Below are 137,651 nucleotides of genomic sequence, written 5' to 3' on the forward strand. Positions count from 1 at the left end.
TTGTACAGAAACATACTGCCCCAAATTTCTTTACACTCGCTGTGATAGGAACCAATGTTTATAATACAAATATTGCCATTTTATTTACTATCCAAAATAAGCAGAGATATTATACATTTTTGAGTTTCTATAATGTTGATAATGGGCTAAAACTAGAAGTGGGAATCTCTAGGCACCTCACGATTCGATTCGATTACGATTCAGAGGGCTGCGAAGTTTTAAAGCAAAGTATTTGTAATGATCCATAATGAATTTACTTCCAATATCTTTTATTAATAAATCAAATGCAAGTGATGTGGCAAGTGAACTGGAAGGCTCTCATTCACTGCCTTTGGAGCACATGAGACGCTGCTGCCACTCATCTGTGATAAAATGCGCAGTTACGGTGAAATAAGACCCAGTGGCAGTGGATGTCCACGCAGCGCGTTACAGCCGTCCTACCCGTTTTTAGTGACTTTATAACTTTGGTTTTGGTCTCATTATAGAGACAGGGGGTAGGGGGTGGGTGGGTCACTGTGTCAGTAAAGTATCTTTGAGACGTGACGTGTGCAACAAAGCGCGAAAGCCCTGTTTCGCAACAACTGAGAATTGCTGTGCAGACTGCAGGTCACATAGCAATGATGCATTATTCGCATTTATAAGTAGCGCAGTTGGTTTCCTGGCAAGTTAAATCTGCAATGAGAGACTGTCAATCAGTAAAAAGTCGCAAAAGATGAAGTCGCTTCTCTTCCGAATTTTCTCGTTCCACCTTAAATGGTGCCGCATTTACATTCGGCACCTCAGTCAGAATTTAAGGTGGAATGGGAAAATTCGAACAAGAAGCTGGAGAATGAGAAGCGACCTCAGCCTCGTAAGACAGCCGAATGTTGAGAGACGTTTTACAAGAAACTGCTCTAGTTTTGAGGAAAAGTTTTCTGGCAGAGATTGGAGGAAAGCAGCTATAGCTAAAGCTTAAAGCAGAGCAAAGTAAATCCGTGTTTTAGTTTATATTGTTTAGCCTAAACTAGGACATCATCACAAACTGAGACATACTGGGCATTAAATGTTGTGGCTCCCAAGGTGGTTTGATTTTTGTTGAAAGGACAAAATGGCTTTTCTTATCATTTGGATTGTGACTCCTGACCTAACCTCATATTAAACCACTCTGAATGACTTCATTTGCATCTCAACCATTTAATTAGCAGAAATCAATAGTGGAATTTACCTTTAATGTAAAACTACCAAAACTCAACTGATTCGAGTAAAACGTAAAGTGGTTGTTTTCCAAAACCCACTTAAATCAACTCAGTTAACTGAATGTTAAAGCATAGGTGAGGCTCAAATACAGCTCACGGCTAAGGCTGCTCATTGCTGACTAAAGTTTTATGTATTCTTAAGCTCCATCTCAGAGAGAAAATAAATAAATTGGCAAAATGATAAGATATTCAGTGCTGTGTTTTTTTCTTAAAGTTGTTCTTGAGAAAGGTCCTAAGAAAAAGTCTATGCCTTTGTGCTGTTCTTTGCTTCTGTTCTTACCTAAGAATAAATCCCAAATAAGAAAACATTGGTGAATGTCAGAATCTCCGTAAAAACTGCAAAAGAGCGTTTGAAGAAGACATTTCTTCTTAAGAGTGGTTGGTGAATGAGGCCCAATTTTTCTGCATATTACTGTATGATGAATACTTTGAAGTAGAACCCAGTGGCAGTTCTAGAAAATTGTTACCATGGGTGGCAAAGTGGTGGAACAATAGGCCTGGCAATTGACAATTAACCCTCCCATTCAAGGCAAAGCACTACACAAGAATGCATGAACTGGGGAGGTGCAAACACCCACCCCACAGCAAGGTGGAAGCCAATGACATGGCAGAAATTTTGAGGTGGCATCTGGGATGGGCAAACAGATTTCAGAGACTGCCCTGGCCACCCTGGCCACGCTTCTCAGAACCTTTACAACCACGCATACTTAAACCAATGAACTGAAGGAGACAGTTAAGCTTTGGTTTGCAGTTTGGTGATTGTTCAATTCTTTTGACTTTATTAGTCAGCAATTAATCATTAATTGGTAAGCCTAAAATGAAACACATAATCCATCAAAATATCAATTATTGCCCGGTATAGTTCTGGTTCTGAAATCTGATTGGCTGAGCTCCATTTAAAGCCATTGTATAACACTTATGAGCATGTTCATCAACCGAATTCAACTGTATAATTAAAAAGCTTTCATTGGTTCCTATGGTTATATACATGTACATGCATACATAACCATGTATATCATGTAAACAGCCTAAAACTGCATTAAACATTCCCTATGTAAGAAAATTTCTCTTTTCTTAAGCAAAATAGTCTGTTTGTAGCCTATCTAGTATTAAATCTCCAATTCAAAAACAAACTTGATAAACCTGCCTGTTTTGATAGGAACCGAATTAACATTTTTAGTGATAGCATTGCTCAAACAACTGTTTATTTATTGTTTAATCAGTTAATCATTTACATCCCTACTTCAGATATACTGTCAAATAGTGGTCTAAGTATGGACCACCAAATATCTAGGTGTGAAACTTCAAAGTGACCAATTTCGGACTTTTCAACAGCATAAAGACAATAAAGCAAAAATAACTTTTTGTGTTTTTTTGACTTCCCATTTTAATGTTTTAATATTTCAATGTAAGGGTTTAATACACTTTGTATATAATGTAAAAGTGAGGGCTGTCCACAAAAGTATTTTATTTCTTTACAATTCACTGAAAACAGTAGCATTCATTCACTCCTTTACGAGTGCTCTTCATCCACCGTCACAATAGATGATGCTAAAAGAGTTGAATTCCGTCAGTAATGAATGAGTTTTAATACACAGGTAGCAAAGTAATGGAGGCATATCTCAGAAGGCTCAAAAAAGTTCTTAAAAAAACATAGTTCAAGTAAAATGTCACCCATGTGAGAAAACATATATAACCCAGCCAACAGGCAGCACCTAAATACTACATTGTACACAGAGCCCTGTACAGCATCTCCAAAACACATCATGGTATGATGGTTAAAATGAGTGTGTTAGTATTCCAAAAAATGAATACATATCAAAATACGAACCATCAACCATATTCTGAGATGAGATGTGCTTCTCATGAGAGATGACGGTCCTATAGAAAGTGCTCAAACAATAATATATAAGAATATGCCTTCACCGGCCACATTATCAGAAACCCCCACCTTGCTGGTGGACACTTAGAGACCGGGGCCTGTATGTTGGTGCACAGTTTACATCAGTCATCCTTGTCAATGTTGGCCAGTTTCTGAGCACAGAGTCCCTTTAGGCTGGATATTGTTGGGTGGTGGACCACTCTTGGTCTAGCAGTGACACCACTGTGTCTGATACACTCATATTAACCACACACTACCACACTGCTTATGCTAAGAATGGTCCACCAGCCAATGTCTAGTCAACAGCAGTCCTGTGGTCAGAAACTGGCCAATGTTGAGAAATATACAATGTGCATGACAACAGACGGTCTATAATTGTACACCCATATAGACGTATAAGATATAGGACTGAGCAGAAGCACCCTCACTTTAGTTAGTTTCGCGTCAAAAATGGCCTTAAAGTACAAGTTATTCATTTTTAAGAGAAAGAAATAGAGAAAATGGACAATGCACTGTCCATCCCAGAGTCCAAATCTCAACATCACTGAATGTGTTTGGATTACTTGTATCATGAGAAGCAGCAAATGCAACCAACTTCTAAGACTGAACTTTGGAGGTGTGGAAAAATATCCCTGACAAAGCATGTTTCTAGAAAAAAAACGAAGTTGTAATAAAGGGTGGACGCACTAAAGACTGAAATATATATATATTATTTGTAATTGTTGAGGCTTTTGTATGATTTTCTAATATATATTTTCTTTCCAGACACTAAAAATGATTACCTTGTTGTGTATGGCTCTTTTGACTAGAAATGAAACAAATAAAGGGTGGTCTCTGACTTTCGCATGTTACTGTAGGTGCAGCTCATAAAGTGGCCAGTGAAGGGAAGTTCATGGTAGGTGTTTCTAATAAAGTGGAGGATGTGTGCCTGTCTTTTAAATTAGCATAACTGACCAAAACCGCAGGACTAGTTGTATAAGTCACTTTTCTGCCCAACAAAAATCCATTAACCTGCCTCACTTCATGCATTGGATGCTGGCACAGTTGAATGGAGGTAAAGTAACGCTCCTCTTTTGAACTGTAAGATTTAGTGTGGGTTTTGGAATGCCACAGTAAGCAATAACAGCTAGTAGCGAGACCAGCACTGAATTTGCAGAAAGCACAGAGTTTCACAATTAAAGTCCAAACACATACAGCTCAGCCATGGCGGAGGCGTGACGTCAGCACAGCCAGGAATTCAAATGAGGAGAGAAGTGAGCCAAGCCGAGGAAAAGCTGATGTAAATCCCACTCAGCGGTGCATGCCCTGTAACACAAAGAAAAACTGCTGGGTAGATTTGAGCTTTTAGAAAGTCCCTTGTGGTAGCGCCATTCAGACTTTACGGCGCAATGTGAGGGGTCCAAGCACTGAAATCTCTTATTGCCACGTCAAAAGTTTCACGATGTTTCCACAGACATTACATTACTCCTTCATGAGATGAAGTACATCCAGTTATTCGAGAGCCCAATTATATTTCCAGCGGTCTTGTTTCTTGCTTGGTTTGTTCATGTACACCAAAAAGCATGAAGTCTTTAGATTTCACTAGTATCTACAGCCAGAAGCACTCCAATTGCACTGGGACGGCCTGATTTACAGCACTCTCTGGGCCTGTATTCCCTGCTGTGAGGCAGCTCAGCAGTACACAGACCAGTAGATGAGGTTGAAGAAGATATAGGCCCCAGGGAAGATCATGCGAGAGTAAGTGTCGATGGCGTGAGTGTTCTGGATGATGCGGAAGCCCCGCAGGCCTTTCTTTTTCGTTCCCGTGGACTCATTGTCTAGGGACAGGTGGACCACCATGCGCTCCTGTTTCTCAGGGGGCTCCTCGGTGGCCATGGGAGCGCGGGTGTACCCTGCCAGGCTGTTACTGTCAGCCTCGCTGTATGTCCCGTCCAGCATCATAGTCCTGCCGTGGGACAGGCCACAGGTGCAAGGCAGAGACTGTAAGACAAAGACAAATGCTGTCTTGAACAAGGTATGAGGCTTATCGTATAAAGTCAATTTTATTTATAAAACACATTTTAAACAACAACACTTGCCTAACATTCTGTGAAATATCAGTGCACAAGACAAATAAAAACATGAACCAAACTCATGGCCACCCAGCATACATATTTAAAAACAGTGATTTAAAACAGTATTTGTTCTATTTTGACTCAAAAATGTTAAAGGTAGAAGCACACCTAATGTTCAGTGCACTGTCTAAAGGACCCCTGGATTTTCCCGGCTTTGAGATTGGTCACATCCTGGCTCCACCCACTTTTTATCACAAATAGCTTGTTTCTGGACTCATTCTAGTATATCTACCCCTTTGTTTGTGCTATCTATGTTTCTAGTGGTTTCCCATGTTTTGACTCTTGCTTCTTATTTTATGGTTTAGTATTATTTGTATTTTTTGTGTTTTCAGTTTGCCACGAGTAAAGCTGTCTATCCTGCCTCACCTTGAGCGTTGTACACAGTCTAATACTAAGAAAAGATGTTTTAAATTTATTTGATTTAGAGGGGGGCAATAAGACAAATATATCACATTGCAATACTTCAAGAAATCTTCTGGAAACATAATGTCACGATATTTATTTTTTCAGACATCTGAGTAGTTGCAAAAAAAGAACCTGTACTGCAATGTTGTAAAAAATACTATCAAAAACTGTGAGCACAATGATTTTGCATACTGTGTTGCACTAATTCCAGTTAAACAGGAGTAATTTTGCTCTTTTTGCAATGAAATATGCAGTTGGTCAGTGTTCTTCAAGTACTGACAATATCCTCGACATGTTCAGTTGTACTCTGACGTAATTTATCATGATACTGATATATATTCTCATATTGCCCAGTCCTAACTTGATTTAAATATGCACATTCATAAGAAAATCATGAGGAAAAAAAATATATGTTAAATTATATAATTATTGGCAAAAATACGCACACTGTGTTGGCTATACATATGTAAATGATGTTCATACACTCTTAGAAAAAACAGTATGAAACACAGGGCAGTACCCCTCTTATCACTGGGGTGGTACCCTCAAGGGTACATCTCAGTAATCGTACCTGGGCACAAAAGTCTTTAGATGCCCCCTTTATTATAAAAAGCAAAGACCTGAAAAGTGAGATTAAACAATATTCAAAGTTCAAACTGTCCTTTGACCAACACTGGACATTTGTTATTTTTTGCTATGTCCAATATTCTACTGTTTATTGTAACGGCTTTGACTCAATTGGAATTCAATTTAAGTTTTCTTATCTTTGTCTTTCAAGCCAAACCAAGTCATAACATAAAAACAGAAGCCCTACACTCACTAAACAACATTTCATACACCAGTAATAAATGAAAACAGAAACTGGCCTGAAAACAGTACATTTTGGCAGCTAGAGGTCTCTGAGCATTGGCCCTCCTGGACCGGTCAGTAATCTGTCCCTGGCTCACAATGTGCATAAATTCAGTGTTCCATTTACAATGGCTGCAGGTTATCATGCAAACCGTGGTTAGCCCACGAGCCAAAAACTGCACCTTTGGTTTTGTACATAACACATTCTGGAAGTTATAGAATAGTTTGTCAGTGCTTTCACAGAGTGACCTGATTGGTTGGTTTAACTGCATAAATTTAAAGAAGCACTTAAACAACCATTCAACCAATTGATTCAGGTAGACCCAAGTGTCTTTATTTACATGCAGCAGAATGGGTAAAATAATGCATTCATATTAAGAATATGCAGAATATTAACGGGTTTTCCACAGTGATAAGCTAGTAAAAGTTTTTTTTCCCTGTGAAATCTGATTTCCAAACTTGCGAGTGATAAATACAAATGATAAAAATTAGAATCAGAGGCAGGCAATAAAAACAAGTTACCTGTTCTCTCGCCTTCTCCCTGAGTTTGCGCTCTTTGCCGTCCTTTACTGTGGTCAGATAATTCACAGCTGCATACTCGAGGACGGAGAGGAAGACGAAGACAAAACTGACCCACAGGTAGATGTCAACGGCTTTGATGTAGGACACTCGGGGCATGGAGGCGTTCACCCCCGTGATGATGGTGGACATGGTGAGCACCGTGGTGATGCCTAAAGAAAGATAATGCAGTAATTACTCTGTTGCAACATGTTCAGATAAAAATCTTTTGAATTTTCTTCAAAACTCCTCAACTTTGATAGGCCATTCTGTAACAAAGCTGTAATAAAGCTGTAACAAAGCTGTAATAAGGCCACAATACCGTTGCAGTTGTTGAGGTTTCTGTGTAATTTCCTGTATATATTTTCCTGCATTTTTTAACAGTGAAAAATGAATAACTTTTATATCATAGTCATTTTGACTGGAAATTAAATTAAGTAATAATAAAAAAAGTGTTCTCAGACTTATGCACAGTACTGTATATACTTATGAGTTATCAGTACTGTTTGCTCATTCTTTGTAGCAGAAGTTCAGTAAAGTTTTTGCACTCAGTGCAGTTTGTAAGTTGTAGAGCTGAAATATTAGGTCAGGTTTGGGCAATCCATCTCCTAGAATGCCAGAGGATATGCAGGTTGTGGTGACATCCCTACACAGAAGCACCTGTGTCAGCTCATTCAAACTCTAGACACAGGTGTGTCCGATTAGGGTTAGAACTGTATCCTGCAGGACTGTGGAGTAGGCCCTGGTCCACTTCGCTGTTCTGTGATCAGACTCACTAAACAGACTGAACAAGTTACTCTGAATGGGCACATTAGGTAATTCCCAATCCCAACGTAAACAGGTAAAAAGTGAGCAAACGCCACAAATGATCTAAAACCAAGTTCAAGTCGTCCAACAAGACAAGACAGGTGTTTTAAAATGCAGCTGGATCAATGTGAACTCTGCAGCTTTAGAGCATTGGATACCAACAGGTGTTGAAAATGTCCAAACTGTTAAATTATTTCTTGATCAGTCAAAACACATCAAGCTTAGAGTGCCTTGGTGAGATGCTGTCATGGATTTCTTATTATTGCACTCTATGTACAGCATCAATAACTCGACCAATAAAGAATCATATGGGGAAAAGGTTTAGAACTCTTCGGCTCTCAGCTACAACAGAAAAAATTGATTTCCTGACCGAGTTGCATCAATAATGCAGCTTGACCTTCAGGTCAGGTTTGTTTGGGTTTGAACGTCATTTCCCTTGTGATGCAAATGTTTGAACACTCCAGTTTAAATACATGTTTTGTTGATTTTTTAAGTGAAAATAAGTGAACAAAAACTCCAGCAGCACTGCTGTGACTGATCCACTCATACAAGCACAACACACTAATACGCCACCACCACGTTGGTATCTCTGCAGTGCTGAGAATGATCCACCACCCAAATAATACCTGCTCTGTGGTGGTCCTCTGAGTGTCCTGACCATTGAAGAACAGGGTGAAAGGGGGCTAACAAAGTATGAAGAGAAACAGATGGACTGCAGTCTGTAATATAATGTTATGGTGAATTTGTACATCTAGACCATGTGAAACCTGTTAAACGACCTGGAACATAGCAAATCGTATTTGAACCCACCTATTTTTCAAATGAGAAAAAATACTGAGACATATGACTGACAGGTGTTTCTTGTTGCCCAGGTTTGCCCTGTTAGACTAATTGTTTAAACAATCAAAAGTTTTGAATATCTGCTCGGTTTCACCTGTAAAAACTGTATTTGCTGTTAAAAAGGATAAACCAACATGAAGACCAGACAGCAGTCTATGGGAGAAAAGCAAGCCATTTTGACGCTGAGAAAAGAAGGAAAATCAATCAAGCCATTGCACAATGATTGGGCATAACCACTACAACAATTTGGGATGTTCTCAAAAAGAAAGAAACCACTGGTGTACTAAAAACAGACATCAAACTGGTTGACTGAAGAAGACAATAGCATTTGATGACAGAAACACTGTGAGAGGTGTGAAGAAAAGCCCCAAAACAACAGTCAGTGACATCACCAACACCAGTAAGAATCAGAAGGGCATTTCAATACTCTTAGGGGAGACTGTATGTTCTAAAACTATGTATGACTATGACCTGGGCTTAATTACCTAAGGAGACTCTGGCGGGGACGGCTCGGCGGTCGATCCAGAAGGACACCCAGGACAGCATGACCATCAGAGTAGCAGGAAAGTAGGTCTGCAGCAGGAAGAAGAAGATGTGTCGTCGCAGGGTGAAGTTGATGTACAGTCGGTTGTACCAACCTGAAGGAGAGGACCAGAAGAACAGATTGTTCAAAGCCAAGATACTGAGCACATTTTGTATTCACTCCACAGAGCTGGAGTTATTTTACTGTAAGTGGATTAAAATTTGTACAAATTGGGTCAAAATACAAACAAACAAACTGTTTGCAGATTAGCGCAATCTGACCAAAACTGAAGCAGATGTCTCTTTCGTGCCATGTCTGAACACGCATAAATTGTGGGGAAAATATAAACATTTCAGCTGTCAGCTTTTGATTATAATTCACAGTAATTTGAAGACCAACACCAAAATCTCCTCACATCAGCCCTGGAAAGTAGCTAACTTAGAGGGGCATTCTGGCCTAATACTAGCACAGTGGTCACCAACCCTGCTCCTGGAGATCTACCTTCTTGTGGGCTTTAGTTCCAACCATATTTGATCATCTAATTTTTGTCTTAATAAGTCCTTGATTAGCTGACTGAAGTATTGGAATTGTGCTGAATGTGAAACCTGCAGGAAGGTAGATCTCCAGGGTTGATGACCACTGAACTAGCATGTTATTTGTTGCACTGTGTCATAATGCAGGGCAACATTACATCCCACATCCTCATCCATTTTACATTATTCATGAATTTCTATCCTTTCTGTGTCTTCATCTCTCAGTCTTCTCTCACTACAATACCCAGCATGCACTACGCAAACTTGTCATACAACCATTGGGAATTTTCCTAATGGTAAAGAAAACCACTATGATGGCTTACTAGCAGAAACGTTAGCTGTCCTTTCGCATTCGCTAGCCAGTGGGAAAACAAACAAGCAAACAAAAACAAACATTCCAAACAGCCCACCCCAAAGCAGTTGTAGTTTTTCCAAAGTTCCTCCCACCTTCAAGATACATCATCAGAAGGGTTTTTTTTCCTAGTAAACCAGAAAATCTCATTCTAGAGAGCTATGGCACCACTATAAGAGGTAAGTAGGCATGTTCACAAAGATGAAACAATATTTAAATGCTTTTCATTTTGCACCGAGTGCCCATTTAATAGCATAAGAACACTGGTAGCATTACTTCAAGCCTTGTTTCAATGGACCCACAAGAGATTTTCAACTCTTGATTATTATTTGAAGAAATCTGAAGGCCATAACCAAAACCTCACCATCAGCCCTGGAAAATATCTTAATAGCATTAGAGGACTGCCAGCTTTTCTTCAAGCCATTTCAACAAACACATGGTATTATTGTGGGGAAAGCAAATGCAGCTGTCAGAGATTTATACCTCTTGATCATTATTTGAAGACCTCCTCAGCATCAGTCTCAGCAAACAGCTGCAAGCTTAGTAACATAAGAACAGTGCTAACATTACTTTTCCATCTCTTTACTTCCACAGACAAAAAAGGGTTGTAAACTGAAGCCCCGAGCGCCGCCAGAACAGCTTAATGTCAATCCAACCAGAGGTGTCAGAGTAAATAAAGGCATGAGCGTTTAACCGAACTGACAAAATCCAACTTTATATCGTCAGAGGACCTTTGTTGATGCTGACACGCTGTACACAGTCAGCACATAAACAGATTCTTCTACAGTTCTTTTAGAGGTTATTCTAAAGCTGAAAGTTAGTCTGCTGGCTAACACTAGCCCATTATTCCATGACTGGGGGGCCATTTGTGTTACACTAACATTTCATTTCCAATTATCAACACCGCTGTGCTTATGGTAAGCGTTAGCATTCACTACACTACCACAGAAATGTAACGTTACAGAGCCATGGACATGGTTTACCTTTTTTAGGTAAAATTCTACTGTGCACCAGACACTAATAGGTGTGCACTAGATACTATGTGGTGAGCACTCAATACTACCAAATGTAAACCAGATACACATAATATTTAGTGAGCACATAATAGCATCTGGTGAGTGCCTAATAGTATCGGGTATAGCATATAGTATATCTAGTATGCAACTGATAGTACTGGGTGCTCACCACATAATATCTGGTGCTGACCTGATAGTATCTGTTGTACATGAGATTTTTACCTAAAACACAATACTATCAGGTGTGCATTTGATACTATGTGGTGAGCACCCAATTCTAAAAAAACGCCCACCAGATACACATAGTATCTAGTGAGCACCTGGTAGTATCTGGTGCGTACCTTATATCGGGTCCTCACCACACGGTATCTACTGCGCATCACTGCGCATCTGATAGTTTTGGGTGCTCACCTTATAGTATCTAGTCCATACCTAATAGCATCAGGTGCTCATAACATAGTATCTGGTGCTGACCTGATAGTATCTGGTATACATGAGATTTTTACCTAAAATGCAATACTATCAGGTGTGCAATATTATGCATCAGTTGAGCACTCAATTCTATAAAATGTGCACCAGATGCATATAGTATCCAGTGAGCACCTGATAGCATCTGGTGCATATCTAATAGTATTGGGTGCACAACACACAGTATCTAGTGCTGACCTGATAGCATCTGGTACCTACCTAATAGTATCAGGTGCTCACCACGTATTATCTACTGTGCACCTGATAGTATCGGATGCTTACCACATAGTACCTGAAGCTGACCTGATAGGCCATAGTATGGCCTGTATGAGATTTTTACCTAAAGTACAATACTATCAGGTGTGCACTAGATACTATGTGGTGAGCAGCCAATTCTATAAAATGAGCACCAGGTACACATAGTATCTAGTGAGTGCCTGATAGCATCTGGTGCATAGTGAATAGTATCAGGTGCTCACCACATAGTATCTAGTGCTGTCCTGATAGCATCTGGTGCCTACCTAATGGTATCGGATGCTTACCACATAGTATCTACTGTGTACCTGATAGTATCGGGTGCTCACTTAATAGTATTTATTGTGCACCTAATAGCATTGGGTGCTTACCACATTGCTGACCTGATAATATCTGATGTGCATGATATTTCTACCTAAAACGCAATCTTACCAGGTGTGCACTATTATGCATCAGGTTAGCACCCAATTTTATAAAATGCGCACCAGATGCATATAGAATCTGCATTTACAGCATTTAGCAGACACTCTTATCCAGAGCAACTTACAAAATGTGCTTTGTTGTCTTGCTTTGTTGGAAGTATCTTTGCTGGTTACAAATAGGTTAGAGAGAATATCTAGTGAGCACCTGATAGCATCTGGTGCATACCTACTAGTATCCGGTGCTCACCACATAGTATCTATTGCACACCTGATAGTATCGAGTGCTCACCTAATAATATCTCCTGCACACCTAATAGCATTGTGTGCTCACCACACTGTATCTGGTGTTGATCTGATAGCATCTGATGTGCAGAAGATTTTTGCCCACAATACGACACTATCAGGTGCACACTATATGTTATGTTGTGAGCACCCAATTCTGTAAAATGCACACCAGATACGCATAGTATCTAGTGAGCATCTGATAGCATCTGGTGCATAGCTAATAGTATCAGGTGCTCACCACATAGTATCTAGTGCTGACCTCATAACATTTGGTGCCTACCTAATAGTATTGGGTGCTCACCACGTAGAATCTACTGTGCACCTGATAGCATCGAGTGCTCACCTAATAATATGTAGTGAGCACCTAATAGCATCAGGTGCTCAACACACAGTACCTGGTGTTGACCTGATAGTATCTGGTGTGCACAAGATTTTTACCTAAAACAAACAAATACACCACGCCCCATCTGGGGTCTGTATAACGTGGCAAGAGGTAGTACCGGTGCTGCTGTAGAAGGCCAGTCTGGAGCTGGTGTGGAACTTCTGAATGAGGAACTGAGAGAGAGAGATCCTGTCGTCCGTACTGAGAGACTCATCTCCACTCTTCCAGTACAGCATCAGATCCTCATCTGTGTAGGCGTCTGCACACAGAGCATTTGACTAATATGTGTGATTTTTTACAGTAATATTTCCCCACAGTGCAGCTGGCAGATGTAAAATTAACATGAGCTAATATAAAATTAGCATAAAATTGCTTATGTATGAAACATATCCACAGTGCAAACAGAAGGGAAAAGATTTCAGTCAGTATAGAAGGTAAACTGAATATAAGCTGATGTAAAATTGACATAAAACTGTTTGTATAAGACATTTGTATTTGACTACTAGCTTATGAGGAAGAATGTAAGTTCTTACAGCTCTCCAGCTCCAGTGTGCAGGTCTGTGAGTCGAGAGGGAAGCGGCTGAAGTCCATGTTACAAGCTGCCGTTACTGTCACCCTGGACAACAGAAAAGATGCAACGGTCACAGCTGCATTTCAAGACTGACCAGATGTGAAATAAAATAGAGTAGGTTGTAAACATTGTAAAGTTTCCCTGTCTTAACTAATATATCATCAACAGTACATTTAGAGATGTTGTTTTTAATTAAAACCTTCCACATTTTTTTCACAATAATATTAAGTTTCATTCTGCAAACCACTCGCTTGATGTTAAAGCTAATCATTACTAAATTACTTTAACCTATGAAAAAACAGAAACAAGACACACTACATAACTTCTATGATGTAATATTTGAAGAAAAGTGCAGCAGCAGACCTACAACAAATTCCAAACAAGCTTTTCAGTCAATTGCTGTGATGGCAAAACGGCTGAACAAACTGGAATTAGCCGGAACAAAACAGAAGTCACCCAATAATATTGGCTGTGAAATGTTTTCCAGACTAGCTGGAGCAAAATGATGTTCAGGTTAATCTGAGCTGAACCTGATATTGTGACAGTTTTATGGCTCCGACGCAAAAGGGTTCTACTTTTTTGGTGGAAGGAATTCCCAATATTAAGGTACTTTTGATACAATGTTCAGGGCTTCTTCGCTCTACTTTTTTCTTTGTTTTACAGAACCAATGCATAAAAGAAATAAAACACTCGAGGACAAATAACAACCTAGCTGTGATATTTCTTTCAGCTCATGCCTGCGACCGAATCACAGCCACAATATTATTATGTGCACTACCTCTTCAGTTGCTCTATTGCTTAATTCCATCACTCTATAAAAGAAGCTCCATTCTGCTCCAACTGCTTACAGCTGTGTTTCACCTGTATTTGCCTGTACTTATAATGGTGTGGCCTTTTCCAATAACGGTGTAGAAGAAGTTGCATCTCTATGTGTTCACCATTTTGTGTTTTGTTCACATTAAACGATATACACATGGACAAAAGTATTGGGACACCCTTACTAATTATTGGGTTCAGGTGTTTCAGTTACACTTATTGCTAACAGATGGATAAAATTAAGCACATAGCCTCGCAGTCTTGATAAACAAACACTGGCAGTTGAATGGGTCGTACTGAAGAGCTCAGTGACTTTAAACATGGCACTGTCATAGGATGCCCCCTCTGCCACAAATCAGTTTGTTAAATTTCTGTCCTGTTAGATCTGCCCTGGCCAACTATAAGTGCTATAATTTTGAAATGGGAGCAACAACAGCTTAGCCACAAAGCGGTAGCCCACACAAAATCACAGAGTGGGGCATGGCGAATGCTGAACAGTGCCTATCCTCTGTTGAATCACTCACTAAAGAGGTCCAAATTGCCTCTGGAAGCAACATCAGCACTAAAACTGTGCATCAGGAGCTTCACAAAATGGGTTTCCACGGCCTTGCTAAAAAAGCAAGGTCCACAAAGACATGGCTGGGTGATTTTGGTGTGGAAGAACTTGACTGGCCCACATAGAGCCTTGACCTCAACTGTATCAAACACCTTTAGGATGAACTAGAACGGAGATTGCAAGCCAGACCCTCTCGTCCAACATCACTATCTGACCTCAGAAATGCTCTTCTGCATGAATGGTCAAAAATTCCCACAGACACACTTCAAAATCTTGTAGAAAGCTTCCCAGTTCTTTAATGGATGTATTATTGGATAATTTTACATTGAATTAATGGATTTAGAATGGGTTTTCTTAAAAGCTCTTGCAGGCATAATGTGTAGGTGTCCCAATACTTTCATCCATACAGTGTATGTATGGAGTAAGCATTTTGGGTGGCTCACACAATGCGCTCACTGTAACTATGACAATGCTGAAACCACAGCATATTATATCTCGCCTTTCAGAAAAAAAATAACTGGAAAGCATTCCTCTCTGGTAAAAAATAGGCTCTTTTTAAAAATGCCCACATTCTGACCACCTTATGGTCACTAGACTGGAAGTAAAATATGTGCTTGTGCACTTCGGCAATGCTAGCCAACATGGGCATCTGATAGCTGGCGTGCTGAGCTGTCCAGTGACTTGGTAGGTTGGAAGCACTGTTTAAACTGGCTGGCAGGGGGTGTGGGGGGTGGGGGTGGGGGGAATTTGCTACAACTAAAACTTGGGGGGAATGTTGGGTAGAAAGTGGTTTGAGGAAAAAAGATAAATATTACTGATTTAGAAATATATGAGTCTATTTGAGCTTCTATTCAAGGCAGAGGTTTCAATGCAGTTTAAAGCATTCAGTCATCATGTATATTGAGGTGAATGCTCCATTCAGAATTACTTGTGCCTTTGCTGCTTGACTGGTATAAACTTCTTAATGACTTTTTTATCACTATTTCATCGTTTATGGATTCAGAACTATGAGCTGTTTTACCACAACATAGTAATGCTTTGTTTTCATATTACATAAAATCATTTAGATCATGCAAGCTGTATATGCCAACCAATTTTTGGACAAACCTAGCAATCTAATTGGGTGGGCACGGCCCCCTGAGGCCAACCCACAGCAATAGTACACTGTAAAACAATAACTGCACCAATTTCATTTTTATTTATGTCCATGATTCTGGTTTTATCTAAGCCATTTGTTCTTTATGATATGAAACAACTCATTTAATATAATGGACTGCCACCTCAATGGAAACCGTTTATAATTACTGAGCTGTTTGAAGTTTGCTGCAGAAGTGTGAATCACTGAAAATTAGAAAGTAACTATGACTCATATAAGGTTATTTAAGCTTGAACCTGTTAAGTCACTTAATTTTTCGAGGCAGTAAGTTTGCATGACTTTTTCAAGCAAAGTCAACTCATTTAAGTCTACAGTGTAATATGTGGCACAAAAACAAATTAAAATCTAATAATGTTTTCGGATCATGTTCTGTACACATCACAATGAATGCGATCACAGCTTTGAGAAATCACACTATTAAAGCAGAAGAGTAGACTAAAAGGCAGTAATAGCTGCTGTTTGCCTCAAGAGTAATTCAAAAACAATAAAATCCTACAAATGCTTTGCTATCATCACATTCAATGCAATTCCAAAGTATCATAAAGAAGTGGAGAGCACAGCATTTAAAGTGGGCTTTTTACACCATGTACTCAAAAGAAAATTCAGACATTTCCCACAAGCACTCTGGCACGCTACCATGGCTGCATCCTGATGGTGCCACTTTGAACGCTCTTATCTTTTCATGATTAATATGAAAAACTCAGCCTAGTGGTGTCACAATCGCCATCACAGAACAGAGAGGGTTCAGAGTAACATTCACTCTATATGATGATGTGGGTTGCCGAATAAAGCAGTAAGCCACGAGAGGCCACTTCACGAGACACCGCAATAAGCCATGAGAGGTCACTAACAACACCACTTAACTGTGGTAAAATCACTGGAACACATGACCTCAAGTGGTTTGATGCTTTTAAAAAACTGTGACAAAATACAATATTATACAAAAGGTTATCACAATAAATGTTTTATTTGTACTTTAATTTTATACTAATGTTAAAACCTTATACTCTGGTCATGTTGCTCTTTTGTTATTGTTTGCTGTCCGGTGTCGACCAGAGGAAGATGGGTTCTTCTGGAGTTTTGGTTCCTCTCCAGGTTTCTTCCTCTTGCTCTTAGGAAGTTTTTTCTTGCCACTGTTTCTACAGGCGTGTTCATGGGGGCTCGGACCCAAACTTTTCTGTAAAGCTGGTTTGCGACAACACCTGTTGTTAAAAGCGCTATATACATATACCTTGAGTTGATGTTCTGCAAAGCAGTGTAGTTCATTTAACAATAGGCTCTGGATGCCAATCAACATAAGACCACTCTTCATTTATTTCACTGCCAGTCAAAACAGCTATTAAATACAAGTTAATTAATATTCAGGAGATATTTCTGAGGAAATTAGAGATCATATAATCCACTTCTAATCCAACAAAGAAGCACTGTCAATCTTAGAACAATGCCCTGACCACCAAACCTCAACCTCATTGAATGTGTTTGGGACTACTTGGATGGTGAGAAGCAGAAAATGCAACCAACTTCTAAGACTGAACTTTGGAAGCGTGGAAAAATATCCCTGCAGATTTCTCTGAAACCTGAAAGCGAGTCTCCCAAAAACAATGGAAACTGTAATAAAGGCCTTTAACTTTACTAAATACTGACAAATGTGATGTGTAAATGTGTAATTATATTTATATTTGTACATCTCCTCACCTGAGACTGTACAGAACGTGTCCATCAGGATAAACCCTGAGCATGATGTTGTCGGTGGTGGTGTCGTGGATGAAGGAGCGCTTGGAGTGGACAAAGAACACATCAGGGACCCAGATCTTCTTCACCAGGCGGCCATCAAAAGTCATGCTTTTGTTGGTGGTGCTGGGGAAGGAGAGTCGCTCGTCCTTCCAGTAGTGCCTCAGATACAGTGTCATGGTGAAGTCCTGAGACAGAAGGAAGCATTTTATTGGTCAAATATCTCACAGTAATGCTGACCTACACTCTACAATGGGTTCTGTGATAGAAGAACCAGTTTAGGTTCCTCAGGGAGTTTGATGTGGCATGTAAACATTGTTAGTTTCAAAATGTACCATTCACTCTTCCGTCTATATGGCGCATTAATCGAAACAGCCCATTCAAAATAGATTTTGTGATGTCACCAAAAACCAAAGTATTTACATATATCTTCCAGACTACAGCAGTTTGGCCCCACTCATATATTAAAAGAGAAGTTCTTTATATATGACAGTCTTAAAGGCACAGTAACAAAAAACAGCCTGTTAAATTCAAAGGGATGAACAGAGGTTGGAAAATGGTCGTATAAAAATAATACTGTTTTTGGTAAACAAAAACACACATAAACAAGTAAAAAAAGGGAAATGTCTGTATAGGCAGGCCTATGAATGTTTGGACATTGACAAAGTGTTGATAATTTATCTGTCTGAGAGAGCATTTTGGAGTTTAAATTAAATAACGATTTTGAGCTCAAAGTGCAGCCGTTCAGCTTTAATCTGAGCCCCTATTTTTAATGGTTTCTTTGAATTTATTGATGATGTGACTGCGGACAAAAGCAGCAGCTTGAATTCTAAAGTGTACAGAGCTAAATCTGCTCAGATTCAGCCAAATGTTTTAAAACTCATTACACAGCACTTTAAAGTGCAGATGGACAATGACCTAAAACATGCTGTGAAAACAACCCAAAACTTTTTAAAGGAAAAAAGTGGAATGTTCTGCAATGGTCAAGTCAATTACCTGACCTCATCCAATCGAGCATGCATTTTACTTAAGGAAGCCAAAACTGGACATAAAAAAAAACACCCCATGAACAAGCTGGAGCTGAAGACGTCTGCAGTAAAGACTTGGCAGAGCTTCACCAAGGAAGAAACCCAGCATCTGGTGATGTCTGTGGGTTCTACACCTCAGGCAGTCATTGACTTCAAAGGATTTGCAACCGAGTAATAAAAAGGTTAATTTAATTTATGATCATGTTACTTTTCCAGTTTGCTTGAGCCCCTAAAAACGTGTGTGTGAAAATGGTTTTAATTCCTACACATTTCAGTCAATTTAGATATAAATACCCTCAAATTGAAGCTGTTATTATTTAATTTAAACTCCAAGATACTATAGAGAGCTAAAACAACAACCCCCAAATATTTGTGGACCTGACTATAGACTTTTGGCCTTTAATGGATCTCATATGGCCTGGGAAAGAAGCCCACAGAGCAGTGCTGTTATTCTACCACTTAATGCGAACCAGTAACATTTAAGATTTATGTTTTTGGCCTTTTTATGAGGATCTACCCTTTACTCATGGGCTAGTGGGACCTTTTGCTATGCAGAAGAAGGTCAGATCTTCAGAAATCGTCCAATATATTTCTATCATCCAGTCCTGGAGACCCACAGTCTAATACAATTTAGTTTTTTACTACTCCACGGATGACTCAATTTATAAAAGGCTAAGTTATGATGCTGGAAAACAAGAAACAGTGGACTCTCCACAAACGAAGACAAAACATCCCTCCTCTAATAAAGTATTGAAAAAGAGATATTGATGGTTAGTCTCCTCACAGAAGCACTCGGGTTACATCGGGATTCTGACTGCTATAAAAATGGCTGCATTGTCTATAATCTTAAAATTAAAGGTGCCCAAAAGGGGTCTTTGGAGGGATTTCATAAAAGAACCATGGATGGTACCTTAAGGGAGAATCTTACAAAATTTCTTTTCATGTGTGGTAAACCTGAGTGGTTTCTAGAGACACTTGTGCTTCCCTATGTTTGCAAAAATGTGATTCAGTTCACTTTTATTACATGCTTATAACTTGCCTGAATACTATACATTGAGAATACACATTGAGACAACCTGTTAAACTCCTAGATTGTGACAAAATCCACTTATAAAACCCCCCCAGAACGCACCCCAAAATTAAAGTACTACAAAAGTAATACAATGACAACACAAGCAAAACAGCCTAGCTAGCAACATGCTATCATTAGCTAACAGAACTGTTTTTCCCCTGTAAGAGGTAATGTTTATTCTTACTCATGTAATGTGTTCTCTGCACATGCTACCCACATCTACCTGTTTAGGAGCAGGAGTTTCTGGGGGTATTTTTAAGTCGTGCTAACTTGCATTACCTCCATGGGCAGGCTTACTGTTTATTAGCTTGACAATGTTGATGAGTGCATCATCACCCCTACATTGAGATCCCACTGAGTTTGTTCCCACCCTAATAGGCCCCAGATGTGCAGGTAACGTTTGATTTGGCCCATTAGAAACTTATCCAACCCCATTCTCCCTACTCAATGATAAGATAAACATATTGTGTACAATGTAGAACCTAGTAGATTATTATTTTCCTTTAAAAGTTGTATTTTTGAAGTATTTTAGTAAGAAAATACAGTGTAAAATTACAAAAAAAACTCAGTTTGAAACCTGCCAACAGTTGCAAAGGTTACAGTGAACTCACTCAAATATGACATTTTTCTGGCATGTTGGAGAAATTTCTGTTGGTCACTTGCTGCATACTGTTCACTATTTTTGGGCACAGCCAGAATTGGGCAGTATAGTAGGACACAGTGCAAGACTTATTATTGTTTTTAACCTTGAACCATGATAAACATACAGGAAAAATATAGAAAAATAAACAATCCTCTCTTTTTAGTCCATAATTTCAATAATTTTTCTGATAATTGTCTGGTTATGTAGTAAAGAGAGTGGCAACCTAAAGCCTGGGCCCATAGACAGATCCTTAAAATCCCAGCCTTATTACAACCTAAGGCTCACTGAAAATTAGTACACGGGTCATTCTTTTGTTAAGTGGTTGCACAAAAAGAAATGATGTTACATCAACACAATGGCTTTCTTCAAGTTTACTTGGTTTGACAATTATAGTGTTCATGCAATACGTTTCTTTCATGTGCAACAACCTGACACACTTTAATCATGTCCATTCAAAGCACCATGTTTTTTCAGTGCTTATTATTCATCACCTACAAAGACTACAATGCAAATTAGCATTTAGTTATAGAAATGTGCATTTGATGTTTGGACCTGCTGGTGGATTTTCAACTTCTGCATAATACAATTGTTGAAATAAGTAATTCAGAGTGGTTTGATTTGGAATTGTCCGTTATAGAGAAACGTACTGGGTGCGTATACATGCACTTAATAATACGATAGCTGAAGAAAATCAGATTTTGTGAGTGAGCCGATCAACGCGTTTACATGCACTTGAGTAATCAGATAATGGGAATGGAATGTAAAACTCAAACTTCATGTCGTGGCTTTTTTTAAAAACACACTTTCTGAGGTTTTATATACAATGTTAATAGTGATAAAATAGTGGTAAATCTGAAAAAAAAAGGATTCTTTAGGATTTTTTGGCCTATTTACACCCTCCATGTAGCATCACTTTAAAAAAAACATCCATTTTAGGCCTAAAACTTGTCTCAAAACTATCAGGCATCAAAATCCTAATGTTTGGCTTTCTGTGAGCAGCTTTTACAGGCATTAAATGCTCTGGACGTCTGCTTCCAATTACCACCAATGTAAACTCATTAGGTTTCTCTAGAATGGAGCACATGAACCCACTCTGAAAACCTTTTGCTACTCATTAAATAATACAGAACTGTGAAAAATCGATGGAATTCCCCTTAAAGGGGCTTATAATTTCTACTCTGCATCAGATTTGGCAAGCCATGCGGAATCACTGTATTCCAAAACTGCAATATTACCATCTGTTGGCATGAGTTTAGCATATCTGCTTCCTCACTAGCCAAGATCACAGAATGTGCCCTGGCCATAGCAGATAGGCATCCTGATTGGTCAAACCCCATGGACTACGCCATCCTCAACACCCCCCAGCAGCTGGTTCTCCTCTGCTCCCTCCTTACCACGTTACATAACAGCAAATCTCCACTGCCACTCGTAAACATTAGCACCAATACAATAAACCCAAGCCCAGTGTTTTCCCATATTCCAGCACTGAGAAGCTCCCAGGGCTGAATAGACCCATGCGTGCAGCTGCTAAGCTAGGTTAGGCAAGGCTAGGCCTATAGAGTAGTGGCACAAACTGCCTGGGACCTTATTTAGAAGCCTTCCAGCAGCAGCAACTGACAGAATTTATTCATACTGTCTGCTTTAATATCGTTCTATAAAAAAAGCCATGATCCAAATTAAACGTAATCCTTGGTTGTCCTCCCACATGGAAGCTTACACAACATCATGATGACAGTTTTGAGTCCAATTTGTGGGCAAGAACAGAAGGCCGTTTTAATTTAATTACCATGCTACCAGCACGTGGCCCCACATTAGAACACTAGCTTTAGTGTTCCTCAGTCACACTGTGCATTGTTTAACAGTCAAAGCAGTGAAAATCAGTTCACCTGCCCTGCTGTGTTCATACGCTCGCGTGAAAGAGGTCGCTAAGCACGAGTGAACACGTCTTCGTCTTATTGTCTCAGTGTCTTATTCAAATTCAGACCTAAAAGGGAGCAAAGGGGTTTGGCTTCATTTAGTGGCAGCACTGAAGCTCAGTGGGCCATGCTTAATATTGTTTGTGGTGCACATCGGACTGCATGTTTGCCCTCAGTTTGATATGATGTGCATGGCTGAGCGTGCCGTTCCAGCATGCTACAACGTCACAGTGCAAATTCAAGAATCTTCTGAGGTCAGTGGCAGTGGAAGGCATATCTTCTCAGTTTCTTAATGTTTTGTTCTTGTGTTGATCAAACATAAAGCCTACAAAAAAGGGCTTACTGGGGCGATGCCATAGAACAGTGGTTTTCAATCTGTGCAAGGGGGCTACAGATGTTTTTTTTGGGCAGTTTGTTATTTTTAATGTGAATGCAATTTGCATTTTTTGCAAACTGCATTTTTTTACTAAATGTAGACATTTAACCATTTTTTAAAAAATTGGCTAATTATTTGCAAAAAGTGAACATGACACTTAGGCCGACCTCATTTATTAGTGTGGCAAAATGCTTGCTGTGTTTACATTTTCAGTGCACATCAGTGTAAAGTGTTTCTCTTTGTTGATCATATCGCTGCTGTCAGAAAAAAACCAGTTTTTCAGTTTTTGACATCATTTAAAAGCATCTGTTGCCCTTTACATTGTGTGTACATTTCATGATGAATGGGCCAAAAGATACGGGCCAACATGACTTGAAAAAAGTTCCACTGACTTACATTAAAAGTAATTTTTTTTCCTTCTCCTGTAAAGGTACCATGTTGGAGATACAAGGTATTCTTCCGACAACGGCGATATAGAACTCATCCATCAAGTATAAATGGTCCCAAACAAGGGGTTTCAAAAGGAAAGACCCCAAGGCTGGGCCACCTACTAGTGAAACGGTGTCCGTACCTCAGATTGAGAAAACCAAGAAAACCAAGTATAAACCAAAATGAGGAAAATACAGCAAAAACTTCCTACAAAGATACCTAATGCTCCTCACAAAGCCAGCAAATGGTGACACTGGGTGGGCTACTTTTATTTTGGAAAAGTAAAAGGAGCATGAAGAGTTTCACCACCTAATCCAGGAGCTGTTCCTTTACTAAAGCCTTCGGATACAGCTTGGATATCTGTAAACCAGCTTGAGCCCCGTTTGAGCTGCTTCTAGAGATGCTTACAGCATCCCTGAGGAAGCAGAAGGTGAACAAATCCTTCTGCCATTTGTCAATAAGATCCAGTCAATGGGAGACGGCTGCTCTGTCAGCTTGGGTGTTGTCATGGCAACAGCAAAGACGATAGTGATTGGTCAGTGAATTCTTGTTGTCGCTGAAAGTTCGCAAAAATCTAACAGAGCATGAATAAAATAACATCATATTTTCTTTACAAAAAAATCCTTGAACAACTATCCTTTTTAAGAGTGCAGCCCTCTGTTAAAAGCAACTATCAAAAGAAGTTGATGGTATACAAAAGTTTACTGCACTTTGCTGTAGTTACATCTCGGCTTTGGCATAGACATGACTGATAAGCTTATGGCTAGGCTAACTATGACGAATAAAGTTAGGAAAGATGCTTTTTTCATTCGCAATATTGCTTTGACAAGCCAACATATTTGCATCTACTGAGCAGAAAATTGTTTACCTTATTATAGAATATGATGACTACCTCTCCCCTAACGTTAACCTGTTAGATCTAGCATTAGCTCACCCATTAACTTAACCTACAATGGCTAAATGATTTCTCTTTGCTTTTTATTGACTACAGCAATTTAGTTTTAATAAAAAAAGTAAAATTTTAATTATACTCTACTGCCAAATTTCTTTTGAAGTGCTGTCACATGTCATTAGCAGTATAACTGGGCCTCAAACCAACAAAAAAGCCATCTACACTCTTAACAAAAAGGGTTCTATATAGTACCAAGGACAGGTTTTTTGGCTTGCAACAATAGTGGAACCCTTTTTTGGTGCTATATAGAGCCCTTTACAAAAAGGTCTCATATATAACCGTCTATAGCACATTCTCCATCAATCTGAAGAACCATTTTACAGTGCAAATAACGCTTTAATCATGCAAATGGCTCTTTGAGTGTTCATGGTTCTATATAAAACCATCTTTTTTGAAGTCTGTAGAACAAAAGTGATAGCAAGAAAAAAAAAGCATCATGACACTGGCCATTGGGGGATTGCACTGGCCCAAATCCACTATGTGGGGTACACACAGAAGAGTTAGTGGCGAATGAGGCTATAAGGCTGGCCATTTGCTTTGCCATGACAAAGAAATTCCTCACCAACAGCAAAACATAGCTAATCATGCGTGCCATCAAACGGTTGTGGTTTAGATTGTTTGAAAAAGTTGGGAACCACTGCTATAGGGCAATGATGTTTATAAGCTGCTTCATGCAAGTCCAACTTGGGTCACTTTTTAGCAGAGAATCTTAGTTTAGTGTTGTTGTTAGCTTCAGGCACTGCATTGTACAAAAGTAAACCACTGCTAAAACCTGTCAGCTTTGACGTGGCTTCAAATAGTGAAAAACCTTCAGTTTTCAGGATAGAGTTTCTCAACCACTGGGCTGCATACCACAAGTGGGCTGTGAAGCACCCTCTGGTGGTCCTCAAACCAATATTGAGAAGAAGCAAGTGGTCCATAGTGGGCCAGTGATGGTGCTGTGTCATAAAAATCAGTAAGAAAAATGACTTAATAGTAAGAAAGAAATATAAAATGTTCTCAAATGGTAAACAATATTTATACAAGTCATGCAACAATGGTGCACAAAGCAGCATGTATTTTTGCCCCAGTCTCTAAAAGCAAGAAACGGTACCACAGTATCAATCGTTCACTCGTGACTGACGATTTTAGCCTAGTTTGCTACCATTCTGATTGATTTCAGGTATGAAACAACTTTATGTTTGCCTAATCCATTGATATTGAATGCTCAGTGATAGAGGTGGAAAAGGTTGAGAACCTCTGTGGTAAGGAGTTTAAAGGAAGAGGCTAAAAAACCTTGAAACTTTGTTTAGCAAGTATGCTAGCTAGCTAGTATAATAGCTAATCCAGCTAAAGGTGTAACTCACTAGAACTTCAGCCAGTTTAACAAGTCAGATAACTTAGTTAACAATCTAACAAACATCAACAAAATTAGCTATTGCGCTAGCTAGCATACTTGTTATATTCTAGCTAGCATATTTGCCATACAAATTATAGACTATCCAGCCATTTGAAGCTATTCTGCCTGCATCCTTTAAACACTGTATTTACTGTGTGTAGCACTCAGTTCTGTCCATCAGACTGAAGGTTTCCCTAAATGAAATGCTTATTATTTCAAGCTGTATGGAACCTGGCAGAGCTATGAGCTGCAGCAGAAATGCATTGATGCAAAGTATAAACAGCCTCAAAGACTAGATTTATACAGTCATTTTAGAAAGCTGTCTAATTGTGAGTAGGCTAAGTGTAAATACAGCCACACTGGAGACAAATTGTTAAGTGATTGTTTAGACGCTTCTGGATGTGGTTTGAAATGTGTTGTGATGCAGCGCAACCATATGGAAATGTATCTTGTTCGTCAAGCTGTATAAAGAATCTCTACTCCTTCTACATGTAGTCATTACTGCATAGAGCTGTTTCATTACGGAAATAATGACAGACAGCTAAACAAGAGCGGCATACATCATCTTCTATTGCCTTTTACACCATGAGCATCATAAAAACTAAAGCCATCTCTACTTATACTTCTTATAAAATGCATAACTGGACAGAACAGAATGTATATGGGGTCTGGGATCGTCTCAAGAGATTCCAGAAGAGAATTTCTTGAAAGTTGTACATACTAAGGGAAGGCACTGATGCTAATTAGAGTTCTATCAGCCTGACCAAGACACATTTATGTAGCCAGGTGTTAATATATTGTAGAAAATTCTTATCAGGACTGAGACCCATGAAATACAAGTAAAATGACAAGTTTGGGGTTATCAACTCACCATGTCCACTTCTGAGATGCTGTCCAAACTCTCCACTTGGACATCCACACCAACGGGGACTGCTGGACCTGGGGTGCAAAATTAAAGTTGTGAACATGACATGCATATAAGTACTAAATATATATATATATAATATATCAAATATTTCAGTATTTAGTGTGGTCTTTTGCTACAGCTCTTCCATTCTTTATAAGAGGCTTGCGTTATTTTTTTTTTCAAATAAATAAATTAGAACTTTTACATTTTTGAAGTTCTTTTTCACACCTCTATATATATACTATATCATACACAGTTCGAATGTAACAGAATACATATTTTGAATACAGAAATTCAGTGTCTGGATTCAGTATCTGTAGTCCAAGTTACATTTTGTAAAGGCAGTATTTAGAATTTGGGTACTTTTTACATTGTTAGACACATTTTTAGAATACTAACCCAATGAATGAAAAAAATACAACATTCAAAAGAAACACCAACAATGCATGTTCAACTCATATCCATCTTAGCTATGCATGTAGCAAAAATAATCATTTGACAAATTCTAAAGAGGACCTCAATTAACCGCTTCTTTACAAACACTGAAGTTCCTACTAAAGCCTGAGTAGACTGATAAATCAATGTGATGATCAGTTATTAATCTCAGTGTTACTGAGCTCTGCTAAAGCCTGAGTAGACTGATAAATCAATGTGATGATCAGTTATTAACCTCAGTGTTACTGAGCTCTGCTAAAGCCTGAGTAGACTGATAAATCAATGTGATGATCAGTTATTAATCTCAGTGTTACTGAGCTCTGCTAAAGCCTGAGTAGACTGATAAATCAATCTGATTATCAGTTATCACTCTCAGTGTTACTGAGCTCTGCTAAAGCCTGAGTAGACTGATAAATCAATGTGATGATCAGTTATTAATCTCAGTGTTACTGAGCTCTGCTAAAGCCTGAGTAGACTGATAAATCAATGTGATGATCAGTTATTAATCTCAGTGTTACTGAGCTCTGCTAAAGCCTGAGTAGACTGACAAACCAATGTTACCAAGCTCTTTTGAGGGATGATTAAACTAATAATCTCAATAGTGCAGATGTTTGTGAGTGATAGGTTTAGCACTGGTGTTGTACTATATTGCTCATGGGATCCTGGGGCCGAATAATTACATGAAGAAAAGTGTCAACTAGTAACAGCAAACAACAGTGTGAATTAAGTACAAAAATCCCATCTACCTTACCAAGATGTATATAAATGTATTCTAAATATATTCTGAAAGTATTTTGCCCAATGCTGCATATATATGACCCCTGTTGCTCACTGCATCATTATAATCCTTCTTAGCATGTTACACAGAGTGAGGGTAGCGTTGGTATCTGACTGCTGTTTCCATCTTGCTTAATTGTGGATCTCTGTTGAGATCAGCATCTTGCTATGTTAATAGAAGACCAGATCAAAGGCCAGAAACTTTAACAATGTGTTTTTCACTGGCAAGACTGCTGATACTGAGGCCGCTTGCTCTGAGGCCTTTGTAAGGGCTACTGAAAAGACCGTCTTGCTCTCGTTAGCCTCAGTATATGGTCCCTTTGATCAGCTGTGAATTATAAACAAGGGAGCATGTGGGCTAATTACATTTACATGATTTTCAGCCAGCCGGCTGTTTGGGGTCAGCTACTTCAAACACTCATTAAGTCACATTCAGAAGAGGAGTATTTAAATCTTACTTCAGTTGTCAAACAACATTGTAAAGAAAACAGCGATTCAATGTTTATTCAGCACAAAATGGACACAAAATATGAGTTTCAGCCCGAGAAAAGAAGCCAAATGGTGTTAAATACCTAGATGGCCAACCAGCTACCCTGCTAACTTCAGCAATTAGCTTGATGTCCTGATTTTGGTCATTTCAGTATCCATTCTCTCCACTGTAAAGATGATTTGAAGGCAGTTAGTACAGTTATATGGATGTCCGTCCCCCAAAATCCACCTTAAAGCAGTTATAGTTTTTCACAAGTTCCTCCTGCCTTCAAGATACATCATCAGAAGGTGTGTTCTCTACTCTTTAAACTGAAAAGCTCAAGCTAGACGCCACTCCAGCAGCTCTGTAGGATGCAGGCAGGCATATGTTTAGAACAGATATAATGATGGTTTCATATTTATTATTCAGTAACTGCTATAAATTATTCAGTAACTATGAAACTAATATGTAAGTTATGTAGTTATGAGAGCGAGACAGTGAAAAACATCATGTATTAATGTTGGTTACTTTACACACGGCCCTTTTTTGTTCAATGGTTTTTGGCTTGGATGTACAGTTCTAGGAAAAACGTTTAATTGGTATAGAACCTATGCTTTATATGGAGATGCTTTAAACTAAAACGTTGTTCACCCTCTCAGGTCATTCACAAAAGCGGTTCTTTTAAAGAACCATCAATTAAGAGGTGCCATAGGACAGGAATTCTCAGACACTGTGAAGCCAGGCGTCCCTATTGATTTTATTAATTACAATCCAGCTGTTTGTTAGAAATATTAGACAAATATGGACCATCATATTTGTTTGATGGGAGCTGGTGCTTTTAGTAACCCGCTGAGCTTCTCTAAGAGACGCCCCTGGCGTTTTCTTGATTGCGTCCAGGCTCACCAGTCTGTCTGAAGATTGTTTCCCTCTCTGTTACGTCTGAGAAGTTCTTTTACTTGCTTTATAATCAGATGCTGCTGTAACTTTGCCGGTTTCATGGCCTTGTTTACAAGCACCTTGAGACAAATCTACTGTCCTTTGTTTCAGTAAAACAATATTCAGTGCAACAGTCATTGTACTGTTGAAATGTGATGTGTATATAGTGGGCTACCTTTGTTTTTGATGTTTCATGTGGTGCGGGTCACCTCCAGTGCTGTCAAGCCATTTTAAAAGAATAAAATCAAGAATCCCCTGGCGAGATGGTCCCACTTTATATTAAGTATCTCTAATAACTGTGTAGTTACACATTAATACATGTAACAACATTGTAACTACAGATGATATATTCATTACTACAGATGTAAATACATGTGAATCATCTTCAGTTGTAACTTAAGTAATTAAACAAATTCATCCTGATTTTTGCAACAGCATATTTAGTCTAATGTAATTCTAATGTAATTACACATGTATAATGGGGTAAACTGCTGTTTTTCCAACAAGACTCTTCTGATTGTAACAGAAGGTACATAATAACCCACATTCTGAGTGTTTCTATTCTGCATTTGCACAGGAAATGCCAACTTTCTTAACATTTAGCTAGCTGTAGGAATATGCTTGTGTTATGACATGGTAACCTAACCAAACTTCTGGCTCTAATCCATTCTGCAATTTGTTACAATCAGAAAGGTCTTCTTGGAAAGACAGCAGTTCACCCTGTTACACATGTGTAATTACATAAGAGAAAACATGCTGTTACAACTATCAAGATGCACTTGTGTAATTACATAAGTAAAAACTGAAGTTGATACACATGTATTTACATAAGCTGTACTACTGCTATCCATCTGTAACAGTAATAATCCCCAGTAGTTACACTGTTGATATATGTTATTAAATAATAATTAATGTGTAACTACACAGTTATTAAAAACACCATTAAGTGGAATCAATACTGACACTGTCACATTACAGAATGGTTTACAACCAGAACTTTGGTCAGGTCACCACATCACAACACAAGCATATGACTACAGCTAGCTAAATGCTGTTTTTTTTTTGTGCAGATACAACATAAGTACTCTCATAATATACGTAATTACACACCCACTATTACAGCCAAAAAAGCGGTTGGATAAAGAACAATGTTTAATTATATAAAACAAAATATGCTGTTACAACTGTCTGGATATACTAACAAGTAAAAACAGTGTTGTGTTCAAATGTGTTCATACACATTTACATCTAACAGTGAACACATCATCAGTAGTTTCACTGTTGTTACATGTATTGTTAAGGTGTAACTACACAGGTATTACAGACATCTGATATAAAGTTGGATTGATCTCATTTTTATTTTTAAAGCATTTTTGTGGCATAACAGAGCACCCATGCATTACACACATACAGAACTTCTCCCAAACATAAAGAGAATACATAAAAAATGTAAATAAATATTGTGTGTGTGTGTAAAATAGCCCTTCAAAGTGCAGCATACATCACCAAACCTAATTAAAAATGGTAAAACAAATGCTCTCATGTCTTATAGTATTTCCACACTAAGTGTGTTAGTCCAGTAGCAAGCTTCTGTGCTTTTTCCACTTCAAGGTAATTAAGAAAAGGGTCCCACACTTTGAAAAATTTGTACGATGCATCCTTTAAAGCAGTCGATAGGGCTTCTCTAGGAATAAGGTGTGTCACTAAACTGACCCACTGTACAGTAGAGGGGGTTTGGGCTTTAGGCCTCAGTTGTAAAGAATAGCAAATTATTTTTTAATACGTTCTCTAACAATCTTGGACCAGAAACCACATGCTTCCATTAATCATCATGAATTCTAATACCATGGTTAACCTCCCAAAAAGCTTTTACCTTACTGGCATCATCAGTACGACAGTCTAGCAGTGCCTTATAAAGTTGCTGTGATGTTAATCGAGGTGTATTAAAATCTTTAAATAGTTTCTCAATTGATGATAAACCAAGACCATCTGAGGATCTTATTTCTAAAGCAGAGAATCTGGTAATAAGATACAAAGCTCTTCTAATGGATATGATATTTAACTGCACTTCGGCCTTATGACAGAAGTCTTCTGCCTTCTATAGTATCACCTATGACTTTAACATCAATTGACCCCAATTTGTGGACCACAGTGGTTCCTCTACAGCATTAGGCATAGTACCTTTATTTTAGGAGTGTCCTTGAGACTCATTTATACCAATTATGTCCAAATACACCCAGCCGACATGGGTTACAGCCAATACCACTATCAGCTGAAAGGCGGTTCAGCTCTAAAATATCTCTGTTTTAAACACATGAATCACACCTACGCCTGCTGACATTCTCCCAGCACGTGGGCTAGTGATCTCATCTCTGATCCGTCATGCCATTGTGCCAGCTTCCTGACTCTATTATGCAACGCGTGGCAAAGCCTATCATTAGTCTCTCTGTTACCTGGAAGCGATGACATTAACTCTCCTGCCCCGTTCCAGCTGTGTGCCCACGCGCTCCACGCTGGCACCATATGCCACCTATCAGCTCTCCACGCTGCCACGTATTTGGGAGGCAGCTGGGCGTAGCCTGCAGCTGTAAGGCACCTGCCTAGTGTCCCCCCACTGTTCTGTGATCAGTACAGCTGCCTAATTTGTAACAGTTAAAGGTCAGAGACTGGATTGCCGAAAGTGATCCCTGATCAGTGCCGTAGGACCACCTGCCACCTGCTGATAGGAACGCCCAAGCGTGCCGGCTCTGATCTTGGATCAGTGCCTAGAGTGTGAACTCTGGATTAGACCAGTGGATTGGGTTTGTTATTTAAGAGAAGATTTAATTCCCTTTACAGTGATTACACTGGAATTCCATCTGCTGTTTCAGATGAAGGGTAACAAGTTCAGACAGGAAGGGGAGAGATGAAGAGCATCCTCAGGTCACTATGAGGTCTCTCATTCCTCTATGGACTCTTCACAATCCGCCTAGTGGAACGAAATGTCAAGAAAACCCCAAGAAAACATCGGACTGACTGCCTGCTCGTGTACGTTATGCGAGCAACTACAATCAAATATTTTGTCGCCCACATAAAGGAGGTTTTACGCCTCTTGACTCAGTTAAGCTGGCACATGGAATCAAGAGGGGCATAATTGCTTGGAAGGGTATTAGAATGTAGAAAGAAAGAGAGAGAGTGAGGGAAGAGAGTCAGCCAAGGATGAGAAGGTCACATCAGGACTAAGCATAACAGTCTCAGCTCATCTGAATTTGTCACTACTTATTTCAACATTCTTCAGGAGCATCACGCTTGAGGCAAGGAAGCATTTCGGAAAAAGCCAAAACAATAGGAGTCATTCATATTCATACCCCTAATAACCACTCAAAGCATGGCATGATTTTTTGTATTATTTGGAAACAAGCAAGGGCAAGCAGAAATGATGGTAATTTTGCCTCTCAGCTATGATTATATAGGTGAAAAACCTCCTCAATCTGAAAAACCTTCATTGTGACTGATTCAGTGTAGGGTTACCCACATTGCAATCACTCAGACGATGGCTAAAGGACAAAAACAGCATGTGGAAGCCAAAGAAGAAGCACTAACAATAGCCAAAGCTATTAAAAGCTATTAAGACTAATTCTACAGAGTGGAATGAGGTGAATGATCGGTTATACTATTAAAAATGTTTAAAAACCACACTATTAAAAATGTTTCGAAATGGGGTCTGGCTTGGACGTATGAGGAAAAACTTTTAACAGGTATAATGTAGATTATAACAGGTATATGTAGGGGTTTTTAAACATGCTTCCACATCCTTAAATGCATCAATATTTCTTTGCATGGTCCACTGGTTCCTCTCCATGATGGAAAACCTGTTGAAATCTTTACAAACTTCTCGAAATGTTCTATACACACAGTTTTTAAAGAACCACCCGCCTAAAAGGTTCTTCAAGAAACCAAAAGTGTTTTTTCTATGGTGTATTGGTTTTTGTCAGCTATTTTTAAATGTGTACTTAAAAGGCTCTTTATTAAAGGCAATGGTTTTATATAAAACTGTGAATGTTCAAAGAACCGTTTGAATGCATAAATTGTTTTCTTTTTATCATGGAAAACATGCTGTATATGGTTCTTAAAAGAACCTTCTTAAAATGGTTCTATATAGGACCATGTATTCTGCTATGTAGATCCCTTTTTACTAAGAGTGTAATCTTGAAGGGGCAGTCAGAAGGATTGGCTCTGCAGCAGCTGTTGGAGAGCAGAGAGGCACACAACACCATTCTATCCCAGTCAAACTGAAACACCAAAACCATTCCATCCCAGTCAAACTGAAACACCAACACCATTCTATCCCAGTCAAACTGAAACACCAACTCTGCAGCAGCTGTTGGAGAGCAGACAGGCACACAACACCATTCTATCCCAGTCAAACTGAAACACCAAAACCATTCCATCCCAGTCAAACTGAAACACCAACACCATTCCATCCCAGTCAAACTGAAACACCAAAACCATTCCATCCCAGTCAAACTGAAACACCAAAACCATTCCATCCCAGTCAAACTGAAACACCAACACCATTCTATCCCAGTCAAAGTGAAACACCAAAACCATTCTATCCCAGTCAAGTTGAAACACCAACACCATTCTATCCCAGTCAAACTGAAACACGAAAACCATTCTATCCCAGTCAAACTGAAACACCAAAACCATTCTATCCCAGTCAAACTGAAACACGAAAACCATTCCATCCCAGTCGAACTGAAACACCAAAACCATTCTATCCCAGTCAAACTGAAACACGAAAACCATTCCATCCCAGTCAAACTGAAATACCAAAACCATTCTATCCCAGTCAAATTGAAATACCAAAACCACTCCATCCCAGTCAAACTGAAACACAAAAACCATTCCATCCCAGTCAAACTGAAACACCAAAACCATTCCATCCCAGTCAAACTGAAACACCAAAACCATTCTATCCCAGTCAAACTGAAACAACAAAACCATTCTATCCCAGTCAAACTGAAACACCAAAACCATTCCATCCCAGTCAAAGTGAAACACCAAAACCATTCTATCCCAGTCAAACTGAAACACCAAAACCATTCTATCCCAGTCAAACTGAAACAACAAAATCATTCTATCCCAGTCAAACTAAAACACAAAAACCATTCCATCCCAGTCAAACTGAAACACCAAAACCATTCTATCCCAGTCAAACTGAAACAACAAAATCATTCTATCCCAGTCAAACTGAAATACCAAAACCACTCCATCCCAGTCAAACTGAAATACCAAAACCATTCCATCCCAGTCAAACTGAAACACCAAAACCATTCTATCCCAGTCAAACTGAAACACAAAAACCATTCCATCCCAGTCAAACTGAAACAACAAAACCATTCCATCCCAGTCAAACTGAAATACCAAAACCACTCCATCCCAGTCAAACTGAAATACCAAAACCATTCTATCCCAGTCAAACTGAAATACCAAAACCATTCTATCCCAGTCAAACTGAAACACCAACACCATTCTATCCCAGTCAAACTGAAACACCAACACCATTCTATCCCAGTCAAACTGAAACACCAAAACTATCACATCCCAGTCAAACTGAAACACCAACACCATTCCATCCCAGTCAAACCGAAACACGAAAACCATTCTATCCCAGTCAAACTGAAACACCAACACCATTCTATCCCAGTCAAACTGAAACACCAAAACCATTCTATCCCAGTCAAACTGAAACACCAACATTATTTCATATCAGTCAAACTGAAACACCAAATCCACTACATTCAAGTCCAACTAAAACACCAACATCATTCCACACCAAACACTAAAACCACTCCATTCCAGTCACACTGGTACACCAACATCATTCCACACCAAACACTGAAACCACTCCATTCCAGTCACACTGGTACACCAACATCATTCCACACCAAACACTAAAACCACTCCATCCCAGTCACACTGGTACACCAACATCATTCCATGTCAGTCAAACTGAAACAGTAAAACCACTTCATTCCAGTTAAACTCAAACACCAAAAGCATCCCATCCCAGTAAAACTGAGAAATCAAAACTATTCCACTCAAACTGAAACACCAAAATCATTCCATCCCTGTCAAATTGAAAAATCAAAACCTTTCCATCCAGGTCCATCTGAAACATCATCCCAGTTAAACTGAAACACCAAAACCATTCCATACAAGTCAACCTGAAACAGTAAAAACACTCCAACCCAGTCCAACAGAATAACCAAAACCGCTCAATTCCAGTTCCAGCCAAACCATTCATTCCCACTCCCATTCCAAATGAAATATTCATTCCAATTCAAACTGAAACACCAAACCATTTCAGACTCGTCAAAATAAAAACCAAAACCATTCCAACCCATTCAAACTGAAATACCACAATCATTTCATCCCAGTCAAACTGAAACAACAAAGTCACTCCATTCCGTTCAAACTGAAACACCAAAACCAATAGTTCCCTGTTGAACTGAAACACCAAAACAATTCCATCCTAGTCAAACCAAAACACTGCAGTTATTACTGTAGTCAAACTGAAACACCAAAACCATTGTATCCAGGTCCAACTGAAACACCATTCTGGTCAAACTGAAACACCAGAACAATTCCATACTAGTCAGCCTGTAAAAGCAAAATCATTCCCACCCAGTGCAACAGAAAAGCCAAAACCATACCAACCCAGTCAAACTAAAATACCAAAACAATTCCATCACAATGAAACAGAAACTCCAAAACCATTCCATCCCAGTCAAACTGAAACATCAAAACCATTCTATCCCAGTCAAACTGGAATACCAAAAAAAGTTCCATCTTAGTTAGACTGAAAAACCAAAATCATTCATTCCCAGTCAACCTTGAACACTAAAACAACTCCATCTTAGCCAAACCAAAATGCTGCAATTATTACTTTAGTCAAACTGAAACTCCAAAACCATTCCATCCCAGTCAAACTGAAACACCAAAACCATTCCATCCCAGTCAAACTGAAACTCCAAAACCATTCCATCCCAGTCAAACTGAAACTCCAAAACCATTCCATCCCAGTCAAACTGAAACTCCAAAACCATTCCATCCCAGTCAAACTGAAACACCAAAACCATTCCATCCCAGTCAAACTGAAACTCCAAAACCATTCCATCCCAGTCAAACTGAAACACCAAAACCGTTGTATCCAGGTCCAACTGAACCAAAACTAACCATGTTATTTTTCTCATCAAATTGTTTTCAGCTGTACAAAGGAATCTGAATCATGTGATAATGAAGGTCAGGTGAGTAACACAGACAAGCAAAGTAAAGGATTTGTCCATCTCTCAGGCCTGCAACACTCGGAAGGAGGCACATTGTGGGAGCATGTACAGGAACGTGACACATCGTGCTCCTATGCTTTGGAGCCCGTCTAAGACACGGCGATTACATCATTTTTCTTTGAAAAGGGAGGGGAAGGGAAGGGAGGGGAGGGGGTGGTGGATCCGAGGACAAGCGACTGCATTTCCCGCGGCCTTCCGGCCAGCGCCTCGTTAACAGCTGCGAACGGGTGTCGCAGGTCAGGAGATTGTTGCGCGCGTTTAATCCAGACGGGTCATCAGCAAGCTTCGCCAGCCTAATCTGGACAGATGGAGAGAGAAACGGCCTTCCCTGCACAGCACTCACTGACCGAACTGACTGATGGGCTCGGCAGAATAAACACATAGATGGACACTCTCAGCTTCATCACAAACAACAACAACAACACAGGCACTGTCAGTTTCACTGGAAAACGGTGCACACAAACAGAAGCTGTCAGCTTCACCAAAAAGAAGCTAAGACCAAGCAGACGCTGTCAGCTTTGTCCAAAAAAAAACACTTCAAAATAAACAAGAATTATTTATAGATTGTCTGATGATGTATATATGTTTAATGATATTTGGAGTTTAAAGAGTGAAAAAAAAGCTTTATTTTATTCATTCATTTTTCCACACCATGCCTAATAAAAGCAGCAGGCCCATTCAAGCCAAGAGTTTGATGCTCTTTTGCTTTCTTTTTTTTTTCTGGACTTACAAAAAGTGATGCCTGGTCGAAAGATTAAAAATAAACCTGAACTTGAACCTGATTTCATTGATTTTCAACTGATTTTTAGCTCTTTTCTGTTTTTTGTTTTTTTTTTATATACAAACAGAGACGCCTGGTTGAATGATTAAACCTATAAACCTGATCCTGATTTTATTGGTTTTAAATAGTTTTTTTGTACCAATTTCCTATTGAAGTGACTAAATTGTCATTACCGCAACACAGGAAAATTTGATGGTAAATGTATAAATAATGTTTATTTATAACTTTTCTCTTCATAATCTGTACATTGTTGGCAGACTAAGCATTTTAAAGCTAGTAATTAAAAAATGCTTTACAAAATATGATATTTTGCAATTTTATGTCATTACCGCAACACCCTGACAATCATTGAGCTTTTCTGTTTAAGGCATAAAATGTGTTCTTTTGTTTCATACAGTCCATACAGTACATATATGGAAAGCTAAGCCTGTTCTGATTCATAGTTTTTGTGATGCCACAAAAATAAATGCATTTAAACATACTCGCCTATTTAGTCCCTTTAGCCCATTGACTCTGAAGTTACAATGAGTGTTTTAGCCCAAACTGCTCTTTTGAACAAGACATAATACAGGTCAGTCAATCAGAACAGAGCTCATTTACATATATCAGTCTATCACCATATGGTGCTCTAGTTGATCTACTTAATGTTGATGATCTGCATGATAATTATGACATGCAAATATTTATGGACATAGTTTGAGGCAGTTTCATGACAATAAACAATATGTGCAAACTAAGCGGCAAAAACAGCCAATTTGGCTGTTGATCATTCATGTGATGTCACAACCATGAGCCTATAACCCATTTACACTGAAGTGATAAGGAGTGTTATAACTGCAGACATCTATAGTGCTGGACCATAGCTTTTTCAGTTTACAATTCAATGTGGGGTCAGCAAATCAGAACAGGGGTCATTTGCATGTACCAGTCTTAAAGACACAATAAGAAAAACAGCCTGTTTGATTCTAAGAGGCTGGAAAATGTTCATGTAAGAAAGACCTACATAATCTACACAGAGAAAAAAGGAAGTACACAAAAAATACATAGAATATGGGTTGTTTATATAGGAAAAGGTTCTCCAAATAAGTCTTTCTTATCCTAAGCTATAATAATATACAATATATAATAATAACAATAATAACAATAGTGTTCCAAAAGAAATATGAGCTGCAGAAGTATTACAGTAGCTCTCACCACATCTCCAACGCTGCAGCTCCAAACCCCTTCACAGCACAACAAAGGAAGACCGCCTTAAATAGCGATTTAGCTCAGTAACCCACAAATCCAGCTTTGTAGGACGCCTCCCAGACCTCATACATATCTGTGCTTCTATGGTTCAATAGGACACAAAGCAAAGCAAAACAAAAGACTACTTTAGGATGATTTATTCAGCCGTAGCTTTAAAGCGTACAAACGTACAGCACTTCTCTTCCCCATGGACCAAAACGTCTCTTTAAAAAGTCAGAGAACCATGTATAGTGAGAGCAGAACATCTCTGAAACTTTAAACATGGTGTAAAAGGCCTGAGAATATTCAAGCTGGTATCATATTTGTTTTTTTTCTCCAGTTTTTATGTGAATGTGTTACATGCAGTTCCAGACGGTTCCAGTGGGGGCACTCTGGGGTCAGATGCTCTATAGGGACCAGTTACATCACATCCTATTGATTAAACAGTTAAGTTTTACACCACTGATACAGAATAACATGTTCTAAGGCCTCTGGTACTAAGTGCAGGTGTGAATGGGGTCCAGTGTGTCTTGGAAACACGTTGTGTTCCAGTCACTCAAAGCACATGACCACATAATGTAGTGTGAACGCTACACACTTGAAAAAGATCAAGGGTTGTTTAGTAAAGGCAGCGGTTCTATTTAGAACCATGAGTTCTAAATAAAAACATTTCATGCTTAAATGGTTCTTTGCACAGTGAAATGGTTCTTCGAATTGATGGACAATGTATTGTATATGGTTCTATATAGAACCTTTTTGAAAATGGTTCTACATGGCACCAAAAGGGGCTCTGCTATTGTTATGATGTCAAGCTTCACTCTTTAAAAAGATGGTGCTGGAAGGATTCCTTAGTAAGGATAATGGTTCTATACAGAACCATGAACACTTAAAGAATCCTTTGGTTTATTAAAGGGTTCCTTGCATCATCAAGGAGTTCTTCAGACTGATGGACAATGTGTTGTAGATGGTTCTATATAGAACCTTTTCGAAATTGGTTCTATATAGCACCAAAATGGGTTCTTCTATTGTTACAGTGTCAAGCTTGCAACAATAGAAGAACACTTTTGGGTGCTGTATAGAGCCCTTTTCAGCCATCAACAACACATTTTCATCAATCTGAAGAACCATTTCATGATGCACAGAACCCTTTAATCATGCAAAGCACTCTTTGAGTGTTCATGGTTCTACATAGAACCATTTTCTTTACTAAAAAACCCTTGAAGAAGCACCTTTTTAAGAGTGTGGTAACAATAGAAGAACCTTTTTTGGTGCTATATAGAACCATTTTCAAAAAGGTTCTATATAGAACGGTGGACTTCAACCCTGGTCCTGGAGATCTACCTTCCTGCAGAGCCTAGAACCAACCACAATTTGCCACATCTGTTCCAGCTAATCAACTTCTTCCCAAGTCCCTGATTAGCTGGATCAGCTGTATTGAGTTAAGTAAGGGGCGGGGCAGCTTATTGGATACAGGTTGGAACTGAACTCAGCAGGAAGGCAGCTCTCCAGGTCCAGGGTTTGAGACCACTGATATCGAACCACATATAACACATTCTCCAGCAATCTGAAGAACCATTTTACCATGCAAAGAACCATTTCAGCATGCAGATGGTTCTATATAGAACTCATGGTTCTAAAGTGCACCATTGCCTTTATTAAAAAAAACCTTGAAGAACCATCCCAATGCACCCTGAATAGCTAATCAACTGTGTATCAGAGATGAAAGCAGCTTCTTTATTCTTCTCCTCTCCAGCTTGTTGATTGTGTTAGCAGTACAAGCAATTAAAACATTTCTAACAGCTCCATGTTCACAAACAAGGACCTGTGGCACATTTCTGCCTGACAACAAACACGGCGAGAGACTGACGCAGCAAGTGCGCACAGTATCCTTCATGCAGCCACACAATGCAATCATATGTGGTCACTGGAGGCATTTTTGAGACCCATGCAAATGCCAGGTGTAACGGCTACTCGTCTCGCAGTCTAATGTAGATCAGATCACTCGAGATGGATGTTAATTCCGGGTATGAACAGGGTCTAACTGTATTCTACAGTTTCTATGTCTGCAGTAAAACAGTAGGTAGTTGATAGCCTAGTGCAGAGTTCGGCAGCCCAAATATTAGAGCCATTTTGTCCTTTCAACAAAAATCAAACCACTTTGGGAGCCACATTTTATGTCCATTTTGCCATCTTGGCTGTAAATATGTCTCAGTATGTGCTGATGTACTAATATAGGATAAAAAATATAATATAAACGAAAACACAGACTTTCAGTTTTAGCTCAGCTATAGCTGCTTTTCTCACATCTCCAGCAGGAAACTTTTCCGGAAAGTAGAACAGTTTCTTGTAAAATGTCTCTCAACGTTCGATATTTTACGAGGCTGAAGTCGCTTCTCATTCTCCAGCTTCTTGTTCAAAATTGTCCTGTTCCACCTTAATTGGTGCCTGAGGTGCCAGAATATAACTGCACCATTTAAGATGGAACGGGGAAATTTGAACGCTGACTTCAGCTTTGTGACTTTTTTGCGTTTGACAGTTCACTGAAGACTATCAGGAAACCAGCTGGAGTGTTTCAGGAAACCAGCTGGAGTGTTTATAAATGCAAATAAATCCATTTGTCTCCAAATTACTGATGTTTGTCTTAAATGTTTCTTTTCACCGTTTCGTTAGCTACTAGCTAGGCAAGATTGTTGTTGCTGTGCATTGCTACGGTGACCAGCAGTCTGTGCGCCAATCTAGGGTTAAAGGGTGAATTAGCCGATATAAGCTACATTAACTCGAGCGTTTAAGACCATTTATTGTTAAAACTGTGTTGAACGATCAGCAGAGCTTTATTTTACTGCAAAGGAGGATTATTTTATTTTTACCTAAACATCTAATTCTGCTGTGGAGCCGCAACAGGACAGTGAAAGAGCCGTGTGTGACTCAGAAGCTGCTTGCTGCCGACCTCTGGCCTAGTGGTAAGAGAGGTAAGCCAGCAACCACAAGGTCTTGGGTTCAAATCCTAGAACCAACTGTGTAACTTTGGCTGGGCAAAGCACTTAAGCCCAGGTGGTGCTGCTCTTCTCTGCTGAAGTTGTGTAATTCAAAATTGAACATAGTTAGGCACCAGAATAACTAACTGGCTTTTAGTGGATCAATAACGTACATACAATTTAAAGTAAAAGTACCTTTCCAAAAAACAAACAAAAAAAAACTTAAGTGTTGGTTTAGTTAAGTAAGACAAAAGAGCATTTGCTAATCAAACAAAGAAGCTTCTGGTGTTTTTTTTGTATATATAAAAAAAAACAGAAAAAAGAGCTAAAAATCAGTTTAAAATCAATGAAATCAGGTTCAAGTTCAGGTTTATTTTTAAAAAGAAAGCAAAAGAGCATCAAACTCTTGAAATCAACATCACTGAATGTTTTTGGGATTACCTGGATGGCAAAAAGCAAAAATGCAACCAACTTCTAAGACTGAACTTTGGAGGTGTGGACAAATAACCCTGCAGATTTCTTTGAATGGAAGCTGTAATAAAGAGTGGACACATTAAATGCTGATTTTATGTTATGATAGTTTTATGTGAAACATACATCGATCAGCCATAACATTAAAACCACATCCTTGTTTCTATGCTCATTGTCCATTTTATCAGCTCCACTTACTATATAGGTGAACTTTGTAGTTCTACAGTTACAGACTGTAGTCCATCTGTTTCTCTGCATACTTTGTTAGCCTCCTTTTACACTGTTCTTCAATGATCAGGACCCCCACAGGACCACCACAGAGCAGGTATTATTTGGGTGGTGGATCATTCTCAACTACAAAGTGCACCTTTGACTTTTGTACAGTACTTTAATTGGTAAATCTAACCAGAAACAACATCACCATCTACAAATACTGCAGTCACCAGAAAGCAGCTACTTCCATCATTCGAAAGCTTTTCAAAACCTGACAGGCTTCCCAACGGGGGACAAACTATTAACAGGAAAGCGTGTCAAAAGTGTCTTGCATGTAAAGCAGAATCATTTGGACCAGAAATGCAGACAACAAAAGCTGAAACATAACCACATCCCTCATAATCCAACCCGAACCAACTGTCACCAGCAGGGGGTTCAGAACTGCTGTTGCTTCGTGGGCAGCGGCGTCTAAAGCTGCTTAAAAACCGCCCAGCGGTTTGCTCGCCTTCTCCGCCGTATTTAAAACACAGCGCTACGCGCAAAAAGGAAAAGGACTTGTGCCGCGCATGTTCGAAAATAAAGAAATAATTAAATAAATACTTTTTTTTTCCCCCAAAACAGCCTCGACTATCCATTACACCTAATAGCAGGAGAGTGCTTCTCCTTCGCGGATCAGACGCACTTAATCCAGCAGTGGTTATCTGTGTTCAGATTAAGGTTATGCACATTGCATTAGAGCATGCTGCTCATGGTGCAGCTTTGGGGGACCTTCTTAGAAACCGTACAGAAAATATATTTAGACTCATTTCCCCTCCTCGTGGGACGGGATTAAGCCACATTGTTTGCACCAGTTCAGCAGATTCAGGGCACGCTGATAAGAGGAAGGTTCAATGAGACGTTCTCCACCTGTGGGCTACGAATACAGAGAGAATATGTTATCTGCACAGAGCTGTTATTTCTCTGTCAGCCTCATATGTCTGTTTTTAGCTCCACATGCAAGAGTGAAACCGCAAACACTTTGAAGAAGTTGTTGTTTTTTCTTCTCTTTTTTTGCCACACTTTTGTTGATAATAAGTTGCATTGATAGAAAGTCCCTGTCTGATCCTCATCTAAGCTAATATATGTCCAAAAGTATCCAGACAAGTATCTAAACCACTTATCCTACTGGCTAAGTGGATCCCAGCACTCATTGGGCAGAAGGGAGGAAAGACTCTGGACAGGTCGGCCGTCTATTGCAGGGTAGATGTACATTCACACACATAGGGTCAAGTTCCACCTCCAATTCACCTGACTGCATGTCTTTAGACTGTGGGAAACAACCTACGTAGACACGTAGAGAACTTCGCACACAGTGGACCCTGGTTGTCTGGCCGGGGAATCGAACCCAGACCCATCTTGTTGTATGACAGCACTACCAACTAAGCCACCATGCTGCCCACTTTGCCATGCAGTCTTATTACTTACTGTTATTTAAGCTTAAATGCCTTTAGATACGAGTTCTGCTTATTTTCTAATATTTAGTGATCCACACTTCTGCAGCAAGTAAGGTTAACATAAACATCCCAATAATAATTAGAAATGGTTTCTACTGAGCTGGCAGTGCTCTACTCTTACAAGTTCTGCTTACTCTTAAATTAGTTAGGTTAACTTAAATCTAATACTTTTCTTGTGTAATGTATCGGCATCAATTAAAACAAATCCATTATATTACATGGACTATGTTGTTTATTAATGAATAAATGACTTAGATCAGACTAGAAACACTCATTTCTGAGGACTCTATTAGCTTATATGGCTCCAGGCTGAACTGGTAAACCTGAACACAAAACACCATGCTAGGACACAAAAAACGAAAGAGAATCATATATATAAACTAGGAAAATAAAAGCTGCTTAACAGAAACCAACAAGTTTGCTAAAACTGGATCTACTAGATTTACTTAAGTAACTAAGAACTATACAAAATATAGTATATGTTACTAGATTTATATTAGTAATTTTAACAAATAACTAAAGTAAACCAAAGAAAATTACTATAAAGTGCAATTACTATGTTTTACATTGTAGTTCATAGCTTCCCTTAAAATCCCAGGCTTATTACAGACCAATGCTTATTATTCAGTAACTACTGGAACTTCAATGCAAACTGGTTGAGCTGTTCTTAGGTTATAGGAGTGTGTAGTAAAACTTTGGGCCTGCTGGTGGGCCCTGTCCATGTAAAGGATTGAAGGTGATCTCATTGCTGACTCAAGCATTCACAGTTTGTTTAACCTCCACAGAAAAGCATTTAAGCTAATAGTCAACAGCATTCAAGCTGAAAGCCAACAGAATGGGATGCTCTCGAGTGAGTGCACATGAACCTCAGATCACCACGCCCAATGCCAAGCATCAGCTAAAGGCATTGAAGCCCAAACATGACCCGTACCTGCAGCTTTGAAAGTCATCCCGGCCCGACTAATACTGCTAAATTTGAAACCCAAACCTGCTCACGCTTACTAACAGAGAGGGATTATCACAGATATTAGCAGTTTAACGGTGCTTCGCTTTGTTACTAGGTCTTGAGTTGAGTGACGAAACATGCCATGCTGGGATGAACTGGTCTCCACTTCACTAGCAGTCCATATTATCAGTAAGTTTGTGTGGAATTTCTGATTATACCCAACAGAGAACCACCCTCCACCCTCCTCTGGTCAACTGTTAACATTAGCTTTAACATGCTAGCATTCCTCTAGCTACTGCTGCTCCTTATAGAAAAGCTTAATATGTCAGGTCAGCTTAATAAGCAAGAGGAAAGACCTGCTGCGATCTTTCCACCAACCCAGCACATCCCACAACCCATCATCTGTGGTTTAATTCAACGGCCAAAAATTACTCCAAAAATACTCTGAATATCTTAAAAATATCTACTCATTTAAAATTAAACCCAAGTCCAAAACTGGCCCATACCTGGACTGAAACACACAGTTTTGTCAGTAAGCAGACCTCTAAGAGGGGTAATAAAGCCCCCCAGCACTGGGTTGTGGAGCAGTGGAACTGGAGGTTCACTAGGATGGAGCACCACCCAATACTTTTGGGAAGATCTGGAGTGATCTATTCATCCAACACCGGTACCTGACCTCACTAATGCTCTTGTGGCTGAATGCAATCAAATCCTCATGGCAATGTTCCAACTAGTGTGAAGCCATCTCAGAAGAGTAGATGCTGTTACTGCAGTGAAGGGGTGAAAAACACCTTGAATTCAGAGTTTTATACTGAAACGTCTATTGGAATCGAACACTACAGTGTTCGGAGTTTCACAGCACTTGTTGTCCTACATGCTGCAGTTCAGTGTAAATTTAACCAAACATTTTCTTCCCTTCGCTCTTTCAGATAAGGGCACACCACAAAGCGGTTTAGGGAGCGCGCGGGGACAATAGCGCCTTCTCTCCAATGGGATTTGGCGGTTGAGTTCCTGCTATTTTCCGCCCCGTACCAAGACCCCCTGCTGGCGCGCGGCCTTTCGCAGCGATAACGGCTCCTCCCGCACGCTCGGAGCGGCCCTGGTAAGGAGCTTTCATTAGAGGAGCGCGATGCACCGCGCCGCACCTTTTGAAGAAGCTGCAAAACAGTGCAACTGGGACAGCTTCAGCCAAATGATCTCAGACACGTTCAAAAGGCCCCTCTGCTCCCAACATGAAACCTCCTCCTTCTGTCTGAATGAGAAGAGACGGGCAAAGGCTCGGCGCTTCGTTATTTCTGGACGCGAGACCGTGCATGTCAAATAAAGGGAGAGAGAGAGAGAGAGAGAGAGGGAGAGAGTGAGAGAGAGAGAGAGAGAGAGAGAGAGAGAGAGAGGGAATGAGAATGAGATAAAAGGGAAAAGGGATACTGAGAGTTAGAGAAGAAATAGAAGAAAAAAAGGGAGAGCATGCTTTGAAAATTTGAAAAGAGAAGAAGAGAGAGATGCAGGGAGAGAGAGGACAGACAGAAAAAAAGAGGAGTAAGAAACAGAGAAAAAGAGAGAAGGAGAAAAGGAAAGAGAGGAAGAAAGCAATGGATTGGAGAGAGAGCAAAGAGCTAGAGGGAAAGAAAAAGAGAGAAAAACAGAAGGAAGGACAGAAAGAAACAGAGAGAGAATGAGAGATAAAGAGAGATAAATAAAAAGAAGGAGGAAAGAAGAAAGAGAGAGAGATGAGAGAGTGGAGAAAGAGAGAGAGAAGAAAGTGGAAAGAGAGAGAGGGAGAGAGAGGGAGAGGGAGAGAAGGAGAACAAGAGAGATGGAGAAATAGAGGAAAAGCTGCACGCTTTGGAGAGAGAGAGAGACAGTAAGAGTTAGAGAGGAAAGAGAAGGAGAAAAAAGAGGACTTGGCATGCTTTGGAGATTTAGAAAGAGAGGAAGAGAGAGAGTACGGACAGAAAAAAGAGGAGAGAAAAAGAAAGAAGGACAAAAAAGAAAGAGAGGAAGAAAGCAAGGGATTGGAGAGAGAAAAACAGTAAGAGGGAAAGAAAAAGAAAAAATAGAAGGAAGGAGAGAAAGAGACAGAGAGAGATTGTGAAAAAGAGCGAGAGGACAGACAGAAAAAAAGGAAGGAGAAGAGAGAGAAAAAGAGAGAGGGAGAAAGAAGAAAGAGAGAAAAAAGCAAAGCATTAGAGAGAGAGAGAAAGAGAGAGAGAATGATCTCTGATGAAAGAGAGAGGAAGAGAGATAGATGAGAAAAGCAAAAGAAAAGAGAGCGAAGAAGGAGAGAGAGAAGAAAAAAGAGAAATGAGACAGAGAGGGTGGAGAGAGAGAAAAGCAAGGGAGAAGTTGAGAGAGAGAGAATGTCAATGAGAGAGATGGTGAAAGAGAGGGAAACCTGCATGCTTTGGAGAGAGAGAGAGAGTGTGCGTGAGAGAAGGAGAAAGAAAGAGAAGAGAGATAAAAGGGGGAACTTGGCATGCTTTGGAGAGAGGAAGAGAAAGATATGGTGAGAAAGAGAGATGACAGACAGAAAAAAGGAGGGAGGAAAAAGAAAAAGAGAGAGGGAGAAAGGAAAGAGAAAGAAAGCAAAGAACTGGAAAGAGAGAACGAGAGCACAAGAGAAAAAACTAGAGAAAGAAGGAGAAAGAAAAGGAGAGAGAGAAAGACACAGAGAGAGAGAGAAGAGTGCCAGAGAGAGAAAGAGAGAAGAGAAAGATAAGTGCAAGAAAGACAGAGAAAGAGCAAGAGGGAGGAGAGAGAGTAAGAAAGAGAGGAGAGAGATGAGCAAGAGAGGGTGAAAGAAGCGAGAGAGAGAGAACAGAAAAAGAGAGAAGAGAAAGTAAGAAGTGACAGAGAGGAGAGAGAGAGCAGAGAAAGAGATAAGAGAAAGCGAGAGAGAGAGAGAGAGAGAGAGAGAGAGAGAGAGAGAGAGAGGGACAGAGAGAAAGAGAAAAGACAGAGAGAGGAGAGAGAGGGAGAAGAGAGAAGGAAAACAGAGACCAAGACAGTGAGTGAGAGAGTGAGAGAGAGATAAATGAAAGGTAAATGAGAAAGAGAGAGAGAGAGAGAGAGAGAGGGGAGAGAAAGAGAGAGAGAGAGAACAGAGAAGGAGAAAAGAGAGAGAGAGAGAGAGAGAAAGAGAGAAAAAGAGAGAGAAAGGAGAGAGAGAGAGAGACAGAGAGAGAGAGAAAGAGAGAGAGAGAGAGAGAGAGAGAGAGAGAGAGAGAAAGAGAGAAAAGAGAGAGAGAGAGAGAGAGAGAGAGCTGCATATCCTTCATTTCCCTCTCTCCCTATTTCTGCAGTGTGTTTTCGGCCCCACAGGACTGAACTTCACACGTACAGTAACTGACAGTAAGATGAAGCTTTTTTCCTAATGCTGTCAGATCTGCTCTGCAGACGCTCCTCACTGTGTGTAACAGGTATCGTCCCTCACTGCCACAAGAGCTTTAACACCAACTGAGGAGACACATTAACTCCACACAATGTCTCAGCAGCTGTTATTTCTATGGAACGACAGCTGGTCTCATCTGATCTAAGGACACAATCTTATATCTGAGATATTACTTAATGACTTCTTGGCAAGAAAACCCATCTCGACAGCTGCATGACCCCTAGTGGACAGCACAGTCAGCACAGTCCGCCAACTGGCTGAAACTGACCCTATGGTTTATTTTACAGGGCCCATATCCTACATTTCTGGTGTTTTTCTTTCTTTCTGCCACTTTGTGTGGGTTTATGTAGCACAACAGTTTCATTTTTACACAACATTTAACTAATTAAATAGACTCGTTTTCTTACTGCACCTTTAGGACTGCTATATGTTAATGACCTCTGTTCTTACTGGTTCCCACTGGACAGTTTTGATGGTCTACTAGGTATTGCAGGTGGTTGTTAGGAGTCCCATTTTCTTTGTGTCTTTTAATCGGTTTTTGAAAAGTTTTGGAAACTCCCTGAATTTCTCCTTATATGAGTGGATTATATTAAATTGAATCTCCTGAATATTAATAACTTTGGTCTCACTTTATTTGAATAGTCCACCATAGTCCCCTATTGATTATCTACAGATGTTCACATTGTCAACAAACTGTGTGTTGAAACTCAGTTGATTCTAAACAGTGGTGGGGTTAGGGTTAGGAAATCAGGGCTAAGGCTAGGACCAGGGTGGGGGTTGGGTTTAGGTTTTGGGTTGAGGTTAAGGTTAGGGTTAGGATTTGGACCAGGTTTAGAGTTAATTATGGCCAATTTAGTAGATATTCAGTTGATTGCAACTTGAAAGTAAATTAAGTAACTTGTACTAAAAATTAAATAACTTGTACTTTATAGTTGAGTGAAAATTCCATAAATAAATTGTGACTTTTGCACAGCACTGTATGTAAACGTGTTAGGTTTTTGTGACATCACAGAATGTGATGTGTGGACCAGGTAAGTGGTAAACTTCAAAAAATGTTTACGTACTACATAACATCACTGTATAAGATATACACACACATACATACATATTTACATATTTATACACATTTATCTCTACTGTCAGAACAAAACCTCAAATCTCCATTTTTGTTGTTTTTCAGTTTTTGACAAAACTTGGAAATGCCTGTTGCCCTTTACATTGTGTGTAAATTTCATGATGAACAGACAAACAGAAATGGCCCAAAATGACTTGGAAAACCATCTGGTTCCATTGACTTACATTAAAAGTAAAGTATGTTTTTTGAGATATAAGGTTTTATATATAGACAGACATACACATTCACACCTAGGGGCAATTTAGCAAGTCCAATTAGCTTAACTGCATGTTTTTGGACTGTGGGAGGAAACCGGAGTACCCGGAGGAAACCCACACAGACACGGGGAGAACAGGCAAACTCCACACAGAAATGACCCTGGTCACCCGGCCGGGAATCGAACACAGGCCATTCTCCCTGTCTCCCTGTGAGGCGACAGCATTACCCACTGCGCCACTGCGCCACCGTGCTGCCCTATATATATATATATTTTCATTCATTCATTCATTCATTCACAATACAAATAAACTCACTAAATTACCTGCAAAAGCTGGCCTCATGGTAAAATCATGATCTTCCACCCGCAGCAGGTGGTCCGTTTTCACCTTGCGTGTCTTGGTTCCATCCACCACTTTTTTGGATAGAGGGCTGCAAGACATGTTTTCCACTTTAGTACAACACAGAGCTTAATGTCACCATTTCACTCATCAACAGTGCCCTGTTATAACACTATTAAGAGTGTCGTGTGCCGTCTGTCTGTTTACCACACATGGAAGTCATGGTGTGCACCTAAATCATCAGAAAGCCGTCTGAAACGGCCATGTGTCATGATCAAAAAATGACTTTCATCTCTCTCTGCCATCCCACTGGCTGCCCCGAATGTTACTGCATGATATTGCACATGAAAATCACCCTGAGGGCTGTCATTCCGAATAAGCAAAGACACGCAGCTCCTCTCTGGCATGAAACAACGCTCTCATAAATGCATGTTTATTTCCAGCCGGGCTCATTTTATTTCTATTCCGACGGCTCCCTTAGGCTTTTCCAGCTAAATTAGAATCAAGGTTCTCCTCAAAACAAAAAGGTTATAAGATGTTTGAAATGGAAAATACAACAGAAATGTACATTTATATTATCTTATAACTTTTTTCTATTCAAAGTTAGAACTACAAAAAACAGTTACTGCCAGTTGCATGTCTACAGCACAGGAACGTAATACTAAATAGATGAAATGTGTTGATGCAGCACCTCGTGAGGTCATTTTCAAACTAACCAGGCAAGCAGCGCATCCAGTATGTGCATAAACGCCCCCCAAAATCCAGAGCATCCTGGATGAATCAAGGGGGTGTTTTAGTATTTGAAGCTGTGTTACTGACATGCAAGAACAAATGTTTGGATTGGGGCGCAGAACCGCGCGCCCGCCAGAATAAACACTGTAATTATGCATCTGGGCTCAGTTAAGAAGCTTTACATCAGTTTGGTGGTTGACAGCTACCATGTTCAGTACCATGGACAGCACCCTGCAACACTGGAAGAGGCTTCAGTACCATGGATAGTGCATTTAGCTCCATTAACAATGTCATTAAAGGGGAATTCCACCAACTTTTCTACATTTTTGCATAATTCTGATGTTGTGATGTAAACAAAGTCTTTCAGAGTGGTTTGATGTATAATGGTCCATTGTAGAGAAAGTTACAGACTGATTTCTTTACAGTGGTGGTGATAGGAACCAGGGGTCACTGTGTCTACAACACAGATTTAGCCATTTAATTTACTATTCAAAACCACCAGTGAGCCAACACTGATGCTGATGATGGCAAAATAGTGGAAAATCTGAAAAAAATATATTTTCTTTGGGGACTACTTTGCCTCACAACAACCCTGCACGTACCCCTCCACCACGAACGGATTAAAATAAATGGATTAACAAGACGTTTTAGGCCAAAACCTGATCACAAAACTAACATAAAACAGTATCTCAGGCATCAGGCAATGTATTCATAACCACTCCATGAAATAACTTTCTGTGAGAGAGCTTTGAGAGGTGGACGTCTGGTTCCTATCACCAACATTGTAAACAATTCTGACTCGGTAAGTTTCTCTAGAACAGAGGAATTTACACAAAACCTCTCTGAATGACTTTGTTTAAATCTTAACCATTTTATTTTGTTGAACTTTCCCCTTTAACTCCATGAACAGCGCTCGGTAAAGTGACCATTGACAGCGCATCTGTTACCATGGACAGCGCTGTATAGCTCGGCCAGCGTCTATCGCACCATGGACAGCGCTCTGAGATGATTCTCCAAAAGAGTTGAATTCAAACAAGAAAAGAGTGACCAGCGTCCAGCAGTAACATTCAAGCAAGCCTGACTAAAAAGCGGCAGTAACCGGTAGCAACAAATCAGTACATACGTTCCGTGCTTGTGGGTTTCCAGGTTTGCTGACCACCTCCGTTTCCTGCTCTTATGCTTGCCGCCCTCGGCGAGCGCAGCGAGGCAGAGGATCAGGAGCAGCAGCTTGGCAGAGTAAGGCATGATGGAGCCCGGCTCGGGAGTCCTCGCAGGAGCGGAGCGGTTCCGTCAGGCGCTCTGGGCATCGTACGGAGGGACGCGCGCGGCGACCCGCATCGCCGTGCTGGGAGAAGCGGAGCAGGCGGACCAGCGAGCACTGAGAAAGTTTTTAGGCGCGTCGCGGTTCGCGTCTCCAAGCCGCTTGAGAAGGGCGTGCTGATTGGCTCGCTGCGCAACTACGCGCCCGCGCTGCGGAGAGGAAGCCAACCGGCCACGAGCCAATGCTTTGACAAACCCCTGCAATGGGATTGGCCAGTAGTCTTTTGCCTCCTGCAATGGGACTGGCCAGTAGTGTTTTGCCTCCTGCAATGGGACTGGCTAGTAGTGTTTTGCCTCCAGCAATGGGATTGGCTAGTAGTCCTTTGCTTCATGCAATAGGATTGGCTAGTAGTGTTTTGCCTCCTGCAATGGGATTGGCTAGGAGTCTTTTGCCTCCAGCAATGGGATTGGCTATTAGTCCTTTGCTTCATGCAATGGGATTGGCTAGTAGTCTTTTGCCTCCTGCAATGGCATTGGCCAGTAGTCTTTTGCCTCCCGCAATGGGTTGGGCTAGCAGTCTTTTGCCTCCAGCAATGGGATTGGCTAGCAGTCCTTTGCTTCATGCAATGGGATTGGCTAGCAGTCTTTTGCCTCCTGCAATGGGATTGGCTAGTAGTCTTTTGCCTCCTGCAATGGGATTGGCTAGCAGTCTTTTGCCTCCCACAGTGGAACTGGCTAGTAGTGTTTTGCCTCCTGCAATGGGATTGGCCAGTAGTCTTTTGCCTCCTGCAATGGGATTGGCCAGTAGTCTTTTGCCTCCCGCAATGGGATTGGCCAGTAGTCTTTTGCCTCCCGCAATGGGATTGGCTAGCAGTCTTTTGCCTCCCACAGTGGAACTGGCTAGTAGTGTTTTGCCTCCTGCAATGGGATTGGCTAGCAGTCCTTTGCCTCCTGCAATGGGATTGGCCAGTAGTCTTTTGCCTCCCGCAATGGGATTGGCTAGCAGTCTTTTGCCTCCCACAGTGGAACTGGCTAGAAGTGTTTTGCCTCCTGCAATGGGATTGGCTAGCAGTCTTTTGCCTCCCACAGTGGAACTGGCTAGAAGTGTTTTGCCTCCTGCAATGGCATTGGCCAGTAGTCTTTTGCCTCCTGCAATGGGATTGGCTAGTAATATTTTGCCTCCTGCAATGGGATTGGCTAGTAATATTTTGCCTCCAGCAATGGGATTGGCTAGCAGTCTTTTGCCTCCCACAGTGGAACTGGCTAGAAGTGTTTTGCCTCCTGCAATGGCATTGGCCAGTAGTCTTTTGCCTCCTGCAATGGGATTGGCTAGTAATATTTTGCCTCATGCAATGGGATTGGCTAGCAGTCTTTTGCCTCCTGCAATGGGATTGGCCAGTAGTCTTTTGCCTCCAGCAATGGCATTGGCTAGCAGTCCTTTGCCTCCTGCAATGGGATTGGCTAGTAGTGTTGTGCCTCCCACAATGGCATTGGCTAGTAATCCTTTGCTTCCTGCAATGGGACTGGCTAACTGCTTTCTGCAAGAGGATTGGCTAGTAATAAACTGCCTCCTTTGCTAGGGATTGGTTTGTGGTGTCACATTGCCTGAGCTAGTTTTGGTGTCCCCCTTCAGTGCTCTAGGAATAGGGGGTGTTTCACAAAGCAGGCTATACCAAATAACCAGATGACTTAAACTGCACGTTAAACCTGTCCAACAGAAGATGAGGTTAGTGACGTTCCTTCTGAACAATCCTGACTTTTGGCTTGTTAGCCATGTAACTGAGAAATCCTGCTTTATGAAATACATTTGGCTATTATTCAAGTGTCCTGCCTTCCTTCAGTAGGACTGGCTAGTTGTGAACTGCCTTTTGTGTAAGAACTGATTAGAAATGTCCCACTCCCTGTGCTGGATTTTGTTAGTATTGACCCTCCTCCTATTCTGGCAGTGGCCAGTAGTGCCCTGTCTCCAATGGAACTGGCTTTTAGTGTCCTGGCTGCCCCAGTAGTATCGGTTAGTAGAGTCCTACTTTGTCCAGTAGGATTGGCTAGTAGTGTCCTGGCTCTTTACCTGGGATTTGTTAGTAGTGTCCTGCTCCCTGCCTTAGGACTGGTTAGGAGTGTTCTGCCTCCAGTGCTTGGATTGGTTGGTAATCTTCCTATGCTGAGACTGGCAAGTAATTCATCAGCATCAGCATCTTCATCATCATTTTTCGTTATAGAGTGTCTTTTTTCTGTTCAAGAAAACTTACAATCACATTTTCATGAGTTTAGACTCACAAGTAGTCCACCAATCTTCCTAAATGCAATCATGTACAGCACAAGCCACCCTATGAAATACTAATTACACAATAACTCAGCTTCACTGGAACAGTAGATAATTTGGCAGGAAGAGGACTCAGCCCATCTTCTCCCCAAGCACTTTAAGAAGGATGGGAAAAGTCCAAAGAAACATACAAAATGGACAGTTAAAGAAATACAAGGACAGGTTTGATCTTGTGGTCAAGACTGCTGACACCTCTATGTCAACTATCTTTTTGGATGGTTTGCCAGAAGAAATCCCAATTAGCTACAGAGGAATAACCTGGAATGTGTCAAACTCGTGCCATTTAGGTGGGTCACTGTGGTCAGATGAGAGTAAAAATGAACTGGTCACAGTCACTGTAGATATATTATAATCAAGCGCCACTGTTGCTTCAGATCTGAAAAAACCACAGGTGTTTCTGTCCATCCTTCCACTGTGAGAAGACAACTCATCGCTACGGGTCTGAAAGGATGTGTGGCTGGCAAGAGGCCATTACTGAGACAAGGAAGAACATTTTAGAGCACCAAAATAAAAGGATTTTGTAGATTTACAAGGATTATTTGGATTGTGAGGAAAAAATGCAATGTCTAAGATTGAACTGGTAGGTGAGATTGAACTGGGTAGGTGTTTACAAAGCACTTACAAAGGAGTCCTTTAAAATGACGTCAAAAAACTGAAACTTTCCTGAAAAAAAAAAATGGAACCTGTAATAAAAGTGTGGATTATATTATATATAATCATATTATATTATATATAATAGTTGTTGAGGCTTCTGTTAAATTTTCTATCAGGTATGTTACAAATTTCGGCTTTTTTCTTGCAGCTGAAACGTGAATAACTTGTACTGAATGACTGTTTTGGTCTCTGACTTTTACCGTACTACGTACACAGTGTAAGAAAATAGGGGCAGTATAAAAAGACCCTCAAGCCTGCTAAAATGTAGTGACATCATGGCTTCTCAAAAGCAACCAGGACTTAGTCATTATGCCTGCCCACAGAGATTCCACTAAGAACAACCAGGATACCTAATTCATTAAGGTGCAAATTTGTCTCAGCAATTAATAATTATATTTGTTTTTTTCATTCCTTATATTTATCAAAGAATCCCGCCAAACTTGAACCCGCCCCTCCATTTGAAAATCAAATCAAAATATCCGCTAAGGTGTAGGCCGGAGCTGGGTTAGTAAACACCCTCAGAGGAACGAGGAATAGCTTAGAGAGTGAAGTTGTCTTTGTTGTGTTGTCACTCTCCTCACTTCGTGCTCATTCCTTTTCTCCAAGGTGTTTTTCATGAACGCTTTTAATTTTAAACTTAGACAAACTTTGATCCACAGACTGGCAAAGGGAACTTGAGGCCAGAGAGTTTCACAGACACAAAGTTAGCTTAGGTCTGTCTTCTTTCTCCGAAACATAGAAAAGTAGACCTGGGGCCGGCGGAATATTCCCATGTATGTGGTTATACATTTTAATAAACTCTGACGGTAAGACAGTGTTCAATGTTTCAACACTTTTTCACAGATTATCCAGAACTTTAACTTAAAAATGTGCTGGAGGACGGGTCAGCATCTTCATGATACTGGACGTAGAGCTTGAGGCCATTGTGCTGCAGTCATTTTAGCAGATTATTTTATAAATACTTTGTAATTTTAGCTAGTCTTGGCACCCCAAGCTCAGCAAAGACTGCATTCTGTACAGTTTCACTGTGTAGAGTAACTGAGTTTGAGATCTGAACAAACACCTAGTCTGGTTCCTAAATAGTTCTAGGAAACGTTTAATTGGTATAGAACCTTTTCATTGTGTAACTTGAAGGTTTTTCACATTCGCCAGTTTACACAACCATTTACACAAACGGTTCTTTAAAGAACCATCCACTGAAAGGTTCTTCTGTGGCACTGCTCCAAAGAATCCAATGCAAAGCTTTTACTTTTAAGAGTGTAGTTTAAAAAACAGAAAAAAAACTACTTGTTTGGTTTGTAGCCGTTTTGTTGATAGATCAGAAAGTGTCCAACTTACATAAGAAACCAGCTTCCCATCCATTGCACTGGTGTTCTCTGTCCAAGTGATGTAGCAGCCTGAACATCTAAAATCAGGGGTCGGCAACCCAAATGTTAAGAAGAGCCATTTTGTCCTTTCAACAAAAATCAACTTTAGGAGCCACAACATTTTATGTTCATTTTATCATCTTGGCTGTAAATATGTCTCAGTATTTGCTGATGTACTAGTATAGATTAAAAAATATAAACGAAAACACACTTATCTTGCTCTGCTTTAAGCTTTAGGTCAGCTATAGCCACTTTTCTCACGTCTCCAGCAGGAAACTTTTCCTGGAATAGTTTCTTGTAAAATGTTCCACCTTAAATGGTGTCTGAGGCACCAGAACGTAATTGCTGCATCCAGTTAAGGTGGAACGGGACAATTTGAACAAGAAGCTGGCAAACGAGAAAATGACTTCAACTTTGCAACTTTTTAGTGTTTGGGAGCTTCTCTGTGCAGATTAAACGAATCAGGAAACCAGTTGGAGTGATAATAAATGCAAGTAAGTCTAACCGTCTCCAAATTATCCATGTTTGTCTTAAATCTCTCTCTTTGTCTTTTCGTTAGCTACTAGCTAGGCAAGATTGTCTACGTTGCTACGGTGACCAACAGTCTGTGCACCAATCTTCAGGGTTAAAGGTCAGTGAATAAGCAAATATAAGCTACATGAACTCCAGAGTTTAAGACCATTTATTGTTAAAACTGTGTTGAACGATCAGCAGAGCTTTATTTTACTGCAAAAGAGGATTATTTTATTTTTACCTACACATCTGATTCTGCTGTGGAGCCGCAACAGGGCAGTAAACGAGCCGCAAGTTGCCGACCCCTGATCTAGACTAACCTTTTGGTCAAAGGTTTTACACACAACTAGCTTGTTTTGAAGAACACTAAGCTTAAGAAACAGTGGTTGGGAGAAATAGAGATGACACGATGGCCTATTCCTGATGTAGTTCTCCAGGCAATACAATTTCCAGGTAGCACTCCAATGGAAACAGCTCCTACGTCTATGGAAGGGGGGTGCGTTTCAGATGCAGTCACCTTCAAATAATCACAGAAAAGTGAAGAGGTGGAACGTATGGCCCTCTAAACATGACTGGATCGACTGTTCCAGAATAAGAACTGGGCAAGACAAATAAATCAGTGTGAATGAGGGGAAAAAGTTCTAGAACAACATTGGTAGGGGAGAACAATGCATTCTAGAACAATGTAAATATGGAGCACACTCTGGAACAGCGTGAATGGAAAGATACGTGAATGGGGAGAACATTCTGGGACTGTCTTAAATGTAGGAGAACACTGCAGAACAGAATGAATGAGTGAGAAACAGGGCAAATTGGGGAGAACATTCTAGAACAGTGAGGATAAAGAAGAACATTTTAGAACAGTGTAAATGGGAGAACATTCTACAACGTTCTTGAACAGTGTACTTACAGAAGAACATTTTGGAACCATGTGAATGGAGTGAGCATTCTGTAAGAGCATGAATGGGGAAGAACAATGTAGAACACATCTAAAACAGTGTGGATGTGGTTCAAATCGTTCTCTAACAGCATAAATGCAGGTGAACATTTCAGAACAGGGTGATTGGAGGGGAGAACATTCTAGGACAGTGCAAATGGTAAGAACATTCTAGGACAGAGGACAGTGGAAAGGGGGAACATTCTACAACAGTGTAAATGCAGAACATTCTAGAACACTGAACTCTCTAAGAGCACTGATGTGGGACAACAGTCTAGAACAGTAACTACAGGAGAACGTTCCCGAGCACTGTGAATGGTTAGAGCATTCTAAAATGGTGCCAAAGGTGAAGAACTACAGTGCTGTGAAAAAGTATTTGTCCCCCTGCTTTATTTATTCTATTTTTTGCATATTTGTCACACTTGAATGTTTCAGATCATCAAACTACGTTTAATATTAAAGATAATCCAACTAAACAGAAAAAGCTGTTTTTAAGCGATGATTTCATTTGTTTAAGGAAAAATGCTGTTCAGCCCTCCCTGATGATTGGGTTTAACTTAACTAGTCACCCCCAGGCATGCCAGACCTGTTGAATCTAAACATCACTTAAACATCACCTGTCTGGCAATGTGAAGCAGACTAGAAGGTCTCAAAAAGCAGCACATGATGCCACGTTCTAAAGAGATTCAAATACAGACGTGAAACTCATTGAAAATCTGCCAGTCTGGAAAGGGTTACAAAAGCCACTGCTAAGGCTCTGAGACTTCAGTGAACCACATTGAGATTCATTATCCACAAATGGAGAAAACTTAGATCAGTGGTGAACCTTCCCAGGAGTTGCCAGCCCACCAAACTTCATCAAGACCGTATCAATGATTCATCCAGGAGATCACAATAGAACCCAAACTAACATCTAAAGAACTGCAGGCCTCACTTGCCTCAGTTAAGGTCAATGTACACAAATCCATAATAAGAAAAACACGGGGCAAAAATGGCATTCATCATGGGGTGATATTGTATGGACTGACGAGTCAAAGGTGGAACGTTTTGGAAAAATGGGTTCCGTTACATCTGGCATAAAGCCAACACTGCATTCCACCATAAGAACATCTTACCAGCAGTCAAACATGGTGGTGGTAGTGTGATGGTCTGGGGCTGCTTTGCTTCTGCAGGACCTGGAGAACTTATCACAATTGATGGAAACATGAATTCTCTCACCTAAAGCTCAAGCACAGCTGGGTTATGCAGCAGGACAATGATCCCAAGCACACAAGAAAATCTACCTCTGAATGGCTCAAAAGAAACAAAATTAAGGTTTTGGAGTGGCCGAGTCAAAGTCCTTACGTGAATCCCATTGAGATGCTGTGGCAAGATCTTAAACGGGCAGTTCATGCTCAAAAACCCTCCAATGTAGCCACATTAAAACAATTCTGCAAATAACAGTGGGCCAAAATTCCTCCACAGTGATGTAAAGACTCATCGCATGTTATCGCAAAAGTGTGACTGCAGCTGTTACTGCAAAGGGTGACACAAGAAGTTATTAGGTTTAGGGGGTCAATTACTTTTTCACATGGGTGATATAGGTTTTAAATGGAATCATCTTTTAAAGGCTGCATTTTGTGTTTACTCATTTTGTCTTTATCTTAAAATTAACTGGATGATCTGAAACATTTAAATGTGACAAATTAGCGAAAATAGAAGACATTCGTGGGTGTAATGCTTTTTCACAGCACTGCATGTCAAACACATGTAGAACAACGTAAATGGGGTTAAAACATTTTAGAACAGCATGAATGCAGGAGAACTTTCTAGAACACAATGTGAATGTGGAAGAACATTCTAGAACAATGTGAATGAGAACCTGTGGAGAGGAGAATTACCTCTCTGTAACGTCTTTCAGGTTTCTCAGACACTTATTTCTCAAAATATTTTTAAGATAAATGAACACATTCATAACCTGAACACAAAACTGCATAAAACATTTTAACACTGCTGTTATATTTTTGAGTGCTTTTAAACTGAAATTATACAAGATAAAAATGACGCCTCATGTATGTTCATGACTTCATGACCAATGAGCTGCTCCACTCACCAACCAATCAGCACTCAGTAGCAGTAATGTTAGCGTACTGCTGCCTAAAACTGTTTGGTGCAGAGAAAACAAAACAAACGGGAAAGTTTTTCTTCGCTTTTTTAGTAAAATACATCCTTCTACTTCCCAAAATTAAAGGAAAGTTCTGGGCAAGTGATTTGAAACCAATTTAACTTTTTGTTTTTTAGTGTTTCGCTCCATTCACCCCCATTATTGAGGACTCGCTCGTGGGCGCCATCTGCTGTTTTGCTGTCACATTTTGATATAACAGGCGAAATAGGAAGTGGCCATGCTCCTCATAAACCGGCTCTGGTAGAGCATTCCATAACAATGTTTTACATTAAATGGCTCCATCCAAAAAAAAAAAAAGTCCCACACAATTGATTTTCTCCATTTTAATCATCCTCTTGTTAAAAATTATACAACAGCTTTACATTGCACAATTGAGTTACTGATTAAACTGAGCTGTTTTAATTTCAGGGTCACTAGAGTCGGACCTGGTCACAATTAAAAGCGCTAAACCTAAACTGCCAGGCTGTGCTGCTGAGTTTATGAAGTCTGTCTGAACTTTGATGGGATGAAACACTCAAGTTGAGTTCAGTTGCCCTTGACAGCCACAGCGTGCATATGTGTAATTGAGCGTTTAAGAGCATAACGTTACGATACCGTCTAGACCTAATTTAATGACCCTAATCTCTGACATTGGAATACAAATAATTATTCTGCTTAACATTAAATAGAGCATATTTGACAGATTCTTTTCAGACCAAAAGCACATGCATCAGAAGACTTTTGAGGCTTAGAAGTCCCTTATGTTCTTAGCTCAATATAACCATTCTTCAGACAACAACTTTCTACACTCTTAAAAATAAAAGGCCCTAAATAGTTGTAGGAAACACCTTTAATTGGTATAGAACCTTTATATTGTATACCTTCAAAAAAGGTTTTCCACACTTGCCCATGTCATTTAAATAAACGGTTCTTTAAAGAACCATCCACTGATGGGTTCTTCTTCTGTGGCATCGCTCTTTGCAAAACCTTTACTTTTAAGAGTGTAGTTTAAAAAACAGAAAAAAACTGGGACATAACTCAGCCCTCTCTATAGGAATGCACACGTCAATATTACAGAACCCATGTCCTCTCTACTGGGTTTGCGATTTGTTCCTCTAAGTTCTACCAGCCTTGGGTGCCCTCGTGAAGGGCTGTGGTCTCTCAGGCTGGAAGAGGGCAGGCTGAGGGGACTCTGCCCGAGCAGAGAGGGCTTTGGCTGGGCTGAGAGAGGCAGGCTGAGTGCTGGACTGGATGTGGTGGAGGTTGGTGGCAGGGATTTTGAAAGTGGGTGACAGTCAGAGCTCGTAGTCAAACTTGTACTCTTGGGCCAGGTAGATCCTGCGGAAGACGAGCGCGGCGAGAGCAAGCGTGAGCAGCACGATGAGCACGGCCGAGCCAGTGTGGCTGCCGTCTGGCTGGGCTGCTGCTGCAGGGAATGCGGGGAAGGCGGGCCGGCGGAGCTGGTTCTGGTTCTGGTTGCGGTTCTGGTTCTGAGCGCGGCGCTGCCGGGGGCTCAGGGGGCGGGAGCCTGGGGCCGCAGGGACTGAGGCTGCTTCGCTGGAGGCTGCAGAGACTGGCTCAGCCTGGGGGGGAGAAGAAAAGAGGGGTGAGAGTCTAACAGACAGGAGATGCACCGATATGGAATTTCTGGGCTTATAATAATTTTCTTAAACATCTTTTACTCTATTGCTAAATAAACTGAGGAGAGCTTGACTGTAACATCAACATTTTTGATCACTTATTAGATCAGCTGTGTGTAAAAATAACAGAATCCACATTTGTATTATTTTATTCTCCCTCTTAGATGTTTCAAAGCATTTAAACAACAGTGATAGCTAGCCATGCTAAAGTACAGCTTCCACATAACCGGGTTAGACTTAACACAGTGTTGCAAGTGTTGCAAGCCTCCCAAAGTAAACATCCACATCATCTTTTTATTTATACTGCGCCTTTCTCAAGCTCAAAGATGCTTTACAGTCATAGAACATGAGCACATTAAAGAGGGGCTACGCAATTAACAACAAAAGACATGACCATCAGACACAAGCAGACATTACATTCAAAGACAAAAGGAATGCTGATAACACAGTGAAAACAAATACATCTTTAACAGATATTTAAATGATAATAGTGCATCTTGAAAAGACTTGGGGAGCAAATTTGATCATTTGGAAGCCAGTACACTAAATGAACAACCACTTGTAGTGGTCAATTTGAACCTTGGAACCCAGAGAAGGCCTAAATTTGGTCTGGGATGGGATATACAAATGGAGGAACTCAGACAGGTAATGAGGAGTCAGGCTGTGGAGAGCTTTGTATGTAATAAGAAGAACCTTAATGTGGTATGTAATAGGTAACCAGCGAAGACACTAAAGGACAGGGGTGATGTGGTTAGTCTTCTTAGAGTAGTTGAGGGATCCTAGCAGCCACATTCTGTATGTACCACAAGAAAGTAGTTTCCGTAACATGATTTGCTTAAGGGCCCTGGTGGTACCGGTATTTTTTTCCCTATCCCCCAAAACCTTAACAATACAGACTTCTAAACAAACATAATTTCACATATGAAAAATTTTGTTGATTACTTTAAAAAAATAAAACGTCATATTGATATTAAGCTTATTGATCGTTCAGGCACAATGCTAGCACTTTTCAGTGGCATGGAACTCATCCATCATGGATAAATACCTAAAAGGATCTTTCTAAAGGAAAGATGCTGAACTGGCCTCCGTGTCTCAGACCGAGAAAACTGAGAAAATAAACCGAAATATAGAAAATACAGCAGTGAGTAGCGCTAAGCTTTACATGCGTGAGAACAGACAAATTACTGCTTTGTGCTGTCTGGTTAGAGTTTTTTTCAAATGAAGCTTTGAAACTCAACAATTTACGACATCATCTGGAGACTAAACATTGCGAATGTCTATCTAGTGATGGTATCTAGTTGCTGATACAGATACTAATAACCAATAATTTTACATTCTTGCATTTAGAAGCCCCATGTTGTTGTAACAAGGTCTTGTATCTCAAATATAAATTTTCCTGGAGAAGCAAAAATGTTCTTAACTTAATGTTAAAGATTTTATCGTTAGTAATTCCAGCCTTTTCTATTGGTCTATTCATCATGAAATGCCCATATAATGTAAAGGGAAGTTTTAATGTGCGCATGAGCAAAAACACCCTGCCAACTTACTATCAGCCTTAAATCCAATGTTGGACCGGAGGTATTTATTTCCTGATTATCTGCAAAAACACATTTGCCGCTGTGCACCTCACAATATGGACACAATCGTTTATGCCTTACTCTGAAAACTGGATGAGGAGAAAAGAAAAAAAAAGAGCAAGTAAAAAAAAGAGCAAGTAAAAGAGAGCAAAACAAAGAGAAGGAGGGAAAGAGAATGCACAAGAGAGCAAGCAAGAGGACGAGAAAAAGGGCTAAGAGCAAAAAGAGGGTGAAAGAGAAAGAGAAAGAGCAAAAGACTGAGAGAAAGAGAGAATGCAAGACAGAAATGGCGAATAAGAGACAGCTAAATAGAGAGAACAACAGAGAAAGAGAGCGAGTGAGAGAGAGACAGCAAGAGGGAAAAAAGAGAAAGAGAGCAAACGATAAAGTGCAAAAGAGTGAAAACACAAGAGCAAAAAAGAGTAGTGGAAAGAAATGGACAAAAAAACTTAGAGAGCATGGGGAGAGAGAGCGAGAGAGAGAGAGAGAGACTGCAGTCTAGTCATTTCAAAGGGCAAAGGCTTGGCTACCAAAGTATGTGCTCACTTTGTGACAGTGGAGCATATGAGGACAAATCTTCAAACAGAAACACTCAAGCCTAATTCCACTCTTTCTTGAAATGATAACGACCCCCGGCCTTCTTACTGAACACTTTCTACTTTCAGTATCAAAGTACTTTGCCAGATATCTGCTTTCAAAAGTAAACTGCCTCTCACCTTTTCATCTATTCCCACAAAAAGGTGAAAAAAATATTGTGTTAGAGTAAACACCGACACACAGAAAATACTGTGTGGGTGGGTTTCTACAGCCGAGCAGCTGCACACAAGCCTTTGTAAGCGATGGGTGGAGTGGTGCAAAACACATGGCCACCGGACTCTTGAGCAGTGGAAACTTGCCCTAGCGGATGCCAATGCCAACAGTACAGTTCGGTGGAGGAGGGATAATGGCCTGGGGTTGTTTTTCAGGGTTTGGGCCACTTAGTTCCAGTGATTAGTAATGTCAATGCTACAGCATACAAAGACATTTTAGACAATTACTTGCGTGCAACTTTGCCGGAAGTTTTGGCTGACTGTGCACAAAATGAGGTCCATAAAGACATGGTTTGGTGAGTTTGGTGTGGAGGAACTCCAGTGGCCTGCACAGAGGCCTGACCTCAATCCCACATCTTTGGGATAAACAGGAGCACTGACTGAAAGCCAGGCGTTCAGTGCCTGACCTCACAAATGCTCACATACACACTCCAAAATTTTGTGGAAAGCCTTCCCGGAAGATTGGAGGCTGCTATAGCCACAAAAAAAATTGAGGAGAGGTGGGTAGGATGCCCAACAAGCTCTTATAGGTGTGATGGTCAGGTGTCCACACACTTTTGGCCATATAGTATATACAGAGCTCCTTATAAGGGCATGATGTCGACTACAAAATGACAACACAACCTCGAAGGTCTACGATAGAGAGAAACCTCTCAGTCACTGACCAGCCGCTTGTTTCTACACTCATTGTCCATTTTATCAGCACCACTTACTGTATAGGTGCACTGTGTAGTTCTACAATTACAGTCTGTAGTTCATCTGTTTCTCTGCATACTTTGTTACCCAACTTACACCCTGTTCTTCAATGGTCAGGACCCCCACAGAACGACCACAGAGCAGGCATTATTTGGGTGGTGGATCACTCTCAGCACTGCAGTGACACTGACATAATGGTGGTGTGTTAGTGTGTGTTGCGCTGGTACAAGTGGATCAGATACAGCAGAGCGGCTGGAGTTCTTAAACACTGTTTCCACTCACTGTCCACTCTATTAGACACAAATAACATGTCGGTCCACCTTGTAGATGAAAATCAGAGACAGAAGCGCTTCTGTTGCTGCATAGTTTGTGTTATTCATTCTCTTGTCTTTCACTCACAGGACACTGCTGGCTGGATATTTTTGGTTGGTGGACTATTCTCAGTCCAGCAGTGACACTGAGGTGTTTAAAAACTCCAGCAGCACTGCTGTGTCTGATGTACTTGCACCGGGGCAACACACACTAACACACCACCACCACGTCAGTGTCACTGCAGTGCTTAGAATGATCCACCACCCAAATAACACCTGGTCTGTGGAGGTCCTGACCATAGTAGAACAGGGTGAAAGGGGGCTAACAAAGTATGGAAACAAATGGACTACAGTCTGTACTTGTAGAACTACAAAGTGCACCTATATAGTAAGTGGAGCTGATAAAATGGACAGTGAGCATAGAAACAAGGAGGTGGTTTTAATGAAGTGCCTGGTCGATGTATACACAGACAATTTTTTTCTTTCTTTCAAACACAGACACTAAACACCCTGTCTCTCCTGTTCTGCTCTCCCTCACTATTCCAAAACACTGGCTGTCCGCTGTCTTCCTGGAAGCATATCTGTTGCACTCTAAAGAGGACAGAGTCGCTTTCTTATTCATGAGCGCTGGGCCATTTGCATTTTCTTCAAAGTTCAGAGGGAAATTTGTACACCATTCTCTTCAACCTGGCCGGGAGATAATACAGCATATTAAATGCCACATTAACATGGGGACCACAGACTCTGGCCAAAACAGATGCAGGGTCAATCATTGGGCACAATGTCATTGTAATTTACCTGTAAAATGGAGGATTCTGAATGGAGTTCATTACTAGCAGGCCGGTGGGCCATGTTAGCGCAAGCTAGCCAGGAATAAAGCGCTCAGTTAACTGTGTATAAACTAACTGCAGTACATACTTACATAAGGGTTGGATGAAATAAAACTAATTCATAGTACACATAGAACATACTATAGTCAGCATATAAACGGATAGTAATGGTCCTAAAATCTGATTGGCTGAGCTGCATTCGAAGTCACTGTAAAATACTTTATGTACGACCCCCCATGACTGCCTTACATCAGTTGAATTCTGTGCTACTTCATGTCACAAACACTTAAACTATTTGTAAACAGAATAGCCTTTGACTGCCTGCATGGACCAGCGAGTACTGATTAAGTAAGAACCCGGTTCCGTTTAAACTGATGGGCTTATTTTCTTAACTAAGACTGGGCTGGTCAGCTAGCTAACAAGCTAAAACATAGTTAACCGGCCAACAACTCCTCCATTCATATCACAGGCTTTGAATTAAAGCACTTGCTATATGAATTATTGTAAAAACAGAGGAACATCACTTAAATGTCTTACATGCTTCAAAGGTTAGTGTTTTAGTGAGACCTGCCTTACGGAGCATAAAACCCAGCAACAATAACATACTCTTAAGGAATAATTCTTGGTGGAATGATTGTTTATCTCCGTTATATGTTTTATTATTTTATTTTATGTTGTCTGCTATTTTATCAAAGCAGTAAACCACTTGAGGCCGTACATTACAGTGATTTTACCATGGGTAATTTTTTTTTTTCGTTTTTCCTAAAGCCACTGCAACGCATGACCTATCATGACTTATGGCTTTCATCAATGAGCTTGTTGAGCCATTACACCTTCTGTGGTCTCCTTTCACTTTGCCTTATTACAGCACTGTAATCATTTAAAGTTCCATGCGCATAACAAGTGTTTTCTTTTTTACTGGTACAATTAAACAACAGAAGCTATGTTGCTCCCTACAATTCCTGCAGAGCAGTACAATGTCGGAATGACCGCAAGCGTCGTATTAACATCGCAGCATTGTAGAGCCCTTCTGTTTAGTAAAAACTGTGCTGACTTCCCATAATCAATGTCATCAACTTTTCAATGACTTTTGCATAGTTTTGTTTACAGGTAACCAACAGGTAATCAGGGTGGTAGGTCTCCAGGACCAAGACTGAGCATCCCTCTATAAAATATTGCGTACTGGCCAACATCGAGTATGAGCCGACATTGGTATTTCATAGGTGATATAGATGCACAATTCACACCATAATTAAGTTGGTAAATCCAACCCAATTTAGTTAAGATATGGCATCCCTAATCCTAAAATAGATATACAATTGAAAACAAACATGCAAATACTCATTTAGTACGGCGCAAAAGACAGAGATCACCTTTTCATTTATTTAATTTTTAGTTAAAACATAAGTTATGTACAGTCTTTGGCATCCACCCTTTGCCTTCATTAAAGCTTCCATTCTTTCCAGGAGACTTTTAGTTTTTCAAAGCAATCTGCGTGGTCATAGAAGTTGGTTGCATTTTCTGCTTCTTACAATCCAAATAACCTAATTTACAAATTTAGACCTTACTCAGATGTTCAGTTTCGGTGTTCTATGTAAGTGTTCGTCTTCTTTTGTCTATTTTCTTTTCTCAGTGTTTCTTCACCTGTACATTTTTTCAAATGTGAAGCAAAAGTGGAGCTTGATTTTCTTCTCTCTCTCAAAGATGAAAGCTTTAAATATTGTTTATCTGTTCTACCAGGAGTTAGACAGTTGTTAGGAGCCCCATTATCTCAAAATCTTTCAATCAATTTTTGAACTCCAGTTTTGGAAACTCCTGTCTTTCCACTTATTTTCCTTTGACTTTCGCTTTCCTCATGCAAGTGAATTATCTTATATCTATCTTTAGCCATTTAGATGCACATGAGAAAGAAATCTGTGAGGCTGCTAAGGTGTGATTGGGTAGTTGTGCAGCTTGTCTGAATGTTAGTCTCTTTGAAAGGAAACAATGTCAGAGAGCTTTGGGAACAGCTTTTGTTGGGAGGACACAACTGCAACTGGTTGGTTTTAAAATTGGAAGGATGGAAGAAATAAAGTGGCAGTAGATGCACAAAAGTAAAGAGAGGACAAATTAAGTACTTTGTAAGTTTTATATTATACTTAGGGTTGCAGGCTTTTGTGACATATTCTGTTAAATATGTTTCCTGCCACTGAAAAATGAATAACTTGTACATAAAGGCCAGGTCGGTCTCAAAAGGCAGACTTTTTCACAATACTGCAGTACACACAAAAATCCACTCCAACAACAAATGCCAGGAACATGCACAGACAGAAAGAGACGTACACGTAAGAGCAGGCAGCAGTGAGTAAAGCAGCCATTTGCTGAGCTCCTTTACTCTCTGTTCTCTTTCCTTTCAGAGAAAAGTCTGCGGCAGCAGATGGCGAGTCTCTTTCTGGCTTCCCGTTCTCTCTTTCTCTCGGTCTCTCTCTCATCTCTTCATCGAGAGTTCACTCAGGGCTGAAAGAGGAGCTTAGACGGGATCTCAGCTCCATTTAACCCAAAACCCCCCTCTGCCCCACCCTCTCCTTCGCCACGCTAGGCCGACTGGTTCAATCTCAAAGGCGTCTAAGCGGGATGCGACGTTTAAGCCCTCGAAATACATACAGCATGCTTTAAAAAGCATGACAGCGTCGGACGCTAATTGCTTTTACAGCGATTTGCACTCAAGGCCCCAATAAGCTGCGTTTCCAAAGGCATAACACAGCTTTGTTCAATTTATTAGTAGCTACTCGGTAGGGAGCCCAAGCCTCGTTTCACTGCGATGCTTGTAATAGACTCTAGAAAGGCCACATCAGTCTGGTTATTCCCTCAACTCACGGACTGGGACTCAGTCTTTCCTGAGCTCTTTTCTTATTGCTTTTTTGAAAAGGTTGGTCACTCAGGGTTTTGGGTTAAGTGGGTCATAACGGTTACCTGTCTGTGGTGTAGCTCTTTCTTTCTTGCGTGGCAGAAATCAATAGCTCATGGCTGATATGAGCTCAGATTTACAAAAGTTTGGAATCACTTTTCAAAAGTTTGCAATGTTTTCAATAACATTTGCAGACAAGTGTAAAAAATATGCTAATCATACGTTAGGTTACAAATAATTTGAAAGATACCAGAAAGCTGCAATTAATTAAGAAATGTAAGAAAATGTATGCTATAATAAATTCAATATCGAGAATTTATCACATTTCAAAAGTGGGGATCAAATTTCAAAGCAGATAACTTGACAAAAATGTAAAAAGGTCATTGTAGTTTATTAATCATTGTATTCATTTCTTGTCTGCAGAATTCTTGAAATACCTTTCAAAAACCTTAGTAAACAATTACAATAAATATATAAATAATAAATATATAAATAAAAGATGTTTAAAGTTAGTATTGTATAGAAAATAAATATTTAAAAACATAAGTTAGTATTGCGTAGAAAATTTTTTAAATTCATTGTACAAGTTAGTATTGTATTAGAAAAAAAATATTTAAATTCATTGTACAAGTTAGTATTGTATAGAAAATAATATCTAAATTAATTGTATAAGTTAGTATTGTATAGAAAAAAAATCTAAATAAGTAATTCCAAACATATAAAAGCTACTGCAAATCACAGCAGTTTCAAATATCTGCGCAATATAGCTATCACAATTTATACCAAAAAATATAAATAAATAAAAGATAGTAATAATAATAATAATAATAATAACAATAATACAACTAGAGCAAAAAGGAAACCTATTTCACATTGCAAGAAAAAATTTTTTTCCTGCGATGTGGAAGAAAAAAATTGTTTTGTAAATAGTTTTGTAAATATAAACAGTTGTGTAGATGTTTATAAGCATTGTTTAAAGTTTATTTTGTCTTAGAGGCAGAGCTATTTGTGATTTTGCTTTTTTTGACTTTTACGACAGCAACGTGGCATTCACTTTTTTATTGGTATTTGTCCCACCTCTAATAGTTGGTAACTATTTGACGCATGCAGTCTTGAGTTATACCTGCCCTTCAAACGTGATGTTTCTCATGCCTAATCACATCTGGTTTAGCTAATCAAGTGCACTTAAAGCTCATTCTGAACTAAACTGTGTGATAGTGTTATCAAAACACAGGGGTTAAAATGAAACCAGTGCACATTCACTGCTTTGCTGAATGTGCTGCACTTTAAAACTGTCATTAGTGGGACCAACACGTTTCAAACAGAGAGACAGACCAGGCTACTGTCTACTATGATGATCTGTATGGGGCACTTTTAAACAACCCTGTTCTCGCTCTCCGTCTGTCAGCTGTGTGCTGGTTCCAGCAGCCACGTGAGGGCAGAGGGCAGGACATGATTGGACAGCCAGGCTGTCCCTTACGTAAAGCACTAAGGAAAATGATTGCCAATGTTAGCACTAAGGCTGCATCCTCTCCCTTTCTCTCTCTCTCTCTCTCTCTCTCTCTCTCTCTCTCATCCTCCCTAGAGAAGCCAGACCACCCGCTGCGCACATACGCTCCACACACCCGTTCACAATCAGCTCTTTAATTTAATGGGTGTGTATAAAAGCCGGTGAGGAAGGATCAAGGCACAGGAGAGAGTGATCAGGGGGCAATAAAGTGGGTATCTTCCGCTGTGCTGAAGAGGAAATGAGTAATCCTGAGATGGTACAAGTGCTAGAGCGCTATGGGGGGCTGCAACACAAAGCTGTTCATGAGGGAATGCAGCCAGGAGGAAGTACGAGAGCCTCCTGGCGTGTATGTGTGTGTATGTGTGTGTGTTAAAGCATTTGGACTGACTGAGCTTCTTTTGTGAGGACGCTAAATGTGTTCAAAGTTGGCACTAAGGCAAAACTGCTGACAATTTTGAGTGAAAAGTTTCTGTTTTCACTTTTTTTTTAAATAGGTTGCAGGGTTTTTGTCATAGCAGACAAAAACCCTGCAACTCAAAGTGCTCTTCAACTAGGGATGATAAAAAGCACATATTTTGCTCCAAACTTGCAATTAGCTAATTGATTACCTTGTTTTTGGCTCATCTGTGTTGCAATTTTATGACATACAGTATTGTGCAGTTAAGTTCCAATTAAAACAGGCATTAAGTTACTCATTTTTCAGCATCAGGAAAAAAGCAGATAACACTTATCTGAAGTTTCAAAAACTACAAATACATTTTTTCAGTATTCAAGGTATCCATTTTTTGCCTTTATTACAGCTTCCATTCTGTTTGGCTGACTTGCTTTTAGTTTTTCAACAAAATCTGCCAGGATATTTTTTGCACACCTCCAAAGTTCAGTCTTAGAAGTTGGTTTCATTTTTTGCTTCTCACGATTTAAGTAATCCCAAACACATTCAATAATGATGAGTGGGCTCTGACGTGGTCAGTTCATTGTTCTGAGAACATCTGCAGACTCTTTGTTTCAGACATGAAAACTCATGATCAATGAAAAGGAAGACAAGGTCAAAAGCCAATCCCTTGCATTGGGGTGTATTACACTGTTTTCTAGGCATTTTGAATTATTTGTTAAAAATCTGTTGCTTACCATACAAAAGTCAAGAAGTGAATGCGTACACGTTTGACAGACATCATCTTTTGAGATCTTTTGACCCCATATCTATTACAAATCTAGGCCATTCTAAAAACTTTGCCCATCATTTGTGTTCTGCTGGCTCCAAAATGCTGCACATTGTGCTTGGACCCCGATGATTGCTATTTGTGATGTAATTTAAATCATTTAAAGTAAATTAGATGGTTGCTTAGCTCTCGTAGAGATTACAACAGTCCACAGAAATCAACAAAATTTAGACCAAACTAAGTGGTAGCTGGTTTTCTTGTTTGCAAACAACATTTTTCATATATTAACCTTTTTGTACACTGTTCGAAAGCTAAAGAAAAGAATTAGAATATGCGAAAATGAAACTGTACTGCTCACAAGATGCTCTCTTTTCATGTCTCAGTAAGGTTATCGTGGTTCTCATTGGCTTATCAAAATTAAAAACTGTATCTGTTGGTTAAATAAGGATTGTGAACTGCTGCTGTACCCTCCTCTCCCCCCACCTTCCTAAAATTAAAACCTCTTCAAATCTGCACAATCCACTTGAATGCTGTGCTCATTGTTCAATGTAGTGAATTTCGTCAAAGCATGACAAGTTTGCATGTATGTCTGATTTGCAAATCTTCTTCTTTCGTCTATTTCCTTTTCTCAGTAAGGGCTTCTTGACAGCTACACATCCTTTCAGACCCATAGTGCTGAGTTGTCTTCTCACAGTGGAAGGATGAACAGAAACTTCTGTGGATGTTTTCAGATCTGAAGCAAGAGTGGAGCTTGATTTTCTCCTCTTTCTCAAAGATGAAAGCTTAAAGTGCTGTCGATCTAATGGGGACAGTTTTTCTAGTCTACCAGGTCTTGCGTGGTTGTTATGAGTCCCATTTTCTCTTGAGCTTTTAATCATGTTTTGATCTCCAGATTTGGAAACTTATTTTCAGACATCACTTGCACTTAATGGCTATTTTGACTGGAAATTAAATAAATGATAACTGGTCTCTGACTTGCACAGTACTGTAAATAATGTGAGTCAGGCAAGTGCACTTCCATATTTGAATGCTGCTGTGACACCTATATCAAAATGCTTAGCACAGCATGACTCATTGTGCTATTTAGACAGTTGCCTCTTACATTCTGTGTAGTATAATTTGATTAATGTTATTTAAATAATAATGCTGATTTTCATTCAATAATTTAAAATGGCAGTTTGGACCATTAAAGTGCAAATAAACTTATGCGGCAAGTGAAGGCAATGTAAGTAAACCTGAATGATTTAATCGATTTTAAATAGATTTTAGTAACATTTTTGGTAAAATCTTTCTATTTCAGGGACCAACTTCTCATTACCGCAACACAGTAAAGTCCTTATCTGTACATAATGATATGTATACTGTTTGTACAACATAGAATTCTGTAATTTTATTTCATTATTTCAACACACCGACAACCACTGAGGTTTTCTTTTTTACCGAATAACATTTTACAAGGACAATATTAAAGCAAAGAGGTTCAGTTAAAAGTAATAAAAACCATTTTTTCCTAATAAAAAAATGAAAGAATGCCAAATATTGATGAGAAACAGATATGTGAATACATTGTTGTTTACTAAATGTAAAAAAAAGCCAAAAAACTTTAAAATGGAAAACTTTGTCGTCAAACTTTTCGCTGCACCATACAGAGCTTCAATCGATCTACTAAATTCTATGAATATTTTTCATCTGCATGATGTTTATGACAGCCTTTCATGGGTTATGTATCCCTGTCCCCTGACTTTTCAATAAATGTTGTTTTTTGTTTTTTTATTACTTTGTAGTTTTTCCAAGTTTTTCAGAAAGTTTTTCAAAAGCAAAAGTAACATGCAAAATAAAAACAACACCTGTTTTTTGGCTCCAGTAGTGTTATGTATGTGTTACGTACGTGTACCTGAATGAGAAGGAAGGGCTCGCAGAAAGACTCACCTGGTCAGCCTGGGCAGTTGTTTCACTGTCCTGTACCTCTGATGAGGAGGAGCTCTCCTCCTGCTGGTCAGGTTTTCTGTCAGTGCCCAACACTTGACCCCCACTAGCCACAGATGAAGTGCTGGACTCAGCCTATACAAACACAAATATAAACACAAAAATTCAAATTCTAGGTGCTGGAGATATAAACTAATTTTTCAGTTTATCACAAACTTGTCAACTATGCAATTTATTATTATTATTAACTTTGTAGGGCTTATAAAAATTTTAATGCTACAAGTGTCCTCCTTAATTTTTTAAAACAAGAGGCTGTGAGACACTGTAACTAACGAAAGTTTTCTTTTCTTTATTGTGTTAATTCTAGCACTCTACTATCTTTAGCAGTTTTATAGAACCAGTTCTTCATCTTCCTGTTATGCCGTCTCTCCACCTGTTTGTTTTTGCCTCTCCACTCATCCTCAATTCTACTTTGAGTCTACTGCTCTTTAATGTTTCAGTGTTTATTTTAGCTAACAAAGTCAGCAAGCAATAAAACGTTTATTAGATTTACGTCTCTCTGTATTCTCATGGTGCCAGATGTGATCTCGTAAAGTGAATACACATCTGGGGACAACCTGTTAAACTTTCAGTGTTGAACTGTGGTAAAATCTGCAAGCAACAAGGGTATGACCCATTTAAATCCTGCCCCCCAAATTGCTATAGTCTGTGCTATTCTAACGACCAAACAGCCATGAGGCTGACAGCCAATGTGATGGCCAAATGACCATCTTAAACTGGGACTGCCCGAAAGAAGAAGAGCGCATCCAAAATTCGTCATGGTGTAACTCTTCGGCTAAATGTTAAAGGGAAGGTTGTAGTAAGCTGTTTTGCCATCTGTCAATGACAGCATTTTAATATGCACACAGCCAATGGGAAGAGAGCAAGGAAGCCCACACAGTATGTCACTGTCCTCTGCCTAGTGTAAACAATGGCAAGAACTTGCATAAATAGGAAAATAAATTTCCTATTTTATTTACATTACACTAGGCTATGAGTTTTGTCAATAAGTAGGACTGTTTTCTTACCATCCTGAAGAAATAATCTAGACCTACGTGGTGCAGTGAATTGAAAGTTTCCACGAGGCATTTTCAGTTGTAGCTCAGTTCCTTTAGTCCGGACCAAAGCAGAAAAACGATACATTGTTGAACGCTGTACTCTGTTTTGTCTGAGCTCGTCTTGTGATTTCAGAGCAACAAGCCACGAGACTCCAGGTGTTACTTTGGTTCTGCACGATGCAAAGCAGTGAAATCCCTTCAACAGCCTTGAGTGACTTGCTGCTTTTACAAAACAGAGAAACCTGGGCGCCTTAATACAGAGTATAATTTATAAGTGCAGCGAAATGTGTATATCAAGCATTTTATAATGACTTCAAACGTGACTCAGCCTCGTTTTAAAACAGAAATGATCCGTTCTTACTGATAGAGCCTATGAAGGGATGAGAAACATGGGCGCCTTAATACAGAATATAAGTTATAAGTGTGGTGAAATGTGTACATCGAGTATTTTATGAGTTCCAGCGCCTCAGCCTCATTCTATAACAAAGTATCCGCTCTTAGTGATTCAGAGCTTATGAAGTTATGAAGAGATGATAAAACACATGCACGTGTCAAAACGGCATCAGAAACTCGTCTTTTCCACGAACAAAGATGTTCTGCAGAGAGGAAACAATGGTTCATTCTGCCTTTGGTCCATACAGACGTCTTCGGTCTACATTGTGTTCATACTTCAAATAAACCGTTCTGAAGCGAACTGACGCCAACCTACTGAGAGGGTATCTGTCTATTCATGTGGTGCGTACCAGAGTTTGGAGTTACTCCAGCAAACCGTACTAACCAGGCAATCGCACCAGTATTAACTTTAAGAAAAACCAACCTGCCAAGTCTGAACACAGCCTTGAAGGTTAGGTTGAAAAATGTATAAAGATTTCGTAGATTTTTTACGCTATGACAGCTCTGATGTAGCCCTACATTTTACTACAGTCATGCCCACAGATAAGACTGGTGATGTCCTAGGGGGTTATAACTCTCCAAAATGCTTTGAGAAGCTGCCCCCAGGGAACAATCAATAGCAATGCTGTCACCTGCAGATGGAAATATTTTTCCCTTGCAAGAGATAATGTTTATTTTTACTGCATGTTGTGTCCTCTGCATACACAGTAAACATCTACATGCTTATTTGGAGCTTTTTGGGCATCTTTTCAGGCATGCTAACTTACATTACACGCATGGGCTAACGAGAGGCTTTTTGTTCATCAGACATTCTGAGTAATCTCAGCAGGGCGGCGTGAAGAGGGGTGATTTTAGGGAGAGGAGAAAAGAAGGAGGCAGAGAGGACAGCCCAGGAAAAGGACAACGGAGACACCAAGAGGGAACATGTGTAAGACGGGAAACAGGCATGTCCACTGGCTCAGACTGCTGAGTCAACGCTACTCTCATCCTGCATTAGGCTGCACCAAGATGAACATTGTGTGGGTGTTCACCCTGTATACAGCTGCCATTTAATCTTTACACTGTAAAAATGGTTCATAAGTTCAATGTTTTAAAAATACTTCACATACACTGTATTGGCCCAAGAGCATGGACACCTTTCCTAATTAAGTTTAGGTGTTTCAGCCACACCCTTTGCTAACAAGCATAAAAAAGCAAGCACATGGCAATGCAATCTTCATCTTTGCCTCGAGTCAGTCTGTACAACTTCCGCTCTGCTAGAACTGTCCTAGTCAACTGTAAGTGCTATTATTGTGAAGTGGAAGCAGTTAACCATGCAAATACTATGCACAATGCCAAGGGTCAGCTGGAGCAGTAGAAACATCTTCTCTGGAGTGATGCATCACACCTCACTGTCTGGCAGTCTGATGAAAAAGCAATGGAGGCTGAATCTTTGTCGTCAAAGAAACAACAACATGACGGCTGCTGTAGGTTCTACTACATGCTTGGGAAGGGAGGGGCGAGGGAGGGAAATTCAGTTGGTTGCAATCTGCAACCTCAATGGTAAGATGTCACTAAATCCTACACATGGCACATTTAATTCTACATAAAAAAACAGAAACACTGTCATCTGACAAAACTGGCCATTTTATTACTCCAGACGAAAAGGGAAAGCATTATTATCTGCTGTTTTCAGTCAAGTGATGCATCCTTACATGTGTTTGTGTGTATGTATAGCGAAGGATTCAGTACCTTAAAGCTGATCTGCTGGGCTAGCTTCTGAGCCTGCTGGTCAGCCGGTCGGGGGTCGCTGTTAGGAGAGAGTGCCAGCAGGGCTGAGCGCATGGAGCAGCCACACATCTCACAGCAAAAGTCCAAAGACCTGAAACAAACACATATACAGAAATGTCTTTTTCCAGATCTGAAAAAAAATCACAGGTGTTGCTGTCCATCCTTCCACTGTGAGAAGACAACTCAATGCTAAGGGCCCACAAGGTTGCGTAGCTGTCAAGAAGCCCCCACTGAGAAAAAGAAACAGGCAAAAAAAGAACTTTAACATCACTCAATATCTCTGGGATTATCTGGATCATGAGAAAATCCCTGAAGATCTCTTTGAAAAGCAAGTCTCTTGAAATGAATGTAAGCTGTAATAAAGGTAAATAACGAACACACTAAATACTGCAAATTTGGACATTACATTTAGTTTTGGAGGTTTCTATGCAATTTTCTGTTTAATATATGGTCGTTTGACTGGAAACTTTTCTACAGTGCTGTATAAATTACAGAAATTAAAGCACCTGGGTCTACTGGGCCTTGAAGATCAATCAACCAAAAGCCCCAAAGCTTCTTCATAGGATTAAGTAAAAAGGCAGGCTTTTCAAAGAGCTAAGCAGAGGGCAATCTACAGTTAGATAAACAGAAGCACTTTCATCGGTCATCAGTAAGATGCAGCTACCTTCAAACCCCCCGAATCAAGCATCAAAGGGCCTCCTTCTTATTCCACAGACACTATGCGGGGAGGAACACAAGTTAGTCGTCCCTCCACACCAGAGAATCCCCCTTATAGCAGGACACGCTCAAAGTTTACAGGCTGATCTACCAAAACAAACATTAATAACACCTATATAACCTTGCTGTTCTAGATATAATACTGTAAAAGCTCCAAAGAAGAGTTGGGCGAGATACTGTATATACTGGTGTACCAGTATTTGGTATACCAGTTTTAGTTTTAGCAGCATTGATGGATAAGACGATGGAAACTGTAATGCATTTCATTTGCTAGGTGCTTCAACTGGTTCTGAAAAAGTAATAAATACTACTATAAAGTAAATATACCTTCATAAATTTCCAGTCTGGAAACCTTAACAATGATCCCTTGTTTGTATTTTTAAGAAAAAAAGAACAAAACAAGCTATGTCAGGCTCTCAAGACACTGGTTAGGTTTTTACCCATACGATTGATGCATATTTTGATAGATTGATTAAAAAGGACTTGATGGAAATGGCAAATATTTAATTAAATAGCCACAATTCATATTTAAATTTGTATCTTGCTTCAGGTTGACACACTTTTTTGCAAATAACAAGAAATATAAATTACGATGGAAATCCATTTGCCAAATACATAATATTAATGCAAATATAACAGATATATAATTGCTTATGTGTTTTAATTGTTCCCAGGCTATAGCTACAAAACTCGAGACAAGGCAACACCAGTGGACTGACAAAGAAATTAAAACATTACCATGATATTAAACAGTAAATAAACATAAAATGTCTAAGAACAACAACAAAAATGCACCATTTCTTCAAGATAATCAATGTTATTTGCTGCATCTGTGAGCGGTAATAAAGTTTTAGTTCATCAGTGTAAATTATATTATTATATTATTATATAATTATCTATGGTAAATGGTAGATGATACATATATTTGGAAAATGTGATACTGATCATTTCATCAGTACTGAGATACACTACTCCAAGGCAGAGATCCAGTCTGGATTCAGGATTTCACAGAAGGTATCATGCCTAAGAGAGTTAATATGGTATGAGCAGGATAGAGTATTGCTTTGGAGTGGCACAGTTTCCAGATTTTCCCTGGCTGAGGACTGTGATGATGCAGGCAGGCTTAAAACCCCATGAGGCCCCAGACAGGACGTCACTTGGTGCACTCAAGAACTGGCCCAGAGCAGCATTCCGAAATCCTTTTCACAGTGAATGAGTTTCATCATTACTTCACTGTAGTTACAAGCTCCAACTGTCTACTGACACATATAAATAGACCATTAGTTCAGTGTAACTTCAATGGGGATGTATTCATAAATTGAAGCCCCAATCAGGGTGATTTGAAGATCAATTCATGTTAGCAGGCAACGTTTGTGACTGAACCAGGGGTAGTGTGGGATTTTTAACCCTCTATTGCATGAATTATTACTTGAACATGATAAAAATGTTTAAATGTGTTTTTGTTATTTAAAATTGCTTAAATAATGAAAATAATTGAAAAAGAATTATTTGTTTCTAAAAATTAAGGGGTATTTGGTAAATTGTTACCATACGGCAGCAATGCGCAATCGTACCATAGCACCATAAAATCATTTGGTATTTGGAATGTATGGTAATAACAACATCATAATATGATGTCATGAAGTAGTTGTCCTTTCAAAGTAAAATACCCTTTTTCCACAACTAAATAGGGAAACACAGATTTTATATTACTACTTTTTGAGGTGAAGTAATTGTTGCCATAAGGCAACACAGTGCAATGGAGGCTTAGGTAGAAATTCTGCTTAATGAAATTCCCCTGAGTAGATCTTCGATTTATCTACATAGCCTGAGTAGGTTGACATCGGTCCACTTTATGTAATTTAGCTCCAAAAACCATTACAACTGAAAGCTCTGCATCCCTCGGATGTCGTTGTAGAACACTGCGGCAAGTCGTGTAGTAGGAAGTGAAGAAGTTTGCAGGTTGGGAAATAAGAAGGAGCCTAAGCTGGCCAAGTCTGACCCAAATCCAGCCCCCAGGCCATTCTCCCAGAACAACCGTTACAGCCTCATCGATTTCATATTATGCGGTGCAGCTACAGTGTGCTTCTTGTCTAGCAGGGCTCTATACATTTTGCAGGTGCCAAAGTGTAGGTCAGACTTGTGGTAGGGCAAACTCCAGGAGCTAACAGTGACAGGTAGAAGGAAGAAGACATATGATTAATACTCATATTTCTAGACCATCTTCAAACAGTTTCTTTTCTTTTTGTTTCTCATAATGATGAGGGGCAGTAGTCTAGTTTTAAGCGATACCGCCAACAACACATTGTCTGCTGTTTCCAAGATCCAAAACATCCCCTACTGGTGTTAATGTCACAGATGAGAACTGAAATATGAATCCAGTGTTCTGCCGAGGGGAACCATTTGAGTGACAGCATGGGCAATTACTAGGAGCGTGAGGGTGAGAACCAAGAGCCAAACCGAAACACGCTGTCACTATGACAGATATGTTATATTTATAGATGTTAGGGTCAAAAACACGAACACGTGCGATTTTGGACTGAGTGTTTTCCAATCTTCCCATCAAATTCAATCTCAATGTGTTAATTGGATGGTCTGTCATTGACGACCTCCAACGTTATGTGTTAATAGCCAATCTGACTATCTTCTGTCTTTGCTCCTTTTTTAATGTAATATAAATACTGCATGCCCACACACGTCGGCTCTGAACAACTCTTCCGATAATAACTTCCTGAATCCTCTGAGGTTTACCGTAGATCTCCACCATAAGCACTGCACATGCGAAGAGGCCAAGGTGCAGGCCGATCAGCCTCTAATAAGGGAGACACTGACTGCGGTATGTGATACACACACATCCCAATCCCTGACTGTGTTTCCAGTTCCCCTTCCCCCTGGCTAAAAACTGTCAAGGCTAGAGGCTCTCTGTTTTCCTGGTAAAAGTAAAGTTTGCCCTTCATTCTGATTCCCGATTCTGTTTGTTCCAGTGGCTCTCCTTCTGCATGATGTGTTGTGTGCTCCCCTGCACCAGATGAACACTGCAGACAGTGATGGGGGATTTAATAATGCAGGAGATTGCACAATGCAGTGAGGTGCTATATGTGTGGCTATGGCTGGGAAAAACAGAGTGAAAGAGAGAGAAACTTTGATCAGCTTGCCCCAAATCCCAGCATAAAGGGAGGATTTTTTGGAATGTACAAAATAAAGAGAAGTACTAAATTCCCTTCTGTCCAGAATGTGAAGCCTGCTCTCTAACACTGCAAGTTTAATGCATTGGCAGCACAGGAGAGAAACTTTACAACTTTGCTAAATATAACTTCCAATCTGCCCATGTCACTCAAATACTGCTGTGACAAGTGACTGACACCTCGCTGATCCAAAATATTACTATTTTCCTCACTGGTGCATATATTTTGCACAGAACATTATCATTAATTTAGAAAATAACCTGTACTGGAACATACACTGTTCTGGATTGAGATTAAGATTGTACAAATTTATACATATAAGAAATAATATAGGAGCCTTAATAAGCCCTAAGCCAGGGGCATTCAACTAAAACTTAGGACGGTCTAGTTACATCAAATTTCTTGCTTACAAAAGGTCCAGATAAACAAACAGAGAGAATGGCCACCTACCTTTAAATGCCTAGCCATTGCTGATTAGTCAAGGCAATATTTTGATAAATATTTGATATTTTGAACACAGTTTAATAATCTAAACAGCATGTTAAAATGTGCACGGCCTGTGGTTATTGTTTATTAAATAAATAAATAAATAAATAAATAAATAAATAAATAAATAAATATGTGGAAACTCTTTTAAGCAGGGAAAAAAAAACTTAGAAAAACTTTAAAATAGTAATATAAATATATATATATATCTCAAACGAAGACAAAATTTCTGTCTTTTCATAAGGCACAAAAACGTGAAGAATCAGAAATTAAATTTAATTAAAATAAACAAAAACAAAGGCGATTCTTAATGAGCAATTCACACTCTTGCGCCCTCAGAGAATGAACAAACACTCTGGTGGATCAGTCATGTTGAGTTTTGTCAGTAGGTTAATTTGAAGTGATTGTTTTGTTTCACTGTGGCGCTGGCACTTAACATTCCCACTTTTGATGAGCGCCATGGTCTCTGAACAGATAAGACAGATTGGTTTTGAATGTGAAACACGGACTTCTTTGCTCACACTTCTTAGTTCATTCATTTTTAAACCCTGTTTTCATCAGTGGCTTTCATTTTTTACTAAGCCCTGTGTTTAATAAGCCAATAAGTGTGTCATTACTCAGACCAGAAATAGTAAAGAAATTGGCTTTTTAAACCTGATATACATCCCAGTAGTCTCTCTTCTGATGATCTGCTGTCAGGTAAGTTGTTTACATGAAAGCATATGAAAAAACTGCAGCACAAGACAGCTACAGAAGCCATGCTGGCTTATGTTCCTACGTCTTTGAAATATGAACTTTTTTTTTTTTACATACGTTAATCAGCTTTGCTATAAAAGTGCTCGGTTCAGCCCTGAAATACTCTGCTGGGTCCAAATCCAGAGCATGGTCCGATAATCCCTGTTCTAAACATTCTAGGCCTTTAGAGAAATGTCTAATTTCAAGTTAATTTTAAGTTAACATCATTGTGCTTATTGTACTTAAACTCTAAGTACTGTAGTAATATTCTTAAGTTTTTTTGGAATAAAAAGGAAAACTGTCCAATAAGATTTTTTCTCTGTGGGGTTTGGGTAGATAAAGCAAAGCTACCTCTCCCATTAGTTAAGCCTTCAGGAGCTAAACTGAAGACCTTACCCTTTAAAACAACCAACATAACTAGGAAGTAACACTAAAATCAACCAATCACTGTATCATTTCCAATGAAGGGGACCAATTTTGTGAGCAAAAACTACTCAATCTAACCCAATCTAGACCTTCTGGAAGTCGCTGACTGCCAAAACGAGTGGCAGTCTAACCAGATTTTAATCAGTTGTTAGAAACAAAAAACAGCAGCAACTCTATGTCAGGACTCTTCACTACCACTGCAACATACAAGGTAAAATGTATGTTAATGTCTGTCACAAGCTTAAAATAAAACATACAAAATGCTTTCTACAAGCTTCAAATGTCTTTGTTTAATCTAAAATGGACCAAAAAAAGAGGCTGACGCATACCACATACCATCTGTAACTCCAGCAGGAGGGCGCTCTGACATCAGCATTATCGTAAATGTTTTTTTTTCCATTTTTGACAAAGTTTTGATTTTTATGGCCTGAACGGATGGCCTGGCTCTAATAGTCATGATTTGCCAGATTCACAGCACTGTACGCTGCACGTTTGAAGTGATGTGTATGCAGAGCGCAGTTGGGGCATATTACTCAGTGACTCACGCCTTAGAACACACAGTCTAGCATCTAGCATGTGTTTCCTTTCCTCCTATTCTTATTACTCATCAGAGAGAGAGAGACAAAGAGAGAGAGAGAGAGAGAGAGAGAGAGAGAGAGAGAGAGATAGAGAGAGAGAGAGAGAGACAGAGAGAGAGAGACAGACAGAGAGAGAGACAGAGAGAGAGAGAGAGAGAGAATACAGAAAGAGAAAGAGAATACAGAAAAAGAAACAGACAGACAGAGAAACAGAGAGACAGACAGGCAGAGAAAGAGCCTTAGGTTTATTCCCTTGGCTGAACTAGACAGTCAGTGACTCAAGTTTGAGTTGTCTGACTCCTGGAGGTTCGTCGTTTCTACACAACTGTCCCAGAGCTCAGAAGCATTTGTTTCTTCTGGAAAAAGAGCATAGGCGTGGTACAGTAAAACGATGGTACAAGTCAGTAGACACTACATTACCATAATATCTTAGCATTCTGCTAGGTACTGTTCTAAGTTCTCATACAATCTCAAGGTGATGGTTTGGGCAATAACTTGAATAGGTATAAAAAAAAAGCATCCCAGAGAGGCTGAGTCTTTCAGAAGTAAAGATGAGGAGGGTTCACCACTCTGTAAAAGACTGCACGATCAACAACAATTGTGCAACCAATGAAGAATAACGTTTCTCAAAATAAAATAGCAAAGAACTTTTGCTTTTCATCGTCTACGGTACATAATAACATTAAAAGATTCAGAGAATCTGGAGAAATCACTGTATGCAAGGGACAAGACCAAAAACCAGCATTTGCTGGCCATGATCTTTGGTCCTTCAGACGGCACTGCATTAAAAACAGACATGATTCTATAGTGGAAATCACTGCATGGGCTCAGGAGCATTTCTGAAAAACGCTGTCTGTGAACACAGTTCGTCGCTGCATCCATAAATACTAATTAAAACTCTTAAACGCAAAGAAGAAATCATATATAAACAGGATCCAGAAACGCTGCCACCTTCTCTGGGCCTGAGGACATTTAAAATGGACTGAAGGGAAGTTGAAAAGTGTCCTGTGGTCCGACGAATCAAAATTTTATATTCTTTTTGGAAATCATGGATACTGTGTCCTCCTGGCTAAAGACCACTCAGCTTGTTATCAGTGCACAGTTCAAAAGCCAGAATTCATGATGGTATACGGGTGCATCAGTGCAAATGGCATGGGTGATGTGCACATCTGTGAGGGCACCATTAATGCTGAATGATATATACATGTTTTAGCAACATATGCTGCCATCCAGACAGCGTCTTTTTCAGGGAAGGCCTTGTTTATTTCAGCAAGACAATGTCAAACCACATTCTGCATGTTTTGCAACAGCATAGCTCCGTATTAAAAGAGTCCGGGTGCTATTTGGGTGGTGGATCATTCTCAGCACTGCTGGAGTTTTTTTAACATTGTGTCCACACTCACTGTCCACTCTATTAGACACTCCTATCTTGTCAGTCCACCTTGAGATGTAAAGTCAGAGACGAAAGCTCATCTGCTGCTGCACAATTTGAGCATAGAAACAAGGAGGTGGTCATAATGTTATCCCTGATTGGTGTATGTCATCAATATGATTTCTATAACATGTTTTATATGACTGACAGTCTCTTTAATACACACTCACCAGACACTTTATCAGAAAGACAATTTTAATACTGTGTATGAACTCCTCTGTTCTCAGAACATCCTGAATTCTTCATTGCATGGACTCTACAATATGCTAGAAACATTCCTACAAGTCTAGTCCACATTGACATGACTGTAGCAGGTAACTGTACTAGATCGGTCACCACACCACAAGCTGCTTTATTTGATTGAGATCTGTCGTCTGGGAAGACCGCTGAGAAAACTTAACTCATTGTCATGTTCATGGATGCATGAGATGACTTTGAGACATGTTGCACAACCATGCTGAAAGAAGCCATTAGGAGATGGGTAAATAAAGGGAAGCACATGATCAGCAACAATACTAAAGCTGCAGCACTTAAACGATGCTTGATCAGTATTAGGGGGCTCACCATTACACTGTTAACTGTTGACACAAGGCAGGTTGGCTCCACATGTTTTGTCTACACATGTTTTTGCTGTTTACACAAACCCTGGCTCTACTATCCGCATGTTGCAGCAGAAATCACGATCAGATGTTTATTAAACCCTTCAACAGTACAGTCTCAGTAAGTCTTTGTCCACTATAGCCTCATATTCCTGGTCTTGGCTGACAGAACTGCAACCCAACCGATCTGGCCTTTTGCTGTTGTAGCCCATCCACCTTCAACACTACCAATGCTGTAGAGACTGGTTACACAAGTTACTGTCACCTTCCTGTCAACTCAAACAAGTCTATTCTTTGTGACTTCTCTTTTAAAAGGTATTTCCACTCACAGAACTGCTGCTTGCTTTTTGTTTTGCTACACCAGTCTGTGTAAACTTTAGAGGCTATAGTGCATGAAAATCCCAGGGGATCAGCAGTTTCTGAAACACTCAAACCAACTCATCTGGCACCAACAACCACACCAAAGTCCAAGTCACTCAGACTACATTTAATCCTCATGCAGATGTCTGATGTGAACATTACTAAAGTTCTTGATCCATGTCTACATGAATTTGTTACTTTTGATGATAAAAAAACTCTTTTCACTTCAAAAAATCTTGATATAAAAGTCTTCAAACACTGCTTCTTCCCTTCAAACTCCTCCACCCCTCAGCAAGAGATGCTCCAGCAGTGTCTCCGAGCCTTCTGCCACCACAGGGCTTCTGTCTGCTCCCCAGAGGGAGGACAGCTTCTTATAGCTGGTGAGCAGCCAACACAATGGGGCTGCGCTAATCTCTCTCGCCAGGTTTCGAGGTTTCGATTTTAGCCTAGAGAGCTTAAAGTGTCAATAAGAGAGAAATACTCAGCCTTTAGGTGGTCAATTAATTCTTTAATACGACAGTTGGCAGCACAGGCAGACCTGAGAATTGGATGGGATTTTGGAGCGATTATGACCTGTCCAATAACATTGGCAGCATTTACACGTTTACAAAAAGGTATGTGACTGGATCACACAAAATGTGTGGCACCTTGGTAAAGAACCCCAGCACTATGGCAGAGACTGCAAGAGACTAGGACTGAAATAGCACCAACGTTGCTTCTATGAAGGTTGAGGAGCTACCCTAAAACAGTCACCCTCACGGATGTATGAAAGCGGCTCTGCGGCAAGACTCCTTCAGAATGAAGAGTATTTTGTAATTATTACTCCCATTTAAAGTTTGAAGTTTTGAACTTAAGTTCAAATACAATCTCAAGACGATGGTTTGGGCAAATTTTCAGCTTCAGGACAACAGATAGTGGTGTACTTTTGTCTATTTATATAGATTTCAGTGTGTTATACGGTGTCATTAACCACACAAGCAAGTCTATTTAAGAGTAACTAAATAGTAACACACAAACAACAAGAGTCTGAATTTTGAAAATGAGAGAGATATTTTTCCATCAACATCACAAACAAAACCGCAGAAGACGTGTAGGTTTACTGGTCATTTTAGATTTAGTAAACAAAATGGCTGTGTTGAATTTTTTCCATAGTTTCTCTAGAATTATGAATCAAGTCAGTCTGAATGACTCTGTTCACATCTCAATGTTTCAATTATGCAAAACTTTGAAACATTTGAGTAATTAGCCTTTAATATATGATTCTGAAAGCTAACAACTATGGAAAACAACTGCAGCCAGCTTAAACAACCGCAACCAGGCTATTATGTACTAATAATGACAGACCTAAGTGACAGTATTTCAAAGTGTCTGCATTTACAATACTGTGTATTGAATACTGAGGTATACTACTATAATGTCTACTGAACTGAAACGAACCTTCACAGAGAAAGAGACTTGAAAAGGGAGGATGTAGAGAGAGAAAGAGAGAGAGAGAAAGAGGTGATAGAAAGGGCATGCTTTAATCTGCAGCATCTTACTTTTTGGCGAGGGTTCTTCTCTCCTCTGGGGTGTAATCTAGTGATCCTATTGCCCCCTCTCCTTTAGTCGGCATGAACCCTATAATCGCTATTAATGCTGTCCGGACTGAAAGAGAGAGAGAGACACACACACACAAAGGAAAGCAAGAGTCATGATACAGGGATAAAAAAAATCTGTCACACTGTATTAAATGAGGATAGAAAAGGATGAAGGGTCATGGACGACCGTGCACAATGTGAGACCGAGTGCCATGTATTTGTGAGTGAGTGAGTGTTACGTAACGGTGTGTAATGCTTTGTTTTCTGCATCTAAAGCGGGATTCTCTCTGGCCATGGTCTCTGAGGACAGCTCTGTGCCTGGATGATACACAACACCTTTAGTGCCACACTTCACAGAGGAGCCGGGAGGAGACACAGGAGGAACAGATATTTTGGAAGCGATGCTGCCCTAACTTACTACAATTGAAGTTAGACTCTCACCTGCACTGCAGTGACACACAGTCAGGCACTTGTATTAGTTCCCAGTCGTCATTCAGTCTCACATTTTTGTGTTTTTCCTGCTCTAACACACCTAATTAAGCTCGCAAAGAGCTTGGCAATTAGCTGATGGGTGTTCGATGAGGGAAACGCTAACTAGCTGATGGGTGTTAGATGAGGGAAAACGCTAACAACTGTTCACTGCAGGCAGGACTCCAGCTTTTCTGAATGCTGATAGGAATGAACATTGGCAATTCCCTAGGAAGTAGAGCTAAAAATGGTGGTAAATATAGTTAATTCTGACAGACATTTGAGCACCAGCTGTGTCATAGGCTATCTCTGCCCTGCCATTATATTCCACCTACTCTTAATTTCCAGGCCACAATATCACTTGGGAAATATAGAGGTTTTGCTCTTGCACCAGTCCTGACATTTGGGATAGAGGAACATTTTTCAGCACCATGTTCCTAGTTCTTTGTAATATATCAAACCTAGACTCAGACCATCCATCCAAAAGTCCATAACAGGTGAAGTGGATTGAAATTTACAGCAAGAAAGGCAGTCAATGATTAATCAGTTTATGATTTTAAGATGGGACAAGACCCCGGGGTTGTCCTAGGACAGGCTGGAGGGATTATATCTCCAGGTTGGCCTGGGAGCAGCTTGGGGTCCCCGGGAATGAGCTCGAGGAAGTTGCAGGGATCGGGGTCGTCTGGGATTCTCTGCTCTCCCAACTGCTACTGCAAACCTATCTGGACTAAGCGGTTAATGATGATGATGATGATGATGATGATGATGATGATGATTTTAAGATAAACAAACAAATGCTAATTGTCTGTTTTCTCCTCAGCTAACGTCACTAGCCTAGTCAAACCGCACATATGAAACTTAAAAAGAGCAATGAAGCAGCCGTTGGATTTTATGCCTAGAACACATTACCAATGAGCTAATTATAATTAGTTTAAAACATTGTTATACTTTTATTCTGTTTTTTTTATGGCCAAAAGAATGTGGACACTCCTCCTAATTACAGAGTATAAAATATATGTATAAAATCAAATACATTCATGTAATCTCTATAGACAAACACCGGTAAGAGAAAGGGTCGTACTGAAAAGCTCAGTGACTTTAAACATGGTACTGTCTTAGGATGCCACAAGTCATTCTGTGCCCTGCTAGATCTGCCCCAGTCAACTCTAAGTGCTATTATTGTGGAATGGAATTTAATGCCCATGGATTTGGAATGGGATGTCCAACAAGCTCATATAAGAGTGTTAGTCTGGTGTTCATATACTTTTGACTATATAGTGTATTATTATAATTTTTTTTTTTACACAGTTTTAATGGTATTATGTTTGTTTTAATTTTGGTTTTGCATTTTTGTATTATTTGCATATTTTGCACTAACTTTTTCTTCTTTGATTTTTTTTCTTTACTCTGTGAAACACTTTGAGCTGCATTTTATTTTGCTAAATAAAGTTTATTATGAAACTTAGATGCTGAAACATAAGTACAGTGCAACCTGGACACCTAGAACATTATTTAAAGCCTTTATCTTGGCTATAGGTGTGTTTGTGCTTGGAAAATCAACATATATATCAGTAGAATAAATGCAAATAAACACAAATAGTAAAATGTTACAAGAATTTCTTCTAGTTGATAACTTATTAGCAAAGCTTGGTCTCTGTCCGGCCCATGCCACTATGCAAATTTGTTCAATTTATCAGCAGCACACCTAATTTAACATAACTGAGTACTGATCAGCCAAAGCTAAGGAGGTTTGGACATGGTTAAACGAACACTTATATACATGAAATCACTACATATTGTATTAACATTATTAGTATTTATTCCAATATTAGTGTTTTCTGAGCAAACAAATGCTTTCTGTCTAGATACATTCATTTTTAAATATAATCTCCTCAGTTGGCTAAAACTTTTGAAGAGTCCTGTAGATGCATGCACTCAGAAGTAAGCCAGTATATAAATTAGTACTTCAAACAGAAACATTTACTGAGTGCTCTAAGTGATGCAAAATCTCTTTCCTCATCTCCTCTCAAAGTTCTAATCAGACTGCACGAACCAGACAGCAGATTGGAAAGAGCGCAGAGCCTGATGCCTCATGAGTAACTTAGGAAAACAACAACAGCATAAAGCTTTGATTATTTTGTCATCAAAATGAATAACTAACAACAACAAAAAATATAGCTAGTAGATGCCAAAGCTACAAAGCAAACAAAGAATGCTGAGAGAGATAGAGACTTCAAACATAAGGCAATTAAAGATACAATCCCATCTACTGCATTCAAATCCCCTTCCGAAGCCCTTTAATCTACTTTTGAGGTATGCATTCCTGAAAAATAAAACCTGGGAGTAGCGGCTTATGTACTATCCTCAAGCAAAGCAAGGGCATCCTGAGGGCCAGTGACAGCACAAGACCTTTTGGACACGCTGCGGCTTAAAATGAAATTTGTTTGCCCACATGATTAAACCCAGGGTCTTCCACTGAAAAAAACCCTCCAAAACAACAAGCAAGACATAAAACATCAAAATAATATCATGTGAAAGCAGTGCTTAATGCAGAAATCCTCAATTCTTGTTGTGATTGGTACCTGTTTTGGATGGTAGTTTAAAATAGGACACAGATTAACTGCACAAACGTGAAAAGGTAGAGACGCAGTATTTCTTAAGAAAACCCTGAGGAGATATTTAAAGCTGCACTTGTACTTGAGCTCCCCCCCTTAAATAAATTCTTCAATTATTTCCATAAGCTTGTCACATACCTTAAGGCTGTTTTCATTCCTAGTTCGTTTGCTAAAGTCAGTAGCAAAGTTTGGGGTTTCGTGACATTGCTAAGTTGCTAAAGTGCATCAAGTAGGCGTTCATTGAGTGGTCAGAAGATTGGCAAGCATACAAGCACTCACTTGCTTTTATGTTTGTCTTCATTTGTGCCAAAAAAATAAATAAATAAATAAAAAAATAAAACACAAAATACAATAATGCTTTTTTGAAGGTTCATTGACCTACCATTGTACAAACTCTAGATTTTCCCACCACATACAACCAGCGCTATTATTTGTGGCTTGTGAAAAATGTGTTCTTGGTTAATTAGCTCAATCTAACACTAAACCACACGTCCCAATGATTGGCACCCCTGCATTTGGTACTTTATGCAACCTCCCTTTGCCAGCATAACAGAAATGCATAACTTTTCCTATAATGAAGACAAAGCAAGTAATCAAAAACACTTTTCCACCATGTTGTACCGGCTCAGAGTGACTTGACACTTGTCGCCTTTTTTGGCTTTCCCTTAGGCAGACCCAGTACCTTGTACTACTTTTGGTATCACCTCAATCGAGATTCCAAGCGAGCTGAGCCAATACAAAAAGGTGATGTGAACCACTGATTGGTCGGAGAGAATAGTCACTATCACTCTAAACACATATACTAATATTAGCTACCAGGTTACCTACCAGCTAACAACAAGCAAGATCTAAAAACATCAAAACAATATCACGTGAAAGCAGTGCTTAATGCAGAAATCCTTGATTCCACATGCTTGATTCCAGAATCGTCTGATCATCTGAACTCCGATTTAGTATTTCCCAAACTCCCGTTTCTTTTTGTTTTTTTTTTAGCAGTCCTGTCTTGCTGCCATCAGCCTGTTCTGAACAACATTTGTCTCCTTCACATCACAGCAGTTTTATGTGGCATCGTTACAATGACCAGCTACATTGAGTGGCACTATATCTGCAGTGGAAACTTAAGTAGTTGGTAGTAAAAGCAAGTAGAGCCAAGCTGAGTTGAGTGGTGTTGAGCCATACTATGCAGCGCAAAAGCACCAATAGACAACTCCTCAATACACAATCTTTTCCTCTCATTTGGACTCTCCTCTTAATCTCACGCTACAGGTTTTCAACAAATTTTAGGTCAGAGGTCTGAGATGTCCATGTCAAAAGCTTGCTTCTGTGGTCAATTACTGTGATGTGTACTTTTAGTTTTAAAAAAAAAAACCTCAGACTAAATGCTCTTCAACTAAAATTTGTATCTCTCATGTTTTAAGTGTGAGATTGAGCTAATTAATCAGTCTTTTTTCTACTTTTTTTTAACATGAATGGCAATAACTATGGGGCTGACTGTATATTCTTGATATAAACATATTATCTAACCCATTATGTTGCATGAAATTGAGATGCTTGATATATACATATATCAAAATCAAAGCAAGTAAAATAAACCTTCCTTGACTTCTTTATGATTTAAACTTTATGATTAATTGGACTGTCAATTTTGGTATCACTGTACAAAAAGACTGATGGAGTAAAAAGTAAGATACGTTACCAGCAAGATCTGAGGTGTAACCCCTTAAATGGACAGAAAGTTTTATTACACACTTCTACAACCAAAGAATAGCTCAGTCAGTTTGCATTGAGGTCCCTGTAGTTACTGAATTATAAGCTTTAATATGTAATAAGGCTAGGAATTTAAGGGGTTAACAGTATAGCTCAAGGGTGTGGAACTGAGGGCTGGAGCGCCCAGCACAGTTTGGAGATTTCCCTATTCGAGCACACCAACTAAACCTGATAAACAGGTGATGAGATCAATCGGGTGTCCTTGAGAAGGAAAATCACCAGACTGTGCACAAATCTGGCCATCCAGGTCTGGAATTCCCAACCCCTGGTATGGATGAATATGGGCTCACTATTTTGCAAGCAACAGGTGGCTTTTTTATTATTATTTACATGTTATAACTTTGTAGTGCACAATTTCTATTAATTTGAGTTTAACATATTGGGGAAAAAATATAAAATGTGTCTTAATGTTTGCACTGGACTCATTTTGTTATATTTTTTAGATTTTCCAATATTGTGCATTAAGTGTGCAAAAGTGTGTTCTCTGCAGGGGACGTGTCAACTTATTTTACTAAGAAAATCAACAAAACATGTCATTTGACCTGCTGCACCCAAACTTTTGCATACAACTGTAGCTTACATACTAGTGTTAGCTTAAACACTTAGCCCGAAAGCTAATCAGCTGCATAGCAACAACTAACTTACAGGATTACTGCAATAAAACACTTCACAGTTTTCTTTACCTAAGGAAAATACTGCAGGTACTTCATGCATCTTTAAGTTCCTCAGCTGAAGGACATTTAACCCTTACAAAATCCTCTCAAATGATATAAAGAAAGCTGTGCGTCCAGGCAGCGTCTCTGTCTGAATCACTGTCTGAGGAGGACCGGGTGTTCTGTTCCGCTCCTTTACCTCTTCTGGACTCCTCCAGTCTTTTCAATTACAAGCAAGGAGAAAACGCGCTGATAGAACAATCTGGAAGACGCTAGCGTGAGAGGACATTAGCATACCAACTTCATTTAAATTCAAATGAACCCCTTAATCCCTCATTTGCTCTCTCTCTCTCTATCTCTCTTTCTCTCTCTCTCCCGCTCTCTGTAGTACCCGCCAGGCATGCAGGGCTGGTGCTATGTTTAGTGAGGCTGTTGGTGCTAGCCGTGAGTGTCTGTGTCATGCTCCAGGGGTACCCACTGCTCCAGGAGGGTTGCCAGGTCTCAGGGTGATGCCCAGATATGCTCAGACAGATCTTCTTCCCCACTTCAAACCGCCCGTTGGGCTGCAGGAATAAGAAAGATTTCGACACTAATTAAAAACATGGCAACCACTCACAGAGAAAGAGAGAAAACAGTGGGAAGATGACTAGGGACTTAGAAATACTGATGGAAAACGGAGTGACGGGGAAAAAATGACAAGGCGAGCACACACATTGATCTCGGAAGATCAAGAACAACAGAGGAGGAAAGGAACAGAACGACAGGCACGTCCTTAGTGACAAACATAAAGTCTATACACTAACAAAGGAATAAAGAAACCAACAACGTAGTAATGATGTATGTTCCCTATCAGAGACTGACTAATTGTGTGAACGACTAGAACTTGAGCAAATACCCCATTATTACAGCAAACTGTACATTCCTATAAACAAGCCTTAACAATCTGAATGTGACACTTCAGTAGAGTATGAAAGCCCGGTCTCCCATTAGACAAAACTGCATTCCGGGTGGCAAAACGAAGAGCAGCTTTAGATCTGCCGTCATGTCAGGCCGTCAGCTGGAGCCTTTGATCACAGCCTTTCATGTCTTCTTCCTTTAATTCTGTCTATTGTCCCAGGGAGAAAGAATAAGGAGGGAGGATGAGCAGAGAGCTAGAAGTCTCCTTTAAAAAAAATAAATTCCTTAGAAAAGGGGTTGAGGGGGTGCTGGCAGAGCTTGCCCTTGATCTTAAGTGATTTAAAGTAGTTATCTACCAGTACTGGTAGTCTGCTAATATCATTATGCATACTTTGTGACTTGTTATTGTATATCCTTATCTTTGTGGTTTATTATTGTGCATTCTTTGTGATTTATTTTTGTGCCCCCTTAGCTTTGTAGTTTATTGTTTTGCACCTTTATCTTTGGGGCTTCTCTTGTCTAAAAAAAAAAACAAAAAAAAACCCATAAGCGAGATCACACAAAGAGTGTAACGATCCACAAACTTCATTATTCAATATGAAACTATATGGTGGTGTTTTGATTTGATATGTTTTTCTAAATGGCAAAAATAAAGAGTGGTTAAAAAGATGTGCCTGACATTATTATGTTAATGTTTCCATTTTTAGTTTATTAGAGACATTGTAAAAGTTCAATTTCTGAAGGAAAAAGTGCTTTATAATGTCCCAATGTAATGCCCTAGCCACAAGCTAATGTGTTAGCCACAAGCTTACATGCTAGTCACAATACAACGATACGATAAAATACACTGCAATTCATTTCAATACAACGCGATAGTTAAATGCATAGAAGTGTAATATATTTGTGCTGTTACCTTCAAACATCATAACAAGGGTTCTTCCATTAACATGCTTAGCGTATTTGGATATACTATTCCTTTATATTTGGGCTTGGTGAAAGAGAACTTAAGTGGAACGGCCTTAACCCTTCATAATAACAATAGTTTATAAGACATCTATTAGCCCTTACTTCAGAATTAGCTAATCGTAAGTAATTAGTATTTACATTTATTCATCATTAATTATTGATGAACAAAACAGAGATTCGGATGTTATTCACTATTACTGAATATGATGTGGAGGATATACAAAAGACGTACTAAAAGACACTGTGACTTCTATAAACCCCAATAAAAATAAAGCAAAAACTTCAGGCCTCCAAATGAATTGGTAAACATTAACAAGCAACACTGATTGAAGTTACATGTAAACTATCTTTAACATCTTTACAGCCCACATTCTAAAGTGAAAATTAATCAAAAGTTTATATAAATATTTATTAACACCCAGTCAATTACAAATTTCTTTTCCCTTTACCAAAGAAGATAATAGCCTATAAACAACCTTAACAAACACCTCTGTACACTAGAATAGAGGGATATTACACCATAAACAATCTTAATAAACACTACCATCCATCCTGTCTCAATGCTTCTATTTGTGACTGAAGAGCAGACCACAGTTATGAAAGTAGGCACAAGTTGATCTGTATTATTAAAGTTAAGGCTGAAACAAACACTGCAAACAAAACAAGCAGAAGATGAGAGAAACATGAACCTACTCACATCAGAGACCACCTGGGAAAGAAGAGGTTATAAACTATACACAGGTGGAAACATTAACAATAAAGCAGGATACACGGAAGGAGACATGGGAGGAAAAGGACACTGACACCATTTTAGATTTGGGGCTGGTAAAATAATTGATTTGTAAATTACAATCAAGTAATGGTTTACTTATGTGTCTTACAAAGTAATATTAATACATGAATTAACAATGAACGACTCAACAGTTCATGACTAGTCAATTAGGAAGTAACAACTACTTCTTACAGTGGGGAGGATGATGCTGGGGGGCCTCACTGGATACTAAGCTAACATGCCAGTCATGATACAACAGCTCGATACAATAGCATGCAATACAATACAAAACCCTCTGATACAATATGACGTTTTATTACATTCCTAGATTATAATAAGCATAACAAGTGCTTTCATTACTGTTTTAGCAAGCTTAGCATAGTTTTTTGATAAACTATTCTTTCATATTTGGACTTGGGAAAGAAGAGCTTGAGTGAAATGGCTTACAGTGAGAAGGATGATGCTGGGGGGCTTCATGGGATACTCAGGAGGAAGAATGATGCGGCCGTGGTAAACCCCTCCATCAAAATCCGAGTCAGGTGGCCCTCGGACAGAGAAGTGCCATTCAAAGAGGTTATCCTGAAGAGGACAGAGAGACAGCATCCACATGTAGACAGACCCAAGCCCATCAGCAACAAACAACGTTATAGCATAAGATGTGATGTTAAAGGCACATTAAAGATGCACATCATTCAAATTTTCAATGGACATGGGAGTGTGGCCTTTATAATATTCATAACTCATGAAGTGAGATATGTCTTAAATCTGGAGAAAATCTCGTTTCATGGACTTCTTGATTTTGTTTATACTGAGAACCAATTCTAGCGTATACAAAATACAGTCCAGATAATATATAGTGTAAACCAATTAGAAAGCCTTTTAACAACCAATGAACTGCCATCTTTAAAGAACAGTAGAGACTGAGTTTCTGATTTTACAGCTTTTTCGGTTTGAATGCACGTTATTATTACATACTTGTTTAGCTGCAGAAGGAAGAACATGTTCTTATTTGCAGTGAGTCTTATTTGTCTTTATCAAATATGATGCATCTAACTCTTTGAGGATATCTGCCAGAGGCAATGCTGGTTTGACATTTGCCTGCCTCACAGATAGTGAGTATATCTGGTTTTATTAATTCATCATTTGTTCTGCTCTGCTTTAAAACTTCCCTCTAAGATCAACATCATGCATTGGAACAGATATCAGAACATGAAAATTGGAGAGATGTTTCGCACAGCACCTCACTGCATGATCTGTAAAAGGCTGACAATAGTTTATCAACCCTTTATCATTATTATCACCTATTCAAATAGAGAAATGCTCGCCTACTAGACTGGCTTTCATTCCAGAAGCACAGAAGTGTTACTGTTAACAAAAGCTCTGATTGAGTTTCTGTATAATGCTTACCTCGAGAGGCTGGGCATGATAGTGCTCAGTGGGGTCTCGGAGCTCGGCTGCCTCCTTCATCAACCTCTTCACAGCTAACGAACATAGCGAAACAAAAGAAAACAAATGTTATTAGACTAAAGCAGTTCCTCTATCGCCTAAGCAGCTGATCATTTGTTCAGTAAGCTCAAGCTTTATGTTAAAATGACAGACTGCATTCAGCGTTTCCCAGGACACTCGCTGAAATTCTGAGTTTTCGTCATAACTGTTATGCCAATGTACCACAAAGTAAGCACAGATAACATGGCACACTAACAATGCCAATATAGTCGTGCTTGAAAGTTTGTGAACCTTTTAGAATTTTCTATATTTCTGCATAAATTTGACCCAAAACTTCACACAAGTATTAAAAGTGGATATAGAGAACCAAATTAAACAAATGAGACAAAAATATTAGAATTCATTTATTGAGGAAAATTATCCAATATTACAAATCTGTGAGTGGCAAACGTATGTGAACCTTTAGGATTAGCAGATAATTTGAAGGTGAAATTAGAGTCAGCTGTCTTCAACCAATGGGACGGCAATCCGGTGTGAGTGACCACCTTGTTTTATTTAAAGAACAGGGATCTATCACAATCCTATCTTCACAACACATGTTTGTGCAAGTGCATAATGGCACAAACAAAGGAGATTTCTGAGGACCTCAGAAGGAGAGCTGTTGATGCTCATTAGGCTGGAAAAGCTTACAAAATAATCTCTAAAGAGTTTAGACTCAGACAGACTGTGTACTAATAGTCTGCGAGGTCACAAAGGAACCCAGGGTAACTTTGAAGCAACTACAGGCCTGTCTCACAGTGGCTAATGTTAATGTTCATGAGTCCACCATCAGAAGAACACTGAACAACAATGGTGTGCATGGCAGGGTTGCAAGGAGAAAGGCACTGCTCTCCAAAAAGAACACTGCTGCCCGTCTGCAGTTTACTAAAGATCATATGGACAAGTCAGACGGCTACTTTTTTTGGACAGACGAGGCCGAAAAAGATCTTTCTGGTTTAAATGAGAAGCATTATTTTCGAAGAAAGGAAAACATGTCATTCCGGCATAATAAACTTATCCCATCTGTGAAACACGGTGGTGGTAGTATCCGGTGGTTTGGGCCTGTTTTGCTGCATCTGGGCCAGGACAGCTTGCAATTATTGATGGAACAATAAACTCTGAATTATACCAGCAAATTCTAAAGGAAAATATCAGGACATCTGTCCGTGAGCTAAAATTCAAGAGAACATGGGTCATGCAGCAAAACAACAACCCTAAGCACACAAGTCACTCTACCAAAGAACAGTTAAAGAAGAAGAAAGTTAATGTTTTGAAATGGCCAAGTCAAAGTCCTGATCTTAATCCCATAGAAATGCTGTGGAAGGACCTGAAGAAAGCAGTTCATGGGAGAAAATCCACCCACATATGAGCGCAAAGGTGTCATGCCATATACTGAAAGCAAAGGTTCACATACTTTGGCCACTCGCAGATATGTTATATTGGATCATTTTCCTCAATAAATAAATGACCAAGTCTAATATTTTTGTCTCATTTGTTTAATTAAAAAAGGGTTTACAAACTTTCAAGCACCACTGTAGCCAGTCATGGGTCATTCCGGGACATTTCAAATACAAAATGATCAGATGACACCGCAGTCTTGAGTGTAAGGGATGCATGTCTAAGTATAATAACTTTAGAAATTAAAAAAAAAAAAGAAAATCATCAACAAGCGCACACAGAATTATTTTTAAATCACTTAAATAACAAAAAAGCGTGATTATTATTAATAAATCAAGCTTGAAGAATTCTACAGGAAGATGATTGCTTATGTCTGCAAATATCCAGAAGGGAGAGCTCATGCTGGTTTTGTTTTCAATGAAACAAAGATGAGTTTCAAGTCATTTATTAGCCCAAATTCAACACCATTCCATGAAATGTCAATAAAACCACCCCCAAACTAATTATTCAGTTTGCAGAAAAAAAAATCTATTCTAGTTGGAGTAGTTAGACCAGTCAGCGAAAACGAGGCACGCTATCTCTGCCTTCTCAGTCACTTATAACAACACTTCCCTTTGGCAATGCACTTATGTTCAGGCATTCAAGCTCCGTAGTAACAAAGTATAATATCCTTACAGGCAAGACTGTCACATTTTACAGTCGTGCTAGAACATAAAATCGGCATTTCCCTAAATTCTTAACCTGGGGTCACATCATGGGGGGGGGCGCAATAACTTTTTCATGTAGGGCCTGTTGGTGTTGGATAACTTTTTTCTTTGAATAAATAAAATGGTCAATTAAAAACTATATTTGGCTTTTCTCAGGGGCTTCTTGACTGATTTATGCTGCAAGACTGGTCTGAAGAGCAAGTCCACCACTGAACAGCTCAAAAGAAACAAAATTAAGGTTCCAGAATGGCCTAATCAATGTCCTGACTTGAACCCCACCAAGACGCTGTGGTAGGACCTTAAATGTGCTCGAAAGCCCTCTAATGTCACTCAATAAAAAAATTACAAAAGAGTGAGCCTTGCAAAATTCCATAAAGACTGATCTCCAGTTATATAAAGGATCTGGTTGCAGTTCTTACTGCTAAACGTAGCACAAACAGTCTCTAAGTTTGGGGGTAATTACTGTTACACAAGGGTGGGTGACATAGGTGCTGCAAAACCTTTTTTCTGCAACAAATGAAATGATCATTAAAACCGTGTTGTGTGTTTTCTGGTGTTTTCCTTGTCTTTTACTACATTTTGTACAAGGATCTGACATCATTTCTTGTGACAAATAAGCAAAAGCAGAGTAAATCAAACACTATTCCACAGCACTCTATTCTCCATCTCCAACATAACAAGTACCAGAAAAATGACTTCAGTATTTGAATAACGGCACTTTAAGTGGTTAACAGAGTAATGGAGTACCTGTGCACACTCCTAACTGTTGTTAAAACGTTGTGGCAGTTATTTAAGACTGTTAGTGGACTGTTTCATTATGATTAATATCCCAGCTCTATTGTATTTTCAGCAGTGCACTTACATTTTTTTAAACTTTCAGTTTCAGATTTATTCTATTTATTTTTGCACAAGTGCACTCAGTCGAGTGGAAACGCAGCCGTTGGTGATACCAGACTGTCGGAGCGTGACGAGAAGAATGCACACATCCACAGGCAGCTGGAGGACGAAAGAGAGTGTGTACACACATACGCACACATGCACACACGTTTCTCAGCAATGTACCATTTGTAGCCTAATCCACCTGCAGCAGTTCAGGACAGTACTGTGCCTTAAAAAAAGAATGGCAGATTACGCTGTATTAAGTCTGAAAGTGAATGTTCGGAGTATCCTCAGAAAGAAAGAAAGGGAGACCATTCTGGCCATGTCACATTCAGCTGTTTTCCACCCCAATTTTCGACCTGGATTCACCTAGATCTAAAACACTGATGAGCCAAAACATTAAATAATGAAAATATGAAATAATGTGGCTTTTTTATAACAATGGTGCAAGGTCTGGGACATATAAGACAGTAAGCAAACAGTGAGTTCTTATAGTTGACATGTTGAATGTAGGAGAAATGGGCGGGCATGAAGACCTGAATAACTTTGACAGGGGCTGAATTGTTATGGCCAGCATCTCCGAAATGGCAAGTTTCCAGTCAGCAGTGGTAAGTACCTCCAAGGAGAGACAAACCACAAACCAGCAACAGGCTGTTGGGCACCCAGAACTCATCAATGTGTGCGGGAAGGTAGATCATCCCTTCATGTCCAAATCGCCAGAAGGGCTACTGTGGTACAAGTCACCATCATTTTTAAATGACGGTTACGGAAGGAATGCGTCACATAGTGCATCACACCTTGCTGCGTATGGGGTTGGGTAGCCACAGATTGGTCAGAGTGGCCATGTTAAACCTTGTTCACCATGGAAATCACCCACAATGGGCATGTGAGCATCAGAGCTGGACCTTAGGGCAATGGAAGAAGGTTACTTATCTGATGAGGCTGGTTCTCTTTTCCATTACATGAATGGTCAGGTATGTGTGCACCATTTACCTGGGGAAGTGATGGCATTAGGATGCACTGTGGCAAGATAAAAAAGACAGCGGAAGGAGTCTGAAGCTCTGGGCAATGTTCTGCTGGGAAACCCTGTGGCTGGGCATTCAAGTGGGCATCAATTTGAAACATGTCACCTACCTAAACACTGTTGTGGACCAGGAACAACTGTTCATGGCAATAGTATTCCCTCATAGCAGTGGCCTCTTTCAACAGGATAATTTATCCTGCCATACTGCACACGGGAACAGTTTGAGGAATATGACAAAGTTCAATGTGTTGCTCTGGCCTCCAAATTCCCCAGATGTCAATCTGATTGAGTATCTATGGGATATGCTGGAACAACAAGGCTGATCCAAAGTGGCACCTTGCAATGATTTGCTGCTAACATCTTGGTGTCAGATACCACAGAGCACCTTTAGAAGTCTTTTAGAGTCCATTCCTTGATGGGCCTGAGCTGTTTTGTTGGTACGCAGTGGATCTACAGCATATTAGGCAGTTGGTCATAATGTTTTGACTCAAACTACTTGTGAATAACCATTTAAAAGTTAAAAGACAGCATAGCAAACATTGAAAAAAAAAGCCTCAAGCAGCTGCAAAAGGAAAAAAAGCAGAATACTAATTCCGTCTCATAAGCATGTGAAACGTGGGTGCACCAGAACAAATATACTCAAACAGGATATTAATATACAGCTTTGTAAGTAATCGATAAACTAAAACAACTCCAGGGCATTGCAGCACTAAGATGAAAAGAAACGCCGCCTCCGCAGAACAACGAATGAGGCAGATTCAGTCGTCACCTCGTCCTCTGCTGACAAGCCCTCCATACGCAGCTGTGTAAACACGTTTATGGAAACGCGGAGGTCAATTACACCCCAAAGTAGACAGTTGCATGTGATGCACAAACGCACGCACACTGCAGTCAAACACAAACCTTTCATTTCATGTCATATAGATGGAGAATGTGCATCCAAGCGAGGAGGTGAATGAGTGGACGAGAGACACGACCTCCAGTCCAACTTAATGCAAGAAATGCCCTGCAGGACCCTCCGTATTTCAGCTCTAACTAAGAAGCAGTAGCACAGATGGTGCTGACCAGTATGCACACAGACTGTTCCCTCATAATGAGCTGACCTTTAAGTGTGACACAGCCACAGATCTGTAGTGTATTAACATTGATTTCTACCTAAGGGGAATCAGTCACCAGCTTACCGCAGAAGCAAAACACCAGTTCAGTTTTCACACTAGTACATGAGCTGGGAGATGAACCAAACATTTACAATAATGTCTTTGGAGACACAAAATTACCTTGTAAATATCTTAATGTATTTTTTCATTTGTGCAGGTGAGTCAGTCCCTTTCTGTCTGGAACGGTAAAAAAGGACAACAAATTATGCACAGAAAAAAATCCCACGATGGTTAAGAACACCTGGTAAATACACTATATTTCCAAAAATATTAAGATTAGATTAGGATTATGAGACCCTTATTAGTCCCACAACGGGGAAACATCACCTCCGCATTTAACCCATCCGTGCAGTGAAACACCACATATACACTAGTGAATGCACACACACTAGGGGGCAGTGAGCACACTTGCCCGAAGTGCCTGGGGAGCAGTTGGGGGTTAGGTGCCTTGCTCAAGGGCACTTCAGTCACGTACTGTCGGCTCAGGGGATCAAACCGGCAACCTTCCGGTCACAGGGCTGGTTCCCTAACCTCCAGGCCATGAGAGTAAGAAACACCTTCTAATTAGTGAATTCAGCTTCTTTAAGGTGCACCCATTGCTGATGTACTGTGTTCAACTGATGGCTGAGCGGTCACCCACACTGTAAGAAATAAAGGTTCTGTGCAGGTACATTTTTTGTTCATCAAGGTACAAATAATGTAAATGTTCCCTCAAAGGTACAACAGTGGTTTTAAGGTCCAATTTTTACCTTATTTTGTACCTTAAATAAATTTCTTCCAGGTGAAAAGTACATATTAGTACCTTTTTATAACCAAATCTTTTAAAACAGAACAATAAAATAAAAAGCCTGGAGACGAGACAGGGTGTGTGGAGTCAATACAACTTCCCTGACTAAAGGTACTGAGAGGTACCCTTGAGGGTCCCACCCCAGAGACAAGAGGGGTACTGCCCCAGTGACAGTGTGTACCTTTTTTTCTGAGAGTGTATGAGCCTAAGTTCACCATGCCTAACACCAAGTGTTGGCTAGAAGGGTATAAAGCCCCCCAGCAGTGGTTTGTGGAGCGATGGAGCTGAATACAAGCAAATCCTCACAGCAAATGTTTCAACATCTAGTGTACAGCCTTTTCAGATGTAGAGGTGCCTTAGTGTAGAGGCTGTTACTCCAGCTAAGACAAACTCCCTATTAACAAAACTGGTTTCAGAAGTGCCAGTGGATGAGTGTACACAATTTTGGACATTAATATGTACTGAGAGGAAGGTGGCCTCGAAGTATGAAACATTTAGGAAAGCGGCACAAGAAAACAGATTTAAGCACTACTTAGAAGGGATCAGGTTTCCATGGAGAGCTGGTATAATGTAATTTTGTGTGTGTGTGTGTTGATGAAAATCTATAGTTTATCCCCAAACGGCTGCAAAATATCAAGGTATAATTTATGCTTATCGCCCAGCCCTTGTTTGTAATTGAATTCGATTAGCATTTTCAATGTTGAAATGTGCCAAGTGGAACTAAATTGAAAAGAAGAAAGATAGAGAGTTTACTAGTGTTTAAATGACTAATCCATGTGATGTTAGAATTTCACGGATGAAGTAACCACTTTACAAGCGCTGAAATTACGGCAGATAAGCAACCAGACAGCAAGCAACTTTGTCTATTCACGAAACCCACTCAAGCCAAACTCAATTCCCTGTCGACCCCTCTTTACAAAGCAGCAGTTAACAAAACTCCAGATATTACACAAGGAATCCATTACAGAGCGCATCCCCTCTCCTGCTCTCTCTGCAGGGAAGCATTCTTGGCAGCCCAATGGATGAGGAGCTTGTAAAGTGCCGTGTCCAAATCACCCTGTTGCTTTAATAATGGGGCCACGGCTGTGGCTGAAATTGGAAAATAATTGGAGAAGTGGAACAAACTTGTTTTCACAACGAAATTGCTTCTGGATTCAAATTGAATTAGAAATAGGGAAAGAGCACCAGAGGTGAACCGAGGAGAGAGGAAGTGAGCAAAAGAGGGAGATAGCGAAAGAGAGAGACAGAAGGGAAAAAACTGTAAATAACACAGAAAGAGATAGGTAACGGAAGGAGGAAGCGAGACTCACGCTGACAGAGAGGAAGAAACAAAAACACTGGAAATAAAATAAAACAAGTTATAAGAAAAAAAGGGAGTGAGAGTAGGAGAGATATTCTCCCATGTCTTGAGGGAGCAGTAGAGGAAAAGGAAGCCAGAGAGGACCCATGCGCCTCCCCGGGCACGTGCTCCGCGAAAACACTGCCCCAGGCCGCATTCTCTGCTGGAGCAAAAATCACTAACCAGAGGAAGAGTCCAGGAGGAGGGGACGTCAGAGCAGATGAAATCATCCAGAGAGAGAGAGCAAGAGAGAGAGAGGGAGAGAGAGCACTAAGTAGAGATGGACAGATACAGATACAGATACTGGTATAAAATACTAGTCAAAAGTCTGGAGAAGTGTTCCGATTCCCGATATTGTAACAGTATCAACGCCAATACTGGCACATAAAGGGATAGTATACTGATTTTTCCATGTTAACCTCGTCACCAGGGGACATTTCGAAAAAGAATGAATTCAATGCACCCTGTGGGTCCAGAAGTAGTCTTTTCCACAGAGTCAAAGACATGTCAGCTTCAAAGTGCAAGAGTCAGAGTAGTAAGTGTTACTTAAACTCCACAAAAGGGTCTTTTAGACAAAACTGCACGTCCGAGTGCCGCTTGCAGTCGTTAATCAGTATTTCACACAAAGCATGTGTATTGTCAGGTGCATGCCACATGCAGAAGGCATCACGAAAACGTTCAGTTTTCCTGAACACTCTATTCGGTGCTTGCAAAGATTTTTCTCTTTGCAGAAGTTTCCATTTTTTACTCTTTTGCTCGGCTCAGTTGTCCAAAACAGATTTAACAAAACTATTCAGCATACAGAAAAGAACGATTCAGCTTTTAAAAACCATCCAGCGGGCAGGAGGGGTCATCTTCATTATAAACTCAACTTAGCAAGCTTGGAACGGTAAACTGTCTTTGTTAGATACAGCAAACAGTAAAACATTATTTTAGACACCAGCTGGAAGGTGCAAAATGGAACTGAGGATGGGTGAGGAGGAAAAAACAAACATGAAAACTGGCTCTATATAAGGAAACTAATGAAGCTATTAGTGCTTAGTAATTTTTGCACAATCAGTTGCAAAGTCTCACAGTGTTCGTTTTTTACTTAAGAATTAACTTTGTATTATTAACGACTTTAAAGCATGTGTACAAAATGCTATAATAATAATAATATAATAATAATGAAAGTAATAATAATGATAGTAATAATAATGATGGTGACAGTACCAATAAAATCCTACTAGTGATAACAATAATACTTATTGTTTGAAATTGTGATACATCATTACCATCTGAATAGTACAAAATAAAGACTAGGTGGAAGGGGTGGGCGATATGAACATTTCGTATCTATATATGGACAGAAAAGGTGATATTGCCCACCTCTACCACCCACTCTTCAACCTGGGGTGGGATTCTCAAAAAAAACAGTAAGTTGTGTCAAAATGACACAGACAGGCTCACAGACAGACAGACAGACAGACAGACAGACAGACAGACTCGCACACACACTCACAGACTGCAAACACACTAGCATGGATGCCACTGCTTTTACCCAAATAAAACATTTTAAAAAGTATAATTATATAAATTCATATGCACATATCGATTACTTAGGCTAGATACTGATAGTACAGGTTGTAGGTACTGGTAATCTGTATCAGCAGCTACTTCAGGATGAGATATCGGTATCGGAAGGGAAAACATGGTACCAGTACATCGCTAGTTTGATGTTTTTCATAATCATAAAAACATTCAAGCCGATCATAAAGACATTTTGATCTAAAGGATCATGCCTAAATGCTTGAAATTTGTTTCTAAGCCCAATATAAACAAACAATGATGTTCATAACTATGTGATATCTATTGCTGTTGGAAATGCATCTGAATAGCACCTCATTAAACTGCTTGAGAGAATGCCAAGAGTGTGCAAAGCTTTAAAGGGTCTAAACTAGAAGATGTTTCCATACGTCATAATTTTATGTATGTTATTTTATTGTTTTATGTCTTCACGGTGCCAAAAAGCATAAAAAAAGGAAAAGGGAAAAGCTAACAGGCTCCTCCAATAATATTCATTTAGGCTTAACTGGAGGAATCAATGCAAAAAGTCAACATACAAAATATAGAACACACCACCCGAGTTTCTGTTACAAGCTTGAAATGCTCCAAATGTGCAAGTACATAAGAGCACCACAGGAAACTAACATTATCACAGGGGTAGTGCAATTATAAAGTGAAGATCTCTGCAGTAAACACTGCTATATAATGACATATGCAGCATGACAAGTTCATGAAATTACTGGCTAAAATCAGCACTAAAGATTTCACACAATGCTGAATTAAAAATGACTTAAAAAGCTGATTCCCGAGAGCCTGATGGATATTGTTAATGCCTTACAGCCCCCCCCACTGTACCCATGTCCGTATCATATTTGTAGTTCACATATTTTCAAATGCTTGAAATCTTTTTCAGTGAAGTGCAAACGCTCTGTATAGCATGCCATTATTCAGTTAAAACAACTTTTGTTTGGCCTTAGAAAAAGAATAACAAAAACAAACGATTACTCAATCATAAAAACATGGGATAGATTCGTCAAGTGCTAATATAATGGATAATGATAGTCCTTATCTTAATGCAATGCTGTAGGGACAGGGTCTCAAGCCCAGTACCAAGGATGGGCTTCAGCACCGGCACATATGGGTCGGGATGCCAAACTAAACCCACAAACCCTAACTGCTTCCTTGCTGCAGTGCATTCCCACTTCACAAGATGAAAGCTGTTCTCATTGTTTTCACAGGCAGCAGTTAAACAGAGCAACCCACTCAATGTCTCATTCTTCAGGGACTCCGATGAAGGGTCTCAGATATTAACATCAGAATTAAGAAGCATGATGGATGTTCTGTGAAAATCGAGTTGAGGCACGTACGTGTTAATGAAGGAGGAAAATTGAGCCCTAATTGCTACGCTTAGATCGCTTTGGAAAATGAAAACGAGAGGCTCTTAAAATAGAAGCGATACACAGCTGCCACCAGTGCCGGTTAGACTACTGAGAAGTTGCGGTTTCAGAGCCAGTCTATGGCCGACAACAAGCTCGGTGACATGTGACTATCATATGAACAGCGCTATTGTGGTGCTGGACTTATCAAAGTCCGAATAAGACGATGCTGCAACAAGCTGGAGGCACAAGCTAATTCCATTCGCAATGCGAAGCCCGGAGTCTTCTCACGTTATCCGTGGTTGACAGAAATCAGAAATGATTAGGAAGGACGTCTTTCCCTGCCTTTTCGCTCAGTATTACTGAGCGACGGCAACGATGAAGCAATCATTCTTTTAAGAAGTGGGGAAGTGGAGGGGGAGGGGAGGGGACAGACTTGTCATTCCTCATCCGGATCTGTCAGCTTAGGAAGAAAAGTGGGATTGGGACGTACTCTTCAGATGTTTATTTGCTTTGTGCGGTGCCGTCGGGTGTTTGGCTCAGAGCAACTCATTCAGTTCAAGCTGCCCTTTTGGCATCTTCATCTATTTGTGTATTTGGCACTATAATCTAAATAAAAGAGCAATCAAAACAGAAGTCACTGGGGAGCAGTTTGTGAGAACAGTTACATATAGATGATTTAACCAAAGCTGTTGTAGAACACACCGCCGCAGGGTCGCATGGCAGGACCTGTAGGTAATAGCATAAGCTAATGGTATTCATAGCATCATTTCATAAAAAAAAACAAAAAAAAACAGTCTGCTTTGGATGAACCCAGCCAGCCAGTTCTAACCCTTTATCTGTTTATCTATTTCTCCAAATGGAAATTGGAAAAGCATTCACACTGCGCTTTGATTACTGTTTGTGATTGCAAACCCAGAACCTTAGCCAATTTCACTCTTATTGATAAGCCGTATTAGACTGTTATATCAAAGCAGTAATCCTCCACACGTCCACACCGCATTAAAATGCACCCGACCGTGTCGGTGCGTGTGCTCATAAGAAAGCCAGTATGAAGTGCAGGCCATTGTAATGGGTGGAACATCATACTGCAACAATGAAGACTCCATGGTGCGCACTGTTGGCTGTGACATATGCAGTGATGGAAAATAAATAACCATAATCTCGACCAAGTGCCACGACTCTCCACAGCTCTTGGAATGCCACAAGTACATATGCTGATGCTCATTTAATGGTAATTAATTTGGAACATTGTGCGCTCCAAATACTCATTTTGCTCTGCGAAAAGCAGCTTAAGACGTAGAAATCGTCTTAGAAAGACGTAGAAAAAGAGTTATTGCTGTCACTTTTTTATCGACTACACAAAATAATGCAATTATTCCCAAATATACTAATAATTTTAATTATCTGATAGCTTGGAATTAACACAGTAAGTTACAAGTTCTGTCGGATCAAACGGCAGTTTTTGCTATTTGTCAAAAGACGAGCAAAATGTAAGGGCTGTTTTTTTCTTCTCACAAGGCTGTTTACACAACAATAAGGATCCATTTATTTCAAATGGAAGTAGAAACAATATAATATCACAATCCTTCAGGGAGTTACGATATACAATCATTTAGCTTTTTTCTGAGGTTTGAAAAGTTGGAACAGACAAAAACAACCAGCATTGCTAAATAAAAACGTACTATCAAAAATGATGAGTTAAAATAATTTTTATGTAACATTTTACCTACTGTGCCACACTAATTTCAACCAAACAGGCCTACTTATTTTTTGCTTGTAATGAAACAAGCAGCTGGGCAGTGTTGTTAAAGTATTGACAATATTCAAAACATGCTCAGAAAAACATAATGTCACATATCGTGAAATAATTTATCAAGATAAATACTGTCATATTGCCTTGTCCTAACCGCAAATCATAATAAATTTCCTGCTCTTCCACTCAAAATGTGGCAACCCACACTTCCAACATCATTTCTCTTTTTCCCCCCAACAGGCTCTGAATAAGAAATCATTAAAGTAAAATCCCACAATGTTTTTGATTTTGCCAACAACTTCTAAGGGCTAATCACTGTCTAATATGTGGATCATGTATGCCATTATGAAAAATCTTTCAGCACCAATTTCTGAGGCATGGACACTGAAGGATGCACAGTGTCACTGGTGCCCACAGCCTATATCTCAGTGCAGTGAGAAAGTCTTCTGCTCTGGCACACTGGGTCAGTTAGCTCTGCTATGTATGTCAGTCCTGTCAGCTACATACAGCTCCTGCAACCCCAGCGTCCTCGGACTGCAGGCTCTAGGTCCCTATACCGCCAGAAAGAGAAAAAGAGAGAGAGAGGACTGAACCAGTTTAGGTCCTTCAGGCTCTAGCACTCAGCAGGAGCCTCTCACAGATGCTGTCACATGTGCAAAGCATGCTGGGTAATGAGCACAGAGAGACAAGCTTGAAGGGCTTTGATCAGTAGGCCACGAGAGATAGAGAGACAGAAAGACAGAGAGAAAGAGGGAGAGAGCGAGCTAACAAACACTGAGGGACAGACAGACACAGACAGATATGCAGGCATTGAGAGGATCACAGAGCTGAGCGAGACGAAATAAGAAGACAAACGACTGTCGCAGCGTTTTGCAGGATTTGGCTCCGGGCATCCCCAGTGCCAGTTGCCACCCAGTCCAGACCAGAGCAGGCCTGTGTTCACCGGCCAGAGAAATCTCACTCCAGGTACTGGAAGGACAGCAGACGAGTCGAGGCAGCTTGAAATGGACCTACTTAAGTGTTCAAGCCACCTCAGTACCCCAAGAGTGCAGAAGCAACCCCATTTAGGATTGTCAGTTGTCAAAGTGACATATGGATGTTGATGTGCCAAAGGAAATGTAACCACATACCTGTTGACATTATCATATTATTTTATATTACACCAATTAAAACAGACCAAAAGGAATAATCTAAAATTACATTATCTTACACAAAAAGGTTAAAACATTTGGCTCTCAAATGGCAAAACTGTCCAACACTGGGCGAACGTGAGCTAGATCTCCCGCAAGGCTACAGCCATCTATAGCTGGGAGACCAAGAGAGCACAACAGACCTGGCAATTTCTGGGAAAGGCAGGATGGTCCTCCCTTCCCGTCCACTACTCAGCACGATGCTAGCCAACGCGGGTGTTTGTCAGACGTAATTGGCAGTTGGCGCTCTTCTCCAAATGTGTTGAGCTGTCTTCTGACATTGTGCTATCAGTAGACGGAAAAGATGTAGGAGGAAGCCTTGAGTAATAGGAGGAAACATAACAAGCAAGAACCAGCAATGACAACTTCTGAAGAAGGGATGTAAATAATTAACCAACAAATAAACAATTTGCTCAACACTGTTAGCTGCGCTTAACAATAACGCTTCCAAGATGAGTGAAAGTTTGTGTTGGACAAACTATACCAGCTCACTACTGAAAGTCACGTAAAACACAGGGAAAACATGTAATGCCTTTCAGACGCTTCAAATGTCTATGTTTAATCAAGAACCGCTTTCTATTAATTTTTACAGAAAGTGTTCAGGCAAAACGCCATAAGTTTAACACTAATAAACTACTAGAAATCTACAGGGACGCTAACAGAAGTTGAGGTGTTTTTTCCACGTTTTGACCAGGTTTTGAGATTTATGGCCCAAACTGAAAGCATAGCTCATAATGGTATTAAATACACCATCAGCACACACTTTACATGTGTAGGTTTTTTTTTTGTTTTTTTGGCAGAGTGACCTATCGAGACATGAATGTAGTGTTTACAAAGAGAGAATAAGTTTATATCTTCAGACTTGAGGACTTCAATGGCAGCAGCTAAGCTAATCAGCCAAAATCACTTTAAAACCTCTACAACCTGACCACTGGCCAAGTAACGCTCCGAAACGAGTCAATCCAAGGGTTAATGCTGACACACACGAGTCTAAGAGGGTAAAAAATGTATTCATGCTTGGAGGGACGAAACTGACAGGGTGAGCTATAACGAAGAACAAAGACTGTTCCGCATGACCCACACTGTGCACCCCAATTTTGAAAAGTTAGCAGATAGTCACACAAATACCCATTAAACCACAGAGACATGCAGTTTTGGTTAACATTAATTTATATATATAGTTAAGAAGCAGAACTCTGTCAATGTTACACTCTTAAAAACAAACTTTACGAGTTCTTTGTGGTTCTATGTAGAACCATTAACACACAAAGAACCATTTGCATGCTTAAATCATTCTTTGCATGGTAAGATCTGTTGTATATGGTTCTGCATGGAATTTTTGTGAAAATGGTTCTATATAGCACCAAAAAAGGATTCTTAAATTAAAAGCTTGACATCGTAACAACAGCAGAACCCCTTTTGGTATATACAACACATTTTCCACCAGTCTGAAGAACCATTTTTTGAGTGTTCTATATACAACCACTGTCTATACCAAAGAACCCTTGAAAAAACATCTTTTTAAGGGTTTGGGTATGACTTTTATTAAATGACAGCACTCGAGCCCTAGCTAATTTACCTCAGAAAATGGTGAGAGCTTAATTTTTACAGTGAATTCTCTCTCCCAACATATTTAGCAATAAATTAGCCTTCTGTAGTTCTCTTTCACTTTCTCTAATTTGCATTATCACTGAGGTGCATTTTTTTCTCACACTTCGACCCAATCTTTTGACTTTTATGGCCCAAACTGAAGGCCTAGCTCAGAATGGTAGGAACAATACCTTCAACTTGCCTCAGAAAATTGTGCGAGGAGAAAGCAGAGTGTATGTGAGAGTAAATGAGAGAGAGATAATAAGTTTGACTGTGGTTTAATGATGAGATGAAATCAAAAACAATTATTTTCTCTCTTTTTTTCTTGCTCTCCTTTTCTCTCCCTCCACTCTCTCAAAACATAAATTACAAACTGTTCAGTGCAAACTGGAAGATTTCATACACTTCTGCAATATAGCAAGTGTTGTTAATGACCTTTCCCCCCGGACATGTGATTTTGGCCTTTGTACGAAGAAGCTTTAAGTCAAGCCCTATTTCTTTTTCAATTTTGAATTCCTACTTGAATAGGCGGGTTGATCATTAAAGTTGAGGGCAGTTTTTGAATTGTACGCTTCAGGGTACAATAGGCAATTGGTTCCGCTAGACCGGCCGGCTAAAAAATGAAGAGCGCAGCTAAAATAGTGGTGCTTGGGACCACTTTCTGAGAGGATAAGAACAGCAATACTTCTCGAGAGGGTGAAAACAAACACCTTCAAGCAAGGCAGACAAGTTGTTCTCCAAGAGAACACTGCGATGTGAGGAAAATCACACAAGGGTAGGTGAAATTATAGAGAAGGACGTGGTGGATGATGATGGCTGTCAAGAGCTACTGATGTACATCGAGCCAAAGCCAGATCTGGTCATGGCATTTCTGTTTGCTTGAACTTGGGCTAGTAGTCAGAGAATTCTGAATATATGAATGAGTTTCATGCTGTATGTCTATTTGTAACAATATTGGAAAAGAATTACAGTGGACGTACAATTGAAAATGTGTTTGTATTTTTCAAACAAAGGTGGTATTAATCATAATATAGCACTGTAAATCCCACTCTCAACAATATATATATCATAAAAAAAATTCTGAAAGTGGTCTACAAAGCATTTTAGAACAAAACTCTTCATATAGTTCTTAGCCCTTTGGTACAAACAAAACTAGGCTTTTACTTCATATACACAATTTTGCTTGACTCCTTCTAGAAGTACTACATTCCACACCCAATAAAAGGAACGCTTTTTTATATTTTGGTGCATTAATACAGAATTCAGTTGATGTGCGAGTTCATAAGTCTGCATATACCAAGTGTTTTACAATGGCTTTGGTTATACTTTAGCCAGTCAGATTTCAGATTTAATTTGATTTGGTCTTCATTTCCATCCATCGTTTGAACACTAAAAAAAATTGTCCTTCTTCTGAAAAGCTGCCATTTCTGGTTTTGTTCCAAACATAGGTTGCAGTAACTGTGGTTTACAGTGAATAAACCAAAAGTAGGACATACAGACTAGGCCATGTATGACTTTGACATGCGCCAAGTTGACTATGTGAGGTCATGCCAACATATAGGGCATCATTTCCATAACACTTCAAATGCAGGATTATGTAAATGCTACACGGCGTTTTAGCTCTGCGAATGCATCCTCTAACCTCTCACTGAAAAAAAAAAAAAAGCGTGTCCTTTCATCTAATCCATCAGTTCCAGGTCTTACTCTATGGTTCCCCATGAAAGAAGGAGGGAGAGGAGAGGAGACAGGAGGAAGAAACAGAGAAAAAGCAAGAGTAATCGAAAGAAAGCAACAGAAAGAGAGAGAGAAATGTGTGTGTGTGGCCAAAATGTGTGTGTGCGTGGGTGCTCAGAAATCAGCTCGGTCTCGGAGCATCGTCGCGCCTCCAGCGCCTTCACCTTCCCTCCTTTCTTCTCATGTTTGCAGGGCGAGAGGCAGACAGAGAGCCCTGCAAACATGTGAAGAATGAAGGGAAAAAAAGGGAGGCCTCCTCCACTGATCTTCCTGCGGGCCTGCCTCGTGCAGCTAGCGCTGTGTGGGCTGCTCCGAGGAGGTTAGCGCGTCTCTCTCGCTCTCTTTTAGCCTCTGCCATGGCACGACTCCAACACGTTTAATGGTTCTAGTGCCGGGGGTTAATGCAGCCTAACACATTAAAAACAGTCCGAAGCATTTGCCTGGAATACGCAGAACTTCGGTAGGTTAAAGAGAGGCCACGTCCACAAGGCCCGGATTGTTCGTGCAGCCTTTGTCCTGGGTCATCACATTAGACCCAGAACACCAATCTGTCAAAAACCGGCAAGAACCAACATTCAGAATGTTTGAAAATAAGAACCACAAACCAAAGGAACCAAAGTCAATGTGAGACAATATGGCAGAACAGAGCCTAAAGACCACAGCGCACGGATTCGTCAATCACCTGCAAGTACGAATATTCTAATGTTGCAAGTTCAAAATGTTTTTTTTTTTAAAAAAAGACCAAAAAACAAATTAAGCATCGCAAAAAAAAGTGCAATTTTCAAATTGCAACAGACGCAATTTTAATTCTAGCTCACATGATCAACAATGTTCGCTGAAGTGGGGAGGTTTAACCTTTTAACCAGTGTGTCCCAGCTGAGGGGCTGGATCCTTTGAAGGACATGGTCTATGAAGGTGCGTCCTTCGAAGGCTGCTTAGACCCGCAAAGGTTAAACTGAAATGAGATGGTCTGCCCTATGGTGGATTTTCTTTTTGCGTCATAGCACCGCTGTTCATACCCTTAACGACCACGAAACGCCGCTCCTATGAAGTTCTTTTAAAGTTCTTTAAAGACAGAGCCAGAAACTTTTATTTTTTAAATGATTTTTTATTTATTAGAGCTGGAGAAGAAGAACGCATATCTCAGCTGCATATGAAGAAGCCTTCGAAAAGGGACAGTCTAGTCGCGCCGCTGTGGCGCTTTTGGCCTTTAAATGCGATGTATGCAGCCCCTGAATTTGGACACAGCTAACATGGAGCTTGTGAACTGCCTGTAGGTAGAGTTAGATCAATCCAAAGTAACTGAACAAGTTCTGTATACATAACAACAGAACCACAACTAACTTACAGTCTGGCACAGCACATTCAAGCCTCAAGTTTGAAACAGTGGATTTTGTGGTCTTCTTGGTCAAAATGAAGGACCTCGGGCCATATTACACAAACATCCTAACACAGAAATCTTGTGTTACCTGTTTAGTCTCCATAACAACTTCAGTTAGGACTGAATTTAGGACAAAAGCTATTGCAGAACAACAGTTCCTATGTTCATAGCCGTATCCTAACTCCACACAAGAACATTGCAGAAGCATCCTAACTTGACAAAATTTCCTAAATACTGTCCTACCGTTACGATAACCGCAGTGGTGTCCTAACTTCTGTTTTAAACTTCAGTTTCTATTGTTTTTAGGAAACTGTGCCAGGCAGCATAGTTCACTATAACTATAACTTGCATAAGGACATCACATGTATTTACATGGCAAAACAGTGGTTTCACTTGTTTTTTTTAACTCTTCAATTTAAAAGTCCCACATGCTGCAGACATGTTCTCTACCGACCCCTTCTTATTACCTCTCTGTGTCAATGTTGATGAAAACTGGTCAAATTAAATATTAAAGTGATAACAAACCAATATTTAAAGACATAATTATTGTACTCTGGAAAAGGAGACTGTTTAAGCAACAATGGACTACTATGCAAAAATATCTGCATTATTCATGCATTATAACTGCATTTACAACCCTAAGACATTAGTATGTTGTATTTCTCTGTAAAGCAAGTCCATGTTTACGTATCAGTATCAGCAGAGATGTACATGAAAAATATCACATATTGGCATAGACCCACGGTTTCCATATCAGTGCATCCCAGGGACCGCCCAGAGAAGGGAGCTGTGAGCAGAGCCAACGCCATAACAAAAAAAGGCCGGGGAAAAAAAACAACCCATGGTGGCAGTAAAAGAAGCAAGAATGCCACATATAAGTATGTAACAGAAAGAAAGACAGAAAGACAGAAAGAAAGAAAGAAAGAAAGAAAGAAAGAAAGAGGTGAGCCAATAAGAGGAAGGTTGTGTTGATTTCCCACTGGTGATAAATTTCTGGCTGTGCCCTTGGGCAAGGCACTTAACCCCCCACTGCCGCAGGCCATGCTGCTCCGCTGGCGATGCTGCGCTGCTCCCAGGCTGGGCACAGTTAGGCAGCAAAATGATACATTTCCCTTGCAGAATCAATAAAATATATACAAAATAACTGGAAAGTGACGCAAGCAACCATGTGGCAAGTAGACCAACTGCAGTCAAGTGACAGTCTTAGAACAAACAACATAGCAATTGGGAGTTTTGACCAAAAACATTGTTTTGCTTCACATCTTTTTACCTTTACTTTATTTATGGTGTTTATTGGGTCAGTGTGCTCTGGCCTTTAAGGTCAGCCCTTCTTTATGGCTCTCTCCCTCCACTGACAACATTTCTGCACCCCAAAAGGCCAGGCGGAGAGCTCAGTCACATGACCTGCCCCCCCATCGGCCCGTCTAGGCTATGCTAAGTCCCCTTCGTGTCTAATCGCTCATAAACGAGGCATTAAAGTATGCGAAAACCAAGCGGCGTACGTGTGAGCCATCGCTCGCCCCATTCTAGGAGACAACACTTCTGCACCGTCCCGGCTGACAGGAAGAGACAAGTGCAGTCGCCGCAGGTTATGGAGGGAGGCGTGTGAACCCTGGACCACCCCGCCCCCCCACAATCCCTCCTTCTCTGTGATGTTGTCCCTGCAAATACCATGATCCAGACTGACAACAAAGTCCTTGCTTATTTTTGGAAACCCCAGCTTCTCTTTCTTTCTCTCTCTCTTTCTCTTTTTCTCCTTCTATACCAACTGACAAGAAACAAAAGTGACAGGAAAAGCCTCCGCCCCCAGATGGGCCCCTGGGTCCAGCGGAGGGCGGGGTGCTCGGACGCTCACCGACCCCCAGGGAGGCGGGATGGGAGAGAGTGGGAAGGATTACAGAGCCACACACAAAATCAGCTTACATAATGCAGTGCCCTTCAGCCACCGCAGGCCAGGGGCAGTGAAGGGGTCGCCCAGAGAGGCTGTGAGACAGAGGTTACGTAAAATCCGTAGGCGTGCCAAGACACTGTAGCCCTCCGGAACAGGGACAGGTCATCCATGACTGTCAACGTCAATGTCGTAACATCCCTGAATTCACCTCAACAATGTTCTTTTGACAGTTGACTGAATCATGATTTCAACAGGTTATCTCAGCCCTGAAAGTTAATTCAAAGTCTCATGCAAAATCAGATCAGATCAACGTCAGTGTCGTAATGCCCCATTATCCTTTCTTAGTGTTCTTATGACAGATGAATGTACACTGTATGTCCATAAGGGAAGGATTTTACACGGGCACATATATTTGCAGTCACAGTTTAGCCCAAATCTTATTTTACACACACACACACACACACACACACACACACACACAATCTTATACACGTCTTATAATTGCTTCTTTACACCTTGAATTGAAATAAAATTGAACTGTGAGGTGCCAAGTGACTCCCACCTCTAATGTGCGATGCAAACTGTCAGTTAGAGCGGTATAAAGCCCCCCAGCAATGGAGTGATGAAGCACCACCCAATTCCTTTGGGATGAGTTCGAGTGTATTTGTGATCCAGAACTAATTGTCCAACATTAGTACCTAACCCAGTGCTCTTGTGCCTGAACTCAATCTTCACAGCAATGATTCAACACCTAGTATAAAGCCTTTCCAGAACAACAGATTCTGTTACAGCAGCACACGGGTGACAAACCCCCTATTAACACCCTTAATTTGGGAAGAAACTGGATTTCAACAGGTTACATGAGCTAATTCAAAGTCATGCAAAACCAGGTCTGATCTGGGGTTACAATAATAGGAACTCAAGGTTTCAACAGAGCCAAATGTATGCTTCAGAAAAATTATGGGTTTAGTGAAAAATCTAGGCTCTTAAATAATAAAAAAAACTGCAATTTTTGAATCTCTTCAGTGTTATTTCCAAACAAGAAAATGCAGAAACTAAACTAAAGGTAAAAGGGAGGCCAATGCTATGAGAACAGCACTAAAAAATGCCACGGGTGCCAAAGCAGTAACGTTTACAGGGCCAACTTAGTGGAATATTTGCATGTGTCACTATGGAAAGACCTCACAAAGCGGCGATATGCAAATAAGCCATGTGAATGTGCTTGCCGAATTTCTGCGCGTGCAGTGCATAAAACGCTTGTCGCTTGTTCTACACTATCTCTCAGCTCCACACGTGGCTGCACAATTAATTGTCATTGCAGTTTGGGCCTCCGCAATTATCCAATCTCCAGGGCCCCAATTAATGCATTCCATGCAGTAGCATGGCCTGCAGCATTAAATTCACACATTTGTTAGTTACAAACAGCACCAAGCAAGTAAATGAGCTCCCTAAAAGACCACAGGAGGTCCAGTGAGAGCACCGAGAGCATGATGACCAATTTCAGACATTCATATTGTATCATTTTTGCACAGTGTAATAAATCACAGTGGGTTCCACTAGTCCTGTGACCGGAGATAGTGCAGGAAAATCTCCCAATGACAGTAAAAACTAATTTCCTGCTGGTTTAAAAAAACATTATTCGTTTATTGACATTCATGGACACCAGGGTGAGACGTATTCTCACACATGAGCATGACAGAACTTTTAACATGTTGGGTGACGTGACAACCAACATTAATACCACATTTATTGTCCCTAGCACAGGCGACATTGTTCTAGAAACACAACGGTTGAACTGTGCTGGCTGAACACAATTGGGGGAGGCACACTTTACGACATCTTGAGTCTACTATAGTGTCAAGTTTCAGACATCTGAGGAAAAGGCTTGGGGAAAAAAAGGAAAGTTTGCGTTGTTTTCTACTAGATTAACCAGATATTTGTGTCCAAATTAAAAATGACAGCAAACTACAAATGCCACCATGTTGTGTTCTTTGTCAAAGATTAAGCCTCAACTCACATGTTGCTGTGTTCGCTTCTGCATCAGCTTTAGTGTTAGGAATTCTCACAAAATTACCAGAAGGAAAGTCTATAAACACTTAATGAAATGAAATAAAAGTAAAAGGTAAAAAAAGGTCCTACTTTCACTGTTTACCATGGTAATTTTCTACATTGTTACCTTTTAAGATGATTCTGTTACCAGCTCAGGCCTAGTATCCACACCAGTTTTAATAGACCACAGGTGCTGATGTGAACCACCTCGGCAAATCACAATGTATAAAGTCTGAAACATAATTATGTCTTAATTAGGCATGCTGAGCTCCCTGCTGCATAAGAAACTTTCCTCCCCACAGCCCACTACTCCCACCAGTAATAATACCTATCCCTGCTCATTTAGCATGAAGGTTTTTCCACCTGTAATTACTGCAAATGTTTGTTGCCTGTTTTGATTCTTTAAAAGAGGAATGTATCCTGTTTTTGACTCGCACCTGACAAATGTAGCATCTGTATAATGAAATAAATGAAGAAAATGAAAGAAAAACATTTTTTAAAAGAAGCATGTCTCGCACTTTTTTGCTGCCTTGCATATGAAAGTAAAAATAATAAAAGACAATAAGTGAAACCAAGCCAACCACCACAGCACAGCCTCTGAGTAAAGCCAGACAAGGTTTGTTTTAACCAATGGACTGCGTTCACGTTTGCTCATAGGCTCCTGAGACCGCCCTATTCACCACAGATAATTCAGTCTTCTGAGAAGTGATATGTTGACCTATGGGGAATTTCAGAAAATGATAATCCTGTACAACTTGCATAGCTGGTTTCATTACATGATGAAATGTGCATGCTCATATTTGATTGGCTATGCTCAGTGCCCCACAGAGAGAGCTCAGCAGCATTATGCACTGCATCCTGAAACCAAAACCTGCAAATAAAACCTCGGTCTAGCTATTCATGAGCACCCAGATTGAAATACAATGGACAAAGACATAAATGACACATAAAGCCTAGGGCCAGTTTCCCAGACCTAGATTAAGTCTGATCCTAAAACACAGGAACGGTGATTTAGAAACCCCACTTCCGGAAAATTTGGAACACTTTGGAAAACGCAATAAAAACAAGAACAAGCGATTTGTCAATATTTTAACCTTTATTTAAAATGTTTTCACTCACCAACTTCATTGTAGTTTTTAAAATACAATCTGAATGCCTGCAGCACACTCAGAAGTCTGTTAAAACCTCTGTGTTACATCACCTTTCCTTTGAACTATACATTCTAATCATTTGGGAATGGCGTATACTACTTGTTGCAGTTTTGCAAGTGGAATTTTTGCCTATTCTTGCTTCATACAAGACTTCAACTGCTTAACAGTCCATGGTCGTTGTTGTCTGACTCTCCTCTTCATCAAGCGCCATACATTTTCAATAGGAGTTCTGGACTGCATGCCACGCTGTTGTAGCACAGGCAAAATGAGGTCTGGCACTGTCTTGCTGAAATAAGCAGGGACATCCCAGTACAAGATGTCGTCTTGTTGGCAGCATGTTTTCTCATATCCCAAAATATACACCAAAGTGTTAATGCTGTGGGCACTGATGCACCAGAATACCATGACAGATGTTGGCTTTTACATCTTTCGCTGATAAAAGGCTGGATGGTCCCTTTCATCTTTGGCATGGAGAAGTGGATGTCAGTTTTTCCCAAAAACAAGCTGAAACGTGGACTCACCTGACAACAGCACACATTTCCACTGTCTTTCGGGCCAACTGAGATGAGCCCAGGCCCAGAGAACTCGGCAGCGTTTCTGCATAGTATTGATGTATGGCTTTCTCCTTGCATAATAGAGCTTTCTTGATGCAGCAGAAGGCTACGTCAAGTGATGACGGTCATCTAAAGTACTCCCGAGCTCATGTGACTATATTTAACACAGCAGCAAAACAATTTCTCACGCAATGCCACCTGAGGGCTCAAAGGTCATACATATTCAACAGTGGTTTCCAGCCTTGCCCTACATGGACTGAGATTTCTCCAGATTCTCTGAATCTTTTCACAATATTACGTATGGTAAATGGTGGAAGACCCAAATACTTTGGAATCTTGTGTTGAGAAATGTTCTTTTTGAACGGTCTGACAATTTTCTCATGAAGTTTGGCACAAAGCGATGAGCCTCGACCAATCTTTGCTTGCAAAGACTGAGCCTTTGGTGAACGCTCCTTTTACACCTAATCAAGATACCCTCACCTGTTGCCAATTCACCTGCTTATTGTGGAATGTTTCAAAAAGAGTGTAACTTCAATGTTTTATAAACTTTTCACTTTTATTTTGTCCGTCACAACTTTTTGTGTGTGTTGAAAGCATTTTTTTTTATTTACAATCAAGTTGCTTAGCCAAAACATTAAGTAATTTCTTTGTACTTTTTTTAGTTAAATAAAGGTTCGAGAGAATTAAGAAATCACACAATCTTGTTTTTATTGCATTTCACAAAATGTCCCCAACTATCCCAGAAATGGGGTTAGTAGTTTAGGACTAAGCCTAATCCATGTTGTGGAAAACAGTTTCCCAAATTACCCTTTTCAAGAACTCCACAGTTCATGAAACAGCCTGAGAAGCAATACACCTGCTTTCACAGCCGTCCACAGACTAAGGCCATCTATTCACCAGTGAACCACTTGTATGAACTTGGTCACACAGCAAACATATGGAAGACTCCAACGAGTCAAACTATAGTAACAAACAGTATATAACACTGAATGGATGGGAATATTTGGCACTGGCCTCCTAAAGGGCATTTATCACTTTTGGAAAAAAATAAGGGGCCAAATCCTGTTATGTGACAAACCGTAAGCTAACAACAATAGTAGGCTAACATGGCAAATTACTAGTCCAGTACAGCCAGAAGCTGCGTAAAAATCAATTACAGCATTTCTCACAACGCTAAAACTATTGTTCTCCTTTGACAATACGTTTAAAAGCCGTTAATCATGTTGTCCTTCTTATCCTGATAACTTGACAACTGCTAACTAACTTAGCACAACTAACCACCGTTATACCGAGGAGGCTGACGTTGGCTCTCTGTTCCTCAGCTTCTTGTTCTATTTCTCCCGTTCTACCTTAAACAGTGCAGCAGTTAACGTCACATTATGAATATTCCTGTTATCTGAATGTAACTGCTGCACTATTTAAGGTGGACCGGGAAAATTAGAACAAAAACCTGACTTCAGCTTCGTGTTGTATCGTTACCCGGCATCTTTCCATCATTTAGGCAGCTGTCTTAGCTAATACAGTCCCTGTCATGACCAGAACGAAGTCTTTAAAGTTAACCTCTAACTAAGCTCCTCATAAACTGACAGCTGAGTGTTATGTTGCGTTACTGAGCTAGCTCGCTGCGTTAGCAGGAGAAAACAGCTTAAACAGACCGTAACGTTAGCTTCCAGTTAAAGCCGGCTAAAAACACTTTAGCTTGCTGGACCAAACCAGCTGTCAAATAACTGTTAACACTTCAAACTGTACCTGGGCTCTTGAGGTTGTATTTGCTCTCCATCTTGACAAAAATCCCTGAAGTTTGGTTTCTTCTCTCTGGTCCAAATGCGGCAGCTAGCGGACGGTTAGCGTTAGCCGGCTACAACTCGCTGCCAATTCCAGCCTTTGTCGTTGGACTGTTAGCCTGTTAGCTACCGAGGTCAGTGTTCCGCAAACCCGCTAAAGTCCAGCTGTCATGGCCTGAGGACGGGCGACTGACGTGGCAGAAGTGTTTCTCACTTTCGGTAAAACGAAGCGGAGCTGCGGAAAAAAGTCACATCAAATCGAAAGCGCACTTAGCATGTTTGAATTCCAGAACTTTATGTGAAAGGAGGTCGCGGTCAGGGTTGCAGAGGATCTCCTTACGAAATAACGAGCTACAGTAAAATTTTAAGGAGCTGTAGAAAATCTGAAGGGCTCTGTAATACTTTACGGAGCCGCTAAGGTGACGTGGTGATTATTTTTCAATAAGGCGTGGCCACAAAATAATATACTGACGCCACAAATTAGTATATCAAGGCCATGAGTTTCTCCTAACTCGTGGCCTCAATATACTTATTTGTGGCCTCAATATAACAATTCATGACCTCAGTATATTAATTAGTGTCCTTAACATAGTAAATATTGGCCTCAATATATTAATTTGTGGCCTCAATATAGCAATTCATGACCTCAATATATTAATTAGTGTCCTTAGTATAGTAAACTGTGGCCTCAATATAGTAATTTGTGGCCTTAATATATTAATTGGCATCCTTAATATAGTAAATCGTGGCCTCAGCATAGTAATTTGTGATTTTTTTTTATAAAGTGTGGCCACAAATTAATATATCAAGGTCAAAAATTAATATAGAGACCATGAGTTAGTATATTGAGGCCAAACATTACTATAGTGAGGCCACAATTTACACTAATTAGGCCACAATTTACTCTATTGAGGCCACAAATTAATATATTGAGGCCACAAGTGACTTTATTATACACAAGAAACAGTATATTATATAGATTTCTAGAAGCAATATTTTAGGAGATGAATATTACAGTTTGTAATATATCAAAAAAAAATCTAGCTGCAGGTAGACTATTCATATAGTTAATGATACACAATACAGCAGAATGTATTTAACTATGTCACATCATACTTTGCCATCAATAGACTATTTAAAAGGCCCATATCATGGAAAACTTTCCCTCACTTTTTCTGAAGTAGTTTGAGGTGATATGTAAACATTGTTAAAGCTCCAAAACATACTGTTTGGTCCATAAGTGGACAATAAGCTGTAAAAGCTGCTTTAAATTAACTGTTTCTGTGATGTCCTGAAAACCAACTCATCTACAAATATCCACCTATTCAGTCCACAGCAGATTATCTCCACCCATTCACGCTAAAGTTATAAGGAGTGTTTCAGCCCAGACTTCTTTCTGAATGAGGCACAATGCAGGACAGCCAATCAGAACCAAGCGCATTTACATATTCAGCCTACAGCATTTAGCTCTGCCCATTCAGGCTAAAGTTACAAGGAGTGATTGATCCCAGATTGTTTTTTTTGAATAAGGCGCAATACACGACAGCCAATCAGAACAGAGCTACTTACATATATCAGTCTGTAATTCCTGCAGTATTACAGTAGCTCCTTTTAAAAGGGGTCCAGATGAAAGCAGAGGGAGCTGATGATTACACAGAAACCCTCAGAATTAAACTAGGAAAAGGAATCCATCAGCCTTCAGCAGCATTCAGTGTTGCTTTTTGCCTGATATTATGCATATTAGAGTGTTTATTTATCAGCTCCATTTATCATATTGCTGCACTGTGTACTTCTACTGCAGTCACTGCAGTGCTGAGAGTGATCCACTGTCTAAATAATACCTGCTCTGTGAGGGTCCATGGGCGTCCTGACCATTGAAGAACAGGGTAAAAGGGGGCTAACAGAGTATGCAGAGAAGCAGATGGACTACAGTCTGTAACTGCAGAAGTACAAAGTGCTCCTATATGGTCAGTGGAGCTGAAAAATTGACAATGTGTGTAGAAACAATGTAGGTGTACCTAATAAAAATGCCTGACAAAAAGGTATTTGGACACTATTTGACCATTGGTAAACTTCACTAAAATTTAGGTTGCTTCATGAAAAGGGTAACAAAGTGATGTTTGATGTAGTACATCAAACATACAAACAACATCAAACATCAAAAGGTTTGGGTCTGTTTTTCAACATTTTAAATGCAAAATGCAGAAGTCTTCAAGTATATACATATATGTATGTGTGTGTGTGTGTGTGTGTGTGGATATATATATAAAAAGATGGCTCTTTAAGGCCTCTTTAGTAAAGAAAATGGTCCTATATAGTACCTTTTTGAAAAGCTCTACATAGCACCAAAAAGGGTTCTTCTATTGTTTTGATGTCACGCTTGTAACAGTAGAACCCTTTTTGGTGCTATATGGAACCCTTTCAAAAAGGTTCTATATATGACCATCTACAGCACATTCTCCATCAATCTGAAGAACCCCCTCACAGTGCAAAGAACCCTTTAATCATGCAAAAGGTTCTTTGAGTGTTCATGGCTCTATATAGAACCATTTTCTTTACTAAAGAACCACCTTGAAGAACCATCATTTTTAACTGTAAGTGTTAATACAATCGAAATATATATACATATATATATACATACATGTATGTCTATATAGTAGCCATAGTAATTGTATATATACACTTTATGTTGAAAAGTAAAAGTAAAGGTGCATCCATTCCTGAAATCTAATTCCCAGTGCCAAGTGACAGCAATTAGGGTATAAAGACCCCCAGCACTGGTCTGTGGAGCAGTGGAACTGCATTTTCTGGACTGATGGAGCTCCATCCAGTACCTTTGGGATAAGCTTTGCGATCCAGAACTAATCATCCACCTGACCTCACTAATGCTTTTGTGGCTGAATGCAGACAAATGTGGCTGAATGCAGACAAATTCTCACAGCAATGTTCCATCTAGCGTAAAGCCTTCCCCAAAATAAGGGACTGTTACAGCAGCAAAGGGAGACAAACTCCATATTAATGCCTTTGATATCAGAAGAAACTCTGGATGAGCAGTTGTCTACAGTCTGTGGGGTGTAAGATTGATCCTGGTTGCAGGGTTACCAGCAACATGGGGCACGAGAGACACTATTCGGCTACCTACTGCTCGTAATGTTGGTGGTCTCGAAGCCTTTTCCAGTGGGAAGTTTTTGGAACAAATGTGCTTCTGGTGGGAGGCAATCTTGTTCACATGCTTCTTTATTTCGAACTCATACAGAGCTTCGGCGGATGGGAGGCTGCAGCCGATGCCTTTCTCAGCAAAGTTGTCAACACACTGTAGTTTGCCTGTGGGGCGTGCAGAGCCAAACCAACCGTGATGGAGGATGGCATGACGCTTTGTAGAAGTGTACTGTGATGTGCCAAGTGATGTTTCTCACTACTGAAAGTAGGCAAAGGATCAAGGCAGAGAAGAGGAGTGTGCATTCTCTAATGAGAGAAGAATAAAAGCCTGTTACTCCGCCTGTGTGGGAGGTAGCAACAAACAGCACTAACGCCCATCCGTGACTCATTCACTTACCGTACACAGTCCATTCTCAGGCTGTAAACATGTTATTAATGCTTCAAAAGACAAAGATAGATGGTTTAATGCTATACACTGTAAATAATTCCTGTCATTTCTACAACAGTGTACTGTGTTCAAGCCAGGATGATGTGTTTTATGGTTTTGAACAGCATCCTGGGTTAAAATCTGGGAAAACATTTCATTTTACTGCACCAAAGACCTAGCTGTGTGATTACGGCAACATTATCACAACAACATCGTAAAAATACATCAAAACTTTTGGATTAATCAGCCTCACTGTAAAACTAGATGCCAAAGTACTTCAGAAAAAAGCAGAAAACATATTTAAAAGAAAATCACACAGAAGCTTCAACAACTAAATAGAATATTTTTTCAGTATTTAGTTTGTCCACATTATATCTTTATTACAGCCTCCATTCTTTTCAAGTGGCCTGCTTTCAGTGTTTCAAAGAAATTTGCAGGGATATTTTTCCACACCTCCAAAGTTCAGTCTTAGAAGTTGGTTGCATTTTCTACTTCTCACAATCCAACACATTCAGTGATGTTGAGGTCTGGAGTTCATGGTCAGTTCATTCCTCTTTTTGTTTTCTTAAACTGCAACGATGGACAGAAACTCTTCTGGAGTTTTTGAGAGTGAAGCTTGATTTTTCTGTGACACTGGCACTGACGTGGTAGTAATTTGTGATGGGATGTGTAGTAGTGTTGTAGTACTCAAGCCTGGTCTCAAGATTTGTCATTCATCATTTAGACTCAGTATTGCCTCGGTCTAAAGGTAAGGTGGACTCAGAAATTATTCTCGAGACCAGCTGAGTGCAATTCCTGTCTTTTTCCACATCATTGTTGAATACAACAGTCCTTTTTCTTCATGTTTCAATAAAATCTGTTCAAACATCCCTTGAGAACAGATTGCATGTCATTTAATAAGGGTGGTTCTAAATAAGTTTTAGGCCCAATCCCATTTCACCCCTTGCCCCTACCACTTAGCCCTCAGCCCTCCGTTTTGCGCATTCACACCTAGGGGGAGGGAGTCAAAACAATTTTTGTTTAGATGGAAGGGTAGAACAAAGTAATAGGGCTACATGGCCCTCCAAAGGGCCCCTCCTGAGGTTTTTCAGAGGCACACTCCAAATGGAGTGTTATGAGAAAAAAAGAAAACCTGGCAAGATGGTTGTGCAAGCGACCGAAGAAACCCACAAATGTGAGTATTTTCTCCATTATAGAATTCAGATAACCATTGTATTGTCTTAGTTTAGTGTTGTTTCAATGTATTATGGTCCTTTTATTCATATCAAGCATAAAAAATTGCTAATAGTATGCTAATATCTCAGTAGCTAGCTAGCAAAATTTTCTGTTCCACCTTAAATAGTCCAGGCATTCTGACGCCTGAAGTGCCAGAATGTAACTGCTGCACCATTTAAGGTGGAATGGGAAAATTCTGACTTCAGCTTCATATCACTGAAGAATTAGAGGTGGGCAATAACAAATAATTGTCACATCCCCCCTCTTTGAAGGCATATGATTCCCATATGATTTACCCTCCTCTGCTATCACTGCAGACTGGCAGGGTCACCTACAGAGCACCATTAGCAGCCTATTAATGAAGTAATGCTTTTTTTTATTTGAGGGTCCCATTTCATAGGGGAAGATTTCCACCACTACTCAGTTGCAAGGGGCAAGATGACACTCGAAAACAAGGGGTAGGGGTAAAAATGAGAAATAGGATTGGGCCTCAGGGAAGCAGGAACAGAGAATAACATCACTTGCTGCAAAGTCGGACTAAGACTATAATATAATAATAATTAACTAGAAAACTGCATTTCCTGAAGAACATCCAGGGTTAATGAACAGGATGGTTGCTACAGTGTTGTTTAAGTAGTTGCTAGAGTGTTGCTGCAGGGGTTGCTATGGAATTCCTGATGGCTGCTAGGGTGTTGCTAGCCAGTTGCTATAGTATCCTAGGTGGTTGCTAGGATGTTGGTACAAGTTTGCTACAGTACCCTCAGTTATTGGTAAGATGTTGCTAAGTAATAGCTATGGTGTTGCTAGGCAGTTGCTATGGAATCCCAAGTGGTTGCCAGGGTTTTGCTAAGTGGTTGCTATGGTATTCCTGATGGTTGCTAAGGTGTGGTTAGGTGGTTGCTATGGTATCCCAGGTGGTTTCTATGTTTGTTCCAGGTGGTTGCTAGGGTGTAGATAACTGGTTGCAATGATATCCCATGAAGTTGCCAGGTTGTTGCCATGGCATTTCAATTGCTTGGTGGTTGCTAGGTGGTTGCTGGTGGTTGTTATTATATCTCACATGCTTAATAAGCGGTTGCTAATGGACTTATTATCAAGATATAAACTGAATGCACAAACTGGTGCATACAAGCACAACATTCCTGATCTAACTTAACATTCCAAAAGTGGAATGTGTCAATATCTCGAAAACTGTGGGATGAGTTAGTGGACAAAAGTCCAACAGAAAAATAAGAAAAAGACAAGGAATTTTTTTTGGCTTTATTTTCTGAAAAAATCTTAATCCGGTCTCAGCTTTGTCTTGATCTCAGCTACTTCTGGTCTGGAACTCAGACTTGACTACTACAAAGTCTTGGTCTTGGCTCAGACGTGAAGTGTCCAGACTTTATTCTTGGCTCTGACTCGCCTCTTGTGGTTTTGACTACAGCACTAAATATTACACACTGTGTCATTGTTCGGTTGAGAGTGGTCAACCACCCAAACATTAGCCAGTAGTAGCTCTGTTGCCAGAAACTGACCATTGATGAAGGGTTGGAGGATGCTCATTAACAGATTGGCTACATTCTCTAATTCAGAGGTGCCCATCTACTGGAGATCCACCAGCCCGCAAAGTTCAGACCCAACTCTAAAGTTCAGATGCCCCTGAAGGCCTTTGGTACCCGAATCAGGTGTGTTAGATTAGGGTTGGAGCTATATTCTGCAGGGTGGTAGATCTCCAGGACCAGGACTGGGCAGCCCTGCTCTAACTGTACACCAGCAAGGTGGATCTACAAGTTATACAGTTTCTAATAAAGTGGCCATTGGGTTATGATTGGTTTCTGAAACCAATATGATGCCAATGCATTTTTTTCTGAACAAAGGGCTGATTAATCCAGGCCTTCTATCCAAGTCCATCTTGTATATTCCATCTTTGCTTGGTGCTTTGAACTTGAGATTAATCTCACATAAAGGTTAATCAGTTTGAGAGCCCAGAAAAACAATAAGAGCAACTTAAAGTAATGATTCAATCATTCATATAGATTGAACACACATTCTGGCTTAAAGTAAACAGTAGTGAATGCTGACTTATGGAGGAATTGCACTAGGCATACAACACACAGTCACAAAGAATGAGCCGCTACTTTATTGGAGCAATGAACTGTAAAACTATAGCCCCCCTTTTCTGTTCCTTCATTGTCTTTTCAATATTCTCTGTCCCACTTCACAAATGATTGGTACAAAATTACTCGCTGCGGTTCCAGAAGTTTAATTTCGACGGCTGTGTATTCAAGTGAAAAGCAAATATTCACTCCTTTGCAGCTTGATAACAAAAGTCAGGAGGGGGAGTTCGCTGTTGGATCAATTCCCTCCCCTGAGCCATGTTATTAAGATGAAAAGAAACCCAATAATAACACAGGCAGTGTTTCAAAGTTTCAAACAAATGGAACAGAAAACTTATCACAACATTAACCTGTGACTTCATGTCTCAGAGAGAGAGAGAGATGTGCGAGAGAGAGAGCAAGAGAGAATGATGTGGGCGGAATGATTTGGAGAGGGCAGATCCGCTCTCGTTCAGCTACAGAGGCTGATCAAAGGGATGCAGTTCTGAAAGCGAAGACAGGGACACTTTTTGAGAGGCTACTGCGAACAGACAGAGTCGAGCAAGTGACCTCAGACCACGACGATAAGCAACACTGGTTGACAAGCCAAAAATCAGTTTGATCTCTTTCGTATCTGTCATTGTCTTTGGCACATCAACCACAAAGGCTCCATCAAACCAACTCCCACTGAACAGCTGTCAGAATACAGTGTTTCCCTTACAGATTAATTCATGACCAACCACAGTTTTTGTACTGGAGGCTTTGTAGCTGTCATGACGATGATACTGTCTGCTCGGCCTCTTGTTCTTTGACTGTTCACTGTTAACTTTATTACAAACCCCTGCCTTGTAGGTCCACTCACTGGCCAATTTATTAGAAACACCTATGTTCTAGGTCCAACAACTAGCCACTTTATTAGAAACCCCTGCCTTGTAGGTCCACACACTGGCCACTTTATTAGAAACCCCTACCTTCTAGGTCCACACACTGGCCACTTTATTAGAAACCCCTACCTTGGAGGTCCACTCACTGGCTACTTTATTAGAAACACCTACCCTGTAGGTCCACACACTGCCAACTTTGCTAGAAATGCTTACTTTGTAGGTCCAATCTCTGACTACTTTATTAGAAACACCTACCATGTGTTTCTGCTGACAAGCCACTTTGATAGATTCCCTTGTTTTGTACGTCCAATCACTGGCCACTTTATTAGACCCCCTACCTTGTAGGTCCTCTCACTGGAGAGACTTTTCACTTTACTGGAAACACTATCCTTGTGCTTGACACTATTTTTAGAAACTTCTACCTTTTATGTCCATCTACTTGGTCACTTTATTAGAAACACCTACCTTGTAGGTCCACTCACTGGCCACTTTATTAGAAACCCCTACCTTGTATGTCCACTTTCTGATTACTTTATTAGGTCTTTGCAAGGTCTTTCCATTTATTTGTAGAAGTGCTTAGAGAATCTTCCCTGAGAATTTTAGAATGTGGCCTTCCAGAAGGGTTAAACATCTGCACTTATCTAACCCAATGGAGCAACCAACACATTTTCCACTTCTCTAACGCAGTGCCCACTACTCCATTAGCTGTCCACCCAGCTGATAGTGCCATATTTTGCTACAGTAAATGCCTAATGTGCCAGTGCAGTTCTCCCTCAGTCATGTACCTTAAAGTCAGGTAGTCCTGTTCCAAGTGAGTGCCGGCCCTCTGCAGTAACTTCTCTCCTTTGAACAGCTTTTCAGCTTCTAACATACTGTACACTCATAATGAATTCCATCCATATCATGTTTTCATCTAACAGTCCATATATATGTCCAGCACAGTCACAACATAATAAAGTACAGATGTTTAACAGATATTTTCCATTGGTCACAGCACTGAATATTTCCTCCTCTGAATTTCTCTATAATCATATCTGCATGATATGTAGTTCTATTGTAATCAGAACTGCACTATACGTAGCATCCCAGAGGAGGATGAGTCCTCTTTTGAGTCTTGATTCCTCTCAGTGTTTCTTCTTCATGCTCTTAGTGAATATCTCCTTTTGAGTCTTGGTTCCTCTTAAAGTGTTTTCTTCATGCTCTTAGGGAGTTTTTCATTTTGAGTCTTGGTTCCTTTTCAGGGTTTCTTCCTCAAAATTTAAAGGTGTTTCTCCTTTTGAGTCTTTGCTCCTCTTAAGGCCTCAGCATACTTCTTGCGGAGATCATGTTAGCCTGACCTCTGCAAACAATATGACGTAACTGCAGACGTCGCACGGAGGCTTTGTTTGCCGTGTCACATACATGGCAATTAGGCGAACTCCGTGGGCAAAAACACTATGCGACAAAGTCTGTGATTGGTCAGTAAAAAAGAGGCGTGGCATGACACACAGAATGGACGACTTTGAGAAGCTTTGTTTCACAAGAAGTATGCTAAGCGCTTTGGCAGAGACACAAATATTTTACTGTGAAACACGTATTTGTTAAACAAACAATGAAGACTTCCTAAATGTAAGACGTTCAGTCTATTGTTTGGTAGTACTAACTAGTAGTAAGCACCATAACATATGGGTTGACTTTGTTGGCTTTCTATTTGCCCGTTCCACCTTAAATGGTGGCAGTATTCTGGACTCGCACGTCGCCATAGTTATAACTGTGATGGAATCATTTTTCAGTACTCATGGAACATATCATAAAATGTCATAGCATCGCCTGCATTAGTGGAGCATCCGCAAAGTATGCAAGCTTGTAAGCTTGCAAATGCACTTTTGGCTTTGCGCAACCCTCGAGAATTTCGAGGAAATTTTTCCTTTTGAGTCCTGGTTCCTCTTAAACTGTCTTCTTCATGCTCTTGGAGAATATTTCCATTTAATTCTTGGTTCCTCTCAGTGTTTCTTCCTTAAACTTTAAAGCAGTTTCTCCTTTGGAGTCTTCATTTCTCTTATTGTCTCTTCATGCTCTTGGAAGGCTTTTTCTTTTGAGTCTCGGTTCCTCTCGCAGTTCCTTCCACATGATCTTAGGGAGTCTTTTTTTCCTACTGTTGTCCTCAGCCTGCTCATTAGAAGTGTACAAGTGTACAAAAGTCGGTGATTCAAATCACAATTGACTGTTTGCAAAATTCTAACAAGTTCCACCCCTCTTAGTTACTGTTGTTTTGTTTGTCAAACTTTCAGTTCAAGTTCAGTAGTACAAAGGGAACACAGAGGAATACATGTGAAAACATATAGAAATGAAGTGGCTTTAAAAGATCAGTTTAGTTTATGGCAAAATACATGTTTGAGAACAAAATATTACTGTTAAATAAAATAAAACACTTAAATCTGGAAACCATGTTAAATCAGCACATTTTTACGCCTTATGCTAAGAATGTCAGATGAGTCAGAACAAAAAATTGTATCTTCAAAAAAGTAACTTTACAGGTTAACTGATCTTTACATTGTTCTGTAATGTATCTATCATTACGCATCAGATTAAAATGTATATTAGCAAATACAGCAACCCAGAAAACATTAGCTTACCTTTGAGCTGACTGTTACTAGTTTTGAGCTGTGAGGCTGGTCGTCCACATGAGTCTATTCAGAATGTTTTCAGCTTCATCAGCACCATCATTTAAAAGATTAGGATGGCATGATTGTGTATTTCTCCTCAGTAACCCCTTCTCACGATTTCTTAACCTAGTAATTCAGATGAATTGACTGCCACTGCCATTCTCACTGCAGCTTTGTTACGAGGAGTTTTGTCAGAGCTTTTTCATTGCTTTACCAAAGAAGTAGCGCTAAGACATGGTTGCGATTGGCTGATAGGTATGTCAATCATTTTTTTGCAAATGGTTCAGGAAATTGAAATTTTGTTTAAAAAAACCTACTGATATTAGCCAAAAACTGTCCCCAAGTTTAAAGAAAAACACACCTATTAAAATGTTATTGGTTTAGCGTAAATTAAACCAAAAGAATATTCCTGTATTTGTTGGTTTGTGGTAATCAGTTAATCAATAACACCTCTAATTGTAGCATTTCAAACTTTCTGGAGTTGAATCGCCACCTTCAGATCAATGCATCAATGCATTTACACCCCCCTAATATATCTATGAATATCTTTGAATATCACTCTAGACGAGTGTACAGATTGTGGTACTATTGATCACAATGTCTACATTAATGTGTAGAAACAGTGGACTGTTGAAATGTCATAGCAGTACTGAGAGCAGTGGTCTAAAAGCAGAAACCACAGTGAACCACAGAGAATATGTGCAAAAAAAAAAAATCAATGAGTGTCACTATACTCTGCTAAAATGGTGAGTCTACATTGACTTACAAAAATGCCAGTGGTACATGAAGTAAACAAGACTACATCTGGGAAATACTGTATGTCTTTTGCCCACCCAGGATAGAGAATGCTTGTCAGTATGGCTTCATGGCCTCAGGGTTTGTAAAGCACTGCAGATTAGCACTCAGCGGTGGTGACCTTAATATGAACTCAGCAAATATTTATTGACCACTCAAGCATGGTTTACTTCAAGAGTTTATCGCTGGAACAATGAAAAAAGATGCTGTCTGAAATAATAAAGCACACAGCAGTAAGAAAAGATGCTGTCTGAAATAATGAAGAAGGGCCCAAGCACACAGTCATGGACAATCAATCCGGCCTACAGGTGAGTATATAGACTCCGAGAGTAGGAGTTTAAACTCTTGGGTCAGCCAGTGCACAACATATAATGAAAGAGGCTGTCATGAGAAACTGACACCAACTTTTGAAAATGTCACCTCTTCTGCAGTAATGGAGCTCAAGTCATGTTCGCTGAAATGGTCAACGTAGCCGAATGCATTCAGGCCATTTGTGTAACTCTTATGTGTGTAACATTTAAATCATCTCTAAGGTTGTGCATCATAATGTGGTCAGCATCAGGCCCAAATAAGATCTCTGGGTCTAAACTGTTTGTTTTTGATGAGAAAAATGAATGGCGTTTTCAAAACTTGCCACTTTGCATTCACAAGTTGATTCTGATAGGTTCTTAAAGAGTCAAAATGTGCATATTGCTACATACAGTTGTATGTGAAAGTTTGAGCATCCCTTATCAACCTCTGGATGGAGAAAGCTGTGCAACAGTTTAGGCACCCTTTCTGTTTGACTCATTAGGCCTTAATCCAAGACAGGTGTAGATAACAGAATAGTGTGTTTACACTCAACAGCCATGGTCTCTCATCTATAATCAGCTGATTGAGGATCTGAAACTAAAGATAAATGACTCTTCCAAAGAAAGAGAAGACTGTAAAAGATAGCTAAACTCTTTCTATTTGTAATTTTCACTGCTTTGAAATGTTACCAGGAAATGGAAGTTAGAGAGAACAGTTGAAGTCAAGATAAAAAACACAAAAATCTGTACAAAAACTGCTCATAGATTTTGCGTAGAGCAAGACCCGCATGACTTAACTGCGACCTCTTCACAAAAGTCAACATCTGAAGTATTGGCCTCTATCACCAAAGAACAGCATTTGATGAAAGGAACACCTTGCCAACTGTTAAGCCTGGGGGTGAATCTATTATGCTTTGGGGTTGGGTGGCAGCCAGTGGCACAGAAAATGTTGTGGGGAAGAAAAGATAACACTTTATTTGGATAGTCCACTTCAGATGCTTAAGATAGATACTTAATTTACTTTCAAGTTACATTTAACTAACTATCTACTAAATTGACCATCATTTTCTTTAACTCTAAACCTGGCTCTAATCCTAACCCTAACCTTAACCTCAACCCAAAACCTAAACCCAACCTTAACCCTGGTTCAAATCCTAACTCTAACCCTCCCACTGTTTAGAATCAACAGATCAGTTTGCTAACAATTTGTACATCTGTAGATAATCTACAGGGGACTATAGTGGACTATCCAAATAAAGTGAGACCAAAGATTCTTCTAAACATCAACAAATCCTGGAAGTTAATGTCCTTCAGTCAGTGAAGAATCTGAAAAAGAAAAGAGGGTGGATATGACAACAAGACATTGATCCAAAACATCAAAATCAACCTTGAACTACTTTGAGAAACAAAAGATTAAGATTTTGAAATGGTCTTCACTGTCCCCAGACTTGAATATTGTGAAAACCTGTGGGTAGATCTCAAACATGAGAATGTGAATAAAAGACAATCTAAGAACATTTCTGAACTAGTAATGTGTTTTGTTTTTTCTAACATGCTAAATTCAGCAAATGAACAATAATTGTGCATTTACAGAAATGTGTCATATTTTCATTTGATTTATACTAAAAAGATGGCCACTTCTTTTCACTTGGACAATGATGTAATTTGTCAGGGGTGCCCAAACCTTTGCATACACATGGATGTGCTAAAAGCAGGCTAATATGCCCACACATTGAAATTATGTCTACTGTGCTTTGGCACTATTAAATACTCTCAGAAATAAAGGTACTAAACTGTCACTGAGGCAGTACCCCTTTTGTCACTGGGGTGGGACCCTCAAGGCTACATCTCAGTACCTTTAGTCAGGGAACATAATTGTACCATAATCCATTGAAATTATATTTTCTAAGTTGTACTGACTCCACACACCCCGTCTCGTCTCCAGGCTTTTTATTTTATTGCTCTGTTTTAAAATATTAGGTTATGAAAAGGTACAAATATGTACTTTTCACCTGGAAAAACTTATTTAAGGTACACAACTGGACCTTATAACCACTGTTGTACCTTTGAGGGAACATTTACATTGTTTGTACCTTGATGAATGAAAAATGTACCTGAACAGCATCTTTATTTGTAACAGTGTGTAACACCACCAGCTCCTCAAACTGTAGACAACCACTCAACCACCACACTTGGCAAAGCTTGCTGGCTTGTATTTTGGTGAAGTTGCCAGAAGTTGCAGGCTTGTTTGCTTGCATGTAGCAATATTCATATTTTGATTCTGGTCTTGATGCTGAATACAAAATGTATTCAGCATCACGCCTTCAGAGTTCTATTGATCTGACCATGCTCTGCCCATAACTTCTTTCTCCATTCTTTGCTGTAGCTAGGGTGGAAAGCCATACAGAATGTTAGGAAAAGTACCATTCAAACAAATGAAAAATTGTAGCATGCAACTTGGCTGTCACAGTGCAGAAATTTAGACTATGTTAATAATTTCAAATGTTATTCATTTTGGATTTGTGGGAAAGGTGGCACTGGTAAGATAGATCAGGTGTAGTTTTTTGTCATGTAATCGAGCTAACATTAGCCTGGTGGCAAATTCATTGTCGTTTCCAGCCTGACTACTTTTCATTAGGGACAACAGCACTGTCCACTGCCCACTGCCCACTGTTCACTGCTATGTACTGAATCTAAACTCCATCCTAAATTCATTAGGGCGAATGGCATTTTTTGTCAACACCCTGTAGCAACAGGCTTTATGAAAGAATGCACTTGTGGGCAGTAGAGGTCAATCAATCAATTTGTTAATTAATTATGCATCCTGAACTATGTGACTCTACAGCCAAGAATGGCGCAATTGCTGTCCTTCAAACATTTGCTGTAAGAAAAACTAAACCTCCTTATATTTTACTGCAGAAAGGAGGGTATAAAGGGCATGAAAGTTTGGCTCTCCTGAGTGCTCCGAGTGCCTCAGGAATAAACGCTTTCCAAATCCTCTCATCCCACCACATGCCTGCTACCCACCCCCCTCCCTCCCCAGGAACACTCTAACTGGAAGGTTGAATTCTTGCTGTTTATTCACCATCGTGTTCTCAGCATGTGCACCGACCACCCACCTACCTTCACCTTCACTGAGTTCTTAAAGGAACAGCAGATCCATGTGTTCTGCGCTATAACTCTAAGTGTAGATGTCCGTACATGTAAAGTCTAACTATAGTAGTAGCAACAACATGCTACTAACATGATATTCAAGAGATCAGCCAAAAATCAAATGCAGTTTTCCTCAAATGTAGTCAATCAGCCAAAATGTTTGGTGTCTGAATATGTTCGTTTAGTGTTGCACTGGAGCTACAAGCAGTGCCAATTAGCATTGCATGAACTACATGTATAAATTATCGTCACATTTGCCTCAAACCGTGTTGAGCTGTGTGACATACTATTATCTAAAAAATGGACAAAAAGTATGAACAGAATTCTGTCTTCAAGATAGCTGCTGTATAAAGATTTAGGAATGCTAATCAGTGACTACAAGCTTCTATTACATGTTAGGCTGGCTTTACATGGTGAAACTTTCATGCAACTTTAAACCTACATGAAGCTAAATTGCATTTGAGTTGCATAACAACTAAGTTACAAACAAGTTTCATGGAACAGCCAATCAAAACGGTGATTGCACATCATGTGATCATGCCAAACGACATACTTTCAAATCACTGATTTTACCAGATTAGTGGACAACAAAAAAAGCAGACGACAGTTTATTGGGTGGTTTGAAAAGAAGACCCCCTCGACCCCTTACCCCTCGACTGAATCAAGGTTTCTTGAGCCATAACAACATACATGAGTTTTGGTAATGTTTCTGTGAACAGCTGCGTTAACTAGCCAGCTAGTGCTAACAGCTATTTAACGGCTGTTTGTGCCACTGTTTATTCTCCTTTAGCCTGCTGTTATCGTGATTTACATTGCTAGACAGGGAAACTAAAATGTGCTCCACGATTAACTTGATGTGCCTCTAAGACGGGATAAGTGAGGCACTAAGTAGGCTATAACTGTAATGACCACTAAACATTCATTTTCAAAGGCTTAATATACACAACAGATTAAAAAAACTCAATATATTATTGATATAAGCCTCAATGTATTAAAGCCTATAGATCTTATAATATTACATTTTATATTTTATTAGAATTTTTAAATAGAAAAGTTGCATGGAATTTATGTTGTGGGCAACAAGTTGCATGCATTCATGTACAGCCAGCCATACACTCTTAAAAAAGATGGTCCTTCAAGGGTTCTTTAGTAAAGAACTATATAGAACCATGAACACTCAAAGAGCCCTTTGTATGATTAAATGGTTCTTTGCATCATAAAAGAGTTCTTCAGACTGATGGAGAATGTTCTGTAAATGATTCTTTTTAGAACCTTTTTGAAAATGGTTCTGTACAGCACTCAAAAGAGTTCTTCTATTGTTAAAATGTCAAGCTTCACTCTTAAAAAAGATGGTTCTTTAAGGGTTCTTTAGTGAAGAAAATTGTTCTACATCGAATGATAAAGAACCCTTTAATCATACAAAAGGTTCTTTGAGTGTTCATGGTTTTATCTAGAACCATTCTCTTTACTAAAGAACCCTTGAAGAACTGAATGTAGCCTTATTTTCTGTAAATGATTCTATATAGCTCCCAAAAGGGATCTTCTATTGTAACAAGCTTGACATGGTAACAAAAGAAGAACCCTTTTGGGTGCTATATAGAACCTTTTCAAAAAGGTTCTATATAGAACTCTATACAACACATTCTCCATCAATCTGAAGAACGCTTTCATAATGCAAAGAACCACTTTAATAATGGAAAGGGTTTTTTGAGTGTTCATGGTTCTATAAATAATTTTTCTTTGCTAAAGAACCCTTGAAGAGCCATGTTTGTTAAGAGTGTAGCTGCATTAACGACATAGTTCTAGTGCAAAACTCAGACACCAGACATGTCTTGGCTGATTGAATAGATTCGAAGGAAAAAGAACTGGACAACATAGCGCGTACAG

The 137,651-nt window shown here is 39.8% G+C and overlaps 2 protein-coding genes across 3 annotated transcripts; both read right to left on the reverse strand.

The window, feature by feature from the left end:
- Positions 1 to 4,002: 4,002 nt before the first annotated feature.
- On the reverse strand, positions 4,003 to 51,550 carry gabrr2b (gamma-aminobutyric acid type A receptor subunit rho2b). The gene is made up of 9 exons (XM_036582375.1): positions 51,429 to 51,550; positions 49,558 to 49,664; positions 26,422 to 26,489; positions 17,721 to 17,944; positions 13,460 to 13,542; positions 13,045 to 13,185; positions 9,176 to 9,328; positions 7,008 to 7,216; positions 4,003 to 5,097 (listed from the first exon to the last, which is right to left on the reverse strand). The coding sequence occupies exons 1-9, from the start codon at positions 51,548 to 51,550 to the stop codon at positions 4,789 to 4,791; spliced, it is 1,416 nt and encodes a 471-aa protein (XP_036438268.1). The 3' UTR covers positions 4,003 to 4,788.
- Positions 51,551 to 59,834: 8,284 nt separating this feature from the next.
- ube2j1 (ubiquitin-conjugating enzyme E2, J1) lies at positions 59,835 to 121,537 on the reverse strand. 2 transcript variants are annotated; one of them, XM_036582376.1, is made up of 8 exons: positions 121,084 to 121,537; positions 95,749 to 95,822; positions 94,789 to 94,920; positions 92,185 to 92,269; positions 86,165 to 86,270; positions 76,070 to 76,199; positions 72,852 to 72,983; positions 59,835 to 61,085 (listed from the first exon to the last, which is right to left on the reverse strand). In XM_036582376.1, the coding sequence occupies exons 1-8, from the start codon at positions 121,112 to 121,114 to the stop codon at positions 60,798 to 60,800; spliced, it is 978 nt and encodes a 325-aa protein (XP_036438269.1). In that variant the 5' UTR covers positions 121,115 to 121,537; the 3' UTR covers positions 59,835 to 60,797. The 2 variants fall into 2 exon arrangements, with proteins under 2 accessions (XP_036438269.1, XP_036438270.1); XM_036582377.1 differs by lacking the exon at positions 121,084 to 121,537 and adding an exon at positions 120,624 to 120,788.
- Positions 121,538 to 137,651: the final 16,114 nt, after the last annotated feature.

This window comes from Colossoma macropomum, unplaced genomic scaffold (assembly GCF_904425465.1).
Source record: "Colossoma macropomum unplaced genomic scaffold, Colossoma_macropomum, whole genome shotgun sequence".
Taxonomy (NCBI): Eukaryota; Metazoa; Chordata; class Actinopteri; order Characiformes; family Serrasalmidae; genus Colossoma; species Colossoma macropomum.

Excerpts from the sequence above, each read along its gene's own strand:
- gabrr2b (XM_036582375.1), bottom strand. The coding sequence starts at position 51,550 with ATGCCTTACTCTGCCAAGCTGCTGCTCCTGATCCTCTGCCTCGCTGCG. Across the intron at positions 13,186-13,459 it reads CACACTGGAGCTGGAGAGCT|ACGCCTACACAGATGAGGAT; the intron begins GTAAGAACTTAC and ends CTCTGTGTGCAG. Across the intron at positions 9,329-13,044 it reads GGCCTTCTACAGCAGCACCG|GTTGGTACAACCGACTGTAC; the intron begins GTACTACCTCTT and ends CCTCTCCTTCAG.
- ube2j1 (XM_036582376.1), bottom strand. The coding sequence starts at position 121,114 with ATGGAGAGCAAATACAACCTCAAGAGCCCAG. Across the intron at positions 94,921-95,748 it reads ATCATGCCCAGCCTCTCGAG|GATAACCTCTTTGAATGGCA; the intron begins GTAAGCATTATA and ends TGTCCTCTTCAG. Across the intron at positions 76,200-86,164 it reads AGAAGAACCCTCGCCAAAAA|GTCTTTGGACTTTTGCTGTG; the intron begins GTAAGATGCTGC and ends TGTTTGTTTCAG.